The sequence below is a fragment of the Vigna radiata genome, unplaced genomic scaffold (genome assembly GCF_000741045.1).
Source record: "Vigna radiata var. radiata cultivar VC1973A unplaced genomic scaffold, Vradiata_ver6 scaffold_134, whole genome shotgun sequence".
Taxonomy (NCBI): domain Eukaryota; kingdom Viridiplantae; phylum Streptophyta; class Magnoliopsida; order Fabales; family Fabaceae; genus Vigna; species Vigna radiata.
Window position 1 is genome coordinate 398,369 of NW_014543261.1, and position 141,813 is coordinate 540,181.

Here is a 141,813-nt window from a genome sequence, read left to right on the forward strand (position 1 = left end):
AAAACTTTCACAAACTCACCAAATCGAAAACAAACTCACAATTTTGATCAAGTTTACTTAAAGGTTTAATACCTATTTTGGTTCCTCCTTTGGGAGGGTTTGTTCAAAGTGGTCCCTCCTTTTTTCAAAAGTTCACTTTAGTCATACTTTTCGCAAAAACTGTTCAAGTTGGTCCTTTTTTATGACAGCGTTAAGTTCACTAACGGCAGAGCTGCCAGATGTGTAATGTTTGATGATGTGGCATAGTAATTTGTTTTAAAAGAAATATATAATGATGATGTGTAAATGAATATAATTAGGGTTGTGAATTAATTCTGACTATCCCTAGTTACTCTCAAATTGGGAATTTCCATTCTCAAAAATCAAAGCAGAAACCTTTCTTCTTCCTTGTGCCGCCACCCTCATGGCCACTACCATCAGCCGCCGTAGAAACCATCACAAAAATCCAATCTAAAAATGAAAATCTCAACCCCTCCAATCGCAACACCAGAAAAATCAAGAATAAAAATCCTAAAAGAAAAATTTCCAATTTCAAAAACCCTAAAATCAAACCCCTAAGTTCCTAATTTTTGACCCAAATTTACGATTTCAATTGGGATTTTGTGGGCAATTGCAATTAGGGTTCATCAAACAACTTCAATCCAGTAATCTTCATCAACACGTTAGGGATTTTCTAGTCATCCACCTTCAATGCTGTAACACAGAGCAGGCCATCAAAGAAGAGTAGGGAGGGAGTAGCAGTAGCAGAGGAACGAAGATGACGGCGATTCTGCCGTGGGAGCTCATAATCGAAATTTTGTTGATGTTGCTTGTCAAATCCCTTGTTCGTTTCAAATGTGTCTGTAAGTCATGGCTTTGTCTTCTCTCTGATCCACACTTTGCAATATCACATTTTCAACGAGGCAAGCTCTACCAGACTTTTGTTCATAGCGCCTCCTTCTCCTGAAATTCGATCCATAGATTTCAACGCATCTCATCACAATGATTCTACATCTTCTACATTAAATTCTACCTCCCAGTACTCCTCATAATGTTCAGATTATAGGTTCCTGCAAAGGGCTTTTACTTCTGAACTCTTGTCAAAGTCTCTGGGTGTGGAATCCATCAACTGGTGTTCACAGAAAATTATCTTCCACCCCTATTGAATCCAATTTGATGCAAGCCATGTTTTTTACAGTTTTCGAAACCCCTTCAACATAAATTGCGTAATTCTGAATTGGCAATGACACCACGAAAAACCCCTTCATTTACACGTCATCATTAATTATTTTTTAAAACAAATAACAATGCCACATTATCAGACATTTGCCACCTGGCAGCTCTACCGTTAGTCAAGTTAACGTCTACCGTTAGTCAAGTTAACGTCGTTACCAAAAAGAACCAACTTAAACAGTTTTTGCGAAAACTAGGACTAAAGTGAACTTTTAAAAAAAAGAAAGAGGAACTACTTTAAACAAACCCACCCAAAGAAGGGACCAAAATAGGTATTAAACCTTACTTAAACTAAATAAAACGTCTGAGTCAATGTTTTAACTCATAAGTTCAATAACAATACTCAACACATATAATTTAATTTAATGAAAACATTAGACCTCATTTGCTCTCCATTAATTACATCTAAACGATAAAAAATATTTATTTACCATAAAACTTCAAAATTATGTTCTTTTCATTTAAATTAAAATAATTATTCATGAATGCAGTAAAAAATAATCAACTTAATTTCGTTATTATGAAAATGTTACATACTAAATAAAAACATAGGTTAAAGTTGTCAGTAATCTAAACTATAACAATGTCACAAAAAAAACTGCTTTTAACTACAACTCTATAATCAAATATTAAATGATCAAAGTAAAAAAAAAACCCTATGTTTAGAACTAACTGATTAAATTTTAACCTAATTAGGCGATTAACGATGCAAAAATCTTAATTTTTCTGATTTGAATGCGTTAGGTCACCTATGTGAAAACTTAATAATATTTTAATATTCATGTGTAAATATTATTAATTTGATTTTCATATACAAATTTTATATTTATTTTTTAAATAAATTAAAATTTCATATGATTTTAATTATAGTAAAATATTCAATATTATATTTTTTTTTATAAATTTTTTTCTGGTCTTACATTATATTTTTTCGGAAGTTATCATTTAAGTTATAATTTCTATTTTTATGGAGTGGCCACACTTTTTTAATTACTATATTTTTTAATTTATATATACATACATATTGTATTAAATATAAAAATGTAATTGATATTTTAGAATATAAACTATTGTCCAAATTAATTACTAATATAAATAAATAAAAAATATTGATTTAGTTAATTGAAAATTATTCATTTATATTTATAATCTAAAAGATTTTGTTACCTATCTAATTTAGAAAAATGTAATCAGTTGCTTTTAAGATGGTAAGTTTTTAATTATTTTTTAAAATTTAGACATTATCTATACCTATATAAGAAATTTATTCTTTTTGGGTTTATATTTATCTTCTAATTTTACCATTTAAATAAATGTTTTTATGTTTAAGTTAATATAATTATTTTATGAATTTTACTTCTTAAGTTATATTAATTAAGCGTTTCTTAAACTTAATCATTTTTTAATTATAAAACTACCTACAAAATAAATAAAGATTTTTTTATAATAAAATTACAAAAAATATTTTAACTTTATAATTATAATAATATTTTTTATTTTATTTTTCAATTTTGTCATTTAAATAAATGTTATTTTAGATTAAAATTATTATTTTAAGTGATTGTTTCTTTAAATTTAAGTATTCTTTTTATTTGACTATATTTTTAAACTTAACTATTTTTTAATTATAAAATTATCTGTAAAATAAATAAAAATTATTTATAATAAATTAGAAAAATTATTTTAATCTTTTAAATAATAATAATAATTTTATTATTTTTCATTATCATAAAAATGTAAAACACATGCTCATATATTTTCACTAGTTTGATTAAAGTGAATTCTTATAGTTTAATTTAAAGAATAAAATAAAAATAGATTATAGTAAATATTTAAAATTTTTATGTTTGTTAACTAATAGTAAAATATACATAGTATTTTAAGCATGCTTTAGTTGAAAATAAATTAAAAAACTGTTGATGTATAAAACAAGAAAAAATTAATTACATAAATAATTTTAATTAATTATATTATTAAATTTAATTTATATATTAGTAAGTATTTTATATATTATTTTTATGTTTTAAAAAATTAACTATACTTTTATAAATAATATATAAAAATTAAATTCATCACTTAAATATCGATTTCATTAACATAAATAAAGTTATCTTTTAAGTAATAACTCTAATTAAAAGTGACCGTTTCTTTCTAGTAAAATAGTTTATCCAAAAACAACTTATCCAAATACATTATCCTAAAGAAATTATCCATTTCATATAAAAAAATCTATCATATCTATTTCTATTCTCTTTCCCGTAAACACAATTTTGACTTCCATGTTATTTTTTTCTATCATTACAATGTTTTATTTTGTTTTTATTATATTTTGTGTATTATTTAAATTATTATTCGTTAATCTAAATTTTGAGAATTTAAAATTATCACTAATTATATCGTTAAAGCTATGTAAAAAAAACTAAGGTCAAATTAGCACGTAATATCTAGTGAAGATTTTAATGATCCAAAATCTATATTCTAATTTTGTATTTTTCTTCCTCAAAAACTTGTTTCTCTCATTTAATATTAATTGGAATATTTATTATTTAAAACAAAAAGAAAAAAATCTTTCTAACTAAAACTGAGGAAAAGAAAGAGAAGAGAGAAGAGAGAGAAAAGAAATTTCCTTCGTTTTCCGAGAAAAAGGAAGAAAACGCTGACAAACAGAGATCCGTGAATTCGAACGAAGCGGGATTCGTCCATTCGTTCGTTCGTTTGTTCATTCATTGATTGATCAATCGATTGATCGATTCCAATTCATGTGAAAATGGGTTTGCGATGTTGAAGCGTGGGTTGAAAATACGCTATGGAAAGGGAAAAGTGGAAAGAGAATTGCAATAGCAATAGCAATAGCAATAACTATAGTAACACCAATGGATACTGTTACGATAGGTTTGTGTGTGATGATTACGACGGAGAGGTACCCAGCGCAGAACGTAGTCCTGCTAAGCCTTCTTCGCTCAATTCTTCGCCTCCTAGACTTGGATACATTGAACACCATGTTTCCAAATACGATACATTGGCTGGTGTAGCTATCAAGTACGGTGTTGAGGTACTTTTATTGTTTAATTTTTTCTTTTATTGTTTCATTTTATAATTTTTTGCTCTCTATCAGCTTGATTCTGATTCCTTAGAAACTATTGGAATTTGTGTTGCTGATGGTTTAAGTGCACGCGCTTGTGTCTTGCCCTCTCCGGGAAGCTGAGTATAAGATGTTAGGGTATGAGTCAAACTCGTACAAGGGGGAATTTGATGATCAAAGGGTGTCATATATCAGCCAAATTCACGGAAGTTGCGGTTTGATGAATAAAAAGTACCGTGTGCGAAAGATTCATGCAAGGACGAATTTAATGAGTGAAATTCATGCCAGCGGGAATTTTATGATGGAATGGTACCATATGAGTCAAATTCACGCAAGAGGGGATCCGGTGATGAAAGGGTGTGCTATAAAAGTCAAATTCACGTAATTTTTGTGGCGTGAGATGGGGGTGCAAACTACGTTTTGAAAAAACTTAGATATAGTGTTTAGATGTTTTTGATGTTGTTTTCTAATTAGAATTGCAGTTTGATTGATAACGTACCATGACCTTTGATGCAAAGGTTTGTTATTTGGATTATCTAGTTGAAATTTCAATTCTGATCAGAAACTGTACGTGGGGATATTGAATTAGGATTTAGCAGATGGATGTGATATGATATGATTTCCTCTTGAGACGTTTCTGGCAGAGTCATCATTTGTGTCTGAGAAAAAGTTAAATGACCGGAAATTTGAGGCAAAAGTAAGACCAAGAGATACTATTAATAATGGTGAAAACTCACGTTGTTTTCTGTTTTTAAATGGTTATGGTATTTTTCTTTGCATTGATATTATTTCCTTGTCGATTTCCTTGGTTTAGTCGGTTCCGAATGTTTGCTGAACTGTTTATCGTTTTGCTTGCCTTTCTCCGGCACCACTTTTGGTGGGAGCACTGTGTTGAATTCTTTTTTCTGAAGTTTTTTCTTTTATCAATTTGAGTTGTACAATGAAATGTAATTTCTTCTGCTCTATTTTATTTGGAAAATTGTAGGTTGCAGATGTCAAAAGGTTGAATAACCTTGTTACGGACCATCAAATGTTTGCTCTTAAAACTCTCCACATTCCGCTACCTGGAAGACACCCCCCATCACCTTGTTTATCAAATGGTTCCAGTACTCCTGGGTATGTTTATCTTTGTTGGATTGAGAAAAAGCATTAAATACAAGAAACTAAGTCTTACGGAGCATTTGATGAACAGTTTAGGCCGGGACAGAGCATCACATGTAGGTCATGTTCTATATTAGGTATATCTTAAAAAGAGTACAGAATAGGGGACAAAAGTTTAACTCATTTAGTATATTTTGGTTCCTCTTAAAGGGTGGAGCTAAGGAGAATGTAATAAAAAATGTTCCAGTATGTTTTAGTGCTGTGTCAAATGCTACCTCATAAGAAGTATACAACGAAAGGGAGGTGGTGGGTGAGGAATTTTTTTATTTCTTACCTTATACAAGCTTTCATAGGGGAGTTTGATATTTTGGTTTAGTGTATGTGTTGGGCATGCTTGTACAGCCTGAGCAGAAAATGAAGGTTAAGGTGAGAAACTGATAACACATTTAGAATGAAATTCAATACTGTAGTTTTAAGATTGTATTCGCTGTCATTGTAAAACCATTTTGTATGCTGTAATTGAGCAAAATTAAATCCTTAGCTTTGTTCCATCATTAGGTCAGCTTGTTTTTAGTTTCTTGTTTCTATAATATCATTGAGATTGCTGTTATTCTGCTTTGTTATCTTTTGAACACGTTCTTCTATTTATCATGTTTTTTTCTTCCTTTATGTATGGCTCCTTTGTTTTCTTCTATAATATGTCTGTGTACTTTCTTTCTAGATAATTACTATGGATGAATCCTCTATACTTATTTTAAAGATTGTCATTTTGATGACTTTGAATCCTCTATACTTTGAATTATACATTTGAAGTGCGAGGTCTTTATTTGGACTTGGGTACAGAATCTGTTTTCTGATGGATGCTTAAGAATAAATTATGGCAATGGTTGTGGCAATAACGATTGCTTATAATGCAGTGTAAAATGGGTTGGTAATGTTAATCGGTCATAGGAAATTTACATGGTGGGATAATATTGCTCATTATAGTGTTGAAATTTGTTCTGCTGGTTGAAGATATATTCCTCTGTTTCTTAAATGCTTCTTTTGTTTAAACTTGCTGCCTGAGAATTTCATTTTATCTTAATTACACCGTAATTGGGTATCCTTCCGCCCTTGTTATGACTGTAACCTGTCATTTGTATTAATTTCTTACCATATGAAATTCTGTGAACAGGAATTGGGGGCTTATGTAGAAATTTCAGAAGAATTTGTAATTAAAGATAATAGATCTATAATATGCACTATTTATGCTGTTTTCAATATTCTTTTTATATCATCACTACCTTGTGATTTCTTTCAAATTAGCATTTAAATCACTTATGGCCATAAATGTTGTCTCTTCAGATATGGTAATTCAGATCACAATTCTCCTACTACTCAGGCACACCATGATCTGTTTGATTCATTCCCATCACTTAAAATAAAGTCATGTGAGCGGAAGGTCTCACCAGCCATGAGCTCATTACAGGGTTTCTATGGACTTAAAGGGTCCTCAACTCCCTCAGAAGATGGTTTTCCCAGAAACTTAGCTACGTCTGACAGACCTCTCAGTCATCACCGTAAATCTAAAAGCTTGGTCAATGTAATTTTGGAAGAGATTATGGAAAAATCAAATGACGCATCACCTGCAATAACCAAGGAAGTTGACTCCAGTAAATGGAATTACAATCTTGTCCAGAGACGTCAGAAATCTGTGGCGGACTTTAGCAGGATACCAGAGCTGCTTCTGAGGGAGGATAATAGCAGCACTGGTGTTCTTCCACCAAGAACTGGAAAGGGCTTAGCTCTGAGACAGAAAGTAGCTAGCCGAACTACATTGGCAACTGATTCTGAGCAAAATGGTTTGAGTTCTGTGGCAATGGGTATGGGGGATGCTACACTAAATGAAGGTTCATCCAGGGTGAGGAAATCATCAAGTACTTCCTGTTTACATGATCAAGATAACAGTGGCTCCTCATCCATTTGGCCAACCTCAATGTGGAATTTGAAACCAGATTTGCAGGCCCTCTCAACTGCAGCCATTGGAAAACCAATCTTTGATGGCTTGCCCAAGCCAATAACTGGTCGAAAAAATAAAGCTGCACTTGATTAATGTATAGTGTCCATATCAAACACAATTTTGACCCCGTTTGAGAGGTTATGGAATCATTAGCTGCTACACCAGTGGGTAGATTGGAGGAAGTAAAACAATGTAGAAAGGACATAAAAAAAAAATCAAATATCACATTTATTTCTTCGAATAGATAGGGGCATTACTTTTATGCCACAAAATACTTCAATTTATTTATTTATTTTTAACTGTTTTGGCTTCCTATTGTCCATCTTAAAAGAAAATACAGGGCTGAAAGGATCAGAGTTCCCAACCATAGGCTTCATATAATCATTTTTTTAGTTTTAGTGATTCTTTCGTGGGATTAATGTAGGCTACATGAAAAGTGTTTCATGTTCCCTGACAATCAACTCCGAAAAGAACTCAACAACCCTTTCAGTAAAGCCATTTCAAAACATAGAATCTGAAACCTATTTGAATATTCTGTAAGGGATTATCCTTTAGAAATTCGGAGTACGCGTTTTGAAGTTACATAGTGAATACATTTGAAATTCTTAGCCTGGAAGATTGTTGAATTGTGGCATGGAGTTCTGTAGAAGACCTTGATGATCGCTTATAGGATGTTTATGAACAGCTAAATAATGAAGGTTGCTGTTGTCCTGTGTTGGATTTTTCTTGCTAATTATTCTTCTTTGCTTCTTCTGCCATTGGAGGTAAGCTCAATGTAAAAACTCTTGTTGCTGACAAAAAAATTGTACAACAGTATATAAAGGAAAACTGCGATTGGACTAAGATTTCTCTGCATGTAATAAGAATTCGTATTATGTTAATCCCTACCAATAGACTTCTGTTAACACTCCAAAAACTTTCCAAGAATTCAAGTTCATTCTAAGTTGTACAGTTGTTTTTCATACCCTCATAATTTCTTCTTTTATTCTTTCTGCACCCATATAAAACTTGATATTTCCATTTTACCTCTTATTTAAATTATATTAAAAGTACTAAATGATTAATCTCTCCTGCACCTTTTTACCTACACCTATTCCGAAAGTTTTATGAAATGCATCTTGAGATATGTATTTCAAAATGTATTTTCGAAGGTGTATTTCAGAATGTAATTTTTTAAAAATATTTTAGATTATAAAATTCATAACATATTTTCAAATCCGGATATGATTCGAAATACATATATTTTCTAAATACTTTGAAATATGCTTTTATATTCGAAAGTAATTTTTGAAATATACAATTCAAAATTTATTAAAAATATAATTTGATATTTGAATTTTATGGATAGCAGGAAGAAAAAAAGGTGTGTAAAAAGAAACAACCTTAAAGAAGTGGGCAAAATTTTTCGGCTCTTCTTTCCTGTTATTTCTTTCTATGAGCTGTTAGAAAAGTTCAAATTACTACTACTTAATTACACGAATGAAATCTGAAAGACCGTTAAATATGTAAATAAAAATTATCAGAATGCGGTAAAATATGTCCGAAAGAATCTATTTTTATATATAAAGAGATTTATGAGAATTTTCCTTGACTATAATTGTTTTTCAATTGTATTCTTTCACATTGTATTGTCTCAAGAATAAAAACGTAAAAACTTGTCATTTCAATTATTTAGTTCAATTGAATAATTCATCATTAAAATACCAATCCTTTTAATTCATCCAATTAAAAATATTAATGAACAAATCAAGACTAAAAATATTCACATAAATAAATATACTTTCTAAAAAGATAAAATGTAATTTATAAATGAAAATTCTAAAAATTCTCAAGCTAAGTTAACCTCTAGTGAAGTTGGTCCCTAAAATGACTGTCAAATTTAAAGTATCTAGGTCCCCTAAGACCAATTCTCGGGCTTTCTTTTGTGATGCTTAAAAATCGGATTCTTCGTTATTAAACAAAAAAGAAAACAGAAATCGGATTCTTCAAATAAGTAAAACCCTCTTGCAATTTTGATATGATAGTCGAGAATAAGATACTAACAATCTCTGTTATCTTCCCTAACAATGAACTCTGATAATAAAGCACGAGATATAAGGTACTTGAAAATAAATGATCCGTTGAATAGGCCACAATATTATGTTAGCACTGATGGCAAGAGACTGTAAATAAATCAACATCGACCTTGCATATCACATTGATGGGGAAGGCAGAATGCCAGGCATCAGAAATTATTTCAACAGTGAAGTACAAAAAGATCTCTGTTCAAGATTCTTCCGTATGTATACAAAATAACTAGAACTGTGAAGATGTGCACGCATCAGTGCTACGCTACACAGTACAACTATCTAAACATTGCAATGTGCAAATAAAAAATATTGTGCTAAATTTTTTGAGCCCTTCACGAGATCTATCCTTAAAATTGTCGTCGCATCGAAATTGTATGTATAATACATAACAAGAAATTTTGTTCCTCCATGTCAACTATCTAGTTCGAAGATCTACAGTTTCGGATGCAATGTGAATCTGAGTGTCTGACCTTGTTCGTTGTTCAGAAACCACATTGTAAACATGAGAAAGGTAAACAAATCTCCATCTCCGCTTACGAAAAAACCTGAAATATTCAAGTTACTAAAAATTCCTGTTCAGCAATATAGAAAGCTTAACAGACAACTCAAGCATTATAACGTGCTTGAACCCAAAAATAAGACTATATATTTTACTGAAGAGTATGACATGACATCAAGGTAAAAAGTATCCATGATTGTATTGTATCGCAATCCAAAGCCACGGCATGACTGTCCTATCTACAACCATTCACAATTTCAAGGAACAATCCATTGCAAAACAATCAATACTGCTATGCCTGAATTTAAAATATTATGATAGAAAAACACAAAGGAAAAAGTTCAACCTGTTTTTCACCAATGGCAATGAGCTCTTGTACTAAAGCAAAACTTCAAGTACCTGCTCTTCTCAATAACTGTAAAATCCATGAATAAATAAGGTGCAATAAATTAAGATGTCTAAAGAATTTGTCCACTTTGTAAAATTTCTCAGCATAATAATGTTTATAAACAAACATTTGTATTGCATTTAAGTTTTTCATATAAGCGTTTCAAAGTCACTTGAGCTTCAATTATTAAAAACACGTGAGCATGCACTCATGGTCATAATTTTAAAGCTTATTCGGAGAAATTCTTCCTTAAACATCTCCAAGAAAAGAAAATTGAAAAAGAAATCCTATAAACTAAAATTAACTTATCCTGGAATTAAAAGCTAGGCTTCAAAAAGGCTAACATAAGACCATTTTTTGCAAATTAGTTAATGTATAAACTAATTTTATCTTATAAAGAAGTTATTTTATTTTCCCTTATTATTTTCTTATCCGGTAAGTGTTCTAACAAACCCTTAATGTAAATGATCATTAACATTACAGTGTTCATACCTTCAATCCACAAGTTTAAGAAGAGAGAATATGAAACGCGCATTAAATACCATTTCTGAGATCAGCTAATCAATAGAAAATCGGCGTGTTGGAATTTAACAGCAATGCTCTTTGATGACAACTTCCCACAATTTTTTTATATGATTCTCCCCTTTCAACACCACGTAGATCTGAAGGATATGTGATGTATCAGATTTGTTTTGTTTTAATTGTGAAATGATGCTTTATGCATAAAATACAAAAAAGATTTTTTTTAAAAAAATGGCAAAAAATATAATCTTGTTTTCTCTATTTCTTCACAACATCCTTAAAACATGACACAAAAGAAAAGTATCAACATAGAAACTAAATATGAACATGTAAAACAAACCAAACACCATCCTAACCCAGGAAATTAATATTTTATACACATTACCAAGTAACCCCACCTCAAACAACATGAAATCCATAAACATCACAGGGTCATGTTTCATATATGTTAGCAATCATCAAATGTGACTTTTTCAACACAAATCATACATCCAGCAAAGACATCAACTCCACAACCTAACCAGCTTTCCTCTACTCCAAAACCTTTAAAAAGGCAGGGAAAAAGTTATTACAGAAAAGGAAATTTCAAAAGGATAAGATTACGGTTCAAAGCAGAGAAACAAAAAGTAAGCAGTTAGCTCAAGAAGCTCAAACTTGAAAAAATGCAAGCTGTGCAACCTCTATATGCGAAGAAACTCAGCCCAACACTTATAGGACAATAACAAAACCCTGTCTCATCCATTAGTAAAGGGAGAGATCGGTCATGATCACTGATGGTAGCTGCCTAACAAAAAATAGTAATTAAAAAACTGTTTCCAAACTAGTCTTATACAGCACATAATGGGAAAATCTGTTGATTGCAGTTTGACAATTCTTCAACATGTTATTGGTGTTAATTCTATATCATTTGTCATTAAAGTTGTGAATTCAGAAGAAATATTAAGTTCCCGAATGAGCTAGATCAAGAAGGAATTCTAGTTGCGCCAAACAGTAATATCTCTAACTTTATATTCAAGAAAATATCCTGGTTAAATTCACATCTCATTCTAAAAGAACTATTATCATGCTAATGCTCAGTGTCTCTACTGCCTCTGATACTGGCTCAATCTTCACAAAATCAGTGATTTGGCTTACAAACTCTTGGAACTACCCTATGAAGGGTCCTTATGCATGTAATCCAAATAATACTAAGTTGTGACATGGTAAATTTCTTCAAATGGGTTCCCAATAAGAAATGGATAATCTTATTTTACACTACTATATGATTGAAGACTGTAATAATGTGCTGGTGTTTTACATATTGAATCCACATGCAGAAGCAAGCACAATGCAGAAGAGTCATAATTGGACATCGTGATCATTAAAAAGTGTTACTTAAAACAGTAAATTTCAAAAATGTCAATAAAAGAATGACAACAACTGACAAAATCCCAAACAGTAAAGGACAACTTTCAGGTAGCCCGGTGTCTAAAGACTAATCCAAATATGAATTTCCAAAAACAACGAACAACTCATGAAAACGAACAAGAGCTTCCCATACCAACAGAAGGTTCCCAAACTTCCAAAATCCCAACCAATGTCAAAAAAGGACAGATTATCCCCAAACTACAAAAACCTGATACACACATGTAAAGAATGATGTGCATATATCAAACGTGTATCACCAAATTAAGGTAGACAGCACGTGAGAGCAAAAAACAATCAAACGTGTATCACCAAATCTATGCCTGTATCTAGGCTAGTTTCATCAGAATTTAGTTTCCAAATGGAATGAAAATCACAATGTTGGAGATGTAATATTGATTATATAAGTGAATATAAATCCCATCTTACTATACCAATTTTGGGATGTTGAGATAGATTTAACGTTGTAAGATGATATCAAAATCTATCATAGTGATGTTTAGTGGGTCTATTGTGTCACCCTCATTGGCCTCTCTATTTCCACGCATGAGATATGTCCAGTGCTCAATGAGTTGTAACATTCAAAATTGTTGTTTAGGTTGCAGTGTAACTTAGCCTCTTTAAAACACTATCGTTTTCGCTCAACAAAATTTTGCAGATGATTTTGGAAGTCAATGCTTTGAAATGCACTCAGCAAATGTGGCCGATTAAATGCACTAATTTCAAACCTTGGTCTCGAGAGTGAATCCACTAAACAGTTTGGAGTCCACTCAACTGATTGACATCTGTGACTTGGGTATAAATAGCCCTAAGTTGATTTCTACTCGTTTGGCAAAGAAAGAAGCTAAGAACTGAAAGAAAAAGGTTTCGTTACCACCCAAGGCACTGGGATCACAAGATTCTTCATTCCATCTCCTTCCCTTGCTTCTCCATAACGTCTTCTCTTCCTTCTCTCTTCGAGTACTAATGATCATTTTTCCTTTTAAGGTAGTGGTTCTCCTATTTCCATCTTTTCACTTCTTTGAAGTATGAACTGTGACCTAGTAGTACAAATAAAGTATCATGGGTTACGAAACTTTTACCCTAAAATCATTTTCTAAAGATATATGTTGTCTTCAAACCTTCCTTACGAGTTGTTTCTAAAATCTCTATTTTTCTTAAATATAGTTCTTTTGTATAGAGACCTTTTGAGCATAATATGTTGAGAGTTGTTGAAAGTTATCATTCTGTTTAATTTGAAACATAGTTCCTAGTAAGCGAAAGTTTTAAGTGTGGTTTGTTTCATGAGTAGTTTGAGAAAAAAAGAAGCAGGATTTAAGTTTTTGAGTTCAACATTAGATCAAGAAGACAATTTTTTTAGAGACAAGCACACCTTACAATTTCATGAATTCCATTTTAGTTATGTATTTAGAATTGAGATATGATTCCTTTAAAACTTTTGGAAAATCAGGTTATGAAATTTATTATGATATAAGTTGTTTATTTTAGTTTTCTTAAGCAATCACTAAGTTTATCTCATCTAACATTATGTATTCCAGATAAACAGGTTCAGAAATAGATAGTACAGTTTGATGGGTTTACCAAGAAGTTTTGGATTCAACCTTTATAGTTGCATAGTTTATAGTTTAGTTTAAACCCTTGTATATTCTTTTTTAGTTGGCTTGTATTGTTTGATTCGGAGGCATCATCAATGTATGATACTTCTATTGTATAAATATCTTTTTTGTTATCCATATTGGTTATAATAGATGTTATGTCTTACATAGAAAGGTGTAATAGCTATCCCAAATTGAATAAAGATGATCAAACTATAGTATATAAGTGAATGCAACCACCTCATAAGTCAGTTTTGTGAGGTTGAACCCTTTTTAAAAACTGAGATTCACTATTTTATGATTTGAGCATGTTTATATGACCAAATCTGGTTTAACAGCTGTTGTGTCTTGGAAATCGGGTTCACTTCTTCTAATAAATTGGAATAGAGTATGCATATATTTTGTGCTGACCGTGAAATTGTTTGGAAGTAATCAAGGTACTTTGCACCAATGATGCTTAATGCCTTAATGGGATTTGCATTATCGCTAGTCAATGTGGGACTTTCAACACACCCCCTCAAGCTGAAGTATATACATTTTAAACGTGAAGATAGACATTAATGGGTGGTCCGATAGCGGCCTGATAATGGGTGGAACAATATGTCCAACAAACAACAAATATCGCTAGGATAGATTCTAAGTTAGCTCTTTAAGCCTAACTCAACCTCACAAAACTGGCTTGTAAGATGAGGTTTCCACCCACTTATATACTCTAAATTGGCTTTATCTCTAGTTAATATAGAATTTCAACAGGAAAAGTTCATTGTTTCTACCAAGAAGGATAGGTAGTGAAAGACATGACTAAAATTGCAAATAGAAAAATTGAAATCCTATAATTACATAATCACCCTCTATAACTAATGATTTCCTGAATAACATAATTACAGATATCAAACAATGTCCAACATTTTCCCAATTTGCATACTTAAGGATATATATATATATATATATATATATATATATATATATATATATATATATATATATATATATATTTCGTTGAAAATAATATACTAGCACTCCTACAAAGGAACTTGAACATCAAACCATTTTCATGTTGCTAGTGTTGTATGGCTTACTTCCAAAGTACTCTTCCATTCGAGATCAAAATTTGGGTTGTCATGCTTTGAACTTAGTCAGGATAACCTTGTTGCTTGTAAGAACCAAATATGAAATATCATCTCTCATTGATGATTCCTAAACTTTTGTTTTTGATAATTGGTTGCGATCTACATCGACTAAACATATGACCAAATTGTAATATATAAGTCTATGCAAATCTCATTTTATAAGTTGACTTTAATGTTGAGTTAGACTTAAGGTTCACTTTTCAAGAAGATATCAAAGTCTATTCTAGTGAGGCTTGTTAGGCATATTGTGTAAGCTACTATCGGACCACCCATAAAGATTTACTCTAATATACTCAGTCCTCGACATCAAAATATGTATTGAAGATCTCACATAAACTAGAATTATGACTAAATTATAGTATATATGTAGGTGTAAACCTTATTTTACAAGTTAGCTTTATAAGATTGAATTAGGCCTAAATTCACTTTCTAAGAATCATGGCTAAGACTGGTTGTAATGGCCTGGGTCGCAAAACCCCCCTCTATATCTTATTCATTAGCCCCTTAGACACCCCATAGTTTGGAAAGTTATATCTATTTTCTTGTCTATCTACAATTATCTTTCTTTAAGGTAGTCTTGTCAATTAAACAAACATATTTTTCATGCTTACATATTATGTCACCTTTTTCTTTAGTACATTAGTATTTGGGGTCTTAGTCAAGTCTATTCAATCTTAAGTTATTTCTAGTTAGTCAATTATATAGGTGACTTTTTTTCACATAACCAAATATTTTTAATGAGAAATCACTTTTTATGCTTACTCCATCTAACAAGGTTTCTCAAATAAGGTTCACAAATAATTTAGTCCTTTGACTAAAATTGTGCATTACCAATGCATAAACATAGACACACACATATATATGTGTGTGGGTCCCAATTCCAATATTCTCCTACCTTGTTGGGAAACAGATCTATAATTCCAAGTCAAAATAAAAAAATCAAACTTTAGGCCTTCACTCGCTTAGGTGATCTCCTACTTGAATCACAACCAATGGGCTCTACCAGAACCAGAAACTATCACAACTACCCCATACCCTGGCTAAATTTTCCTTTAAACAACTTTTGTGGAATATAGCACACACATTCAACCAATATTATTGTTTCCCAGTATAGGCATCGTGGGCAATATTCTAAATCAAATTTTGAATATCATTTAAGTTCAGATGTGAATTTGTCCTCTAAGAAGGCAATTGCAGGGAGCACAGCAGGAGAAAAAGGTAGTATGCATGAATAAATATGAATTGACTCAATTTTTAAATGGAGCAAATATTCAGTAATAATATTTCAGTAAAACAAAGTAATAACACCTGCCATCAGTTGGTGCACTTTTTCTTTTCAATCCATTAAAAGATTGGTATTATTGAAATGGTTCATAACTCAATTGATACATACCGACAGGTCAGACATTGAAGCAGATGAAACACACTAAACATTTCAAAATTGCAAAACACTTAAAAGAATCAAGAGAATAAAATTTGAGAAGAGAAAACAATGGCTAGAATTAACATTCCACTATTGTAGTTTAAATTGGGTGCATGAAACTCATCGATATAAAGAGAGCAATCTTATGTAATAATTACAAAGGATGAGAACAGACAAACTAACCAAGTCAGAAACAAGGACCTAAACTTGGAAGCATATGTTCTTGGGATACATTGTCAGGAAAAATTATAATATACACAGTCCTGCCAAAAGCCTCCACAAGTTTTCAAAACTTTCCTCGGGTAGTGGTCCGTGTGTTCTACACAAGTGAATCTAACTTCAAACCACAATGTGTAACCTCGATAGTTGATCCACAAGCATCAACACTGAAAGGTAGCATGACAATCATCATTAAGTATTGCAACTGAGAACTAAGAAATAATATTTTTCTTCAGAATAAAAATTGACCAAAAACATAGAAAAAGAACAGTACATATATAATGACTAATTTCTTATTATGAAAGAAACCGAGTATAGACAGGTATAATGATCATTAATTCAAAATAATTTCCCTCATAACGTAAACAATTAGGTAAACATTTCAAACAAGCTACAAATATGAATCCAATGACCAATCCTTACCCACCAATTGTACAGATGAATTTTTCAATATTTCTATCAGCATCAGGTAGGCCTCCAAAAATTAAGTGCAGGTATATCTGGTCTACAGGACAACATCTGAGGAACACCATGTCCTGAAGAAGGAATTAATGATCTTGATGCATAATTGTAGTTTATTAACAATTGGAAGCTCAAAAGGGGAAACCACGAAAACAGTGAGGAAATGCAAAATAACAAAAATTACCTGTCATGGGATGAGTAGGTATGTTGCCAGGATTTGCATGCTGAAAACCTACGTTGTTTATTGGTGGTCTTTCCAGTGGTGGCCGAAAAAAACCTATCATTATCATCATTAAAATAGTATTTATGACATTCAGTTGTATCTCAGCACAGAAATACTAAAATTAGATGGATGCAAGTCTTTATGAAAAGCTAAAGCTAATAACAAACATTCAAGAATAAGAAATACAAACTAACTAAACAGCAAAAAACATCAATAACTTTGATAATCAGTTGGATTCAGTAAGCTGAATATACCTTCCTGCCCAAAGGGAGGAGCAGGACATGAAGAATTTCTCCCTATCCATTGACCCTGCTGATTGTTTGTTATAAATTCACTTGATGGCCTCCTCCATTGCTCATTAGCACCAAATTGTCTCTGGCCATCTGGAACTGATGGCAATGAGAAGGGGGGGAGGAAAGAATGTGGAAGGTGCTGGGGAATTGTAGGCTTTGGATATGAGTATTGATTGGATGAATTTTCGGGTAGGGCAGGATGCACATGTCTTGGAGCAAATGGTGGGTTAGCTGGCTGAAATTGAATATTGGGTTGAGGGGCTTGAGAATTTAGATACATATCATTTTGTCCATATTCTAACTGCCTCGGAGGGTTAAAACCAGAAGGTTCTTGAGAGTTGCAGCCTGCCATTGCAGGAAAGCAAGCAGATGGCTGTTGTAATATTTCATTCTTGACAACTGAGCTATTGTGACTTCCAGGGAAAGAATTTCCAGCCACTTGACCTATTTGGTTGCCCTGTAGGGAGGATGACTCCGTTTGTCAAAACCATCAAAGCAAACAAATCCAAAACAAACCAGTGATATTTGAAAGCCAAAACATCTTACATTGGTTGAGCCACTAAAATCATGAGGTACACTCTGCTGAAACCCTGACAATGGTGATGACTGATGCGATAATTGAGGTGGCACTATTGTCTGGGTGAAAAGTGGTGGCTGAACAGGCTCAGATGATTGAGGAACCAGTGAAGGTGGAGGGCTTGGGGGTGGCAAAGGAGGGGGTGGAGGTGAGGAAGGCAAAGGTGGAGGAGAAGGGGGTGAATCTAATGGCAAAGGAGGAGAGCCCTCAAGAATATCATCAGGTATCTCAGCAGAAATGTTTGAAGCTGGAACTAAAATCCTTTCTGAGCTCTGAAGTTGACAATCCTTTTCAGAAGGACTGTTCAGTAATAAAGGTCTTTCCTCCTTAAGGTGACCTGAAACATCTTCCATTTCCAGCTCACCATCCACATCCTCCAAGACACAATGGCGCTTGTCACTTGGGGTAACGGTGGAAGTTTCAGAATCCCCAATAATGCGCATGGCATCTGCTGGAGATGCATTACTTGGAAAATCATTGTCTTCATCTTCTTCAAACACACAAGAAGATAAAAAGCCAGGCAGCTTAAATGTATTACTGGTACACATCCAGATATAAAAGAAGAATTAGAATTAGAAAGCTTTACCAATAGAATAAAAAACAACTAATGACAGTTGTATTTCATAAAAAGAAGAAAGAAATTCCTGATATTATTAATTGCAAATCAAGTGATATAAAATAGGAAACTACAAATAGAAACAAAAATGAAATATGTTCCATTACAATTTCCTGTTTTCTATAATGGTAATTAGAGTTGTATGGTGCACAGATATAAATAAGAATGTTGACTGGTTAGTTGGGCGGCTATTATTAGTCAGGATTTTGTAATGGTAATGATATAAATAAGAATGTTCCCTTTTATACCCATAAACCCCGCCTTTTCCTAACTGCTGAGGCAGTTAGGAATTTCTACTCCCTACTCTCTCTCTTCTTCCTTCGCACATACACCTTCCACCCTTTAACAGGTAATCTGTGAGATAGCTGCACTAATTAAAGCAGGGTGGCTGTACATTTTAGACTGTGAAATGATAATGAAGTGCGGTTCACAGTTTCTAGGATTTGTTATTCTTCTCTCTCTTTCTTGTGTTCTACTTCCAACCCCTAAATCATTCCTCTATCAGGGGGGTCTAGATGTGCAGTCCACTGCCACTAGACCAGAATCTTTCAGCTCCATTTGGACAATCAACATGTAATTCAACAATCTACAGTTAGTTTTCAGTCAAAGTAGGTCAGAAGAGAAAATCCTGCAAGATTGTTTATTCAAAACAATTTTGACAAAAATGCAATTTGAAACCAAGTTAAATTTACAGACTAATCACACTAGTTTCAACCCACTTCTTTCTTTTTATGACAATGTAAAGCTCATTGATATACAATAAGTCCAAATGGATATATTCCATTTTGTGCTGCATCTGGTTTCTTGCTTTAAGGATCTAACATATAGAATAGCTTGTTGCTTTAAGATAGATCAATAGTCTAGAAATAACAAGTGACTCTTACAAACAAAACACTACATAATAATGAGATTGGATACGAAACATGAACTTCCAAGCTATTAAGATCAATGAAATATAAACATCCACACCTTCCATACTCATCAACAAACATGCCCTCCAATTCTCTAATTGGGTCATCCAGAGAACGTTCGGCACGAGAAGGACGCCTAAAGGAACAACTAACTGTCATATCATCCATGTAATGACGAAGAACTGATTCAGGAAAAATTTTCCTCTCAAGCCACAGCTTTAAAACCTGCATTCCACATACATAAATGCAAAAACAAACAAATTAATATCCCTCATGCACACAGTGTACCCACTTACCAAAAACTGGCACAAAAACATTCCTATAGAAAACCACCCATGACAATAAGGCATAGATAATCCTAATAAAAAAAGTTGTAATCAAGTAATAGATAATCCTACAAAATATCCTCTCTCATTCTACAGATAATAAGGAATCAGATTGAGAGAGGCAATTTACACTGTAGCTTACTTCGGTGATAATTTGAAACAGATGTTCCTAATAACTGTTGACAGAGGATTGTCAAGGGGATCAGAGTTGGTTCACAGCAAATTATGGTGTCTAACCCCAGTATGTGAATGACACATTTCTCTTTTGAGAACAATTGAGGTGTAGGTATGAGAACATTCTTTTATTCTCTCTGATACTAAAATTAGTCCAGAGTATCAATTGCTAACAGTTTTTTGTGGGCACAAGTGAGTACAATAATAATGTCCTTTCCCTCCTTCATTGCTTTCCCTGAGTGCCAAAAACTGTGGTACCTTCCCAGTTATTAGGAAATTATGGTGATGATCCAAAGTCACTTCTTCTTGTTGGAGATCCCACATTAATTAGTAATAAAGCAATTTATAGTATATAAATGTATACAAAGTTCACTTTATAAGTCGGTTTTGTAGAATTGAGTTAAGCTTAAATTCACTTCTCATGATAATATCATAGTCATTTAAAATTCTATCATAGCAAGATTTATTGTTTATGGAGTTTATCGTGTCACCGCTATTAGACTATCCATAAATATCTAGTCTCATGCATGAGATTAATATGCCTCGTGAAGAGTGTGGGTTGGAGATCCCATGTCAACTAGTGATAAGACAAATTTACAATATATAAGTAGATGCAAAGATAAACTTAGAAATTAGTTTTGTAGGGTTCAATTAGATTGAAAGTCTACTTCTTAAGACTTCTAAAGATATGGTGACTTAAAAGAGCTCTATGCATCTAGATAATGGCCTTCCTAAAGCCAAGGTCAAGGATCCTATTTTTGTAGGGGTTCATTGATTCTCTAACTATGCAAATTTCTTCATCTTTATGTGCCCTTTATCAACTAAGGATGTCTCACATTTGTAAGGAGTTGTCATATTAAATGAGTTTCTCAAAGAAATTGGGCTTAAAACTTAACTCTAAAACTAGCTTATAAGGAGAGAATTGTCAAAGCTTCATAAGCTTTACCTAAGCTACATCTTTCTAGTTGATGAGTGCATTAATACAGAAGAAAAGAAGTGAAGATATTTTGGAAGAATCACATGCATGACTAGACATCTTGTTGCTCACAAAAACTTGTCTTTATATTCTTACTTTTGTATTTCTTAGTCATTACTTTTGTAATTTAAGACACATTTTACCAAATGGTTGGAGAATTATCATCCTAAGTGTCGCAACGGTTATGATAGATGAGAACTAATTACGGTAAAGGGAGCTATACTCAAAGAGAATATTCAGTATAAGATAACTATAATAAATAAATATATATTCTAGGGAAATATTCAATATAAGATATTTATAATTAAAGATATATGTTAAGGAAATATACGGGGAATATTTATATTAAATATAGATATATTCTAGGGAAATATTCAATATAAGATATTTATAATTAAAGATATATGTTAAGGAAATATACGGGGAATATTTATATTAAATATAGATATATTCTAGGGAAATATTTAGTATAAGATGGGGGGAAATATTTTAGTATAAATAGAGCTAGAGTCTATTGTTAGGGTTATGATTTGGATTAGTAAGTTTGTTGACAGACAACTACGTCCTGTGAGAGAGGTTATGCTCCCAAGTAATTGAAGGAGATTATGTTCCCAATTATTGTTTGCTTTTGTTTACTCAGATATTACCATCAATAAAAGAAATTCTTTCGTTCAATTCCATTCTTTCATTATTCTTTTGCTTACTTTGAATGTGTGAAAAGTTGTTCTGGTTACGTCTCCTACTCGGATACGTAACATAGTAGGTAGTGTTTGGCCCACTCATTTTAGGCTTCTCGTTTACTTAGAAGGAGAAGCTAGGCAAATAAAAAGGATGTCCAAAACAGTATTTTTTTTTTTATGAAAATCATAAAGATAAATAAGCTTTTAAAAGAAATAGAAAATTTTAGAAACTTTTGCCCTCTCACTCCCTCTTTATTCCAAATTTTCAGGCTACAGTCACGCTACACGAAATTTTTTTCTAAAGAGTAACTTCCAAGCTTAAAAATTATAAAAATACCAAACAACTTCAACATTAAATGTAAAACTCTTATTTATAAAAATTATAAGTAGTTTATAAGTGATAAAAAAATAGTCTGGCAAGACAGATCAAAATAGTACTTATGGCTTACCTTGAGCATTTGTAGCTGTTTCAAGGCAATTCACATTATTGATTTTATTGTTTTGTTTTGAAGTATAATTATATTCCTTTTCATAATGGCTTTTTTTCCCTCTCAAATAAAATTTGTTTGCAGATGAAATGCTTACCTTGAGACATTGACGACGATTTTCAGAAGCACTGGCCCCAGGGGGAGCAGCTGCACTAAGAAGGCGTGGCAACCCTCCTTGAACTGTAGGAATGTATGAGGCTCCTGCAATGCCTGAAAAGTATATCTATGATTACAATTCAAAGTTATCATTAAAGACACTACCTGAGACTTGCAAATTTGTAGGTAACGGAGAAAAGAGAGATGCAAACACAGCCATAATAAATGCAACTAAACAGTCTACTATGAAATACATACTCACACCTTTTTGATTATGAGAGCACTGGGTGATGGAATCAACAAGAAAAAACAAATCCACTTTACGATGAAAACTAGTTTCACTTTCCAGCTTTCGAATAAGAAGTTCAACAACCTGAACATAACTCCAAGGTAAGTCCACTACAAGTAAAATAACAATCAAATTGATGCAAAAATTGGCACTTCAATTTGCTTCACATGTCTATTTTGATATGTATTTGACATTGATACTTTTGGATACTTCACCAATACATACAACAAAGTATGAACATGTATAATATAGAAACATGAAAGCATTGTCCATTGAATAGATAAACAAATAATGAAAATTGTTCTCATTATGGATGGTTTCCCGAAAGAATGAGATTGATAGTGGTATTTTATTTTAAAATAATAGGAAATAACTTACTATGAGAATGATTTACATTTTTTGTGATATTATTGTTCTTAAGATTTGTAGAATTTCAATCATATATCTATTATGTTTTATGATTTTTCTTACATACTAAGATATGTATCTTACATGTTATGTATCTTGTATATATTTAGAATATTGTATCATATCATCATTTAAGATACATATTGTATCCAATATGCATATTGTATTTGCCATTAAAGGAAAAAAGTAGGTGTACAAGCCTAACATTGTTAAAAGAAATATATTCACATCACAATTCTTATAATGTACAAAAATCTGCATTGCCATATTCTACAAGTACAAATTGAACACAGAAGCACACAAGAAACCTAATAGTTTAATTTTAAATACACACACGCACTCACATTATCATCATCATCATCATCATCATCATATTAATAATAATGCAATGCTCAAAAAACACTTCATGTTTCAAAAACTTGAGAGTTAGCTTTCTACATTAGCTGAGCTTACCCTTCACCCAACAATACTGACTTATGGTATCCCAACTGGGAGAAAAGCACTCCAACAGAGCTTGCAATAACTAATGTTGAGACACTATCTTTGCATACTAAAAGCAATCTTATACTCATACTTAATGTGGATGATAAGGAATAAAGTTTTTAGTTGTTATCTGATTAATTGTTTTAGAAATAGAAAGGATATAAAAAAGCATACCTCATTGGCAATGCCATACTTAGCACAATCAATAGCTAAACGTGTTGCACGCCCAATACTTTCCTTGGTCCTAGACAAAGTCTCTATCATTCCTTCAAAGGCGTCACGAGCAATAGCGGCATCAGTACCACCACTTAGAGAACCCTTTACATCCTTTTGCACAGGACTAACTCTTTTCTCCTCATTTTCGACAGCATCAATTTCATTTTGAGAAATGGATTGATACCCATTAGTTGATGGAGAAGCCAATGTTGGGTGCTCAAGAACTCCCTGCCAATCAGCCTGGTCAATATTACTTGAGGCAGACAAAAATGGTTGAATTGTAGAGGGGCTTGGTGTTCCCCCTTGAGTATAGTAAGTGGAAAGAGGCTGAAATTGAGCTTGAGCTACTTGTCTCCGTTTTGCCTGTGCAGCTGCAATAAGATTCTTCATAGTCTTAGGAGTTTCTGGAGTCCTAGAAACAAAACATACATTAATTCTTCCATGCCCACCACAATTCTGTAATAATATAAATAAAGAAGTGGAAACAAAAAAATAAAATAAAAAGCATAAAATATAGAAACAAAAGAAAATAAAAAAAACTTGTACCTATCAACATGAAAAGCTTCAAATTCCTTTAAATTTTCTGTTGTAACTGGAACTTCAACTGCTTGTGATAATGTCTTTGTAGTAGTTTTAGAAGTTTCAGCTGAAGGTGCAGGCTTCCTTTTATGAGTAGTGACCTGACTTGGTGAAGAGCTGACGCTATTTAAATTCTTTGAAGACACGTTATCAACCTTCTTTTGAGTAGAATTACTGGAAACTTGAAGCATACGTTTGGAAGATTTATTTTGCTCAGCATTTGACTTTGTTGTGTGAAGAGAACGAGGTGAATTTACAGGAGAGACGGACCTCAATTTATCCACCACCTTGGGAGGCACCTGCTTTGAACCTGATCTCCCAGGACTATGAGGTAATTGAACAGGAATAACTCCATCAGTCTCTTTTTGAGGATGCCCAGTTGACAAATTGTCATTATGTAATTCAGAAGTGGATTCTTTGAAATGGATATCTTCAAGTGCAATAGGGTTTTTGGTAGCCAGCTGAGCAACATCAGTGTTCTCTAGCAGTGTATCACTGCTCTTCATAATCTCTGAAACAAAAGAAGTTGATTTAATATCTTTAGCAGCTCCTCCATGAACAGGAGTCTTGGGTTCATCATCATCATCATCAGAAACGCACACAGCTCTTCGTCTCTTCTTTACTTGCTTAATTGCAACATTATTTGTGTCACCTTGCGATCCAAGAGAACTTATCTCTGTATGTCCACCAGTTGCAATGCTAGCAGAATCAGGCATAACTTGCAGGACTTGGGTACGATGTTTTGTCTCAGGCAGCAATTCACCAACAGAATCATCAGAACCTACAATGCTGATTTGACCCCTCGAAGACAAACCTTTTTCTGATTTCAAACGTGATGTAGACCTTTTCGACTCTATTTGTTTGAATTTTTTGTCAGGAGAGCTAGGAAAAACACTATTCCCATCTTCCGAGAGAGATTTTGAAGTCTTGTTGTCTTTGTTATCCATAAACTTCAACTTCTTGGTAGCATGTGAGGTTTCATTTGTTCCCAAAATACGTTTTCCATGAACTTGGGTTTTTTTATGCTTAAGAGGTTTTCTTCTCTCAGCCCCAGAACATTCAAAGCTCTCTTGTAACTCTTTTTTAACCTTAAGACTTGTTTTAACTTTCAGCAAGTTCTTATTTTTACTTCCACTGTTAATATCAGAGTCTGATTTTGGAGCATCTAAAGAATCTGACCTAACAGAAAATGAATCTTTCCCCTTTTTTTTATCTTTCGATTTCTCCCCAGACCTTGAAAAACCAGCATAACCTGCACAACTTTCATCCTTCAAAACTGATCTACTAATTTCACCACTTCTTTTTCTATCATCTGCAATCTTGCTTCTCCTTGAGCCACTAACAATCTTTCCTGAGTTGTTCCCACTTGTAGAAACACTCCGTACATAATCAGATTGCTTTAAGTCATTAACATTGCACACATCCTCAATATTAGAGTCTTCAACTTTATGACATGATTGTTCATCCAGGCCAGATTTGCTACTGTAGTTATTTAGTTCTTCACCAATTGATGGTTTGCTTTCAATCACAGGAGACAACACTGGAGACGCACTGTCAATTGGATGACCAGATAGAGAAGGTTTTGCATCTTGGCTACCACTTTCTTCACATTTCTGTGTACATTGCTCCAAATTTGAGCCAACATCTCCCACATATGTGTCAGTTTTTTCTATATTTAGTACCACAGCATCTGTGGCATCCTTTGGGTGAGCCACTACCCCTACAACAGGAGTTCCCGAACCAATAAGTGAATCATCAGTGTCCTCTTTCAAACCACTAACTTTCTGTTTCTCTAACTCCTCAAATGCTGCACAAATTTCCTTCACGGCTTTGGTGAAGTACTTTGTCTTTCCTTGACACCGAGCAGACAACTTAGTTTTAGTCTCATTGGTGAATGCTTGAATATCCGCAGGGGCAACAAAAGCTCTACGAAAGAAAAGGCACAATGTAAGAAGATAAAAGCAAGATGATCAGTCTAATTAACAATAAACAGTGATGCAAAATAAGTAGCATAATAGATATCATAAAAACAAATTACTCAGGTATTTGGGAAAAGAGTCAACAAATTACATGACCTTGGATAACACAACTAATGTACTATTTGTGTGCTTAAGACTTAAGCAAGGGAGGGTTGCCATATTTTTCAAATGAGTCACATTTGCTGTTGACGGAAAATAACTCAGAGGAAATAGAAGGGGGAAAAATAAGAGCTCTTAAATTAAAACAGCAATATAATTTAAAATATAAAATAAAAGCTAGTGCTGCACACACATGCACATAGTAGCACATCAAAAAAATTCTAAAGCATCAAAATTTAAAGATAAAGTTGAGTTGTGTTGAAGATCTCACATTGAGTAGAGATTTTACCAAACTAGTGCATGTAAGTGAGGAGCAACCATCGTCTCATGAACTACATTTTGGGGTTGAATTAGGCACAAACCCAAACTCGGAAAATTATTGAGATTGAATCTCTTGATTCTATTATATATATGTTGTATGCCTTGTTTCTTCTACCGTCTCACCCTGCCCAACTAAACTAATTAGCACACACCTAACTACTAATAGTATCCATCGGTTTCTTTCCTCCTCTCTTACAAGATGCTACTACTTGGGAACAACTCTTTGGAGACATGTTTATTGAACAAATAATATATTTTGATATGGGTAGGGGTATGGGCTAAAGTGTTTTTTAATGATCACAACCATCCTTTTGTAGATTGTGTAATTATCATCTACTGATATGGTTATGCATTAATAAGAAATGATCAATGTCTTTTCACAAGCATTGTCCATATATGGAAAATATATAGTTTTCTAATGAACTTGTGTTAACATATCTAGGACGTAGAAAATCTAGGGCCTTCTAGTATTCTAGTGTGGCATAATTGTGTATTTGGGCTTCATCTAGTAATAATCATAACCAAAAGTGATTAGAATAGATAGCCACTTGACAAACTGTGAGCCAACACGTGTGAGGATGTTAATTCCAAACTCCAGTAGTCCTTTGTATTACTTTTCCAGCTCTAAACAATATCAGTGTCCACTAACATTTATTATTACTCCTGTGCTCATATGATAACCATTTTTCTGTTTTTCATCATCACGGAGAGCCTGGGTGCAACATTTGGAATTAGATCTATGTGACCCAGAGGCTGCAAGTTCAGATCATGGAATCAGGTAAGGTTGCCTGCTAATATAGACCAACTTAGTGAACCTGCCCCCCAGTGGGTGGGGAGCTTCATGGCATCAGCCTGGCCTTTATATTGATTATTACAGAATATGTCAACGTTCATTCAATTATTTGACAACCTAACCATTATCAGCTACAGAAGGGTTTAAAAACATCCACTAAATAACTTCACAACCTATCTGTTCACATGTTATTAATGTAATGTTTAAAATTGCTAAAACTGTGGACTACATTGCATGATTTGGCTGTAATGCCTCGGCTACAGTGGTAGCCACATTAGGGATTACTGAGAACCACATTGACCACAATGGGCCGCAACTACAATTTAAAACCACGTGGTAAACTATAAATGCTTGAATTAAAATAAGAGACTCACATTTCTTTGGTCCCAAAAAATTGAACAAAATACTTCTTTGGATCGGGGGGTTTCTCCCAATCTTCAGGCCTGCTTATCTAAAGATACAGAATAAACAAAATCAGTAACCTCAGCATTTACTGATAAGCGAAAATTCAACCTCAACGGCAAGTTAGTAAACAATTTAACAATACAGAAAAAACACCAAAAACAGAGAGATGAAGCATACTTATAACGCTCCTACAAATTATATAACGAGAAAACAAAAATCAGAGATAAATCGAAGTACCAAGAAAATGAAAAGTACGTGCACCCACTCAACGAAAAGAAAATCCCTACCAAGAATGAAAAAAACCCACACACGAAAAATTTCTTGAAACTACACCCATCCGTGCGGAATCGAATAAAGGAGATTTGAAAACTATAGACAAAATTCGAAAAAGACAATCCAAAAAAAAAAAGTTCGATAAACGAAAGCGCACCATGGCAGGCCAATACGGGAATCCCTTAACCTTAGCAAGCACGAGATCGCCCAATCTCAAGTGACCATTGGCCTTCGCCTTGTTCGCTCCGCGTCGGCGCGGCGGAGGCATTAGGGCGTTGATGCCACGGAGCGCGAGACGAACGATCAGAAAACCCTAGGAAAATCCGATGGAACCGCAGCGAGAATCTCCGGCGCAGAATCTCCGGCTATAGCAGCGGCGCACACGGAGAGGCCGCCAGCATTGACAATGGCAGAGAGATAATAGGTGGAGAATCTGAGACTTGTTGAAGAGATGCAAAGAGAGAGAGAGAAAGAGAAAGAGAGAAAGAACGGCGAATTGGTTCCAAAGAGTGTTGTTGCTTTGGAAGGAAGGAGTATAGTATTTGGAAGCAAATGGGCAGGTTTTTATGATCCTTCTTCTCTTTTGTTTTTGTGCCGCTTTCTCTTTCTCTCTCTATTTTTTCAATCCGAACGTTGTTTTTCAATTTTTACCCTTTGTGTTGCACTTGCATAGCATTGCATGATATGTATGAATCTCAACTCAACCCATGAATGCAACTACTTATTATTTAATTTGCTTCTCTTCATCACATCAATTGCAAAAATAATGTATAGCATTGTTAATTTGTCTGGTCTTACCTACTATTGTCCATCCCTATATTAGGGTTTCAACAAATATTTTAAAAATAACTAATTTTTTTAGGAATGATTAATATCACAAAATATGTATTCTCTTTTTAATATAAAAAGAAAAGTATGGTTTATTGATTTAGCTCAAAGTAGTCACACACCACTAATTAATAAGGATGATAAAACTTCTCTTACGAATGCCAAATGCAAACGTACGTTTCGAGTGGGCAAGTCTTTCATGTCAATTGGCTGAACTCCAAGTAGTTGGTTTTTAACGGGTTGCTCCAAATCCAATTGTTGCTCGGTTTAAGGAGTATTCCATGTCTCCAAACTATTTGAATGATATTTGTAAAAAGTATTCCGATGTTAAACTCAGTAGGTGACTAAGCGGAAAAGCATTAGCTATGATGATGCATATGTTGTGCATGCATTTGAAAATAGTACCTTGAAGTTTTATTTATTGTAGTTAATGTTTTATTGTAGTTAATGTGGGATTTTATCTTTTTTTGCCTAATCATGATTCAATCATACCTTAATTAATAATAATAAATTGATTTGTGATTATCATTCGTGTCTTAATCTGACTTTCATTTTGTAACTGATTGAGTTAAGGTGGTCGGTCAAGGATGATCGATCACAAATGATTTATCCAAAGTTCAGCCAAAAGGATGGTTGGCTCAAAGTGGCCAGTCAAAAGATGGTCAACCAAGGGTGGTTGGCTTCAAATGGTCGGCCAAAGGTAAAAATGTTTTGGGATGGTTTGAGCTAGTATTCACATCAATTAATCAGACTTGAAACAATCTTCACGTCAACTAATTAGTCTCTAATTGGTCGCTTTCAAATCCAACGAGGTCTAAAGAGCCTCTTGTGCCTCCAAACTTCTCGGATGATACTAGTAGAAGGTACTCTGGTGATAAAGTTAATAGGTGACCAAACGAAAAAACATTAGCTGCAATGATGCATGTGTTATGTGCGTATTTGAAAGCCATGTTTTAGAGCTTTATTTATAGTAGTTGTTATGAGCTTCCACCTTTTTGTCGACTCAATCACAATCATATGAAATCAACCAAACACAATCGATAATCAAATTAAATACTATCTACAACCCCCTTTTCATTATATCAACTTATATAGTCTCATCCATATTCCATTGAATCCAATATTGACCCCTCGTGGATCCCACTCAAACAATATATAACAAAAATATACCACTCAACATCAAGACTAATAACAACCCAATTATTTAACCATATTCTTATTGAAACCCTAATTTTTTTTCTTTTTAAGCCCAATTTATTTTACTTTATTTTTTTTTTTAAATATTGGCTTGTACTCATTAATAATAATGAAAATTTAAATAAAATTTATATATATATATATATATATATATATATATATATATATATATATATATATTATGACTAGTGGACGAATTCTAAAGCCTAGAAATAAAGGTTTCATCTCTTGTAAAAACTATATTTGAATATTGAAATCAAAGAGATTTGTAAGAACAAACATCCTTCATTAGAATTTAGTATAAAAATAAGTCATAAACATCGGAAATTCAATCAATTGAACATACTTAATTACTTAATTAGAATAACAATAATTAAAACTTATTTGTGTATGAATACAAAACCATATTTCTTTTAGTAATTGAGTCCATAAGTAGTTGTGAGAACAACACTGGAGCGATGACAGTAGATATATGAAGTTTAACAGAAGATTTAAAATTAGCAAAAACAAAAGAGACAAAGTTTAACAAACGTACAAAGAATTATGCTCTTTCAAAAATGGTAATATAATGATTTCTACAACGTGAAATTTGAGGGCAGAAGAACAAAATCTAAGTGATCAACTCCTAGTATTATTTTACAAATGGTAACTTTTCTCTCTTCACACTAATACAAAGAATTGCGCCCCTTGTGAACATCCAAATAATCTAATAACAAAAGAGGTGAAAAGAAAATGTGAACAGATGATGTTATGAAACCTACCCTGCTTTTTTGCTAACACAACCAATACATGATGAATGCTCACAAAATACAAGAAAAAAAGAGAGGAGGGGCCAGGGTGAGAATGGGTGGATTTACAGCATGATGTTGAATAGGAGAACACATTTTGAGCCTTAAAAGCTAAGCCGCATCACAGGGAAACTAGAAATAGTCATGCAGAAATTGGAAGTTTGCATTCTCAAGAAGTTCTGCAGGAGGTTTTACTTTTGGAGTGCTCTTATCTTGAGAAGAAGGGATCTCTTCAACTATGATAGGATGGCTGCAGTTTGGAAACAGTGAAAGGTGAAGAGTGCAGTTTCAATTAAAATAGATTTTCTTGTAACTGATCCTAGTGTATATGTGTGACTTTACCTTGAGTTGTCCTCCAGCAAGTAGGCTTTACTATCTTCATCTGCATCATCTGTCATCAGAAGCTTCAATCTAGTAGTGACCTACACAAGTACATAGCAGTGATTAGAGTAGCTACATAGCAATGGCTGAGAAGAAAAAATGTGGATAGATAGATAGGTAGATGCAGCTTACATCTGCTGATACACTTTGTTTTTTGTCATCATCATCATCAGAGTAAAGTGTACATATTCTATAAAGTTGTTGAGCACTCAGGACCTAAATTCAGCACATATATGTAGATGTTAGAGTGACAGATACATTGCACCTAGTTGTTATGTATATTACAGGATTGGAAAAGTTTAGTTTTTTCAAATACAGTAAACACTCTTTGCTTTGAAGCATGTAAGTGTCTAAAGTTGTTTCAAATACAATAAATTTTCCATATTTGAAGGAATCAAGAAATATTAAATCTATATTATATTTGGTGAGTACAATGTGTCTTATTCATGTTGCTGATCTCACTTAGAGAGATAAGGCAAGAAGGTTGTTGGTGTTTTAACTATTAAGGGTACTATAATAAGCTGAAGTGCACCTCTTAATCAGTAATACAAAGTGTTGAGAGAAAGACAAGCTTTCTTTGTAAACAAGGAGACATCCATTTTTTGCTCATATAGAAACGATTTAGTCGAAGTTAAAGTTGCAGATCACTGTTAGATTTGTAATAAATTAATGTTTGGATATTGAGTGTTTGCTGTTCATATTTATTTCAGAAGCACTATCGTGTATTCATATTGAGTGTTATCAATCACTCATATAAGATGAAAACACTTACGGGGCATAGGTCGTTTGTAAGATCATCATAAGATAGCTCTTCCTTCTTTTCTGCAACCTGGAAAAATGATTTCATCAAAAAGTTAAAAGAAGGGAGAGGAATGAGTGTTTGTAGATTTAAGAAAATTCTCATGTATATGTTTGCAGTAATAATATATAAACAAGGCAATGTCATCTCACTATTTTCTCAATAGGGGAGAAAAAGTCTAGAGTAACATGTTAATCAATTGGGTTAAATTTATCCAACGTATGAAGTCTTTTTATAAAGCAAAAGTGTTCCAATCACAGAAGAGGTCATTAGGCATACCAAGAATTTAACTGCTTGTGTTGCATGTTTGAGTTCATCCCAAGATGAGCCAATGTACTGCAACAGAGATAGTTATTAGCTACATAAGAATTAGAGTTCTAGAACACACTCTCTGACACTTTTGGAGACACTCTTAAATTAAATCACTGTTCGCAGAATGTAAGTGACTTCAGTGTGCAATGGAAAGTTATAAAAGGGTGGATACAGTGTACCTCTTCCGTTGCTTCAGTACACCATCCTTCTAGTTCTGCCAAACCTGATTTTATATATTCTCCATGTTTGAATGTGCAGCATTCTCCATGCAAAAGAATGCTGGAGAACATAGCATTTCCAATTCACAAGTCAACCCAGATGCAATGCCTATAATTAGTCCATTACTGTAAAAAGGGTTGAATGAAACAAAACATGTTTACCTATTAAAGAGTTCCACATTGATGTATTGAAAAATTTGATTAAATAGCTTGTGAACTAGAACAGTAGGGACCTGGGGCAAAACTTAAAATCAGTTTGCTCTATAACATTAAAAAGGACTTGGAAGGCAAGGGCTGTACAGATACCAATTTACTGTACTGTCAAACCTTCACATACATAGTTTTCTTTCATAATCTTGAGATATTTATTAAGGCATTCCATAACGCTGAGCCAAGAACCAGCTTGTTGGCTGTTGTCATTTGATTCTCTCTCTGCCTGAAGTCATATTATATGTAAGTGGAATAAGCATAGTGAAAGTGTAGATAAACTTCTTTTAAGTACTTCTGAAACAGAAAAAAGACAGTAAACTTTTTCAAAAATTAATTTGCAGAAGTTCTCTTAGCTTCTTCAAAACATTATTTCCTTTTCTTCTTCTCCTATAAATGCTTAAGGTGAAATTTATCTAAATAGATCTATAGTGAACTAAATTAAGTTGAATAAGCATAGTGAAATTGACACTCTGTGTAGATTCTTGCTACCTCCACTTAATTCCACCTATGACACTGATCCTACTGGCCCATAATTTGCTGCACACAGGCACCACATGCATAGGAATACCAAGAAATATTCCATAATAAATTACACAGCCTCCATACCTTAATGCAAGAAGAAAGCAGAGGTGTTAAATCTGCCTTGAAATTTTCTCGAACGATTCCATATATTTTTTCCACATAAGCTGCAAGCTGTTGCTTAAAAAGCAAAGCTGGATACTTGGCATCAACCTGATGCACTACATCAAAAGCACTGCTGGAAAGACTATTAGATGAGCGAAAACCCTGAGAAACAACATCAAATTCCATATAGTGAGTTTAATGGCATTATCTCTATAATCAATAGTTACAATATTTGTTAAGTAAAATACCATTATTTATAGGTGTCTATTTAAAATGAAAAGAACAATGTATATTGATAGGTTCCTAATCAAAAACCTATGGAAAACACACTCCACACACTCAAAACACATAGCCAAGAATGTTGTATAACCTCTTTGTATTTACAATCAATCAAGAATACAAGTACTGAGAGCTTAACCTCTCCCTTCCAGGTCAACAAGTTCCTGACAATCTGTTATTATCAAAACCAATTCCCTTCTACAATTAAACCCAAACCTATTTATACAAGTCCCTCCCCGCCTTTCCTAACTGCCAAGGCAATTAGGCTAACTAATGTCTCTTCCTTCTCTCATATACCAATAACCTCCTAACATATATGGATGCTACTATAGCACAAGAATAATCTTTTATGCCTCTTATTTGAGACAAAAATCAGACCAAGAAATTAATTTATTACTTTTTTTATAAAAAAAGTTGTTAGCCTAGAACAAGGTGTATAATAGAAATATAATTGAAATTTTACTGATTTTGGGTAGCAATTCTTGCATAGTTTCCTGTTCATTTTCTTTGGCCTTTATTAGTATTGAACTTTAGACACTTACATGCTTCAGAGCAAAGTGTATTCATATAGCATGCTACAGGCAATAAGGCGACAACCACATCCTATTGGCAACCTTCATTCACACAGTCTAATTAATTTCATACTAGCCTATAATATATAGCACCTAAACAATCATATCTACAAATAGAATATTGATCTGCAGAATTACCCAATATGGAGCTTATGCTCAAGACATGTTAACTTGGATAGCAACAAAGAAACTTGATACCTGGGTCATCCTCCCAAAAAATGATGTCGGAGTGGGCGGTTTCCGTGCTGTTGGTACTCTTAAACATCGATGAAGATGGAAAAACAAAGAAGATGTGTTGGATAGCCAATAAGCCATACAATCATTTTTGTCTGGATCCTGCAAAATTGTTAAGTTGAATATCATGTGAGGCCACATTGAAATAAACTACACATCACTTTTTTTTGTATAAAGTGGGAGTGCTAAATGTTATAAAGTTCCACATTGTCAGCCTCAATTCTTGGAAAGTCCGCCTTGTACTATTGAGCAACTTCACTTGGTGCTAATCAAATTTAAAATGAAATCTGACATGGTATCAAGCTTATTCTGAATTATTGGTAATTTCCTATTCTGGTGTAGTAAAAAGTAAGATGTAGTTGAAAGATCAAGTACAAAGTTATAATTTGAAATCATCAGAAGGGGTTGCGATTTGTTATGGATGAATATTTTATGAAATTAAAAGACTCTAGAGTGAGGTGTGAAGCTCATAAAAGACTATTTTATGAAATTAAACCTGTCATCAATATTGAAAACAGCCTAGTTCCGCAAGAAAAGACAAATCATGTACAGATAGATTCATACTTGCACACCTCACTCGAGAAATTGCATCGGTAGTCTTACACAAATTGTACGTTATTTCATCTCTGCAGTTAGTTAATTATCTTGTACAGATTCTTAGACTCTAGAAAGTTGTCCAGTTTTTTAATCTCTTCAAATTCCTTAATTAAATGTAATGTATTCTATATACAAGAGTGTAACCATCCTTTTTAATAAACTTAACACGACTTAAAAATCCAGCCACTTCCTTAGAAATCTTTTTAAGTTTTCAAGACTGCCAACAAATTTACTAAATGATGCCTCTGGCATCAGAGGTCCTCTACCTTTGAAGCTTTGGAGTAACAGACAAGTTGAAATCACAGTTCTCTGAATTGGACAGCCAACAACAAATTATTTTCAGTAATACAAGTCAGTCATCAGTATTTTGAATATTATTCACTTTGAGTAGGTGTTAAGAAGCAATTACAAATCCTTTCTACTATTAAAGGTTCTCATTGTCATGGCTGAATTAATTTTCAAAGACTAAATCTGCTAAACTTTACCTCTGAAAAACAAATGCAAAAATAGATTGAGTAAATAAAAAGTTACCTCTATTTCAGAACCAATAATCTGAATAAGACGATCAAATATGCTGGTTTTTTCTGCTTCAAAAGATTTCCAATGTAGCAGACAATTGTAAAGGGTAAATGCTGCAACAGGTTTTCCTTCACAGAATCCTAGATCTTTTGTCACACATTTGAAAAGAATATCTATGCTCTCCTATACACAAAGAAATCAAACAAAAAGATAATCTGAATAAATGCTACATACATAAAAGTATAATTAAATACATTATTAAGAAACAATTGTTCTACAATAGCATACTTGATGTCTCTCCATAAGAGATCTCCTTCCTTTACTATCCTCTGAACCAAATGTTTTTGCAGGAACAGAAGTCTGCTGCGCCTATAGAAAATAAACTTTTCTTCAAAAGCTTCATAAAAGGACAGGTGGAAAACTTTTCTTTTTTTGAAACAAAGAAAACGCATAAATTACAAGAAAAGTAAAAGGGATTTCAAATATAAGACCCTCATTACCTGGCCATTTTCCACAGGCTGCAGTAGCAAGAGCAGAAAAAGACATTAATATAATCTCCAGTAAGGGTAAACAAGGATGATAGTCAGTGACTGTGGCGACAAAGAATTATTAATTCACATTACTTATTAACTTGGTTTAATTGAAATTTTTCAAATTGTCCTCAAGGTATGAATAGACAACTAAGAATACAATTACATAGTAGTTAGGACCAGCATTAAACAATTTAATTGAGGATAATTTGAAAATTTGAATTAAAATTAAATTGATGGGGAATGTATATAGACAACTAAGAGTACCAACAACATCACTTAATAAGCAATGATCTTGTATTTACCGGAACTGTAGCAGGGGAAAACTTTCCTGACATTCTTCTGGATGATGATGAACTCAACAATGTTTGCTGCCGCAAAACTTGATTCTCAGTTTCCATATCGGACACTTTTTCTTCAAGCCTAGCACATAAGTAAGCTACAAATCAAACCAAAGAGAGCATCTAATATTCCTTATAATGCATATCTGCAAAAACAAACACCAACATACGAACCTCTGCATATTTGTCTTTATCTCAATCATCTTTGATTCTGTCTCTATAATTTGATTCATGCGCTCCTCACTAATCTTGTTACATTCTTCATATTTCCTCTCTGTTTCATCAATTTTTTCCTTAAGCTGTTCGTTTTCTTTCTTAAGTTTACTAATAAACTCATTGTCGGTAGCGTTAACAGGAGACTCCTGTAGAGTTTTCTTTTCCAATGAATTAGTCAGTTCCTCTAGAGCATAAAAAGAACCGCAGCACAAATTTCAGACATTTATTATTTAATTTATACCTTAACATTTTCCTTTTCGTAGTCAAGTTTATTGATCAACTCATTTTCAGTAACATCAGCAGGAAACTCCTGTACCCTTTTCTTTTCCAATGAATTAATCCGTTCCTGTAAACATAAAAAATAACAGTAAAAGTTACGATGCAAAGTAAATTTCAAACACTTTTATCAAAATAAATGAGAGTGCTAAGGCATAACTATGTTGTTTGCCATCCTGACATTAGTGGCACCACAATTTATACCTTAAGATGTTCATTTTCTGAAGTAAGTTTATTGATCAACTCATTGTCAGTAAGATTAATCCGTTCCTGTAAAGCAGAACAAATAATGATAATGATAAAAATAATAATGGAAATACATAAATTTCAAACACTTAATATACAATTTTTACCTTAAGGTGTTCATTTTCTGAAGTAAGTTTATTGATCAACTCATTGTCAGTAAGGTTAACTGGAACCTCCTGAACAGTTTTCTTTTCCAATGAATTAATCCGTTCCTGTAAAACAGAGAAAATAATGATAATGATAATAACAATAATGATAGTACATAGATTTCAAACACTTAGTATTTAATTTATACCTTAAGATGTTCATTTTCTGAAGTAAGTTTATTGATCAACTCATTGTCAGTAACATTAGCAGGTATCTCCTGCAAAGTTTTCTTTTCCAAAGAATTAACCAGTTCCTGTAAAGAATGCAGAATAATGATAACTTTGAATACTATGACGCACTTGGCAGCATAAATTTATCAAACACCTTTTATACAATGGTTACCTTGAGTTGACCATTTTCTGCTGTAAGCTTACTGATCAATTCATTGTCAACATCATTAACAGATTTCTCCTGTAAACTTGGGTTTTGATCAGCTAATTTCTTGGCAGCTTCTTGTTCCTGAATGAGCGCTGCCTTAGTTTCCTGGAGCTGAAGCTCCATCTCTTTCAAAGCATGTTGTAGTTTTTCAGTTTCCTGTGTCTTGGCTTCCTGAATTTCTTGGAACTGAAGCTCCATCTCTTTCAAAGCATTTTGTAGTTTTTCAGTTTCCTGTGTCTTGGATTCATTAATTTCTTGGAACTGAAGCTCCATTTCTTTCAAAGCATTTTGTAGTTTTTCAGTTTCCTGTCCCTTGCCTTCTTTAATTTCTTGGAACTGAAGCTCCATCTCTTTCAAAGCATGTTGTAGTTTTTCAGTTTCCTGTGTCTTGGCTTCCTTAATTTCTTGGAACTGAAGCTCCATCTCTTTCAAAGCCTCTTGTAGTTTTTCAGTTTCCCTTGTATTGGCTTCCTTAATTTCTTGGAATCGAAGCTCCTTCTCTTGCAAAGCTTGCTGTAGTTTTTCATTTTCCCGTGTCTTGGCTTCCTCAATATCACAATGAACCGACACATTTAGAATGTTGGTGAAATAATACCACTAAAGCTATGCTTTATACGTAAATAAATAACCAAATTAGCAATAGTAGGCATAAATAAACTGTATTATGCTTCTGCATTTTCATTTACTATAAATAAATTACCCTCATCGCCTTTTCTTCTTCTAGACTTGAAGTTAACTCTTTGACTTGCTTTTCCAGATTATTTTTTGCCTCTTCAAGTGCTTTAGCTTCCCTGGCAGCCTGCAGTAAGTTAAAATTTAGATCTTTTTCACATACAAAACCATTGTAGCATTCTTATACACATGTATAATAGATATAGCACGGCATTTTCACATTTAAAGGGATAAATAACACTTTCCAAACATTAAAATAATTTCAAACAGATTCATAGTTAAATTAGTTGGTGCTAACTGGTTTACTGCATTGAGAGGACTCTGAAAGAGAGAGAACGAGGAATCTGAAAGTTGCAGTGTTGTCAGTGCCCAACAGTATATATGTTGTTAGGTTACATCTGTCAGAGTTACTGTATAATAGAGAACTGGAGTTTAACTAACTCTAGTAACTGACACTCGTCAGCTTACAAAGCCCAAGTGAACTTGGTCTCAACCCTTATCTCTAATAGCATAAGATAATACCCACACAACTCACTTCTTACAAAATTATATAATCTAAGAGCAAAGAAACGTATAGTAGTATACAATAGTGATATTAAGAAATTTATGGTAATAAAACTGATGAATTTATGACAGACAAGAAAATCAAACTGCTTAAGAATGCCAGTTACTTTTAAAATGAAAAACACTTGAAGTTCGCTAATGTTTGAAGAATCAAGTAAAGTAATCAAGAGGGAAGAGGGAGCACCATTTTAAGCTTTCGAAGTTCTCTCCGTGCTATTGTTCTCCTCCAGGAACACTGTGCAAAAATTGCTGCTTTCTTTAGCTTCAGGTGATAAGTACGAGCCGAATGACATCTTTGCCGAGCCTATGATAAGGTAAAAACAAATTAAATTAATCATATTTTATGTATAACTCACCAAATATCGTTTAGTAGGAATATATGATCACTGTTCAGACAAACAATTGCTCTAACACTTTCCAGTGCTTAAAGTAAAGACACATTTGGGTTGAACATCTGCTTAACAGATAAACTGAATATCAAAACTAGGAAGCAATATATGATGGGGAGTCCAGTAAACAAAGTTCCTTCCATTATCGTGTCAGTGAAGGGTAACAAGTTTGCATCTTAATACCCATGATTGAAAGAAAACAAAGGTAATGTTTCAGACAGTAGTCCTCTTAACTAAGAAGAAAACTCTTCTCTATCCTACCTGAATAATAATTGCAGCTTTTGTCCGTCTCCTGAAGCTAAGATCATTTCTAGCAGCCATCCCTCGCATTCCAGTTTGAATACAAATCGCCGAGGCATATTTAGTTTTGTAAGACTTTCTGGAAATATACATGCGGCAATCTTTCTGAATTTTTATAGAAGCGGCTTCCCTCCTCATGCATTCATACTGACGTCGTGCAAGTTGTCCTGTATTAAATGCAGAGCACAGAAATGTGTAATCAACACATAATTGTCTTTCATTCATTACATAATAAAACACTGCAAAAAGGCCTAAAGGATTCACATAAATGACACCTTTCGCAACCCTTTGAAGTTCTGTGGCCGACAACTGCAATAAGACGTAATGTTTCCGACAAAGAAACGTGCGGACTTTTCTCTGAATAACACTTGCAGACATTCCTAGGACCTCAGCACGACATGCATCTAGTTCTGCCATTTGACCTGCTCTTAGAAACACTTTTGTCTTTCCAATCTGCAATGGGAATAGTTCAGTCAGCAAGAGTAACTTTATTTGTACTAGCTGGAACAACTCCATTTAATTAAACCATTGGAAAAGGAAAACAAAGAAAGTCTTCAAAAACATTTAATTCCTATCCGTGTAACCAGCAAGAAATTTAAATATTACAACTGAGATCAACAGAAACTCCGGTTGGATAAATTGACACCTGATAGTCTTTAAGGTTCGCTCTATCTAGAAGCCTCTTGCAAGCTGTCACCTCATCAGGGCTGTGAGTACATGGTTATCGTTATTCGGTTTTGAATGCACCACAATCAGATTCATATAAGATGACTGGAAAAGGCAAAACAGAAAATGGAAAGGGATGAAAATACCATGATTTCAGAACTTTAGGTTCCAGGATGGTAAACCGCTGAACAAATTCATCAAAGGACTTTCTAGTGGGATATCCAGCACAACTTATACGAATTGCCTCCATTACTCCCTGTGAATGGCATCCACAAAGTCTCAATTCACTTTGTCAGAATAATCATGTCAGACAAGAGAACGCAGCCAAAATGGCATTGAACTTACTCCACATCGAAGCTGCTGCAACACATTATTGTTCTCGAATATCCCAGGTTTGAGAAGATTATTTGGCTTTACACAACGAATATAGTGAGGCTCGGTAGCGTTTAGTGTTTCAAGCAAAGATTGCAGTTGTAGCTTCGTAAAACATGCATCAAGAATAATACAGATAAATGCAACGCAGATAATTTGCATTATAAGCCTGGCAAAACAAAACAGACCTTAAACTGAGTGGCTATAGAAGAGAACTTTGTCGATTTTGTAGTTTCCTCGGGTAAAGGAGGGAACAACCCTGAAACAAAGGAGCACTTCGAAGCACTGAGTAGAGCAGCATGCTCTGGAACAACGTAGTCTTTATTTTTATCAAGGAAAAAATCAGTTTGATAAGTGACCTGAAATTGAAAATCATCATATATAAATCCTTTTTCCTCTGTTGTTAATGGTAATAACTATGCAAACAGAAATGTATTTCACTTACATCACCGGCATAGTGGTTAATGGTAAAGTCTGTGCGAGACAACTTCGGCTTGCTGAAGCGTTTGTTGTCTTTAAAGGTTTGGTATAGCTTTTCAGCAAATGTTTCATGCGTTGATCTTGGAAACATACTACAAAGAATAAGCAGGACAACCTCACAATCTCAGAGGATATGCATATGCAGATATCATTACTTAATACATATAGATGAATATTAATGAAAAATGAATCAGATTAGCCATTCCATATCTAAAAGAATAACCATAAGACAGGTATTTGAACTATTCAGTCATTAAATACATACCAGGCCTCATCCAGGAGAGCAATAACGCCACCAGGTTTCTGAAGTTATAGGAGTACATCGATTAGAAATGTAGAATCCAAACAAACAAGTACATCTCGGTAAAGTTCAAATACATGTGAAGTTAGATGTACAAGCAAACAATGCACACTGTTTGTAAATAGCTAGTAAGATAAAAGAAATTTACTTCATTTTATAAGAAAGTATATGTAATTATAACATTAATACAATAACGACTATTCACTATTCTCAACAAATGTACGTTACTGATAAGTTTTTATTTGGATGGGAAGTTTTAGAAAACAGGCATCATGAAAACTAATATTGTCTTATGAAAATGGTGAAGCCATCGAAATGTGAATAAAAAATGCATGTTATAAAATCACGAGATGCCAAATTGATAAAACTCTCCTACAATTGAAAAATGGATGAAAGTGTAAATTACACCTTCTCTATGAGATCAAGAACATCTTGATTATCAACGAACTCAATATAACTCCAATTAATCTCTTCCTTTGTATATTCCTCTTGCTCCATTTTGAAGACATGCTGCATAATGAAATGTTAATTGAGCCTACAGAAATTGTTTACCACAAATATGAATTCCAACAAGATGGAGAAAACAAAAGAAACTAACCTGGTTGAAATGCTGCTGTAATTTCTCATTTGTCAAATTGATACAGAATTGCTCAAAGCTGGGCGTGACCATTAGATAGAAGAGTTCCAAAAGTTAGTAACAAGGCACATAAAAAGGTAGATCCAAAAAATTAAATGATAATCACTAATTATAGAGTGTAATATCAGAAACACAATAATTCCGGAATGGTGACAGACACTAACAAGAGAGCAATGCTTAACATGACTATCAACACAACACTAAAGCTTTAGGTGAATAGCCATTTTCATACACTATATTTGTCATCTTTACAACAACTTTAGTTAAAGCCATGCTACATTAAATCTTGTCCCATTATCTCTTCAGTGTTCTTTTGAGCCATTTATCTTGTGTCCATCTAGCAAAACAAAATCTATGGCAGCCAAAGAAGAACAGACCCACAGTCGTGAATATTGTAACCTAATGCTTTAGAAAGAAATTAATGGCTTTATGAACTTGTGTATCATAATTCACTGACACAGAGCACATGAGTTCCTATAGTTAACAATCCCACTTCATGTGAAACAGATGGGAAAAAAAAGGCAAATGGAAGAGCACCTGTTGGTTTTGAAACTCTCAAATCCATATATATCAAGAACCCCAATCAATTTAGTTGAATCTGGATCTTGCCCAATAGTGTTGTTTATCTTGCACACAATCCTACATCAACAAATGTTTGCACAAATCGAATTACAAAAACTTAAATATATTGAAATTAGATTTTATAAGGACAGGTAAACTTATTGAACATCATAGATATACCAGTCAAAAAGCCTTGAATAAACTATTTTAGCCAATGCATCTCTGCTGAGGGCTGCAGCAGTTGGATCAAGTGATTTTGTTATGGTGTCACCACGAGTCACCATAACACGTTTGCAGAAAGAGTCTTCAAGGGACTTCTCGTCACACCTTGCACAATCAAACAAATAACCAAAGATGCAATAGCTTGAAGATTAATCTTCGTAAGAAACAACAAATAAATTGGCGACTTCACTTACATCAAAAGCTCGGCTGCTGTTTTTAGGTGGTAAATGGATTTTTCATCCTTGGGCTGAGAGGAATCCAACTCATCTTCCGAACCCTTAATAAACTCAATGTTTCCTAAATGAAGTACTGCAGCTACTATTCGAAATATAGCATCCTGAGAAGAGGGATGAGGAATTTTTCTAATGAAAACAATAAAAAGAAAAAAGAAGAAACATACACACACTCTCCAATGGGAATGTTACTGAGGGGTACCTGCTCATCTCCGCTGATCCCAACAACCTCCATAGCTCTCCTAGTTGCAAGGTACTCCTTAGAATCATCCAACCCATCCAACTCAATGCAATTTGATTGATTAAGGTAATGGAATTTTCTTGGATCTCCCAATTTGTACTTACCAGATTCCTAGACATGGGAAAACTCAAATAAAAACAATGAATCTTACAAGCTAACTTAACAAACTTCAAAACCCCAACTTTTGAAGCTCATATCCATGTAGAGAATGCTCATGAACTTTTTCTTATGAAACCATGAATCCTGTAAGCTACTTGGATCAAGGTAGTGACGAGGGAATTGGATAATTTGAGCTTATAAAATTTGAACCTCTTTGTCATTGTTGTACCAAAACAAGGAAGAAGAATAATGTACCTCTTTTGGTGCAGCACACAGCATATAAAAGCAATGATAGTTTCTCTCAGGATCAGAAACTTGACAAACACGGGATCGTTCCAGCAAATATGTTCTGATAGCAGCTCCTGAAATTCTCCCCTTTTGATCAAACTGAATCTCCACAAACTTACCAAAACGACTGAAATTATACTATGTAAGCTTAGGACAGACTTTAAATCAATTTAGGCAAAAGAGGTTGCAGAGGAAATTGCAAAGAAGAGGAAAAAAGATCTTACTGGACAACAAACTCAGTACCTAGAATTATTGTTCCTAACGGTCTTTGCATTGCCAAATGCTTCTAAAACTGGATTGGACTGCACAAGTGTAAATAACAAGAAAAGTAAGTAATAAAATCCAAAATTAAATTTCTCAAAAAATGTATACTAAACTTATCGGACCGTCGACAATCATAATAATACCGTGAATGGGATTTAGTTTCTTACCTCGAGAACTTGTTGCTCCACAGACCGTCCTTCAGTTGCTGCTCTCCCTCCCAAAAAAGCAAGATAGTGCATAAGCATCTTTGTACTCTCTGTCTTGCCAGCTCCACTTTCTCCACTAACCAAAATAGATTGGCTTTTTTCTTCGTTTATCATCTTTCTGTAGACAGTTATCTTAGTTAGTGAAAGCTGACATGTCTTATTCTTTATTTTATATCGTTGGCAATTGCCATGAACCTTAATACTGGCGAAAGTTGTAGCGATGGATGCAAAAACTAAAAATAAAAACTCTCAAATGGTATGCGCTCCATGATACACCAAACTTATTTGTGTCTTAATCATATAGACCTTTTATCGTCTTCAAAGCATAGAAACAGGTTAAAGCCGCCAACCAAGGCATAGAAAACTGAGAGCAGCAACAAGGTACCTATATGCAGAACTTGCAATTGCAAAAGGATGCGGGCTCTGCTCACCAAAAGCCGCAGCTTTATACTTTGCCATGGTACTAGTTTCAGTTAAATGAGGTAACCTTTGAAAAGGGTTCACAGCTATCAATATATTTCCCGTGTAAGTCTGCAAACACCACCACAAAAAGTTAAACCTTCATTGCAGTGAGTGTCGCAGCAAAAGAAAGCACATCCTAAATATAAATTTGACATCTTACATAGATCTCATTTATGGAATATCGAATATGCAAATTCTGAAGAACTCCTGGTTCATGCAGATATGCCAGTCTTGTCATATCTTCCACACCAGTAGGTGGGAATTCTGGATCTTTGGGATACATGTTAGCGGATTTGCTCACAACCTGCAATGGAGAAGCATATGGTGTTGAGTGCTTTCAACAGTTTAATAATCTCTTTGCGTAAGTGAACTGGTTTAACTCTGAAGCATAATGGAAAAATTTTGCAAACAAACTTCTTGACAAGATTTTAGATAAACTACACAATTCCTTGCTAAAGAAGTATCCATGATGTGAATATCAGATACACAGAGAAGGTGCAAACTCTATTATACTGTGATATTCCTTTTCACCCATATAATAATGCATCACACACCTACAATTGCCTCAAAAAAGTACAAGGCATTGGAGAAAGGAACTACATATACCGGAAGGAGAAAACTTTGTTTGCACCATTTGTGTGTGTGCATGTGTGTGCTACAGATTTACCATAGATTCAGGAGACTCACCCTCGTGCCCGATTCAAAGAGAATCGTGACCTCGTCCTTTTTAGATTCCTGGATTTCTCCATCTATCCAAGCTAACTCAGGGTCCTCTACCCAAATATGGGACCCCACTACAAGATTGAGTTGACCAGCCTGTGCATTGAAAAGAATAATCAGTGCCTTTATCATCACAGTAGAATCTCATTTCAATTTATATTGGCATCCTTTCTGGACATGTAAACCAGCTGGTGAGACTTTGCTCCCACATTACATGTAAAGGTCAATCATATAAATGAAGCCAACACATTTTTACATGACAACATAGTAAATGCCACCTAGTTAAGCTCCTATAAACTTCAAAAACATTGTCATCCATAATAAAAGTAAGAAAAAAAAAACAAAACAAAAAAACACTTCTGCATGATATTTGTTAAGGCGCATCTGTGTTTTACCACACCTTTCTGGTTATTTTTCTATGAGAATACAACCGTGCATCCACATCTACTTAAACGATCCCGATATATGATATCATACATCAACTTCAGAGAAACTAGAATCAGACATAATCTAGCCATATTAAGATTTGTCTGGCCAAAAATGTGCAAAAACACTTTGAAGCATTTGTCACCAAAGAATTACATCTCCGTGTTCTAGGACTAAAACAAATGAGGAAAAGCTTCTACTGGTTCCTGACACTAAAACAACGCCAGGTGAAAAAAATCTGCTTATTTGAAGTAAAACAAATTACTGTAAAACAACAGACTGTGTAACTAAAGGGCACGAAAGGAAAAGTAACACAATGTGAAATGGAAAGTACAGAAAAATTATTACCATTGCCAACAAAATGTTATGCGCCCAAATGAATCCGAGGATCAGCTACTCAAACCTTGGATTGCATCACCATAGTCTACCAAGCAATGTGGAGAAATGACTTGAGAATATTGAATCTCTAAGGAGCAAGGACTAAATTATCTTGCTGAGCTATCTGTCTGTCTATCTAACTCTAACTTAAAGAAATTTGCTAGTGATATATATATATAAGTTGGCCTTTTCTTGGTATGAAGATTGGAAGATTCAAATGGGAGTCACCCCGGGAAAGTGGCGTTGCAGAAGAGGCTTCACAATCACGTGGCTTTTCACAAGAAGATGATCCAACCTATGCTAACCCCTCCTCTGCAACTATCTCCCTCTATTCTCTTCTCTTGCTTCTGTCTCACTCTTTTCCTTCTATGTCTCAAGCCAATTGTCTGGTGCGTGTCTTCCCCAACAACGCAAACAAGTTATAGCATGACACATGAAATGTGATCACAAACAACAACTATGTGTGTAGGTATATCTCCAACAACTATGTATCCTAATCTTATGTAACTGGCACACCATGAAATCCAACTTCACATGCTGTCCTTATTCCTCTCACAAAATGCCATATACACTTCCAACTAAAATAGAAAATCTCTGAATCCCTCGTTGTTTCTTCACACCTTGGATTCATTGTTCGCACATGAATCTCCCACATGCATGTATGCACTATGACATCATGCGATCCCCTTTCTTGAATCCAGATACACCATGTCTTGAAAATTCTTGGTGCATGTGATGAGAGTTTTGACGTGATCAATCTCAGAAAGTGTCCTCAATCTTTCTTATCCCTTGATCCTTTCTTTTCCAGACCGTGCATCATCATCCGCAAATGATGATCCTATGAAAAATCCAAAGATATTAAGAATCAACACAAAAATCTACACGCCTTTTCTTGAAACAAAGCCTCTAGTTTCCACCCTCATCGTCGTTGAAGAACTCATCGGTGCAACATCACCAGTGTGGTAGTTTTTCAACCATTGAATTGAATCTGAATATCTGATAGAAAATATGTTTTTGGCAGAATTCAATGGCTTAGAAAATATCACTTACTTGTTGCATTGGTGCAACGGTGGCATGTTAACTTTTTTCCTTAACAGATATGAATCATACCAATGTTTGTTTACCCTTCTTCGAGGAAAACCGGAGATCAAACTAGCTTCTCTACGTGGTTAAATCTACTCCATTTTCTATTTTTAATCTAATTTTTTCTATTATAGTATTAATATTAATATTACATTTCACTCTTATTCTAGACTCATGCTAGTTATGGTTATACTATTATAATTGTTTGTGTTCTCAACTATGTATACATTTATTTCTATTGTACGGACTCATCTTAATAATAAATGAAGTGTATAATAATTTTAGCTTAATATGTTTACACATGTTTATTTATAAACATTATCTTAGTTTTTTTATGTTTTTATTATTTACAAAACATGATAAATTATTATGTTTTAGCCTTTTCATTGCACAAAGTTTTATACTGCGCCTGATATGTTTTACTAAAACTTCGTAGATATGCCAATTTACAATTTCCAATTTAAGCAGAAAAATATATAATTTGTCTGTTTCAGAATAAAAAAAAATATTGTGGCAATTGTATATTTGTGTATATGGTTGGAGATATTTGGGGAAACATTTTCTATGAGAAATTAGAAGATGAACTATTCCAAGATTTTGAAATTATTTCTTTTACTTTTGAGATTAAGTATTTTCATCTTTCCAAGCCAAATTGTATTAAGTATCTACCCATCTTGATGAAAAAGCCTCAAGCCTGTATTATAAATAGGACTGAGAGTAACAAACACAAATAAGAGAAATATATCTTTAACTATATAATATATATATATATATATATATATATATATAAAAGGGTCTTCTCAAATTGGTTTACATAATTTATATTCTTATTCCATCTCTAATTATATTTCAAAATTAAAAAAAAAAAATTGAAAGTAAATTATTATAACAAAGATCAATTCACCATCTAGTAAATGCTATTAGTTTTTGAACAGTGACTACCTCGTGATTGGTGTCTTTTTATATTATTTTTTTCATGAATTAAATATGTTTTAGTTTTTGAATTTTCACACAAAATTAAAATTTATCTTTATTTAAAATTTTAATTTATTTTGGTCCTCAAATTTTAAAAATAATAGATATAACTTTTTAACCTAATTATTTTAATTTTTTATGTGTTAAACACGTTTTCCAATTCACATTAAAGTAAGAACATGTTAAACGGTACAAAAAAACTTAAATGCTAGCATGAAACACGTTTGACATGTGTTAAACACGTTTATTTTAATTTTTTATGTGTTAAACATGTTTTCCAATTCACGTTAAAGTAAGAACATGTTAAACAGTACAAAAAAACTTAAATGCTAGCATGAAACACGTTTGACATGTTAAAAAAATTAATGTAATATGAAAACATTATATTTATTCATTTTGAAGTTTGAGGATCAAAATATATCAAAGTTTTGGATATGATTGAATTTCAATTTTACGTTAAAGTTCAAGGACTAAAACCATATATAACTCTTATTTTTATTGGCCTTACCTCACTAGGCCTAAGTTATCTAGGCCATAACTAATCTATGAGTCTAGAGAATCCTAATTTTTGATTAAGCTTCACTTTGAGCTACCTTAATATAATTTAATTCTAACATATGTTCATATGGTGTCCTTCTATGGGAATGATATCATCTCGATCCTTTTACAATACACTAACCTCTAAGCTTAGGGAGGATATGAGACTTTGGAAGAAATTCTTTCCTTTCTTTATCATCTTGGTTTTCCATGATATATATATATATATATATATATATATATATATATATATATATATATATATATATATATATATATTGGGGGAATGATATCTTCCCAGTCCTCCCACGGTACACTAGCCTCTAAGCTTAAGGAGGATTTGAGGCTTTGGAAGAAATCTTTTCCTTTCTTTGTCATCTTGGGTTTTCCATGGCATACCATAGTAACCACTTAATCTCGAAGAAACTTGTAGAGGAAGAGACTTGACAAGATACGTGTCAGAGAGGACATGATTGATTTGACAATTGTGCTATAGAGAAATGCAATGGTCGTGCATTTTAGATCGTAGGATTTCAAGAGATCTGAAGGTCATGAAGCTTCAACTAGGGAATTTTCATATATCTCATGGGTCCTATAAGTAGGATTAGGTTTAAGGTGATGGACTGCATTCGTTGCTCTAAGAAACGATTATATCTTTTCCATCCATCTATTTTCTCAGGTATGGCTTCGTCTTCTTATCCTCAGGATTGTCCCAATAGGTCACCTACTCGAGAAAGGTGATATGAAAAGGTTAGTGATTCTCAAGGCACAAGGTCTTCATCCCAAGTATGTAGTAGTTCTAGGAATGGTAGTATCAGAAAGGACCGAGGTTCATTACTCAAGGATGTGAGGGCGTAGATCCTTTTGTTAAAGAGTATTTCTCTAAGTATAGGTGGTCATCTCAGTCTTTTTGTGAGAGTTTTTACTTGCTCGAGAACTTTGTTGATGATATCGTTAAAGCCGAATGAGTTAGCTATTGACAATGTACGTCATGTAGAACTGCCAAATAAGCCCATATAATAGGACCTAGTCCTAGTCCATGTGGGTTGGGGCCAAAAAAGTTCACAAGATTAAAAAAATTATCTTATTGAAAAAGTCTACAAGATCATTTAATGTGAGGTGACATTTTTCATCCTAGAGTAATCATTATAATGTTTCAAAAAAAAACCTTAATAAATGCTCTATAGAAACCAATAAAGTCACCACTTCCCTAGCAAAATAAGCCAGACGACCTGCCTAAGTTGACAAAAAAAAAAAGTAAATCTTGTCTAAGTCGATACCACAACGTGAAGAATGCCTAAGTTACAATACTTGTACAACAAAGTCCACTTAGGAAAGGAAACAATAGACTTAGTCCAATCCACCTACATGGCCAAAGACGACCACCATAACTCAATTAAAAATTACCCAAGTTAACTTTAAGTTCACAGTCAAAGATGACCACCTATAGTTTGGCCAAATGGCCAATCCTCTTGTAAACATAAAGTTGGCTACAACTTGACCAAAGGGTAAATTATAGTTGAAACATGCATTCCCTATATATGTTAATCAAACTTTGGAGCTTGGGGGGACTTATGTACACAGTCGACTTAACAAATATGCTAAGTAACGCAACCCAACCAGACTCATTCAACATTGTTGACCTAAATTAGTTACATAGTATTTTAAGATATATTTATTAGTGTAAATATCCATATATTAACAATATATATATATGACCAAATCCTAATAATTTGATTATGGTATGATATCATTTATCTATAAAATATATGGTTAATCAACTAAGGTATCACATTATTGATATTATTATGTTAATTATCATATATATATATATATATATATATATATATATATATATATATATATATATATATATATATATATATATATATATATATTAAGTTGTTATTTTAATGATAGTGTTTATTATCTATTTTTACAACCAGCCTTATAGGTCCAAAAACCCGTAGACATGGGATATCACTAGGAAATACACACATTCTCTCTCATATTCTCTTTCTTACTCAAAGATTCAAACCTCAGGAACTTTCACCAGGAATCATGGAAGCTATCAGGATCTCGCTACCTATCCAAAGGCTCACTCCAACCCCGGTAAGAACAATAGGGATTTATGATGAACTCTTCCTTGGCCGAAATGATTTCTTGGAATGGTTCATCAGGATCCCTTTATATTAACGTGTAATATAGAAAACAAAAATTTGAACACAAAAGGAATAATCCCTTTATATAATAATATAGAAATTATAGATAAAAAAAAATATCGCAGTTCGATCGAGACAAATAGAGTAGAGTATATAGTTGAGAACATAAAAATAACAATAACTGTAACCATAACTAGCACGAATTTAGAATAAGATTTGAATGTAATATTAATACTAATACTATAATAGAAAAAATTAGATTAAAAATAGAAAATGGAGTAGATTTAACCACGTAGAGAAGCTGGTTAGATCTCCGGTTTGCCTCGAAGAAGGGTAAACAAACATTGGTATGATTCATATCTGTTAATGAAAAAAGTTAACATGCCACCGTTGCACCAATGCAACAAGTAAGTGACATTTTCTAAGCCATTGAATTCTGCCAAAAACATATTTTCTATCAGATATTCAGATTCAATTCAATGGTTGAAAAGCTACCACACTGGTGATGTTGCACCGATGAGCTCTTCAACGACGATGAGGGTGGATTCTAGAGGCTTTGATTCAAGAAAAGGCGTGTAGATTTTTGTGTTAATTCTTAATATCTTTGGATTTTTCATAGGATCATCATTTGCGGGTGATGATGCATGATGTGGAAAAAAAAGGATCACGGGAGAAGACAGATTGAGGACACTTTCTGAGATTGATCACGTCAAAACTCTCATCACATGCACCAAGAGTTTGCAAGACATGGTGTACCTGGATTCGAGAAAGGGGATCACATGATGTCATAGTGCATACATGCATGTGGGAGATTCATGTGCGAACAATGAATCCAAGGTGTGAAGAAACAACGAGGGATTCAGAGATTTTCTATTTTAGTTGGAAGTGTATATGGCATTTTGTGAGAGGAATAAGGACAGCATGTGAAGTTGGATTTCATGGTGTGCCAGTTGCATAAGATTACGATACATAGTTGTTGGAGATATACCTACACACATAGTTGTTGTTTGTGATCACATTTCATGTGTCATGCTATAACTTGTTTGCGTTGTTGGGGAAGACACGCACCAGACAATTGGCTTGAGACATAGAAGGAAGAGGAGGGGTTAGCATAGGTTGGAACATCTTCTCGTGAAAAGCCACGTGATTGTGAAGCCTCTTCTGCAACGCCACTTTCCCGGGGTGACTCCCATTTGAATCTTCCAATCTTCATACCAAGAAAAGGCCAACTTATATATATTTCACTAGCACGTTTCTTTAAGTTAGAGTTAGATAGATAGACAGATAGCTCAGCAAGATAATTTAGTCCTTGCTCCTTAGAGATTCAATATTTTCAAGTCATTTCTCCACATTACTTGGTAGACTCTGGTGATGCAATCCAAGGTTTGAGTAGCTGGTCCTCGGATTCATTTGGGTGCATAACATTTTGTTGGCAATGGTACTAATTTTTTGACACTTTTCATTTCACATTGTGTTACTTTTCCTTTCGAGCCCTTTAGTTAGACAGTCCGTTGTTTTACAGTCATTTGTTTTACTTCAAATAAGCAGTTTTTATTCACCTTGCGTTGTTAAAGTGTCAGCAACCACTGGAAGCTTTTGCTCATTTGTTTTAGTCCTAGAACATGGAGATGGTTGAAATTCTCTGGTAACAAATGCTTTTGCACATTTTGGGGCGACGCAAATCTTAATATGGCTAGATTATATCTGATTCTTGTTTCTCTGGAGTTGATGTATGTTATCATTTCTCGACATGGTTAAAGTAGATGTGGATGCACCGTTGGATTCGCGTAGAAAAATAACTAGAAAGGTGTACCAAGGCACTGTGGTAAAAAAACAGATGCGTCTTAACAAATATCATGCAGAAGTGCCGTTTTGTTTTTTACTTATGTTAAGGATTCAGGATGCAATGTTTTTTTGAGGTTTAAAGTGTGCTTAAGTAGGTGGCATTTACTATGTTGTCATGTAACAATGGCAGCATTGGCTTCATTTATATGATTGACCTTTACTTGTAATGTGGGAGCAAATTCTCACAAATTGGTTTGCATGTTCACAATTGATAAAGGCACTGATGATTCTTTTGAATGCACAGGCTGATCAAGTCAATTTTGTAGTGGGGTCCCATGTTTGGGTAGAGGACCCTGAGTTAGCTTGGATAGATGGAGAAATTCAGGAATCTAACAAAGACGAGGTCACGATCCTTTTTGAATCGGACACGAGGGTGAGTCTCCTGAATGTATGGTATACGTAGTTCATTTCTCCAATGCTTTGTACTTTTTGAGGCTATTGTGGGTGTGTGATGCATTATTATACGGGTGAAAAGGAATATCACAGTATGTGATAGGGTTTGAACCTTCTTTTTGCATCTGATATTCATATCATGGATACTTCTTTAGCAAGGAATTGTGTAGTTTATCTAAAATTTTGTCAAGAAGTTTGTTTGCAAGAGTTTTCCATTGTACTTCAGAGTTAAACCAATTCACCTACACAATGAGATTATTAAACTGTTGAAAACACCCAACACCATGTGCATCTCCATTGCAGGTTTTGAGAAAATCCGCTAACATGTATCCCAAAGATCCAGAATTCCCACTTGCTGGTGTGGAAGATATGACAAGACTGGCATATCTGCATGAACCAGGACTTCTTCAGAATTTGCAAATTCGATATTCCATAAATGAGATTTATGTAAGATGTTGAATCGATATTCCGGATGCGCTTTCTTTTGCTGTGACACTCACTGCAATGAAGCTTTAACTACTTTTTGTGGTGGCGTTTGCAGACATACACGGGAAGTATATTGATAGCTGTAAACCCTTTTCAAAAGTTACCTCATTTGACTGGAACTAGTACCATGGAAAAGTATAAATGTGCGGCCTTTGGTGAGCAGAGCCCGCACCCTTTTGCTATTGCAAGTTCTGCATATAGGTATCTCGATGCTGCTCTCAGTTTTCTGTGCCTTGGTTGGTGGCTTTAACCTGTTTCTATGCTATAAAGAAGATAAAAGGTCTAGATAATTAAGAAACAAATAAGTCCGTGGAGCGTATACCATTTGATAGTTTTTGTTTTTGGTTTTTGCATCCATCGCAACAACTTCTTTTTTGTTAAGTTGAAATCAGTGATAATCGTTGTTTTTTGAGGAGTCCAGGTCCTTATTTTTGCGGAAATTTATATCTCTCTTTTGAGTACTAACCAAAATGAAAACTTCTGTGATCTATCTTTTTTTAATACATTGCCTACTGAACTCAATAATGAAAAGATAACTGTTTTTCTGGTTTTATAACTTACTTTTACTGTTTCTAGTTTCATAACGTGATAACGGAACTCCTTCACTTTTAAGGGTATGTGAGAGAGAAGAAAACAGTAACCATTTGGTTTTTAAAGGCACAACTGATTGTGGCTTATGGTTTTTAAAGGATGAACTTTGAGATCTTCAAGAATACATAGATAGTGCCTAGATAAGAAGCTTAGACGATGCCAAGAGTACCTCAAGTTATGTTTTCTCATTTGGTAGTGATGTTTTCTCATGGAATTCAAAGAAATAGGAGGTGGTAGCTGAATGCACCACTGAAGCTAAGTATATTTCTACTGCAGCCGCAACAAATCATGCCATTTGACTTGGAAAAGTTTTATATAATGTGGAGCAGCTACATGATGAAAATCTACTGTCATATGAGTTGATAATAAGTAATGCAATTCTGAAAAATCCTGTTATGCATGGTGGAACTAAGCACATCAAGGTGAAATATGATACCGTTAGAGAAGTAGAAAAATCATAGGAAAACACCCTGGAGATTGCAATTCGAAGAAACAGATATATCTTTTTGTAATACATTACCTACTGCACTCAGTAATAGAATGATAACTCATTCTTCCTTCTTCCATTGGTAACTACACAAAAAGTTGTATTTCTGGTTTTATATCTCTTCTTTACTTTTTCTGGTTTCATTGAAGTATCAAAGGTTCTTGGAAATTGTCAAATGATATAAAATTATGAATAAGACGTGTCTGCATTCACTAACCAAGATAACTATCTACAGAAAGATGATAAACGAAAAAAGAAACCAATCTATTTTGGTTAGTGGAGAAAGTGGAGCTGGAAAAACTGAAAGTACAAAGATGCTTATGCAGTATCTTGCTTTTATTGGAGGGAGAGCAGAAACTGAAGGACGGTCTGTGGAGCAACAAGTTCTCGAGGTAAGAAACTAAATCTTGCCCTATATTCTGATTAAGTTTCTGCATTTTAGTTTTCTTGTCTAACCCCAAGCTTACTGGGCCATATATTAATCTCTCACATAGTACTATGAATGTAAGATTAGTGATACATTCTTGAGAAATTTAATTTTGGATGTTATTCACAATTGTGCAGTCCAATCCAGTTTTAGAAGCATTTGGCAACGCAAAGACAGTTAGGAATAATAATTCTAGGTACTGAGTTTGTTGTCCAGTAAGATCTTTTTTCCTCTTCTTTGCAATTTCCTCTGCAACCTCTTTTGCCTAAATTGATTTAAAGTCTGTCCTAAGCTTACATAGTATAATTTCAGTCGTTTTGGTAAGTTTGTGGAGATTCAGTTTGATCAAAAGGGGAGAATTTCAGGAGCTGCTATCAGAACATATTTGCTGGAACGATCCCGTGTTTGTCAAGTTTCTGATCCTGAGAGAAACTATCATTGCTTTTATATGCTGTGTGCTGCACCAAAAGAGGTACATTATTATTCTTCCTTGTTTTGGTACAACAATGACAGAGAGGTTTAAATTTTATAAGCTCAAATTATCCAATTCCCTCGTCACTACCTTGATCCAAGTAGCTTACAGGATTCATGGTTTCATAACAAAAAGTTCATGAGCATTCTCTACATGGATATGAGCTTCAAAAGTTGGGTTTTGAAGTTTGTTAAGTCAGCTTATAAGATTCATTGTTTTTATTTGAGTTTTCCCATGTCTAGGAATCTGGTAAGTACAAACTGGGAGATCCAAGAAAATTCCATTACCTTAATCAATCAAATAGCATTGAACTGGATGGGTTGGATGATTCTAAGGAGTACTTTGCAACTAAGAGAGCTATGGAGATTGTTGGGATCAGCTCTGAGGAGCAGGTACCTCTCAATAACATCCCCATTGGAGAGTGTATGTATGTTTCTTCTTTTTTTCTATTAATTGTTTTCATTAGAAATATTCGGCATCCCTCTTCTCAGGATGCTATATTTCGAGTAGTAGCTGCAATACTTCATTTAGGAAACATTGATTTTGTTAAGGGAGTGGAAGAGGTGTTTGATTCCTGTCAGCCCAAGGATGAAAAATCCTATTTCCACCTAAAAACCGCAGCTGAGCTTTTGATGTAAGTGAAGTCGTTAATTTATTTGTTGTTTCTCTTAAAAATTAATCTCCAAGTCTATTACTTCTATGGCTATTTATTTGTTTATTTGTGGAAGGTGTGATGAGAAGTCCCTTGAAGAGTCTTTCTGCAAAAGTATTATAATGACTCGTGGTGACACCATAACAAAATCACTTGATCCAAATTCTGCAGCTCTCAGAAGAGATTCATTAGCTAAAATAATTTATTCAAGGCTTTTTGACTGGTAATATATCTATGATGCTCAAAAGTTTACATATCCTTATAAAAGCTCATTTTAATGTACATGAGTTTCCCTGATTCTATTGGTGCAAACATGTGTTGTCCAGGATTATGTGCAAGATAAACGACACTATTGGGCAAGATCCAAAATCAAACAGTTTGATTGGAGTTCTAGATATATATGGATTTGAGAGTTTCAAAACCAACAGGTGCTTAGCCAGTACCCCTTTTTCCAGATGTTGACATGAAGTGAAATTATTAACTATAGGAACTTATATGCAATGCATTTATTAACTCTACTCTCTACCGAGAGAGAATATATTGGTTATGGATCTGTCTTCTTCGCATGCCATAGTATTTTGTTTGTCTGATTCAAGCATAACATAAATGGTTAAAAATGTTGAGGTAGTTGTGTTAGAGTTTTGGGAGTAGAAATAATTGCATTGGTTGTTGATGGCTTGAAACTTAGAAAGAGGGTATAGTTGGAAATTTTTGGAAGATGACTAGTAGATGATTGAGTGTATAATGTAGCTCTTAACGATGGTGGACGATTTTATAATTGCTCTAACATGACTCCTGATAGTGCCTTGCTAGATATGTTTGTAACTTGATCTTCTCTTCCACATTACTTGAGTTGAGTTTGCTTATATATAATTTATTTTATTAAGATAGTCCTATATTACAAACATCCTAACTTAATAGAAAACAAGGAAAAATATAAAAGAAAAATAAATCCTAAGAGATCTTATAAGATACTCTAAAATAACACTTTTAGATATTTCTTATATTTCTGACAATAGTGTTATATTTTGGAATTGACCCTTTTTCCTGTGGTACTAACTTTTCAAACTCTCCTTTGTAATATCTAATTGGGGGGACACAGCTTTGAGCAATTCTGTATCAATTTGGCAAATGAGAAATTACAGCAACATTTCAACCAGGTTTGATTCCCTTAGTTTGTCCATCTTGTTGCTACTCATCATCTGGTGAACAGTTTCTGTTGACTCAATTAACACTTCATTTGCAGCATATCTTCAAAATGGAGCAAGAGGAATATAAAAGGGAAGAGATTGATTGGAGTTATATTGAGTTCGTGGATAATCAAGATGTTATTGATCTCATAGAGAAGGTGCAGTTCACACTTCCATCAATTTTGCCTTTGTGGGAAACTTCTGTCATTTTCTCATCTCAGTCTTGCATCAGATATACTTTCATTTATATATATGATTCTACCATGGTTTCCACTCCCATTTGGACTAAAAATTAATCATGCTCCTGATAATGGTTGACCTGATGAGTTTTCATGATGCCTTTTTTGAAACGTCCATTCAAATTAAACTCCTCAGTAAGTCAATATGTCATGATTAGTGAATAGTGATTGTTCTATTGATGTTACTGCTATCGATTTTTGGGCAAAATGATGAGAATGGTTCATAGATGGCTTGCTAGTACATATAACTGCATATGTTAGGAACAAGTCAGAGAAATAACCTTAAAGAGAGAAGGGTTTAAGGTGTATCATAAGAGGAAAAAGGAGTAAAAGGGCATTAATTCAAAACAAGAAAGAAAACTCAAACAGAGAAACCTGATAATTTCAAATAGAAGTTTCAGAATTATTACAGAAACACTCCAGAAACCTACCACTATTCACTAATTTTCCTATCTTCCCCCCATAACCCCAAACACACCTATATATACAAGCTTCCCAACAACATAACTTCTAACTACAGCTGTTTTAATAAAAGCAAACAGTTGTATTTTCCTTTTTCCTCGTTTCTTCTTTTATAGAACTTTGTAATAGGAGGTGGTGTCCTAACAGAACTTTTGAATATATTTTGTCAAACTGAACACATTCCATCATAAAGGAGTAAGCTCCTTTGAAGGGGTGTTTTGTCCGGTAATAAAGAGAGGAAACTCAGAATCTTTTCCCTGTGTTTATATTCAGTATGTATTTGAACTTTACTGAGATATACTTGTTTCTTTTGTATTTTACATTTCTAATTGATGTACACTTATAACTTCAGAAACCAGTTGGCATTATTTCTCTCCTGGATGAGGCCTGGTATGTATTTCAATACTGAGTGGCTCAAACACTTGACTGTGGTTATTCAATTAGATACGGATTGGTTAATATTATTCACTTTTGCATTAAATATACTTCTATATAGATATGCAATGGCATCTGCATATGCATGACCTTTGAGATTGTGAGGTTGTCCTGCTTATTCTTTGTAGTATGTTTCCAAGATCAACGCACGAAACATTTGCTGAAAAGCTGTATCAAACCTTCAAAGGCAACAAACGCTTCAACAAGCCAAAGTTCTCTCGCACTGACTTCACCATTAAGCATTATGCTGGTGATGTAAGTGAAGTACATTTTTGTCTACATAGTTTTCTTAATGCTAACTATTATTTTCAACTCATTCACGAAGAAAAAAGGCTTAATGTATGATGGTTTTCAATTTCAGGTTACTTATCAAACTAATCTTTTCCTCGATAAAAATAAAGACTACGCTATTCCAGAGCATGCTGACATACTCAAAGCCTCCAAGTGCTCCTTTGTTTCAGGGTTGTTCCCTCCTTTACCTGAGGATGCTACAAAATCGAAAAAGTTCTCTTCAGTTGCCACTCAGTTTAAGGTCTGTTTTGTTTTGCCAAGTATATAAATGAAAATTATCTCTGCCTTATATTTATCTGCATTATGCTTAATGCACGTATTACAAAGCTACAACTGCAATCTTTGCTTGAAACACTAAATGCTACCGAGCCACACTACATTCGTTGTGTAAAGCCAAATCATCTTCTGAAGCCAGGGATATTCGGGAACAAAATTGTGTTGCAGCAGCTTCGATGTGGAGTAAGTTCAATGCCATTTTGGCTGTGTTCTCTTGTCTGACATGAGTACTGTGGCCAAGTGACTTGAGACTTTGCGGATGCCATTCACAGGGAGTAATGGAGGCAATTCGGATAAGTTGTGCTGGATATCCCACTAGAAAGAAATTTGATGAATTTGTTCAGAGGTTTAGCATCCTGGAACCTGAGGTTATGAAAGAATGGTATTTTCATGCTTACCTTTCCATTTTTTGTTTTTCCTTTTCCAGTCATAATAGATGAATCTGATTGTGGAGTATATGAAACTGAATAACAATAACCATACATTCTCAGCCCTAATAGGAAGACTGCTTGCAAGAGGATTCTAGATAGAGTGAATCTTAAAGATTATCAGGTGCCAATTTATCCAACTGGAATTTTTATTGATCTCAGTTGTAGCATTTTACATTGCATGCTGGTTTGCTTTAACATGGACTTGAAATAAAATGTTACTTGGAATAAAACAAGTTAACTGCTAGTGCATTTCACCTATGTGCTTGTGTGATTGCTTCATTTAAGATCATAAAAGGAAAGACAATAAAACTCTTTCTGACTGAACTATTTCCCATTGCAGATTGGAAAGACAAAAGTGTTTCTGAGAGCAAGTCAAATAGCAGAACTAGATGCATGTCGTGCAGAGGTCCTGGGAAGATCTGCAAGTGTCATTCAGAGGAAAGTCCGCACTTTTCTCTGTCAGAAACAGTTCATCTCATTGCTGTTGTCTACCATAGAACTTCAAAGGGTTGTGAAAGGTGTCATTTATGTGAAGCCTTTAGGACTATTTGTAGTGTTTTACTATGTAATCAGTGAAATGTTATTGCATGTTGATTGTACATTTATGCGCTTTGAATTTAATGTAGGACAACTCGCACGAAATCAGTATGAATGCATGAGGAGAGAAGCAGCTTCTTTGAAAATTCAGAAAGATTTCCTAATGCATGTTTCCAGAAAAGCTTACAAAAGAATTTATGCCTCAGCTATTTATATTCAAATTGGTTTGAGAGGGATGGTTGCTAGAAATGACCTTAGATTCAGAAAACGATCACAAGCTGCAGCTGTTATACAGGTAGGATTGAGAAGCATTTTCTTCCTAGTTAAAGAAGAATACTATCTCATACTTCTGCCTAGGTTTCCTATTTGTTGGAAGTTCCACATCGACTAGAGATAAGACTAGTTCATAGTATATAAGTAGGTGCAAACCTCACCTTACAAGTCGGTTTTGTAGGGTTGACTTAAGCTTAAAGTTTACTTCTGACATGGTATTAGAGTCATCGTTAAAACCTATCTTATCGATATTTGTTATTTGTTGGGCATATTGTTTCATCCACTCTTAGATCTATATATGAATAAAACTTAGATACACTAGCATAGGTATTACTTTGATAATTTGCATCTTATTACCATTGTATATTACCAAATGAAACTCTAAATATGAATGAAAAAAGCACCAACAGTACCTATGGTTGAGTATGTAAGTTTTTGCCTTTATATATTTGCCAAATTACCATTGTTTTCTTTCAATCATGGGTTTTAAGAAGCAAACATTTTACCCTCCACTAGCACCACAAATGGAAGGAACACCATTTACTTGATTCCACATTTTCAATTATAGAGATTTTAAGTAAATCTAAGTCTCACGTTGAGTAGAAAAAATGAAAAAGTTGAATAACATATAATATTTTAAGTTAGATGTAATGTTTTATATCAGTTTGGTTCAAGTTTCATTGACATTGTAACTCTTCGATGATTTTCATTAAAAAAATTCAATCATTTATGGCTATAATCTCAACTGAAATTTAAGTCTTTTACTTACCCTTTCTATCATTGTAACATGCTATTTTATAATGAACAAGCATGAGGTTAAAGCATCGAAGGTGTTGGGAATTGTTTATCTCATTAGTAACCATATATTCACATTGTATGATGTTTGGTGCATTATATATAAAACATGATAAATCTAATGTGGTTTTTCTTTTGTCTTCTTATCATAGGGTCTATATAGAGGTTATACTGCTCGTACTTATTTCCAGAGGTTAAAGAAAGCAACAATTTTCGTAGTGTGTTCCAGAAAGAGAACAATGGCTCGGAGAGAACTTCGAAAGCTTAAAATGGTGTTCCCTCTTCCCTCTTGTTTAGTTTTCTTCATTCTTCAAGCATTAGCAAATTCCTATAGTATTTTTCATTTTAAAATTAATCAGCATTATTAATCATTTTTCATAAGAAATTGGTCAGCTTTGTTACCATAAAATTCTCTGATACTATATATATAAATTTGAACTTAGTGCAGGCTGCCAAAGAAACAAAGGCACTTGAAGCTGCAAAAAATAATCTGGCAAAGAAAGTCAAAGATTTAATTTCGTTTCTAGAGGAAGAGAAGACAATGAGGGTAATTTATTTATTTATAGTAAATTAAAATGTAGAAACATGAAAGAGTTTATCTCCAACATTCTAAATGTTGTCTTTTCATTATGATATTGAGGAAGCTACGACACAAGAAAATGAAAAACTACAACGTGCTTTGCAAGAGAAGGAGGTACAGTTGGAAGCCAAGACACAAGAAATTGAAAAACTAAAACATGTTTTGCGAAAGAAGGAGGTTCAGTTCCAAGAAATCAAGGAAGCCAAGAAACAGGAAACTGAAAAACTGCGGCTTGATTTGCAAGAGATGGAGTTTCAGTTCCAAGAAACTAAGGCAGTGCTCGCTGAGGAACTAGAGACTGCCATGAAAGTAGTTGAACAACCTCAAACTGTGCAGGTATTCTGTTAATGATGTACACAGTTGATTAGTTAATCATGTACAACCAATATTCAATATTAGAATTTTTATCAAAAACAGTTTGTATGCAAGAAAATGTAACATAAAATATTTACAAATAGAGTTCATCCATTTTATTACTCTATATTCACAAACATCTCAACTCCGTATTTATGTCAAAATTAACTCATAATTATACTTAAATCTTATCTTTAATAATTTTGAAGCTACGATAACTCGTTAAGTTTCATTCTTTATTCTATGCAGGAACTGGTGAATTCATTCGAAAAGAAAATTGAAAGGGAGTTACCTACAAATGTTACTAATGATGAGTTGAATAACCTTACTTTAGAAAATAAACATATTAAGGTACAAATTAAATGCCAAGTATTTGAAATTTATGCATAATTGTAATTAATTATTATTAGGGTTATTTTTTATGCTTTACAGGAACGCATTAAATTGTTGGAAAAGAAAAGTACTTTACAAGAGTTTCCTGTTAATCTTACGAACGATGAGTTTATCTATAAGCTTATTTCAGAAAATGAACATCTTAAGGTACAATTTAAATAAGGTGTTTGAAATTTTACATTATTGTATATATTGTTATTGTTATGTTTTACAGGAACAAATTAGTTCATTGGAAAAGAAAATTACACCGGATTTTCTTGTCAATGCTGCTGACGCAATCAATAAATTTGCATCGGAAAATGAACATTTCAAGGTATAAATTAACATTACATATCTCTTATTAAATCTAGCTTTAATACCATTTCTTTTCTATATTTATAATAATAATATTACAAGAAAACACAATATTTTGACGAATAAACATGTTTTAGTAAAATAGAATTTATTGATGAATTTTAGAATTTACTTCATATCAATCAATATTTTCATTGGAAATTGATCCATAGATTTAATTGGATACTTTTGTTAGTGAAATGATTTCAAAGTTTTCGTTTTAATTTTGATTATGTGAAAGTAAAATTTGCTCATAATTGAATTTTTTTTAAATTTTATTAGTAATTGAATTTTTGAAACTTTGTCAATAATTGTATTTTTTAAAACTTATTAGTAAATTCGTTGGTAAAAATGAGTTTCAATTTTTCTACTAAATATGATGAAATATGTCTTAAATATTAAATGGAGATTAGTGAAAAGAAAAGATGGGAGGAAAAAGAGAAAGAAGAGGAGGCTAGATGATTATGATGGTAGTGGTGATAATAGTGATAAAGGAGGAAAAGAAGGAAGAAGAGAAAGAGAAAAAAAGAATCAAAATGGTGTGCATAATAATAGCGATGATAACAATGATGGCAATCAACCTTAACAAATGTCGGTGACAGAGGAGAGGAAGAAAAATAAGAGAATGAGGAGAAAGGGAAAAACCAAATACCAACGAATATTTACTAATAGATTCTAATTCATCGATAAAAGTTATCAACTAGCATTTTATCAAATTTTTTTATGTTGGTAATCTTACTTTAATGAAAAAATTTTATGCTTATAGATGAATTTTGCCCATCAATAAATTCAATTTTTTTTTTTTGTAGTGTAATGATTCAATGTTTTTCTTCTTTTTTTTCTCAATGTGATACCATATGTTTTATAATAACTCAATGTGATTCTTTCCATTAAATCAACATTAACATAGTTTAAGGGGTTAACATAGTTTAAAGAGGATGATGTAACATTTATTAATGCAATCACCCACTCTTTTTAATTAGGTTTTTATCGTTCAATCCCAAGGACAAAAAGGGATGAATGATATTAACGTTGATCTAACATAAGGATCATATTTAGTCTCTTTTTTTTTAATGTATAGAGACTTGAGTAAAAAAAAAAGAAAAAAAAACATTGAGTTAAAAATAAAGAGAAAACATTGAATTATTACTACAAATATAATGACAAAAATGTTATTATACCAATGCAAAAACATCCTTTAAACACCTCTCATTTATGTTCATGACATTTTCATGTTATCTAATTCAATTTTTTTTTCTCTTGGTTGTCATTACCATCAGCCACAACAACCTTCTTCGTCACATCATCAAGCCTACTCTCTTGAAATATCTCTTCGACACCATTATCGCTCTCGTCTTTCTCCATCTTCTCGTCCACACTCGAGATCACGTACTAGTAATGACCTTCATCGTCATCCCATTGCTCCTAGCACACCACCTTTGCAAGCTTCTCATCTCATTTCTTCTAAAAGTTTTTTGTCGTCACGACATTTAGGGTGTTTTTTTAATTATGTTTTTCTTTATCCTAAGATATTACTATTGGTAATACTTGCTCTAAGTTATTTGTTTCTCATTGTTGAAAAAATACGTAGCTAAAATGTATTTAATTTGTGTTAAAAATATACTTAAAGTGTATTTCATTTTCATTAATGTTAGAAGTTAGAGATCTCATATTGATTAGAAATAAAGCAAATTTACATTAAATGGTGTAAAACTCATCTTACTAATTGATTTTGTAATTTTGAGTTAGATTTAAAATTCACTTTCTAATATTAGAATAGGAAAACTAGAACAAATTAACATATTTGAATATTGCCTTTACATATTACTTTAAGTTATTCTTATTGAAACTTCTTATCTTGAACATAAACAACACAAATAATATGGGTTTTGAAATAATTAATCAGACATGATACAAGGAAGTTAATGATATTCTTAAATTATTTGAAACATTATCTATAGGACATTATTTGTAATATTGGACACAAATATTTCAAATATATAAATCACAATACACCTTAAAAAGTTATTTGAAAAAATAGTTGTCTAAGGTGTAAAATTTTTATATAGTTATTATGATATTAAAACATGATGTAGACTTAATAATCAAAATCAAATGCAAGAGTCATATAATAATCAAAATCTAATATAGACTTAATAATCAAAATATAATGTAGACTTAATAATCAAAATCAATATCTATCCATAGGTTGTCTTAAATTTATATAAGAAGATTTAAGTAGTTGGGTCATATAATTCCTCAAAATCACATGAATGAGAAAATGACATGAAAACATTTTGTCAACAATAATAAATACACAACAAATAAAACATAAAATTGATAGACTATGAAATGTAAATGAAAAATTAGAAAGAAACAATATAAAAAAAGGCAAAAATATGGTAGAATTCATGGATCAATTCTTATTAATAAGAATGGGTACGAAAATCATTTTGTAACTCCATTGATTCTCGATCAACAATGAAAGATATTATAAAAAGGAACATTAATATTAAACACCTCTTGAATGTAATATGAAGATAGAAGCAATAGAAAATCATGAATTGAATTTAAGAAATTCAAGATAAGACTCGTAGTTGATAAATTCATATCTCTAAAAGAGAAGAAGCTCCACAATAATTATTCTACAATTTCATTCCATCTACATGTAACAAAGTTACAAAATTGTTGTCTTCTATATATAGATAGATGATGGGTGGCTTCCACGAAAAGATTTATTGTTTGCAAGGATACATTATGTTTGCGTCTAAACTACTACAATAGTTATAGTTTATACTTACAAAAAAACCTAATTCCTATTATAATTAATCCTAGTAGAAAAACAATGAATTAATTTATAAAAAAAAATGTTTATTTTAATTCTATACTTTTCATAAATTTAATGATGTATTTTGATTTTAATAATAATAAAAAAAATTTATTTTATTTTTCATTATCGTAAAACAAGGGTAGGCACATGTGTTTCTATTAGTTTTTCATAATATTATTGATTACAATTATAAATTTGTTCATTCGAAAAACCATATATACACTCAACTAAAGTGATTAAGAAATTTAAAAACTTTCAATTGAGTTTTTATTAAAATTTTTAATTCAATCTTTACAATTTAATTTTTCTATTAAAATTATAAAATACTATGTGACAATAACTTATAAGATAACCCAGTAAGATAATAGTCATTTTACTTATTTAATAATCTATCATTACATTAACACAAAAATTTAATAACAATAATTCAATGGAGAAATGAACATTATAAAAATTCAATTAAAAACTTCCAAATTTACAAGGGATTCTGAAACTTAATTAAACATCAATAATATAGTTATGTTTATAACGAGGACGAAATAATAATTTTAACACCAATAATAATAACAATGTATTAATATTAATATAGAGATGAGGAATGAAAAGATAAATATATAAGAATACTTACAAACCGTGATTTATATTAAAATACATAAACAATAAATACCATTTCCAAATCTTTGACTTTATTTTTATATTTATCCCATTGGACACATTTTCAAGAACACGTCATTCACAAAACGCCGCCGTGAAACCGGCAACGAACATTCCATTTTTTACTCACAAAATTTCTTGAATTCAAAGCTAAAATCAAAATCAATGTTATAAAATAATATAAACTAAATTATAATTTTGATCTTCTATCATTTTTATCCGCGATTTCATCTTATTCTTACCTTATTTTTCAAACATTTTATTCTTCAGATTTTTAACAAATGATTAAATGTAATGTATTTTATATGAACAACTTTTAAAAAGTATAGAATTAGTTTAATAAAGAAAATATCATGAATATCGATCTTAAAAAAAATACCAATATGACTCAAAATTAAAAATTATATTATAATCACAGAAGAAAAATAAAAAAATAAAAAAATAAGGGTTAAATATGTTTTTAGTCCCTATTATTTGGGACGATTTTGGTTTTAATCCCTCCTTCAAACTATAGTACAATTTAGTCTTTCAACTTTAGAAAACTCTGGTTTTAGTCCTTTTTACTAAATTTTTTTAACTTTATTTGTTGTTTCAAGCACGTTTCATTATAGCATTTGGATTGTTTACACTTTTTGACACATTTTTGCTTCAATGTTAACTGAGAAACACGTTTGAAACAGCAAATAAAGTTAAAAAAATTTGGTAAAAATGATTAAAACCAGAGTTTTCTAAAGTTGAAGGACTAAATTGTACTATAGTTTGAAAGAGGGACTAAAATCAAAATCGCTCCAAAGTATAGGGACTAAAAACATATTTAACTCAAAAAATAAAATCACATGTCAGATCTTTCAGAAACCATATTTTGAATTTAGAAAGAAAATCTTTTTACATGAAATTTCGTGAATTTACAATTGTTTTTTCTTTTCATTTTGGTACTAATTGATATAGAGAAAAATGTGAAGGCGACAGAGTCCAAACGACAGCGTTGCGAAAATCTTCTTCAAAGCCCAGCTCTGTGATTTCTCCCAAGAAGACCCTCCATTATGACTTTCTTCTTGTACTCATCCGAATCGAGATCAACCTCGTTGGACGGCGTCGTTTTGGGGTTTCCATCGTCGTTTACGCCACCGATTTTCCCCCAGCGCGGAGCGCAGTAGAGCCACACCGAAGTGCAGAGAATGGCACATAAACGACCCCAAAATATCATAATCACCAAAGTCACCACCACCACCGACATGCCAAAAACACCGTCGTTTCGTGTCTTCTTACGTGTCGTTTGCGTTCCCACTGCCGTCGACGGCAGCCGCCGCGCCTGCCGTCTCGCCTGAGCAGGAGAACTTCTCCCCTCTTGACGCGTGTCCTCTGCGTCGTTTTTCAAACCGTGTCTTGTCTGGAACATAGTTTAAGAATATAAGGAGTTAGAACATCGAATTTATCGAAATTGGAAAACAATTGAAAAAGAAAAATTATTACTCCAGTTTCCAGTTTATTTTAATGGAGGGAAATTAATTTTTTTAATATCGATAATGTGCAGTCACTAACATTTCTTTATTTAAGGATTTGAATTGCATAATTTAATTACTCTAATTATTAGTATTATTAGTATTATTATATTATTATTATTATTTAAGTTCAACTATTAAAATTCTTTTTACGTATTTTGTCACTGTATAATTTTTATTTTGTATGCATTTTACGAATCCATTAAATGTGAGTATAACATAACACTGTTGAAATGTAAAAAAAAAATATTTAAAAAAAAAAGGAAAACTCATTTTATCATCAAGTTTTACAAATTTGATTTTCTTGATGGTATGTTATTAATTATTAACTGTTTTTTCTTAAAACTTGTTAACACATTTAATAAATTGAAAAATATGTAAAAAAAATGGAAGATATGATGTTAGAAAAACAAAATGATTATTAGAATAAATACCTGTGTGGGGGTATAATAGGGTGTGGCGGGTGGCTGAGTGGACGGCGGAGGGTTGGTGGTTGCTGGAGACTGAGGCTTATGAGGAAGAGTTGACTTTGACTTGGCCTTGGAATAATGAGCATGGTGAGAGTGAATTGAAGCTTCAAACGGCACCGTTTTGTAAGATGATTTCTTGGTGAATCGAATCCTTAGCCATGAAAAACAACTTGTGGTAGTAGTTTTGTTCTTCTTCTTCTTGATGTTTGAGACAGAAACATTGGAGGGTTTGGTGGGAGAAGATTGGAAGGCATGGGAAGAGCGAAAACAACATAGAAAAAGAGAGGTTTTGGATTTGGCCATGGAAATAGAAGAAAGAAGGATTTGATGAGATTGTTATTAGTGGGTGATGAACATGGTTATTGTTAGAATGATGAGGAAGAAGAAGGGTTTTTGAGATTAGAAATATGATTAGTGATGGTGTTGTAATTGAAAGCATGATAATTAAAATAATGATAAGATAGGAAATGGTTTTGTTTGATATATATAATGTTAATTAGGGTTTTGGGATGGAAGACTTAGACTTTTAACGAGTCGAAATCTTCTTCACACGTTTACACCTTCCTCACGTTTCATCATGCATTCAATCTTTTAATTTATCTTTGGAGGTACTTATGCTTTACGTGCATGCACACACATGTGTACTCATCATCAAATGGTAAAAACCATAAGAATGTAATTAGTTATAGTTGGTTTGACCACAAAAAACAATTGTTTAGGTACATGTTGGTAATCATCAATGGAACTAATCAATTTCTTATCTTTCGTATACATGTAATTTAATGTGGGGATAGCATGTTCATCAAATTTGGTGGTTATATATGTAGTTCTGTAACATTTCAAATAGTTTCTAACTTCTTTTTTACTAATAGGAAAACTTATTTCTCATCTCATTGATGAGTTTTAGTAGATAAATTTTTCTTTAATAGTTTTTAAGACTTTTATGTTTCCATTTTTTTACAAAACAATTTTTTTCTTTTGTTCCTAATATTAAGGTTTTATATAAGATAAATTATTAATTTTTACGTTTAACCATAAAAATCACATATCATATAAATATTATATATATATATATATATATATATATATATATATATATATATATATATATATATATATCAACTCACATAAAATATTCATTATTAACAATGTGCAAGTATGGTATTTGTTGAATATAGTGAAAATTATGTATGTAATTAATCTTCTTTGTGTTGAATATACACGTCAAGTCTTATATTTATAATAGAAAAACTATGGGTTAAATCCAAAATAAATAGTAACAAACTAATTAAAGATAAAAGATAAATATAATATATCTAACACTCTCCTTTAAGCTAATGCATACAAATCGTATGTATCAAGCTTGTTACTAATTTAATTCATAAAGACTTAGTGAAAGTATTTGTTTTTGCACTCGACTGGCACCAAATTGCTAATAATTTATGAGACGACATAGAAGACGAAATATCAACCCAAAAGACTCCCATGAGAAACAAATCTGGGAGGTTGCTCTATGTAAATCTCTTGCAGATCACCGTTCATGAATGTATTAGAAAGTGGGTTTAAGCCTAACTCAACCTCACAAAATCGGTCTGTAAGGTGAGGTTTGCACCTCACTTATATATTATAAATTGGCCTTATCTCTAGTCAATGTGAGATTCCAACACACCCTTTTCACGCCGAGGTATAAACATCTCGTGCGTGATAGTAGAAATTGGGTGGTCCAATAGTGGCCCGACAACGGGTGGAATAGAAATGTCCTAAGAAACAAGAAATATCGCTAGGATAGACTCTAACCATGACTCTGATACATGTTAGAAAGTGGGTTTAAGTTTAACTCAACCTCACAAAACTGGCTTGTAAGGTGAGTTTTGCACCTCACTTATATATATATATATATATATATATATATATATATATATATATATATATATATATATATGTATGTATGTATGTATGTATGTATCTTTGGTCGATGTGAGACTTTCAACAGAATTCATTGTTGACATCCAGTGGATAAAGAGGTCATTGTTGGAGAACCACCACGACTATAAATAAACTAACAAAAGTCATCTTTTTAATAGGAGAAAAAACATATATAGACAAGTCAAACGCAATGATGACATAAATGAAGTCAAAAGAGACTATAATGGAAGAAGTCATGGATAAACATGATAAATTGATGAGTTTTAGTGGATAAAATTTTATTTACTAGTTTGCAAAATTTACTTAAAATAGAGCTACATAAAACCCTAGTTTTTAAGACTTTTATGTTTATCATTTTTTTTTAAAAAACTAGTTGTTCTTTTGTTCCTAAGATTAAGGTTTTATGTAAGATAAATTATCGTAAGTTTCATGTGTAATCCATAAAAAAACATATCGTATAAATATTTTATACATAGCGACACCCCTGCAACGATAAGCTCCAACGACGCACTGTAGCACCATTAATGATAGAGGAAGGAAGGAATGTGCGATAACAATGACAAGCACTAGAACACAACCACGAAAACCAACTACCAACGTAGAAAAAGCTCCAAGAAGTAATGAAGCAACAAAGCAAACACAACAAAGAAACTAAACAAGCAATGAAGAAAACACAAACGATAAGAAGAAACAAACAAGAATAAGAAGCGTAGAGAAAACTCAGAGATTTCAGAAAGTGACACATAAAAGGAAGAAAGATATGAACATTAAACATTATACACCAGTTACAGTGACTAACTGATATAGAAAGTGTTCTCCAATATTACAGATTTTACACCATGTAACTTTTTATATTAGTTTTAGATCTAACTAATATAAAAAATAATTTTTTATATTATTGTCACTTTCTATGTCGGTTCTATATCCAATTGATATAGAAAAACTTATCTTATTTATTATGTCACCATACTATTTTCTATATTTAATAGATTTCAATCACTAATGTCACTATAAAAAAACCTATTTTATAGCTATAAAAAAAACCTATTTTACACAATTGATAAGTTAAAGTTAGATGAAAAAACCTAGTTATGAATAGATGGCATTTTTTTCATCTAACCAAAACCTATTATAGTATTTATTTAAAAAACAATATTTAAGCTTATAGAATGTGCACAGTAGCATATTATGTATTGTTGAAAATAATTATTGTCATATCTTCATTCTACTAGTGTAAAGAAATAAAAATACTATTGATATTAATATATTAAAAAATAAAGTAAATTCTAAAATTAATTTAAGAAATATTTGTAGATAATAATAAATATTTATGCATGTAAAAATAATTTAATTATCTCAATTTGAAGTATTATTATTTATTTTAATGATTAATTTGAATTTTCAATTCCTACTAACTCTAATTAAGTAGTTAAAAACGAAAACTAAAATGACGTAGTGTGACCGAACTAATACGTTTCTTTACGACAAGGAATATAGTTAATTTTACAAAGTCTTTTATTATTTGTAAGTTCTTTTCATAAGAAACACAATACCTAATTTATTTATATGCAATATTTAAAGTTTGCATTTTGTAATTTTATGGGGACATTTATACATACAATTCTCGTGTTTAACTTTAAAAACAAAATAAAAAAAATAAGTGGGTCAGTGAAAATCACAAAAATAGAAATTATATTAGAAATTTTATGTATTTACATCAGAATAGAAATTTAAAATTTAATTAAAAGTTTGTCTATTATTAATTGCAACATTTATGATGATGAAAGGCGACTGTTAGAGGAGGAGTTTGGGTTTGGTTAGTTATGCATAGTACAATAAATTATTATAAAAATTTCTTAGTTTCAAACTTGGGGAGCAATCAGAGGCAAATAGCCTCCTTTAATTAGAAATTAAATAGAAGGAGATAGTGACATAAACAAAAAATAAAAAAGAATATTATAAAGAAAATGACATAAGTTTTCAGAAAATTTGATTTTCATATGCTATATCTATCATATCTTTTTTTTCCTTGTCTTCATGTAAATTTATATTTTGTCATATCTTTATAATCAAAACACAAGACCAAAAACTTGTTCTAAGTTGACATTTGACAACAACAATGACTACCTATGATCTTGATGGATCGATCAGCATAAACCCACAAAAAATGTTCATGTGGGAATTGTTTTCTTTTTAATTCTAATAAGTGTTAGGGTAAAATTTGTGAATTTATGGACTTTGATGGTGAATTGTGAGGTTTTTTAGTGCATTTTTACTAGTTAATTATTTTTTGTAATTTTATTCTATTTAATTAGATCTTTAAAATTTTAAGAGTAATGATATGTTATAATATATGTTGATGAATAGATATTAAAATATTTATTATTTGTGACTTGGAGATAATAAATATTAACTGTACCAATTATTCATTATGAATTTTATTTCTATATACATATATGCATCTATATTTTTGTCATCTCTATTATATAAATTAAGAAAAACAAAATAGAAAAATAAAATAAAGTCAAAATAGTGTTTTGTAAAAGTTGATGAGAAACAAAATCAATTTGCTTTTTGTCTTTTTATTTTTTATTTTGGCATGTCACATCATCATTCTATTATATGTTTGACCGCAATTAGCAAAAATGTGTGTGAAAATTAGAATGTGTGATGGTAAAATATAAAAATTTACATGGAAAATTATAAAATGAAAGTAGTTATAATAAAATGTACAATTAAATTTAATTTAAAATCAAAGATGTTATCAATTATTAAAATATTTTAATTTTTTAATCATTAATGTGCCTTTATTTTATATGATATGAAAAATAATAAAATTATTATTATTATATTATTAATATTATAATTATAAATTTAAATATAAATAATTTTTATAATAGTATTATAAATAGGTTTTATTTATTTTAAATATAATTTTATAATTAAAAATGGTTAAATTTAAAAAAAAAGTCAAATCAAAGAATTTTTTTTGAAAAAATAATCACAGGAAAGAAAATAATTATTTTAATTTAAAAAAATTATTAAAAAGATAAAGTTTAAAACTAAATGTAGATAAAGAAAAGATAAAATATCAAAGATGTTAAAATAGTGAATGAAGTACTTATGCATTTATATAAGAAATCTTGTAAATCTTATCTTCTTTTTTCTTCAAACTTTTTGTATGACTTGAGACTCAAGAAAATCATATAAATAAACCTTTCTTATGTTTATGCTAACATAAATAAGTTTTAATGTATCCTTCCACCTAAAATAAGTTAAATGAATATAGAGTTTAAATGTATTTATATTATCTATAGTTGTATAACTATGATGTTAGACATTTGATTATTTTGGATGGTTGTGAAGATAGTTTACATATTTATGTAGAATGATACATTATTATTGTTGGTATTAAAGATTGTTCTACAAGAAAAATATATATTATTAATGGTTACAATATGTCGGTAATGATTTTTTCCTAGAGATTTCTAATAGATCAAAATCAGTCATTAAAAGTGTAATTGATAACGTCAGTTGACAAAAGTTTATATCTACCAATAATTAGGAAAGGAAAAATCTCGGTAATAATTGAAAAAAAAATTCGTCGATAAATTTTGCCGGTAAATATCATGATCTTGTTCATTTTCTTCCTCTTTTCTCCTTATGTTTCTTTCTTTTAACTTTTCTAATAAAAAATATCAACACATTACAAACGAAAAGGACAACTCATCTTCACTCCAACTTAATCCTTCATAACCAGAATTTCACTGTCATGCAACAGAATAAAACATCCATAGGAAAGATGAAAATCAGATAGGATATTTTAATTAGAATGTATTGGAGAACATTTTATACGATTGAAATGGAATGCACTAAAAAAGTTCAAAAGAAATTAAATGACAAATAATAAATTTCACAATTAAGGATTTGATAAAATTTTGGGGAAAAACATATTAGGGTTCATGCCAATCCAGTCATTGGAAATGGTAGTGGATGTTTCTTCTTCTTAGGAAACATGCACGTGACAACATAACTCTTGTAGTAATGTTGCAGTGGCGGGCTAATCCAGAGATCATGGTGGTATTTCAATCAAGCAATCTGGTTCGTCGGCTCTGGTGGAGGCAAGACGACTCTTTGTCGCGATGAGTAACCTCTTTCGGAGTTGCGATGAGTTTGACTCACGGTACATCTCTTTGGAAGTCATGGTAATGGTTTTTGCTGCTATGGTGGCTCGTAGGAAAGAGAGAAGGAGAAAAGGAGGTTTCAACTTTCTAGTATGGTTTACAACTACCAGTGGTGGTGGTTCGTGGTTTTGGAGTGCACTCGAATGGTGGATCGCGATGCACCTGTGGTTAGCGATGTGTGATTTGTGTCTAGTGTCATATGTGGGTTTCCTACGGGGGAGATAAATAATGGGGTAGTCTGCGAGAAAGAGATAATGGGTGAGAAACGTATTGCTCTTTTTATTGACAAAAAAATCTATCAATGAGACAAATTTTATTTACTGACAAATATTTTCATCAATAAATAAAATATGTATTGCTAATAGATATTATAAACAAAATAATTTTTTTGATAATTCAAATTTCAAAAATCTATCGACAATTTAAATTTATCGACAAATTTATTTCTGTTGGTAAAATTCCATCCCTAATTCCAATAATTTTTGTAGTGAGGATATAACACAATGTATGCAAAAGTGAACTCTAGCCAATTTATAGATTAGATTAACTTTTTGCTTGTTTAGGACTTGGGGATAAACATTAAGTACAACTATTTTCTTTTTTTCTTTTGTCTTCTTCTAATATCCTATATGATTTGAATGATAAAAGTTAATATCAAAAAATAATTTATAATAAGACGAATATATACATAAAGAGAAAATTTTCAAATATAAACTTGTTAAGAATTTTGAAATAACATAAATATAATTGTAGGTCAAGCAATGAATGGTTCGAGTATCTCCTTTAGTTTAACTTCCATTACCACTAATTCAACTTCCACGGTAGGCAAAAGGATTAGAGGATTGACATATTTAATTTTTTTTCCCATTTGTTTTCCAATCAAATAAGCCTACCTATGGTTGACCTTCCTAAATACACTCTCTTTATAATCACTAACTAGGGAAAAACTTCTCTAACAAACATGTAACATCAATATATTTTAATGCGTGTTTCTTTTCTTATTCTTCCTCTACAAGCTAGAACTACTTCTAAATTGACTAGATTATGCTAACTAGAAGATATCCATTGACTTCAAATGTTACAACTCATTCATATATGTAACATGTACTTTTATCTTATCAATTATGTGTGGTGTTAATATCTGGATGAGGGGAATATCTAGCTACTCCATTATATCCTAACTCCCAAATCCACTAAAATAAGGGTAAGAGTTTCTCTAAAATATTGTTTTATATCTACATTAAAACCAATTATCCTCATACCACTAAAGTACTCTTTAATGTTAATAATAGTGAAAAATGTGTTTAAAATGACCATGGAAAATAAAAATTCCTTTTAATTTATATTCAACTAGGTCATCTATAAAAAGATAATCTTCAAAATTATTAGTAATATCGTCATGAAAGATTTATATCTTATAAATTAGAGATTTTTATAAACTTATCATTTTATGAAAAATCTCTTGATATTTCATGTCATTTTCCCTCTTACTTTAGTATGGGGCAACTTCCACTTCTCATATTGAGTGGAAAGGATGAAGGAAAAACAACTTCACAAGATAATTCTTTAAGCATCTTTGCATTTTTTTTTTTATTAAGAAGTGGACTTTAAGCCTAACTCAACCCCACAAAATCGGCTTGTATGGTGAGGTTTGCACCTCACTTATATTATAATTTGGCCTTATCTCTAGTCGATGTGGGACTTCCAACACACTCCCTTCACATCGAGGTATAAACATCTCGAGCGTGATAATAGAAATAGGTGGTCCGATAGTGGGTGGAATAGAATTGCACAGAAAACAAAAAATGTCGCCAGGATAGGCTCTAACCATGACTTTGATACCATGTTAAGAAGTGGATTTTAAGCTTAAGTCAACCCCACAAAACTGGCTTGTAAGGTGAGGTTTGCACCTCACTTATATATTATAAATTGGTTTTATCTCTAGTCGATGTGCGACTTCCAACAAACTCTCTTCACACCGAGGTATAAGCATCTCGTACGTGATAGTAGAAATTGGATGGTCCAATATTTTTCATTCTTCCCAACAAGTTGTACCTTCTCCAAAGCAATTTTTGAGGTTAATGTTTTTTTTGGTTGTATTATACGTTGAGATTTCATCCTTTTTTTTTTTCCTATGAATAAACACATTCCAGTAATTTTGAATAAATATTCCAACAAATGTTTAATGAATAACATAAAAAAAATGTCAATGAAAATATTATTTAATTTAAACAAATAGTTGTCATGTCGTGTCGTGTTGTCTACATCATATTTTTCACATGGAAACTTAACTTAGTATATGCCATAAACATAATAAAACAATATAAATTCAATAGATTCTAAATAATTAAGATTTAATGACATTTCGCAAATACATTATAGTTGAATAAACAACATACTACAATATCATACTAAATCAAAATTTGTCTATTTCTATCACATGGTTATAATTATTAAATTAAAACTAGAAACTTTTTGGTTACGTTAAGACATCCAAATATCTAACAAATTGAACATGATTAGGATCTCATGGTTCTTTAAATTTCTAATTTATAATCAGAGTTGAACAATTACGCATACATTTTTCACGTTTTTTTTCTAAGTGGGGCAATGGAAATTTCAAATGAAAGTTATAAGTACTCATAAGAAAATGAGTGTAGATAGATGAACATAAATGTATAAAAGAAAAGACATCATATTAATATTCGTTTTCTTTGTTTGATAAGGAAAGGTGACAATATTTTTTTTATGCATTATATGAAATTAAATTATTACAGAAACTTCTTAGTTTCAAACTCTAAAAGCAAGCAATAGAAGAATATAACCTCCGTTGAACTTAAATACAATAAGACAAAGACAGAAATAAGAAAATAAAACCAAATGACATATATGTTCTCTAAATATCACACTGTTGCTATATAATACAATATCTAATCCTTTGCATGCTTTGGATTTCGTGCAAATTTACAAATTGTAGAATCTTTAGAATAGTTCCATTACACTTAAAGGATTGTTCTAATGAGACTTGACAATAAAACCACGTGATATCAAGTTTGATGGATTGACTAACGTAAATTATTCTATATAAAATACTTGTTATGCCTCATTCTTAATATTGACATTATATTGTAATTATATTGTAATTTAGATCATTAATATTTATATTAAATTCTAATTATTATTTATAATAAAATAATTTAGCATAGATATGATTATCTTTTTAATTTATTACATTAGAAACATTAATTATTAAAGACTTAAAAAATATTTAATGATTAAGTGCCCATTCACTTTGGTAGTAGTAAATATTTGTAGATTTTTTGGACCTCTAGAAAGGAAATTAATAAAAACAAAAACTGAAGAAGAAAGAGGCACCATTGAAATAAAGCATAAAGGATAAAATGGGTATTTTAAAAACTTAGGTGCAGGAAGTAATAATGGGTGACATGAGCCCAAGCACGAAGCCCAACTAAATAAAGCAGTATTATTTCTCCCTCCATGATCTGGCTTCTTTGTTGGCTTCAATTTCAAGTTCCAGTTGCGGCGTCTCTCCGAGAACTACGGTTCCAAGGTTCGATTCTCGCTTCTTTTAATCATAACTCACTTTTATGTGGTACCATTAATATGATTACGAACAGTGTTAACATTGTAATGCATACATGAATTAGCGACGAAAGCTAATTATTTAGTGACAGATAATTCAAAAATCGTGTTTTCATGGTGGAAATAATGTATACTGTGCATATGATCTCATAAAAATGGCTAGAAAAGGGTTTGATTTTGTTTTTGGAAATTTCGAATGGATGCGTGAAATAATGTAATGTTCATAGTTTAGGGCCTTCTTCACATAAATTATTGTAGGAAACGAAAAATAAGGTGAAATAAATTGAACTCTCTTTGTTAGGTTAAGTCAGTTTATGCATCAGAGTTTTTAGAGAAGTTAAAGTCAAGGGCATAACTAGATTCTAGTTTATGGGACAAGCTCCATTCATTTTTATTTTCTTATTTTCTTCTACTGCTTGCTTGTGGAGAAGTTTGTTCTAGGAGTTTCTAAGAGTAAGAGTAAGGGTCTTCATAAATGCTTATAGAAGAAAATAAAAAGATGAAGTGGAAATAAACTTCTCTCTAATTTAATGTTATTTTATTATCCAATTTGAAATGATGAATGGATAAGTTTATAAGATGGTGTAATGGTAAAGTTAGAAGGGAAGGGGAGATAGGTTGCGGTCCTTCATTAACAAAACATTAACAACTAATATTGTCGACAAAAAAAACTTTTCAATCTGGTTTTTGTTATTATTGTCCTCATAAGTATGTGATTTTTATAGCTTAATCAATTTGCTTCTGGCATTACAAGTTCATTACCCGTGTTGATCATTTTTTTTATATTTGGCAGAACATTTCCAGCCTAGAAAACTCCATGTTGCATTGAAAGCACATTTTGTTCTGAGTAGTTCTGTCTCTTGCATCAGTCAAAGATGGCTCTTTTGTTCCAGAAATTTCAAGAGGTATATCATTACATTTGTAACGCAATAATTTTGGTGTATCAGATTGATTTACTTTCTTTTAGAAGGAAACTGTTTCTCTTACTATTTACTTAGATTATTGCAGAATATGTGCAAATTAATGTTTATTTATGAAACAAAACAAGAAATGGAGAAAAGACACAAATAAATAAATAATATGGCTTTGTCTCTCAATTGACCCCTTGAAGAACAATATTGTCTAGAACTCATTTAGAGCATAATATTCTTTGCTTTGTAGTCAGTAGATAATGATCCATTACACAAGAATACACCAATGCTCATGACGAGTTTTTCCATAACCATAGAAAGAATGAAGTAGAACTGTAGAAGGAAAGTTCAACTCTTTATATTATTCATCTTCTGTAGTTTTCCTCCTATTTTTGTGTTGTTTCATATTTGTTTACTAAATTACTATAACTTTTATGTCAACATTATATGGATTATGATTAAACCAATGATCAAAAGGAGGAGCTCCATGATTGATGGAAGTATGATATCCTACTTCTTTCAGGGATTAGTGTTTTACAATTCTTTAGAGTTTTGGGCTATTCAAAGCTGTAGCTAGCTGTTACCTGTTGTGGGTCATCAATCATATGAAACTTATGACAATAATGAATAACCAATCTCCGACTGAATTTGTTTTCAGGGTGTGAGAAGCCTGGTAAAGCGCCCTGCTTTTTCTAGGGATCCTAGACAACTACAATTTGAAGCTGACATTAATCGGTTGTTCCTTTATTTAAGGTCAGTGTACAATTCCTTGAGACTTCAAGATATTTAGATCTTTGATTTATGACAGATAAGTCGTTGTGTATGTGATACTTCTCCTTCTTAACATATCGGCATATTTTGCTCATGCAAAGACTTAAATATCCAGCTATAATCGTCTAGGAAAGAATGCTGATGAAGCACGTGCCGAAGAGATTATTGAAATGGCTGGTAAAGCCTCGTTTGCTGATCAACAAATGCAAGTACAAGAAAATGTTCACTCACAAATTAAAACATTTTGCACCTTCATGGATGAAATTCTACTTCCAAAAGAAAAGATGGTAAACGAACATGAACCAGAAAGCACGGTACCTCGCCGAAGTGGCCTTAGTTTTGCTGTGGGTAGGAGTAATCCAGTCCAGAATAAACTCGGTGAGTTTGACCCGCACCTCCTTTCCTTTCTGCATACTTATGCAATCTTGGTGAGCATTAGGAAAAGAAATTAACAGCTAGGTTCAACGTGTCTGTTTAACGCTGATATATTTAACACTTCAGCACTAAAGTGTCATCATATTTCCATGTTTTACTGATCAGAATGTCCGCATCCTTGATGTGATTTGTGTTTTAAGAGCCATACATAGCATTACAGAGCATACTCGGTTACTCTCTTTTTTGTGGGTCACAGTTTCTTGTAGGCTCTATGAATACGAAGCCATGGATGTGTGCAGCTGAGATTTGTTTCTACCTAATAATTAAATGTATGTAAATGTAAATATCATTGATCTGTATGAGAAATGCTCATATTTATTGTTCATGAACCTGGCATGTCAAGTAATTTAATGTTTCAACACTGACCTCTAAATTGTTGCATAACCGTTTTATGCTGTTTGTCTTCCTTAAGACAACAAAGGGTACAAAAAATATCCTATTTTAGTGATAATTTACCTTTATTTATTCATTTAGACTTTCGTATATTATTGGGATATTTCTCCTTTTTACTTGTTCACTGTAGCCACTTGCTTTTGGAGCAGCTGCCCCCGAGACAATACCATTAAGCCGAGCTGAAGTTTCTCAAAATGTAAAAAATCAACTTGGCTACACTGTTAATGTCAAACCTTCTCAGATACCTCACAAGGATGCTGGCCAAGGTCTTTTCTTAGATGGCGCAGTAGATGTTGGTGCTGTGGTGGCCTTTTATCCGGGCATAGTCTACTCTCCAGCTTATTACCGTTATATTCCAGGATACCCGAAGGTTGATGCACTGAACCCTTATTTGATTACAAGATATGATGGGAATGTCATCAATGGTCAACCTTGGGGTTGTGGAGGTGACAACCGAGAACTATGGCATGGTTGGAAATCTGGAGAAATCAAACCTGATGTGAAAGGAGCTGAGCCTGAGAGAGGTTCAGAAAGGTTTTGGAAACTGCTTAGTAAGCCTTTGGAAGGGTACAAAGGAGATAACACTGAAGTGATTGAGCGTAGAAACCCATTAGCCTTAGCTCATTTTGCCAATCACCCTCCAAAAGGGGTGCAACCAAATGTCATGATTTGCCCGTATGACTTTCCATTGACTGAAAGCAGCATGAGAGTCTACATTCCAAATTTGTTGTTTGGAAATGCAGAGGTAAATATGAGGAGATTTGGCAGCTTTTGGTTCAAGGGAGGGTCAAAAATTAGTGGATCACATGTTCCATTACTGAAAACTCTTGTTCTGGTTGCTACTAGGCCTCTTCAAGATGAGGAACTCCTTCTCAATTACAGGCTGAGCAACACCAAGCGGAGACCAGAATGGTATATTCCAGTGGATGAAGAAGAGGACAGGAGAAGATGGAGTTAGTCAATCAATTCAGAATTCCCTTGTTTCTGTCTCATACAAAGTTGTTCTTGTACTCCTTATTCGGATGTTATTTGTGTTGACTCAGCAAGGATGGTGAAATTTTTTCGAGATTGATTTTGTTGCCATGTTTTCTAGAAGGCAAAATTGAATTGAAGGTGATGTCCAAAATTTCAGGTTCAATTAAACTGAATAATGAGTAAATGACACATCACACTCATCCATCATCCTCTTACAACCTGGTACGGGAAAGCCCAAAGTCTAGCATGTTTCTATGGCTTCTGATTTCTCTCACTTGTGCTGCCTGTTACATCAATTGTGAACCTTGGCATAGTTTTTCTGAACATCTTTTTCTCTTACATCCAACATCTTTTTATTTTTATTGACGGGTTGTTTATTTGAAGAACTAGCATACATGTATATTTCCATCATCAATTATGACTAATTTTAGCAAAACTGAACAGTTACATTAATATTATTACGAAGTTAGTTTACTAAAGTATAAGTGTTTCATAAAATTATTTGCTGTGACGTAATAAATACAAAAAAGCTTAGTATAATGTTTCATATAAAATTTAATTTTATTTTGAGGATAAACATGTATGTTTAGAGTATTTATAATTGTATTTTTAATTAGTGTTAAACTTTTTGTAATTTTTATTTATAGATAAATCATTTTAGTGGAACCTTTAGTGTTAAATATTCTTTTTTCCAATATTCATGACATTGTCTTCAAATATTTCTAATCAAATTTAAAATAAAGTAAAATATCATTATTTTATGAAGGCAATATGTGTCCATTATGTTAATTAATGTATTGGTTAAAAGATTAATATAATATAAAAATGTTTAATTAGTTATTTGGTTTTTGTTTTTATTAAAAAAATGTCAAAGTTGATTTTTTAGGTTTTTTTAGTCTTAATTTAGTTTTAATTTATAAAAGTTGATGCAATTTGATTTTTTCTCAATTTCTTGAAATAGATTAAGAATTTTTTTTTATCAATATTGATACCAGGATTATGTTAATTATACTAACAATATAGACTATAATGTTAAGAGTTTCATTTATTGTATCAATTTTTCACAAAGCTAAGACTAAATTTAAAGGGAAAGACCAAATTGCGTCAATATTTTACAATCCGAAACCAAATTGAAACTAAAAGTTGGACGACCAACTTAACATTTTTAAACCTAATTAAACCTATAAAAAAACATGTGATAGTGATTTGAGATGGATAGATATACTTGTTCAGATTAACAAATTCTTCTACACTTCCTATTTTTTTTAATACAATTTTTTCCTTTGTTCTTTTTGTGTTTTTTTAGTTGGTAACTAGTTTTAAACCCATGCCTAGGTTGATGTTTGTTCGTGTGTTTAACTAAAAAAGGTTCATAGATTAAGAAAAGAGATAATAAATACTTTTAAGTTTATAATTAAGTTTTGAATAGAATCAACTTGAAAAATAACTTATAACGTGTAGAAAATCAGTATGTCTATAAAAATATAAATTATAGATTTTGTAAAAATATAAAAGATAAAACATGTGCAAAATTATAGTTTACTCTCTAAAAATATAAAAGTATACAAAAATATGTAAAGTAGATTCACTAAAAATACATATTAATGTATGAAAAAACTGATCTAATGTGTATTGGTAGACTCATTTAATTTGTGCATTGACAAATTCATCTAATATGTGTGGTAAGACTTGTCTGATTAATATATAAACAAATTTGTCTAATGTGTATTGCAAGACTCGTCTAATAAAAGAACTAATAAAGTTTTGTAATGTATATTAATAAACTCATATAATATGTGTATTAATTGTTTATCGTATATTGCTAGAGTCATCTAATTAGTGTATGGACAAACTCATGTAATGTTTGTTTCAAGACTCATTTGATTAGTGCATGTACATACTAATCTAATATATATTCTTAGACTCGTCTAATCAATTTATGGAATGACTCATCTAATGTTTTTTTTTTCTATACTTATCTAATCAATATATGGACATATTTGTGTAATGTATATTGCTAAACTCTTCTAGTGTGTATTGTTATACTTATTTAATCAATGTATGAATAGACTCATATAATGTGTAATACAAGATTGATCTAATCAGTTAATGAACAAACTTGTCTAATGTGTATTGATAGACTCGTCTAATTTTTATGTTGAAAGACTTGTTAATGTATATTGCTAGAGTTATCTAATCAATATATGAATGACTTACTTGATGTATATTACTAGACTCATCTAATAATACATTCACAGACTCGTCTAATGTTTTTTTTCTTTACTTATCTAATCAATGTTATCCTAAACTTGTCTAATAATTTTTGTTATACTTCGTCTAATTAACGTATGGAATTATTTGTTTAATATTTTATGTTACACATATCTAATTATTGTACAAATAGTCTCGTCTAATGTATATTATTAAACTCATTTAATTATTTTGTTATATTATTCTAATTAGTGTATGGAATAGGTCGCAGTTGCGCTTAGAACCGCGGCTTATAAGTTCGTTTTATTTTCAAAAATACCACCGTGCAGCATTATGCTGCGGTTTTTGGTGAAATGTGGCATAATGTGCGCTGTAAAAGGTCAATTTTTTACTAGTGTATATTGCTATACTCATCTAATCAATACATCAATACACTCATCTAATATGTATTTCTAGACTTGTCTAATCAGTTTTTAACACAATCATATAATGTGTATTGCTAGACTCTTCTAATCAATATATATTCAAACTCATGTAATGTGTATTGTAAAACTTGTCTAATATGTGTATAGACATACTAGTCTAATGTATACTACTGGACTTGTCTAATCAATATATAAACATACTTGTCTAGTGTCAGTTGTTAGAATTTTTTTATTAGTGCATGGACCTAGTCATATAATCAATATATGTGAAGATTCATTTAATGTGTATTTCAAGCCTTGTTTAATCAATGAATGGATAAAGTTGTCTATTGTGTATTAATAGACTCATAATTTACATATAGACAACTTGTGCAATGTATATTGCTAGGCTTATCTTATTAGTGTAGAGACTCGTCTAGTGTTTGTTGTTAGAATTGTTTAATTAGTTTATGAACAAAATCGTTTAATGGGCATTGTGAAACTTGTCTAATTAGTGAATCAACAAACTCATTTAATATTTTTTGTTATACTCATATAATTAGTGTATTCTAAGACTCATCTAATGAATGTATGAAATGACTTATCTATGTTTTTTTTATAAACACATGCAATTAATATTTTACACTTTTTAGTATGTTTATAAAATCATACCCAAAGAAGTCACGAAACATACATTTGCATTAAATGAAAGAAAGTTCATTTTTGGTGGTGGTCACACAAGTCATCGCAATGACTAGAAGGCTTGAGAAGAGAGTGCGAAGAAACAATGAAAGAAAAATGCTTTCATATTATTTTTTTAATTCTTTAAATAACGTATGACATCAGATTCTATGGAGGGCTAACATCATATCTTTTAAATGTTAGATTATATGGGAGTCAACGTCCAATGGGTAGAGGAAAATGACTTTTGTGGTGTATGTTTTTAATGTTTTAAACATCATTAGATGTTGTCCCTAAAAAATCTAACGTCTAAATGATATAATGTCGATTCCCAAAAATTTGACGTTTAAAGGGTAAAAGAAATGTCCTTCTAAGATATGTTTTCTTATTGTTTAAAAGGTCATTAGACATCGAACCTATACAAGTATCCAACATCTAAATAGATATGATGTCGACCCCTTGTATTCGACGTCCAATAAACATCTAAGGAGATATGACTTTGACCTCTTGATATTCGACGTCAAACTCTTCAAGAACATTGTCTTCAACTGATATTTTTAAATATTAAAAAACTATTAAACGTTAGCTCCTCCCAATATACATCTAAAGATAATATAACATAAATCCCCATTATAATTAATATCAAATTATTCATTTTATTTACAAAAGTTTTACCAGTAACTTTTTATGTTATTTTTTTTAAGAAAGAAAAACGTTATAAACTAATTTTACATTAGTCTAATAAATTTAATTTATAACTACTACAAGAAAATGTAAAACAAAGCAAGTAAACTAAATAGTTAAAGTAAACTACAAGAAATGAATCAGGTCTATACTAATAGAACTAATTTAAGCATACAGTTTAATTAAAACCAAATCCAATTATATATATATTTCTAAATTTAATTCAATCAGACAATAACTTTTAACAATTGAAGTCACAATACTATGTCTCTCAACTAGGAATTAACTCGAAGTATTATGTGAATGCCAAATATAAATATTTGTTCTCAATTTGTGAAATAATTGTTGGATTTTTTGAGAAGAGATTTTATATCACGGAGTAGTAAACCAAACAAGAAACCACAATATTATTTTCAACTCAAAATTTTAAAATAATAAATTTATGAATTTTTTACTTATATATTATTTATCTTACTATTTTTACTAAATATATAATTTTCAATTTAACTTGAATTCTAACTACTTACTATAATTAAAAAGTTTATATATATATATATATATATATATATATATATATATATATATATATATATATATTATTGATTAAATTTCTCATGAATAGTTGTATCTATTATTTTTTTTTCAAGTGAATCTCTTTTGTTTAAAAAGAAAAAAAAAAAGACAAATTGATGAATTATATGTATATTGTATTTTTATATGTATTACAACCTGGCATGATGATAGGAGGCTTAATGCAAGAAGAGTTTGATTTGATAGTAAGTTGTGTGAAGATCCACATAATAATGGAAAATGCAAAGGGTGGAGGATGTTTGAAAATCATGGATCTTTCATAACTTATCATGAATGGTAACATGAGACAGAGCATTCCATATCTTATCTCACAAACCAATTGGAAGATCATTTGTGTCCATACGATGTGTTTGTGGATTCCTGGTTTCTTCTTTAACTCAGCTCAACCTTTTCCTTTCTCTTTTCTCTTCCCAATGGAAATGACAACTCAGATTTTAACATCTTAGGTTCATTTTTGTCTCCCTTTTTCCACTTGCAACAAATCCTTTACAACATTCTAATTTGGCCACGCACCCTTTTTCTTGTTGCTCAAACACTGCCCACGTATACTACATATCATCACCAATAATTTCACACCATCATTTTTACATCATTTAGTGTACTATGTAGAGATATATGCTAACACGAGAAGTTTGCATTTAAATTGGTCTTATCTTTAATCGATGTAAAATTGTCTTATCTTTAATCGATATAAGACTTTTTTATCTTAAATAGATGTAAGACTGTTTTATCTTTAATCGTTGTAAGACTTATAATCAATGTAAAATTTCGGTTAAACCCATTCAGAGGTACTTATTTTCGTGTTTTTGTCCCAGTTACATCCCTGTCTTTTACTTTTTGCCAATTAAGTCCCTAAGATTGGAAAATAGAAAAGATTTAACCCCTGCCATTAAATCAAGTTAACAGGGTTAAGTTTTTGCTTAGCTGTGAAGGTGACGCGGATAAATTTTGTAACATACCCTTTTACGTGGCATTATCTTAAAAATGAATTTAAAAATTGGGGTTTCTAAATTAATTATTTGTATTATTTAATTTTTATTCTGAATAAAATTTTTAAAACAACTTAAGCTTCTTCCTTCTTCCTACCACAAACCCCAGAACTTCCTTACTGCACTGTCTGCGCTGCACCACCTAAATCGCTGCCACACCGTCGCCGGTGACCACCTCCTGCACCGGACACTCAATCATCAAACTCGTTGTTGTAGTGTTGCCGATAACAGTTTCCTGTACCGCGTAGCTCTATCACCGTGTTCTATCCTGTTCAGGTGGAGCACCACTGCACCACTTCCGCTTCATCGACGTTGACGAAACCATTCATAGGAAGCACTGCTCAACTGTCGCGCTTTGTTCTGTTGGGGTCGATCATAATTGTTCTGTTCAGTTCGCGGTCATCGTGATCTGTTCTTAGTTTTCCTCTAGGTGATTTATGGTATGGATTTTCGTGGTGCTGCGCAAAGAACTTCAATGCGATTTGGGGGTTTTGTCCTAGGAGGCGCGATTTAGGGTTTGAGAATTGCTTGAGTGCGATTTTGTGGTTTCTGGTTCCTATGTGTTTGAATTGTAGGTGGTGGAGAATGAGGAGACTTTGAGAAAATGGCATTGCTCAAGGGTTGATGGTGGAGAAGACGTGAGTTTGATTCACGATGGAGAAGAATTGGGTTTTTTGGGTTTTAAACTGGGCTCTTGGCATTTTCTAGTTCGATTCACGTAATTTGGGAATTTAAGGTTATCTTTTTCTGACTATGGTTTGCAAGTTCGGATTCTTGGTGGTGATGGTGGTTTCAATGTTGGTGTTTGTGTCGTGAAGTGAAGATGACATTGTTTGCGTGGAGATCATGGTTGTGGTTGATGTGCCCAGGTGGTTGATTGAGAAGGAGATTTCACGAAACTTTGCTATGGTTGACAGTGAATTTCGCCTCACAGTGATCAAAGGAGATGAACTAATGTTGGTTTCGCTATGGTCGACAACGTGGAGACTGGTGGCGGTGCAAGAAGACCACCATGGCTAGAGTTTCCATCGTGGTGAAGTTGAAGACTACCATTTGATCCACACACTTCTGTAAAATCAACGTATAACGTCTGTACATGTCACGTCACGAAATTTACCGCGTCACCTTCACAACTAAACAAAAACTTAACTTCGTTAAGTTGATTTAACGGCAGAAGGCAAATTCTTTCAATTTTCCAATCTTAGGAACTTAATTGACAAAAAATAAAAGACAAGATATAATTGGAACAAAAACACGAAAATAAGAACATCTGAGATTTAACCTAAAATTTCCAAGAAGGACATTCATTGATGTGATTGAACACAATTTAAGAGATTTAAATTCAGAAAGTCCAAAAATATAATCTACAAACTTATCTTAATATAAACACGAATCCAATTATATATAATCAGCATTCACATATATTTCCAATTTTGAACAGTTCATATACTTGTACATATATTTTTCTTCCCGCACAAACAAATTGATCATGCACAGTGAATTTTAAGGCAAGATTCAATTAAGAATCTTTATATCTCTACAACAAAATGAAAGATAAAATAAAAAATAAATAAAAAATATTGATTATTTTGACTGGGGACAAATTGGTTTGGTCCCACATTCTTAACATGTTGTGAATTGATGACTCTCGATGAGTCTAAGTTTGCAACTTCACGTAAATATCTTTCTCCTTGGTATTATCTTCACTGGTAATCCATGTTTTGGCACAGGAAATGGACCGTATTGTATTCCATCCTCTTTCCCCACAACTTCCCACCTAATATAAGAACAAAATATCTTTCACAACTTCACAGTTTTCCCATTAAAAAACCATCTTTATAACTTCAACATATACTGATATAAAGAATGATTGAATAACATAGCTTTCATTGATGTGAAAAATTAATGTGCAGGGACAGTGTAACAACATTCTCTAAATGGTTAGTATTTAGATATAGAATTTTTGGAAGGAAAGAGCAAAATAGGTGAAGTGGGTAAGTGTCACATTCAAATGAATTAATGAGGAGAAGGTATGTGTAGGTGAAATATTAGATATGATGTGGTGTGTAATTGTGCAGAGACATGTGTGGTGTCAAGTAAAACTTGTTCCCTTCAAATTTGACTGCATCCTCTCTTTCTTTGTCAGACCTCCCACCAATAATATTCCACATCTCTTCTTCTCATTTCATCAACCCTAGTTAATTGCGTCAACTAATTTTATCGATAAAGATATTTAGACAATATCATCATGCGTATCATTGTATGATTGGTCCATAGTAGTGTCATTGTGTCATTTGAACCAATTACACAATAACACATATGATGATGTTCAAATATTGTTAAAAAAATGTTGTCTATGTATCATTACTTATTGCCATTCATGCAAATAATATATATATATATATATATATATATATATATATATATATATATATATATATTTTTCACTGTGTCCTATGACTATGAAGTTTTTAGTATATATCTATATCTATATATACACACACGAGTAATTCTGGACCAAGCTTGCTTCAGAAACTAAAGGACAATTAATCCTGATTGGTCCAGATAAATAAAGATCAATGTGAAGTCACATTCATTGATTAAGTGGATATAAAAAAGGGGCTTTTCCTTTTGAATAATTTTTTTATTCCTTTCATATTATACTAGTTATTTTCATTCTTTAAAATAATTCAAAAAATCTAGTTTTTTTATAATATTAAATAGCATAAAAATCACCTATTTTGAAAGACTAAATTAATTTCATTTTCTATATATAAGAGTTTCATTCAACTCTTGTATATATTAAACTTATTTTGAATAAATTATTAAACTTTTATCATCTCTCCGAAAACATGAATTTATTTTCCTTTATTATTCCCTATATGTATGCGAGATTTGTCCATAAAAGTGAGAGATATGCAGTGATTATCTTAATTTAAAAAATGAAAGGCGATGACAATACATATATAAAAGAAGAGAAATATAATTTGTAATAATGTATAGCAACTTTTTGTAGCTATACTTAGGAAGACCTTTCTTCTATATTCTGAATCTAGAAGATGAGTGTATGAGTTACATGTGCAAGAGTGTTATGAATACGTTTGGCAAGAATACCATGCATGTGTGCCACGTATACGTATGAAATACATGGCTGCTACTGATGAGATCCCTAAGAATTAATTAAAAGAAACCTTTTTTTTTCTTTTCTTTAAGAGGACCACTTCCACATATTAAGGAACATGCAGAAGCAGTACATAATTAATTAGGACCACCTTCCTCAATCAATCTTCCATGTAATATAATGGTCGATCTCTATCATAAACGTTGAAAACTTGCTTCTAAAGACTCTAGATTTTAGAGTAAATAAAAAGTTAAACACTTTATAAAATATGAGATGATGATGATGATGATGAATGTGCATATGATATTTATGAGGGAGAAACCTGTAAGAAAGTGTGAGATGATGGAGAAGGACAAGAAGTTCTAGCTTGGCCAGCTCACTGCCTGGACAAGAGTGGACACCATTTCCAAAAGGCATGTATGTGTTTGGTCTCGGTGGTACCTGCATAAACTCAACACCTCATCATCTTTCACCTACATATACATATACATACATACATCTATATATACATACATCTGTCTCTCCTAGTACCATTTATCAATATTTATACATGCATGCATGGATGTCTGGTGTTCAGCAAAAAAGGATAAGAAACAATGAAATTAATTATTGTGTTGTGCTATCCTACAAACTCATATCACGTGCCTCTGATACTCGCCAGATTGTCAAAACACAGAATCATTCACCTTAAAAGAGAGGAAGATTCAAATAGGTAATGAAAGGGACTTCACACCAGGATAATCTAACCATTCATAACCTTATGTTTCTCACATAAAAAGACAAAAGGATAATCATACTTTCACTGAATTTTAACATCATCTACATATTACTACGTAATTGGTTCAAAATTACTCCACAATCAATGATAAACACCCACATGGATCAATCACAGAATAACACGTAGAATAACACGTAGATGGTGTTGGAAGTTCCACATCAACTAGAGATAAGGTCATTTAAGTATATATAAGTGGATGCAAACCTCACTCTACAAGCCGGTGTTGTGGAGTTGAGTTAAACTTAAAGTCCAATTCTAACCGATGGTGTCTAAGTGCTGTCATTATCTAAAGATAAAATATTACCCCTGCTCCTCAAGTCATTGTTTTCATGACTTTCACTTGAATCCATATCAAAGGTTGGATAAAAATGAGAAAGTAAAATAATATATAAAGATGAAAGACTAAAGTTTTAAATAGAAAGTGATATCAATCCTTTTTATTAGTATTTGTATCTTTATAAGTTAACCTCCTCTATATTTCTTACTCTTATGTGTCTACTAGTATCATTTTATTCATTTATATTTTTTCTATTCTTACATGTATAGGTATTTTGTTCTACTTCTTCGATGCATCTCCTTAAAAAAACAACATTAATATTATTCTTAAAATCAAACAACAACAAACATCTTTAGAAATAATAAGAAATTTTGAGCATATATATTACCTCGAATCTTGAAGGGTCGAACTTCTCTGGGTGAGGGAAGAAGTGAGCAGAATGATGAATGCTTCTGAAGAGAGGAAGGACCTTCCAACCTTTCGGAATTGTGTAACCTTCCAACTCAACATCTGTCACTGCTTCTCTGAATGTGAATGACAAAATGCTTGCACTTCTCAATGTTTCTTGAATTACCTGAATTTTTCAGTTACTTCAATGCATCTTATAACTATTTAATACCCTTTATGATGTTTTTTAATTAGTAAATTGATCATGACTGAGATTTTAAATTGATCACATTTTCTAATCTTATTTGAGAAGATAATAATACACAAACTGTTAAATGTAAGTATTTAAAATTATTTAAAATTGTTTTTCTTTCATTTATAACAAATATATAGTCTTACAAATATAAGTGTTATACTTTTAAACAAAGAGCAATGGTATTATAATACATAGATAAAATATAAAAACAAAATAATCATAAAAGTATAAAATTTTATATATTTTTTTAAAGAAAAAGTAAAATGTAAAAAGAATAGTATCAACTTAATGTAAAAAAAAGTTAAGTATGTGAAATAATATTTTTCTTAAATTAAAATAGTTGATATAAGTATGTATAGAAGTAAAAAGGAAAAAGACCTTTTAAAAAATGATTGAAGTGAAAAAATGGAAAGAGTGTCATATCTAATATTTTTCTACTTATGGTAACATCAAAATTACTTATAAAAGATTATAAAGAAAACAGTAACATCAACTTTGTCAATGTCAGATAATGTCTTCCAAGTGATTTTTAGTGGACAAAATCGATGACATTATTTTTCATTTAAAAAATAATTTGATGTTGACCAAACCAATTTATTATTTTTTTTTTCAGAAAAGAAAGGAAAATAATATTACTGATTAATAAAAAAAAAAAAGAAACAATCATAGATACCCGATTTGTGAATGGCATTTGTCTGGTATCATCCCACGAAAGTCCACGATTTTCCATAGCTAGTTTGCTTCTTATTCCTTCTTGTTCTCTCTGCAAAGTTAAAATTTACAGAGAAAATAATGAAAATCAGCCTTATATCATATGCACTCTAATCAGTAAATTGTGTATCCAAAAATAATGCAAAGAATCTTTCCCTCATAAGTAATTATTAAAATAAATTTATTGGTTCTTATAATATTATATTTTAGCAGTTTTTTTTTTCTCAAATTACCTTTAAACTTTTAAAATATTTACTTTTTCCAACATGACAAACATATTTTATTTTTGTAATTTACTGAAAAAAGAGAGTTTTTAGTGTACCCAAATGAAAATAATTATCTGAAAATTGGTTTTTTTAAGTAAGCTTATCTGAATGAAAATAATAGTGATTGAAAATCATTTTTTGTTACTTTAAAAAATTAAAAAAGAATAGTAATGTGACCGTCACAGCTTCCAAGAGATTGGAGTTGTCATGAAGGTACTTGAGGACCCATGTTAGGGCACTTGCTGTGGTGTCATGTGCAGCAAATAGCACACCAATCAGATTATCTGCTACTTGAGAATCACTCAGTTCCATGAACACCTTCTTCTCCTCACCACATGATGAAGATCTTGAACATGTTGATCTTGATCTCGATGGTGAAGATCTTGCTTGCAATAGAACTCCCAATAGTCCTCCTCCATACTTTGAACTCTCCACTTTTCTTCTCTCAATTATCCTTCTTATGCTCTCATTCAAATGCTTCCTAGCCTTCAAACACATACACACAGATTTTCTCTTTTAACATCATCATGGTAATTATGTATAAAAGATGGAACTAAAGATTTTAATGATGAACATGAAGATGGTGGGTTTTGTTTTGTCCCACTTTTAACTTTACTTCTTTTAACTTATTCCTTAACTACATCAAATACTCCCACGTTGTCTCATAATGATTCGTACGGAAAATATCTCTCGTAATCAATTCGTATCAAAATTATTCGTACTATATATCTAACAATCTTCGATAATTATAATTATTAATAATAATAATAATTATTATTATTATTATAATTGATTTTGATACCTTCATTGCTTTCCAATAGGAAGTTCCAGGAAGATGTAATGGATAAGAATTGTAGCCTTTCTCCAAGCAACGATATAACTCTCTGATTTCTTCCATTTCCAACTCCTTTATCTCACCAAAGGCAGAGATTGCTGCTACTTCAAAAGCATACTAATTCAAAAAAAAAAAACAAAAATAAATAATTTAGATTCTTGGTCTACGTGATCAAGTAAGTAATTCTTTTTAAAATATTTTTTATCGTATTTTTTTCCTTATTTTTTCCCATCCGACCAAAACAAACGAAGAAAATGTTTATCATGATTCCCTGCTCTTCAGAAATAATAATGTTTGTGTCCTCAAAACAACTTTTCTTTTGAGAAAGTCTTTTTTTTTTCTCAAATATACTCCTGTATAATTAAAAGTATGCAGGACCACTTATTTTGACAAAAAAAAAAATGTAAAAAGTAAGCAGAACCACTTATATTGTTAAAGAAAGACAAAAAAGTGGTTAACCTAAAGATATTTTTAACTATCTATTTGTATTAACTACTATTATTGATTTACATAAATAATAATAATAATTGTTATTATTATTATTGGTCTAACCATAAACTATGTTGGTGTCACCCTATATTTATATTAATTGAAAATGTCACCAATTTTAAAGAAAATAAATAATCCTAGTCATTTTAACGAAAATATCGATAGGAGATGTTGTTGTCAGTTCATCTATTAAAATAGTAAATTTAATTCACATAAGTATAAAATTAGATTAATAAAATGAAAGATGAGTTTGTATGAGGTAAGATAGGTGTATAATATGAAGAATAGAATAGAATAGAATAGATACCTTTTTCATCTCTTGCAAGGTGTTGATGGTTTTGTTAGTCCAAGAAGGAACCATTTTGATAACAATTTGCTCGACATGAGAGACAGAGTGTTTGATTGTGGAGGGCAAAAAGGAGGCCTGAACGAGCTTCTTGAGCATGGAATGATAGGCACCTTGCTGAAAGAAGACAGCTTCTGGTCCTATAAGCCTCTCTTTGCTGGGAGGGTATGTTGGTTTGAAGAGATGTGCCTGAGTTACAAGGACTGTCCTAGCTGCCTCAGGGCTCGATATCATCACACATGGACACCCCAGTATGTTTGTCTTGAATATATCACCATACCTTCACCACACAAATCATCATAAATGCACTTTTCATCTGTTTCTATATATAGTATATGTTGTTAAAGACATAAGGACATACATGTTTTGACATGCACCGCCCAACTCACACAAACATTCTCATATATTTACGAAAACATTAACACAACACAGATGTTATTTATATCTGTGTGTATATATATGTGTACCTATTTTGACGGTTAGAGAAGAAGGAATTTGGATTTTGAGTGTAGAGTTTGAGGGTTTCTCCGAGGTAGGGCCAACCCATGGAGCCAGGGGGAAGTTTTTTGTGGTTATGGTGGTGCCACCATTGGAGGAAGGATAGGAGGAGGAGGAAGAAGAAGGAGGTGAAAAGGAGGAAGGTGTAATCTTGGAGAAAGTTGGTGAGAGGTTGCATGGTGGAGGAAGTGATTTTGGAGAGAGAGAAAGAGTTTGGAGGCATAGATAGATAGATAGGTGAAGAAGAGAAGATAGTGATATGTATAGTTTTTGTGAAACTGAAAAGAGTTGTGTGAAGGGGTGTCGGTTGGGAGGAAAAGGTTTTATAGAGTGGCAGGTTGGGGTTGGGACATGCGTCACAACCATAATGGCAACACTTCAACTTCATTCACCCTTCACAAATTCCACACTATAACTATTCAAAATAAATTCATCTAGAATTTCCTCATCTCTTCTCTTCTTCAACCATTGAACATATATATGGTATAGCTAGAACAAGTTATGAATATTCATTTTATTTCTACATAGATTTGGTTTTTAAATTTGGTAATTTTCTTTCAAATTTAATTTGGATATATAAGTAATTTTTTCTCTCATAATAATTAGAATAATAATACGGATCTCACCTGAATCTATTTTAGTATATTTTATATTTAGTTAACTAAATACGGATCGAAACAGATTAATTCGGATAAGATGTATGACCGAATATATAGTATAACTATAAGTTTATAAGGATAAAAAAATAGTATATTTACGAGTCTTTAGGTTAACTTACATATTTTACTCAGATACCAACAATAATATTAAAATAGATTTTCTTCATTAATAATAGCAAAAGTATAAATATAATCACACTTTTTTTAAATAAATAAACGGCATTAACACCAATTTGACACACTATTATCACCATATAATCACCATAAGAGTAAGATGTGAAAAACTTCTTCATTGGTGTAGTGCGCATTATATCACTAATATTATCCAGATACTCTTATTTGATACAAGATTAACATATTCATAATAATAAATAAGAACAAGATCACAATATGTAGTAGTATTATAATTATCATCATGATCATTCTCTTTTTGCTTACCTTTGCCTTTGTTCCTTTTTTCCACTTAAAAAACAATATATTGGTTGCAACAATAATGACACTTCATATTTTGACTTGGACTTACTTTTATTGTTTTCTCAACCACTTTTTGAGTTCCTTTCTCTAACATCTCCTTCTTCTTTTTTGTGACAAGCACCTAAAATTAAGATGGAGAACTATGTGTCTTCCTTCTTATATCTTCTTTAAGAGCATCGCTCTTTACCATTTAGAAAGAAGCAATGTCATTAAGGGTTGAGTTTGTAATTGAAACCTGAAATATCTACCAAGACTCTAATGAAATTAGCCATAGTTCCACAAAATCATCTTCAAAATTTACACCCATTTTTTACTCTTGATCTAAGACTAATTAATATATATCATTCAAGTGATTTGACATGGAAGAACTCTTTATGTACCTTAAATTCTACAAGGAATTCAACAAATGCAATTTAGTATTGTTAGACTTAAAATCATACAAGGATTCAATATTCTCTCACAAAGTTCTAGCATGTGTCTCATTAACGATGTTATTATAAACATTGTCTTCTACATATTATTGAATAAAACCGCACACATGTTGGTGCTCAAAGTTCCATTCTCCATCAAACATTGAATCCAAATTTTATATATCACCCAAATGGTTCATACGCTTTCAATGAATCCCAAATTAATCTGCAAATCCTCACACAAGTATTTGAAGATACAAAATGATAACCTGACAACATTAGTACAAACTGTTTGGGATTTTAGAAATAAAACTACAGCTTCTACAACACTCATAAAATTATAATTTTCTTATATTCAAATTAAATATAATTGAATCAAGAACATAATGCAAAAATGAATCAACCAAATTGGGTAAGTATAGAAAAAGTTATGCATCAAACAAGCAGAAAAGGTCAAAGTTGTCAACAACCTAATCTACAGAAACCTTATTAGAAAAGTTTCTCTCACTACAAACCTCTAATTCAATATCTGATTGGTTAAAGAGAATACTCATATGTCTAGGACCTACTGTAAAAATTTAAGCTCAATTCGACACTTAATGAAGCAAAAATATCAAGTTTTCCAACATTACTTAGGGCTATAAACAGGGTCCTAGTGATACAGAAGTGGCACTGATCGCCAATAGGTCAGTGAGTTCACTATCTTGGTTGTGTCTAGCGGTATTAAAGTATTACCCAATTTTGGCCAAGTCAGTGCCTTCTATCCAACTTGCACCTAACGACACTGTAGTGACACCTAGTGTTGTACTAGAACCCAAAATTTTCTCTTTTGGAGTTTTAAATTAAGTAGTTTGAATGCAAAAAGCTCATTTAACTTCGCCCAATATGCATCAATTTTCATGATTATTGTAAGTATATGTGAATTGAAATTGAAGTTGAACAATAAGTAGCACATGCTCAAAACGGATTTGCAGAATCATTAATAAAACTTCTAGAACTTGTTAGAAGACCATTAGTTATGAAAGTTAATCTTCCAACGACTACTTGGGGATATGAAATTTTGCATGTTATAATATTGATTCGCATTAAGCCAACAAGCTAACTACTGTGAGAATCCTCCTAACTCTTGTAGTTTCAAAAAATTGACACTTACATCAACTTGACTTGGGTAATGCGTTTTTACATGGGAAACTTGACTTAGAAGTCTACATGACTCCTTCACCTGGGTTGAATGTTCCTAAGCAAGGGCAAGTTTTTCGCCTAACTAAATCTTTATACGGGCTCAAACAAGCAAATCGCTAGTGGTTTGCAAAGTTGTCTTGCTTTCTTATAAACCTTGGCTTTATTTAGTCAAAATTTGACTACTCTCTCTTTATACAAAAAATTGCTAACACATTTAGTATTTTACTCATGTATGTAGATGATGTGATATTGGCTAGATTCTATGGGTGTCATTGCCAAAACTAAGAGTATGTTATTACATACTCTTAGAATTAAGGACCTTGGGAAACTGAAGTACTTTATGGGCTTTGAAGTGACTAGGACTAAAAAGGGTATTCAATTGTGTCAAAGAAAATATGTGTTAGATATCTTGAATGAGAGTAAAATGCTTAACAACAAACCATGTCCAATTCCTCTCATGAACAGTACAAAGGTGCTTTTTTATGTCAATGAACCTACATATAACATAGACTCTTATCGATATTAAATAGGGAAGCTTCTTTATCTTATTAATCTAGACCTAACATTAAATTTTTTATTCACTTACTTAGCCAATTTGTTCAGGGCCCAACTATACATAATCATCAAGCTATTCAACATATTCTCCAATACATAAAGGCTAATCTTAGGCATGGTCTTTTCTTTCCAACTAATATCGACATCCAAATTAAGGGTTTTAGTGACTCGGATTAGGCTGTCTGCCGTGAAATTAGACGTCGTGTTACTAGGTACTATATTTTCCTAGGGGATTCATTAGTTTCATGGAAATCCTAGAAATAGATACAGTCTAAGTCCTCCTTAGAAGTTAAGTACATGAACTAGTTACCTTCTTCACAATATACAAGTTCAAGACCTTCAGAGCTGTCAAAACGGGCCACCCGGCCCGGTCAGGCCCGCCCCACCACTGGTTGGTCACTTAGTGAGCCAACCCAACCCGGCTCATTTATTAGCAAGCTAGAAAAATTTGAATCCAGGCCGACCCACCACGAGTTGGTGAGTAAATGGGTTGGCTCATTGGTTCACTTAATTACATTTTTCTAAAATAAAAAAATGACAAACTTTCTATAATTTAAATCTAAACAAATTTCACTCCAAACATATGATTTTTGAAAATAGGGAACTTAAGTAATTTTTTCAAGCAAAAAAATTAATAAATATTTTTTTATGAACTTAAAATTAAATTTTAATAAAATAAAATTAGGTAGGTGGGTTGGTAGGTCAATCCGGCCCACCACAGGTTCAACCCGCATGAGGCAGGTTTAAATGAGCTGGGTTGAAATCTGACCCGCATAAAAAAAGTACAATTTTTTAAAACCTAACCTGACTTGAATCCATGATGGGCTAGATTGGCCCGTGGATTGTGACCCATTTTCATATCTCTAACCTTCCCTATGTTCTCTGTTAGGGCACGTATTAAAAGTTTTTTCTTGTGTTCCTTTTATTTCTATTACTTATAGATAGATTTTATATATATGTTTATTTTAAAAGATAAATAATAAAGAAAAATTGATAATTTATTTTAATGTACTTATTATAAAATATTTTTTTATTAAAGTTTTATAATATTTTAATTTTAATTTAAAAATTTATTTTAACTTTAATTTAATTTCAAGAAAAATTATTCTTTTTAATTCAAATTTTCAAAATTATTTTATAAATTATTTTTCAATATATTAATATTACAATCAAATTATTTTCATAATACGAAGGTTTAATCAAACAAATGGTCCATATTTATGGTGATTTTTCTTAAAAAGGTCTCTTACTTTTTTTCAAAAGTTTGTACTAACACGGTTAAAGAGGATGTCACATTTTAGTTCGTGATTTTTTTTTAATTTTTGAAATTTATTTATTTATTTATTTTTAAAATTAAAAAAATAAAGAAAAGTTGTCATGTGTCAAGCTGATATTATGTCACATGACAGTATGACGTGACACTGATAGTGTCATGTATAGTGTTATATGTCAGGTCATATGTCATTGCGTTAGTCTCAATTTTGCCCACCACTTTTTATTTTGTCTCGATTTAGTCCAAATTTTTTAAAAAATTAAACAATTTTATCTCTCTCCAAATTCAAACAAAACTTATTTTTTATATAAATATTATAAAAATATTTTTATTAGAATTAATATTTTTATTAAATATTTTCAACAAAATTAAATTTATTTATATTTATATTTAATTAATTATACAAATGTTAATTATATTATTTAAATATATCTATAAGAGTTAAAAAAAAAAAGTGAACAAATTAATGACATGAATCAATCAACTGTATTATCAATCAAAAATCGCCAAATTAAATCTAATATCAATCAAATGTATTATGGAATTTCTTCTAACTTTTTTACCTTTTTTTCTTAATTTTACTTTTCACTTTCCTTTCTTTTCTTTTTCTTATTATTCTTTTGTTTCCTCTCTTTTCTCCTCTTATCTTTCTCAACCTCCCCTTAATATTGAATTTCCCTTATAATTTAGAACAAAATCAAGAGTTTTATGGCATAATAAAACATATAGAAGGAATTGAATGAATTGCTTTTATTCTCAGTACAAACTGCACAAGAATTGTCAGTCTTCAAATATGCAGATTAAGAATTTGTTATTTGAAGATAAGTGAAAGAATAAGTGTGAAAAATCTAAGTAAGTAATTGAAAGAATGTGTCTAACTAAAGGGTTGAAAAAACTAAGTTTCCTATTTGGTAAGAATGTTAAGCAGCAAGACCCTTGTGTGGATCAAACGTCTGAACATGCACTCCAACTCCTCCTCAAGATCTTCTATGGCCATCCTAACACCTGCTAATCTTTTGTTTGCACTTTGAATCACCATGGCATCGTAGCTCATATCATCATCTGAAGAATGAACACTCACACGCACAAACCTTGATGTGAAGGACCTTTTCCCTGACTTTGAATCCAACCAGGGTGAAGAAACAAGGGACAAGAGTGATTCCACAATGGAAATGCTTGTCACCCTTACTTCTCTCAGCACATCAACCACCAACACCAGTTTTTGTTCATTCATTGGACTCACTGCTCTCTCACTCTTCATGCCCTTCTTCAACCACTTCAAACACTTCAAAGTTTCCTTCTTCACCTTCTTCCTGTACCTGTTGCATGCTGAGATTTTTTCCTCAATTCCTTCATCACCAATGCTTGCTCTGCGCAGGGTGAACTGAAGTTCTTGGAGGTGTTCCTTCACTAGCAAGAGAAGATCTTTTGAAATGCCACACACCTCCAACATCCTCAGTGATGACTCTGACACATCATCAACCCATTTTTCTTCTCTTTCATGCACAAAAGCTTCTCGAACCAATGGAGAATGAAGAAGGCTATTTGCTGAATTGTGCAAGTCCTTTAGGGCAACAAAATCAAGGGCTGCCATAACTAGAGAGGAAGAGATAAAGGGTGTGTCAGAAAATCAAAAGCTGCAGAAAACTTGTTCTTTTTCTTTATCGAGTCAAGGCTATGGTATATAGGATCTCATAGGGTGCTTCAAGGGGTATATATATATATATACATAGTTGAAAACCTTAAAAGTTTGACTCTAATTAGATCTAAGATTCAGATAAGGAAGCAAAAATGAAGGTACGGAATTGGGATGGTGGTAACAGCTGAGGTAGTAGTTTGTCGAAAGGAAGCTTCCATTTGTGTGGATATGTCAGAGGTTATAGGATAGTGTTGTTGTTGAATATTGAAGCAAAATGATGAACTCGTGCATGCCAACCTGTGATGTATTGTATATAGCTGACAGATGTTGTTGGAAGGAGAAGGTTGAAACATACTGTATAAGGAATGTGAAAATACGAAGATGTTAGATTAGAAAATGATTTGGTGTGCGTGAAGCATGGGATGCTAACAACTGTGCTTTGTCTTTGTTTTGTAAATGAAGGACATAGGATCTGAATGCTATCATCCACCTTTGCTCTCAGATTCTGAGAAACTTCCCTGGTTTTAGAAAGGACAAGAAAAGTTGCCTTGTCTCATTCGGTGTGAAAGATTAATATCTTATAAAGTAATGATGACATGATATAATTTTATATTCATTTAACGTAGAGTACAAAAATAAAATAGTTATAAAATATAAATTTTTGTATTATTTAAAAAAAAAATAAAAAGCTACTAAAAATAATATCAAATGTAAAATATTTAGATGTATGAAAGAATGACTTATCTATCTTATATCTATGAGTACATTTCAAATATGTGGAAGTGCCCATGAGGAATCAGAGCTTATAGTGAGTAATTGGGCCACTAGATTGAGCCCAGACAATAGCTAGACGGGCTGTTGTTATTGAGCCTCGACATTTGTGTATTGGGCCAGATATCAACAAAAGTTAAAAACTACGCCCACCGTGGGGCTCGAACCCACGACCACAAGGTTAAGAGCCTTGCGCTCTACCAACTGAGCTAGACGGGCTTTTGTTATCAAGTCTAGACATTAACTTAAAATATTGACTAATATAACCAAAAAATAAATTTTCAGCGAAATTCAATAACCTTGTATGTCTCATTCAGCAAATAAATTCAGTAATCTTAAAAGATATTTTAATAATTTTAAAAAAATTAAAAATCAAAATACATAACATCTAAATTACTTATAATTAATTTTTTTTTTATTTTTTTAAATATTTTATTTAAATATAATAGTTAAAATATTTTATATTTCAATTTTTTAATTATATAAAATGTAAAGACCTAAAAATTAACATTTTAAAAGTGGAAGTAATTTAAAATTAGTAAGACTTGACTATTTTAATATTAAAAAGTTTTAATATAACTAATTTGGTTATGAATGACTTTCATTATTTTAAAATACATCATCTTTTTATAAACTACTTTTCTATAGTTATTTGACTTTTCTCTAGAAGTTTTCATCCTCATCGAGACCATAAGAGTGATCATTATAGTGAACTTTTCAACTTGGACTAATCAGTTTTTTCTTTTGAGAAAGTTGAATTTCACGCATTGTTTTAGTTTTTTCTTATCTTTGTTGCATATGAGTCTCGCTCAGCTTGTATGTGTCTTTTGAGTCATCAATTTGAGTTTTTATTGATCAATGGTTTTAACAGTGTATTGTGATCGTGTTTCTATTATTCGTAAGAGTAGAGAAAGCTTTCTACATTTATGGAATTATTTTAAGCTTTTCTAAAGTGGTTTGGTCTTCTTTCAAGTAAGGAAAGCTAACTAATATTTTTTAATTTATTTCTATGTTTATAATTTGTGTTAGATGTTTGAAATGTTGTGAAATTTAGTGGTTTGATGTGGTGAATTTCTATGATAAATTGTTGGTTGAATGTTATTGGTGTTGGATGATTTATGATGGTGAGAAATGATTATTTAATTGATTTAAATTGTATTGGAATGTTGTTGTTATATGGTATAAGTACTTGGGTATTTGGGTTTATAATCTCTTAGATTGGCTTGAGTAAGTTATGAAGGAGTTTATGAATTTTAAAAGGTTTTGTTGGTCTGAATTGATGAGGTTGACAAAATATTTAGTGGTTCTGCTATTGGGTATACGAATGAGTTATAGGTCATGATCTTAGATAAAAAAAACTGGGGGATTTAGTAATAGGAGTTTTGATAGGTGAAATTCTAAGAGAGTTGGTTCTTCAGTCAGTTTGGAGTTAGGAATTTAAGTTTGTGCCATTTAAGGCTTAGCTTATTATCTTGTTGAAATTTCATTTGTAAGTATGTTAAGTTAGTAGTTGGGGTTGGGGTGAGTGTGAACTTGATCTAAGGGATTGAGTCATTGACCATTTGAGCAAATTGATGTCATCATGGTTTAAACATGTTTTCCAAACAATTATAAGTATTAGGACACCAATTTAGTCATTTGGAAATTGCTTGATACACACATATTAAGAATCAGAGTTGTTGGTTTTCTGGTATGGTGTTGAAGGGTTTAGAGTGGTGTTGAGAGGGCCATTGGACTACAGAATGTTGAGCGCTGCAAAAATAGTGAGCTCTTTGTGTTCTGAACGTTGGGGGGAACTCTGGGTTGTTGAGCATTGTGTTGTTTGTTTGAGGGGTGCTGAGTGATAAGAATGGGTGTTGAGTGCCACTTTCTCTACTGTAGGTCTGGGCTTTTGTTTCTCTTATTTCGTTGGGCGAGTGGCTTGCTCGCTAGGCCTTAGTCTAGTATTATAGAGAAGTTTTGGTCTTTTCTTTAAGTTTTATGTATGTTTGTTTAAAATGTTTTATATATATTAATCATATTGGTGTGAATATTGTATATGTTAATGGTTAATGAATATGACGATGTGTATGATGATATTTCAAGTATGATGTAAGAGTAATGATGAATTCTAGTTGTTGGTATGGTATTAATGTTTGGCTTAATTCCTTGGACCTCATAGTGAGACTCTATGGTGGCGTTTAGTAGTGTGCTATATTGAAGTAGAGATTCAGTTTTTGAAGTTATCCTGAGACTCCATTAATCATCCTATCTCAAGTAGAGAATGAGGATTATGTGGTAAGAAGTAACAGAAGGTTTTAGTCTATGATTTGATTCTTTGGCCATAAGTGGTAAATAAACTAACCTTGTGTGGGGAGCCAACTGTTCCACCACTACAAGTGTACAACTTGTCATAGTTTGACTTTAATATACAGAACTAGATGGTCAAGTATAAATGTTATGAATTTGTTTAAGTTTTGATTTGGATTGAAAATGAAATTATGTATGGTTGAATTAAATTGTGATTGTTTTTTTTATAAAATTAGCTTACCCTTTTGTTTTGTCTGTATATTTATTTGTAGTTCTCTTTTTGTAATAATCATCAAATTAGTGTGAATAGAAAATGATATTTCAATAGAGCAGGTGCTTGGTGGTAAGGGACTTGATGTATAGATAATAAGATTAGTTATTATGTATATTTAGAATTTTGAAAATCTAGTTAGTTGTGATTAGGTTTAGATATCTATAACAAACACATTATGTTCTGGTTTATTAAATATGTGGTTATTATATAGTAATGTTAAAATTATTAAAATAGGATGTTAATGAAAGAAAGATTTTTTTAGATTAAATTTTTAATTTAAAAATACGTATTTTAAAATTTAAATTTACTAAAAAAATAGTAGTGAAATTTAGATATTCAAATAATATTTAGATGTATATAATATTTATGAAGAAAAATATTTTTTTTATTTGTTTAAATAAATTTGTAATGTTATTACTTTAATTATTTAAAATACCTTTTTAAATTTTTTAAATTTTAATTTATTCATTCAAATAACTCCTTTTATCTAAAAAATATATATTAAATTTTACTAAATAAATAAATTACTTTCATGAAAATGATTATCATAGGATTTGATTATTTTTAGAATAATTTAATCAGTGCAGCGTGAAATTCAGAAGAACCCTTGCGTGAAATCCAAATTCAGAGTGAAATTCGGAAGAAACCTTGGTGAAATTCAGAATAAATCCCAATCTAATGACTCCTCGTGTCGACGATTTCGGCAATCTCTCTTCCACCGATGATGACGACGATGACGACGGCTTCAAGGAGGATATGGCCGCGCTCTCCCGAGCCTGCAGGATTGTTGTTCCAGGCGCCAAAGATAATTCTGCCGCCGAAGACGGAGTTCCGTCGGAGGACCCGCCCATTGACGCCAGCACCGCCACTGTTTCGGTTGCCACCGACTCGGACTCAGACGGCCAGGACGACCTTGAATGTCTCAAGAGAGTGCAGAGCCTCTACCAGCCTCTATCCGTTCTTCCGCCGCTTGCGCCGTTGGCCTTGTCTGACGATGACGACGACTTGGATGACCTCGAGACGGTGCGTGCCATCATGAGAAGGTTTGGCGACTACAACGAAGGTATTTGAGCTTCCTATGTGCGTTCTCGCTGTTGAATTTTGATTCCTTATACGGTAGTAGTTTTTTGTGGGATTCCAGTATGAGAGAGATCCAAAATTCAATCCATCCATGTTTCCCTCTGTTGCAATGCAAACTTTATAATAACTAATTCACCATACAAAATCTCTCATCATTGAATTCGGTTTTGTTACATAGTTTAGATGACTTAGGATGAAAGTTTCTGAGATTATGGGCCTAAGTTAACTCATTGTTCAAAACCCTTGTATTTAGCGTTATAAGCACTTATCAGGCACTATTTCTAGTTTCTAGTCAATGCCGGACCTCAGTTTTCCCTAATAAGGACATACTACTTCTAGTCAATTGGGGCTTGGTGTTTTACCTTGTAATGTTTGTATATTCTCTTAATTGTCTTGTTACCAGTTCTACTTTAGCTTTTGTAACAAACTTGGCATGGTAACAATATCAGGTTTGCGTGAAGATGGAAAGAAAGTATTGGTTGAGGAGGATCAGACCTCCAGCATGGGCTGTGAGGGTGACGTTGCTAATGGCTCAACCCATAACGAATCAGATGGTGGTGAATTATATCCTATTTCTCAAGATCCTAATGAGGTTGCCACAGAGGAGTTGATTGAAAACATTGAAATGCAGCTTAGTGAATTTGTTGAGAGTTCTGAAGCCGATGCCGGGGAGTCATCTAGATTACCACAGAAAAGATTGAGCTTTCCTCCTGTTGTTCAGTGCTTTATTGATGCCATTAAGAAAAATAGGGATTTGCAGAGATTTCTTAGAGGTAAGTTGATTGAGCTTGAGGCTAAAATTGAGGAAAACAAAAAGATAAGGAATAGAGTAAAAGTTCTTAAGGACTTCCAGGCTTCGTGCAATAGAAGAACAGGGAATGTGTTATCACTGAAAAAAGATCCACGTGTTCAATTAATATCTGCAAAAAAGTCTTCTGTTCCAAAGAAATCTAAGGTTAGTTGTGTGATGCTTTTACAGTTTACTGAAGTCTGAATTATTATTTGTGCTATTTCATTATGAAATAATGGTACCAGTCATTTTTAAGTGGATACTGTTCAAGATTCTCTTTCACCTGAAACTTAATTTTTTAATTACGAGAACTATAGATGTTATCTGTTTCATACAGTTTAATGAGTTTGAGTGGTAATATGAAGTAGGTATGGAGACAAAGGGTTCTCTCCTGTGAAATCCTAGATACTTGAAAACATGGGTAATATAAAACTGGAATGGAGAGGAAAGGTTCTTAAAAGGTCAAGATATGGTACAGCTTATAAATGCTAACATGAATTAAAAGAAAAAAAAAAAAACTACATCATGGTTACCAATCTCAAGTAGTAGCATGTGGCAGTCATTTTTTAAGATACTATAGTGGGAAACAGGGATAACAAAGACTAAATAATTTATAGTACACATATACTAAAGAAATACACAAATAAAGGAATTCATGGTAAAAAAAACATTGGAGGCCTTCAAAAAGTGAAAACTGGTGGTGAAATTTGTTGAAAAAAACATTGAAAATTAGAGAAAAAAAATAGCAAAACTTGAACTGGAAAGTTCGATAGAAGAATGGAGTACAGGAAAAAAAAAAATCCTGTAACATTTGAAGGAACATAGGTTAAAACAGAGGTAGTTCTTTTGTGGAATGGTTAAAAATCCTAGTGTTTCTGGAGAAAAAAATGCTTTAGAAAATTAGGGAGAAATCAAAATTTTACTCCCAAAATCCTAAACAAAAGTTTTAGTGTAAAGCTTGGTTTTAAAAGCATGTAGGTAGTTTAGTTGTAATCTATTTAGTGGCTGGTATCATAGCATTTGTGACCTTAGTATGTCAGATTGTCAATTGTCACTGGTTAATTTTAATATCGGCAATCCTTGATTTAACTCTTTCCTGGCAGAAGCAAAAAAGGGTACCTGCAATGTGTTATGGCCCAGAAGAAAATTCACGTGCCGCTAATTATAGAATGGTATTGGAAAGATTTCCACTTTCATTAGATCGGAAAAAATGGTCCAAGGTAGAAAGGGAAAATCTTTTGAAGGGAATTAAGCAACAGTTCCAAGAAATGGTGCTTGAATTCTCACTTTCAATTGATAGAACTAGGTAATATCATTTCTATTTTATCCTATGTTACTGAATCACTAACTGCTGCTGGACCAATGTGACCCTTCCCCTGTTGTGTTTTGAATTTTCCCTTGATGCACCTCCTCCTTTGCAGTTCAGAGGAATTGCTTCGGGAGGCAGATGACATGGATAATATAATTGCATCTGTTAAAGATCTTGAAGTCACACCAGAGAGGATTAGAAAATTTTTGCCTAAAGTTAATTGGGATCTTATAGCTTCCATGTATGTTGGTGGCCGTACTGGTGCTGAATGTGAATCAAGGTATATAATTTCTAATTCGTGAGCTTTTCATTTGTGTTTTTGTGTGCATGAAAAGTTTGATCTTTTCTATGATAAAGTATTTTATGTTTCTGATATTGGTGAACTGGTGCTGAATTTTAATCAAAGTATAATTTTACTAATTGGTGAAGTTTTCTTTTGTGTGTTTGTATGCATGAAAAGGTGGTTCTTGCTTATGATAAAGTGTTTTATTTTACTGTTATTGTGCTACGCTCGTGCTTCATATTTGTTCTAGCCACCTACATTGGTACTGCTTTATTGATACATTGTGGATTGAACATTTTGAAATTATTTCTGTGCACATATATAAGAGGTGCTAACATTGATCTTGAATGAAGTAGGTGAAAGAATAGATTAAGGTGGTATTATGATTTAGTAGAATCATGTTTTGGTGGGTTTGGGGACAACAAATTGACAAAGCGCAATCCCTTTAAATAGGGTCAGCTTGTGATGAAATTATGTAGCTTCCGTATACAACTTGTTTCTTCGGGTTGGGTATTAAAATGCTCTATTAATAATAATTTATCACTGGGGGGATGATCAACTTCTCTCTTAATTGCATCGTAGATTTGATTAGCTGCTTAATTATAACCTGTGCTGTATTCTTAGTCTTGTCCAACTGTTTCACGTTTATTGCCTTTCCATGAAGAATATTTTTCCACTACATTGCAGACACCTATGACTATCACCATCAGAGTCAGTTTGACATTTTTGGCTTTCAGTAGGAGTTCAAGATCAACACATCATGTAGGTGGGGTTGTACATGGAATGATTTTAACATGGTGGTGCTTAATATGTCTGTGATGGTTGTCACTATGACCATAGAATAATTTCTATATGTATGAATGGTTGGATTCCATACTTTTGATTCACTGTATTTTGATGGTTTGCAACCACAGGTGGTTGAATTATGAAGATCCTTTGATCAACCAAGGTGCGTGGACTAAGGAAGAGGACAAGTCCCTTTTACTTATTGTACAAGATACAGGTATCAGGAATTGGTTCGAAATTGCTGCATCATTGGGCACAAGCAGGACTCCATTTCAATGCTTGTCACGATTCCAAAGGAGCTTAAATCCTTCCATGCTAAATAGTGAATGGACTGAGGAAGAAGATGCTCAACTCTATTCTGCTGTGACGTATTTTGGTGATGGCAATTGGCAGTATGTGGCTTCTGTTTTAGAACGGCGGACAGGAACCCAATGCTCAAATAGGTTGGTTAGCAATTTAAATTTTGTTCTATATTTGTAATTTAATTTTTGTGTATGGTTGCAAGACCATTATCGAAATCAAATAATCTTTGACGGTGGGCTTTAACCCTCCTTAAGAAAATAAGGTACGTTTTATGTGTAGTTCACAGTTTGCTTTGGAATCATCTTCTTTTAAGCTGTTATCATGTGGCCTTGATGATCTGTGGTGATTGTCAAATTCAATTATTTTATTTCAGTTCAGTATAGTTCGAACCATTATAGCTAATTTGTTTATGTAGTATTGTTGAAAAGTGGAAGATTTTGAGAAAGGAAGTATTTATTCTTCCATAGGGTGAGGTAAGATCGGCCATTTGTTTAGTGACAAAAAACAATAATACCCTACCCTGTTGTTTTAGTCGGTACTAGTTACTTTACAACAACCCTATTTCAACTGGGAGAGAGTACCCAGTTACATCTTTAGGATTGTGATATTTTATGTATGTCTGGGGGATGAATTATATAGAAATGCAAATGATGGCATCCTCATATTTAACCTTTGAAGAAGTGCGTTACTTTCGTACCTTGTTTCTCACAATGCATCATAGGCCCCCATCTAACTTTGCTAAGTGATTTGCTATGATATCTTCATCACAGGAAAACAAGAATATATCTATTCAGAATAGTTCAAGACTCTATTTATTTCCTTTGTTTCTCTTACGGGTTGCTTTATGCTAAAAACAAAAAGGAACATAATATTGAAAATGAAATGACACTGTTTCTAGAAAATATGGTCATTGATATTACAAGGTTAAATATATGCAATTGTGTCTGGTCAATAAATTAACATCAAGTTAAGTTTATTGGAGAACTGGAGTTTATTGGTGGCTGCATTTTGTCTGTGATGCAGATGGAAAAAATCCCTTTGTCCTGAAAAGAAAGGGAGCTTTACACAAGAGGAGGATATACGCTTAACAGTAGCAGTCATGCTTTTTGGACGGAAATGGAATCAAATAGCTAAATATGTTCCTGGCCGGATCCAATCTCAGTGTAGGGACAGGTAATATGCATTTTGTTTAACAATTTTGGGGACAGTTTTTTTATGGTCTTAGTTTGTTGAAGTTCTTGAACTTTCTTATGACAGATACCTCAATAGTCTGGATCCTTCTTTGAAATGGGGTGGATGGACTGAGGAGGAGGATTTAAGACTAGAAGCTGCAATTGCCAAGCATGGATATTGTTGGTCTAAGATTGCTGAAGAAGTGCCTCCCCGTACTGATTCACAGTGCCGAAAGTATGAGTTGAAATTAAGTTCAATGATTAAAATCTAAAAATCTCAATTTCTATAATCTTACACGTATTCTTTTCATTGAACAGGAGATGGAAGGTGTTATGTCCTGAACAAGTTCCTTTGCTTCAAGAAGCAAGAAAGAAGCAAAGGTCTATCATTAGTTGTAACTTCGTTGATCGAGAATCTGAACGGCCAACCATTACAATTGATGACTTTATGCCTTTAATTGCGTTAGCTCCAAAATCCGATATTGGTGATTCAAAACTTCCCAAGAAGCGCAAGTCAAGGTACTCCCCTCTATCCTTTCATTTTCCCCTTGTTTCTTTACATTTTACACCTGTGATGCCAGCATTCTTGGGATTACTATTTCAGTATAATATGCTGGTCGTATAATTTGAAATTGAATATTGATTCTGGTATACCTTTGTTTTTTAATTCTTGATCATTGCATGCAGCAATGTTTCCAAGAAAACAAGCTCTAAGAAACGTGCAAAAAGAACTCGACGTTGTGCCAAAGAAGTACGAGATACAGAAGTATACAACGATGATGAGTTATACGAAGAATCTGCATGCAGCAATCTTCCCAAGAAGAACACGAATTCCAAAAGGCATACAAAAAGAAGTAAAAACTGTCCCCAGGAATTAGTGGATATATCTTGTAGTGACAAGGTCGAGACTTGCATTGAGGGTTCAGAAAACCAATCTACCTGTATTGCGAATTCGGAAAATCAAGATTGGGACGGCATGACCCTTTCGTCTTTTATACGCAACAAATCAAACGAGATGTTATCTAGATTTACCAAAAAATTGAGTCAGATTTCCTTCTCCTCTAGGATTACAGATGTTCCTGAGCAGGTTGAAAGTCAAAATCCATCTGATGACCAAAGCGGCTCGTCTGAGTCATGTGATACTGTTGGAACTATAAATTTGTTTGTGCCGCCGAATATTGCTTCTGATGGACGAGTTAGAAACCAAGAGGATACAAATGCTTTGACTGGTGATGATAACGACGACCATATGACCCTTGCATCCTTTCTAGGAAACAAACCAAAGAAAAAGTGTGAACCTAAAGGACATCACGTATGCTCTTCCAAATTGGACACAGGATCTGCATTACGAAATGAAGAACATTGTGCAAGCATGCCAACCATCATATCTGATGACAGTGGGTCAATGTCATATCATGTTGATGCGATGGAGACTGTTTTACGTGCTTGTGTTGATAAACCAATGGATACCATTGTGGAAGAAAAGGATGATGAGCTTTTTACTTCCCACGTGCAAAACCGGCCAAGGAGGGAACGAAAACGTCCCAGTAGATTTTTGTAGGCAGGTAAACTTTATTGTTTCCCAATACGAGATATGAATAGAAGACATTTGACTAAATTTTGTACCAAATTATATTAGGTAGTGGCTAATCTGTATACAAAAGCTGGAGTACATGAAAGCCCACTTTATCATGATCATAAGTAGTGAGTCGTTTTTGTTTAGTTTTGGGCCTATATACAGATTTTCCGCCTGGAGTATTTTTGTAAATTGATCTCTTCCCATTTTGTACTTTGGTTCTATTCTCTCTAGCGTCAACTGTAAAACGGTATGAACTTTTACTTTTCCAATTTTAAAATTTGTGTAGCTAATTTTCTATTTCTTTTTAAGGTTTATTTGTAAATACTGGTAATAAGGTTTTTATATTACAAATCAAATTAAAGGTTTTACTTGAAATTGAAAGTCAAACAGAAAAAATAAATAAAAATATTAAAAATTAGTAAAAATAATTAAAAATGAGATATAAAGATTGTTTTATTTATTATAATTATTGGAGTCAAAACGGTATGAAATTGAGTTTATGATTCTTTTTAAATTTTAATTATTTTGAAAGTCTATAACAACAAGCATATAAAGAAAAAAAAGTTGTTTTTTAATAAAGTAAAACCTTAAATAAACAAGCCCTATATTTTATGAATATTAATGTCTTGTGAAAGAATTTGGGAAGAATAATTGAGTGAATTTCAGAGAATTTGAAGATAAGGGAGAGTGAATTTGAAAATAAAATTTGTGAAAATTAGTGTATAATTTAATTCATGTGACACTTATTTCCAACTCCACTCAAATAAACAATAAAAAAAATTATATTCAAATTCTCTCAATTCTACTCCATTACTCTCTCTAAATCCCTTCCATAAAAGTTTTTGTCCGAAAAGAAATTGAATGACCCAGCATTGATAATTGGGCACAACAATTTGCTTTCTGCACCTATCAGTTCAAGCCCAAGGTACCCACCTACTATGAAGGAATAAAAGTTACAGTCCCAACCAAAACCAACGACAAAAAACAGAGTCGAAAGCTGAGAGTGATTCTCAAATTAGGGTTCCAAGAAACCAAGAAGAAGAAGAAGATGTCGTATCTGTTGCCTCACTTGCACTCCGGCTGGGCCGTCGATCAAGCAATCCTCGCCGAAGAAGAGCGTCTCGTCATTATCCGATTCGGTCACGATTGGGATGAAACATGCATGCAGGTAATTCTCAATTTCAATTTCAATTTCATGTCGTGAGTTTGAGTTTCGTGCTGTAAATAATGAATTTCATGTTTTGAATTTTGAATTTCGAACTGATTAAACTGCATATTGTGAACTGTGCTGGTTTCGATTTGAATTACAATTATTTGTGATGAAATTGGGAGAATAGATGGATGAGGTGTTGGCGTCGGTGGCGGAGACGATAAAGAACTTCGCGGTGATATACCTGGTGGACATAACGGAGGTGCCGGATTTCAACACCATGTACGAGCTCTACGATCCTTCAACGGTCATGTTCTTCTTCAGGAACAAGCACATCATGATCGATCTCGGCACTGGCAACAACAACAAGATCAATTGGGCTCTCAAGGACAAGCAGGAGTTCATCGACATCGTCGAGACCGTTTACCGCGGGGCGAGGAAGGGTCGCGGTCTTGTCATCGCTCCCAAAGATTACTCCACCAAATACCGCTACTGATTCATGCGGATCTGTAAAGTAAACAAACGAATTACTCTGCCATGTTACTTATGTGTGGTGGTTGTGTGATTATTGATCGTTCTGATATGCACTTTAAACATTGAAAAAATATTTCTAATTTAAAATTTAAAGTAAAAATATATGTGTCTGCTTTAAATCTGTTTTTGTAATTAAGTAAATCGCCCACTACCACTATCTTTCATTTACATTTTGTTTCTATAACAATGCCATGTGCATTTTAGTATTTTTTTTCTTGTGGCTGCTATGTAGTTATAAATAGATCGTTGCAGAAAACCAAAATACACAGAATATAGTTACCAGTTTGCATTTATCTAATAAAAATTATTTTGTTCCTAAAATGTTGGAGCATTGGTGTTCATGGGTATGGAAATCTGTCTCTGCACAAGATTGTTTCAGCAAAAAGACCATTTTGTTGTTTTAAAACGCATTATAAAGACAGTTCATTGCGCTCTTCATCCTAGGCTACGATAAACTCTTTCCTTCCATTATATTTATTATTATGTTGGTAATTATAGACATTGTTTGTGTTTTAATTCTAATGAAAAATATCACTATTCAGAGTTACTAGTCTCTACTTTTCTATTATTAAACTTTTATCTAACAAACCCAATTCATTTGTCTGGCTTGGCTAAAATGTCATTTGATTGAACTTCCACCTTAATGATGTGAGATTGAGATTACTCTTGTCATTTTCTGAATAGTGTTGTTTCAATAGTTATTTGGTTTTGCATTAGTGAGTGTTTGTTTTCACATTGAATTATCTAGAATAACGTTTTTAGGTGTTTAGTTTTCCGTAGAGGAATTGATTCTGAATTTAGATTGCATATAGTTTTTGCATTCTATAGTTTAATCAGGGTTATTGATATGTTGAATTCAACTTTTGGGCTTATAATAGGTACACGAGGAAGTGTGCAGAAAGCCTACAATTATAGCGACTAGAAGTCAAGTGGTATTTGGTTTACATCCCTGGATTTTGAAAACCAATTGAAACAATCCAATTATAAGCAAAACTACAGGCTTGGATCTGGAAAAATGGGAACTTTAGCTTGCAAACTGTAACAATAAACTTATCATCGAGTAATAATTGACTTTTTTTCCCAAACACAATCTACTTTTATATGTCAGTGTTAAGGGTAGATGACACCAGAAGTTGATAAATGTCTGTCCAATGTCACTCACAGTGTTTAGTTATGTACTCGCCTCTACCCCTACTTGAAAAATAGTGAAGGACCTGTAATGAAATTAATCTCCCAATCGCATTTGTCAATTTTGGGACCCTGTGAATGCAATTTCTATAACAGCTTTATCTTTAGTCTTGGGGGTCTGTGAATGGTATGCAACAGCAATTGCAGTTTTTGTCTTAGGTTTTCCACAATATCAATTATTTCTATGGGCCTTTTCTCAAGAATGAAATCTTAGTAGAATTATCCTTGGGAACTAACAAGTATGAATTGAGATGGTATTTCCAAATCATATCAATTGAACCTGTACCTTGAAGTACACAATTTGGTCTGAAATAAAATACTATTTTATTTCTCTTTTTATCACATTCTTTTCCTTTTGGCTTATTTCTGAACACTTAAACTCTAAACTCTGGGAAATCGTATTTGTCTTTAGCTAAACACTAGAGTCGTTTGAATAACTCATTTTCGATGTTCATAGACTCAAATTGGAGTTTAGTCCATGCCATTTGGTTCAACACCCAAACAATGATTTTTAAGTAGGCCGAAAGGGTTTAATTCTTCTAATTATGATTCTTAACAATTTAAATCTTGAACTGGCTGTCTATTATAAATATGTTTTGACAATTTAAAATTTTTTATATTTTTTTCTACTATATACAATTGAATGAAGAACAGTTCAGTTGTTTCAAAATTTTAATATGCGAGTCAGTTATTAATTTTAATTTAAACAAAAAGTACACCATTGCATTGACTTTGAACTAATGAAAACACAGTATTTACATTTTTTATTATACTTCAATAATATAAGTACATAAATCTTTTTATGTAATTTTATTACTGATAATTTTTTTATTTTTATGAAAAGTTAATTTAAAATAGGAAAACTACTGCAATTTAAAAATTATATAGTTTTGTAAGAAAAATATTTAAAAAATTATTTTAAGGTTATTTTTAAAAGGAAGAAATATTTAATTATTTTAAAATAAAAAAATATTCAATTACTTGCTTTATTATTAAACAGATTATTTTTATTTACTAAAATTGTAAAATTGCTCAACTAAAAATATGATATATCCTAATAGTTTTAATTTATTGTTGTGAATAAAAGTCATAGTAAATTAAATGCTGCGTTTATGGCCATTTTGAATAAACAATATTTCCTTCCGTTATTATTCAAGATATGTTTGGAAAAGAAAAGAATCCAGAATGAAAGCAAAATGGTTCAAAATATTGCGGAGAGAACTTTTCTTTTCTTAATGTGGATAATCTATAGAAATCTTTTTATTGCGGTAGTAGCTTGTGTTGTAGTTATAATTGTATATTTGAAAAAAAGTAGTAAATTACTAGATTTTTAAAATAGCATAACAATTTTTCTTCGAAAATACATAACAGAGTGAAAGTAAAATGGGATGAAGTATGGCATTCTTAATGGATAAGTTCTTATACATAATCTACTGTGATTCATGTGCAATTTTATATACCTTACACCTTATTACTTGTATCTATATCTTTGCTACTAAACTTTAAAGTACCTAATATGTACTTCTATCTATTTTTACTTCCAATTAAGACCAAAAGTTCTGTAATTGCCATTCCAATGATGTACCATGTAGCTGCTGCCAGCATGCCCTGCAACCAAGAGCTATTAACAATATCCAGAGCAAGAGAACCACCCACATGTTCTTGCAACTCATGTGTTGACCCAAGTGTCTGTACATGAACTGTAACCACTGCAGTCAATGCAGTAACCATTGGTAGTCCCCATCTAATAGGGCTATTTTGATTCTCATATGATTCATGATCACTTTCCTTTGTGTTTTTCTGTCCTTTAGTGGTAACTGAAGGCTTCTTAGGTAGGGTTGGAGTAGCAGTAGTTGTAGTTGAAGAAGGAAGAACATGAGTTGAAGGAGTCCAATAATCCTCTGGATGAATACAATTTAATGGGGCTTGATGTTTGGTCCTTGTCCTTTCTCTGACTTTCTTCCTTGCAGCTGCGTCTCTCAGCTTGCTGATATCTGGTTCAGGCAATTTATATACAACTCTTGTCATGCTTTTTTCAGATTTTGATGAGCCACTTGTTGCACTAGGTGTTTGCCAGTATAACCAATTGGAAATTGATCTTATTGCTTGAATTGCTGACATTCTTGATTCTCTTTGGAGGTCTGTTTCCTGTAAGAATGCAATACTGAGTTAAGAATGCAAGCATGGAAGTTTTAACATAATGAAAACAATTTTGTTATGTCTGTTCTTGCTCTTTCATATCAAACTAACCTTAGCACACTTAGAAGCTTTTTCCTTTGATTCCTGGAATCTAGTCTGAAACTTCTCCACGTCTACAAATATGTTAGCAACACGAACTCCTGCTGTATGAGCTGCGCCTACTCTTACATTGCCACGTGGTTGCTTGGACATCAAGAACTCCAAAGCTGCAAGGTTGGACCTCTCAACAACTCTAGTTTGTTCAAAAGCAGAAGAATGATTATTCACAAGTAAAATGGAAAAGGGAGATTATTCACAAGTTCAATGCTACAGTATGCCCGAAGGTGTGCAACAATTTACAACAAATTATGGCTAAGAATATCGTACAATGTAAATCAGAACAAGTAAGATATTGTAAAGGTAACAATTAAGAAAAAAACTCATGATTCTTATCTTGATTCTCTGAACTTGAGTGATTCCCAAAATATGAAGCCAAATATAGAATGGTACATACAGACTTACGAAATGCAATTGACAGGGCAAGATTCTATTGCCTCATCAATTTTTTGTGGGGAATCAGCCCACTGAGCAACAACTCTTGCTCTTCCATAAACTGATTCAACAGCAAAAGTCTTTTCAGCTAACAGTGCACATTTCAGGCAACCAACACATTTGACCTCGTCAACAAATATTGCTCGCTGCTCACTTTCTGATCCACACCAAACCGAGTATATGGGTCTGCCAGTGAAGCCTTTGAATTCTGAACTCTTTGCTTGCTCCTGCACCACATTAACACTTTCTTAAATAAACAACCAACCCAAACAAATTGAAACACTATCCAAAAACATGGATTCACTGACACATTCTGTCAGTTCAAACGCAGTATTTCATGATTTTCTGCTTTTCTTTGTCTCATGAAACAAGCAGTGTATCCATCTCCCGACCCAAATACTATTTTATAATCAAAGATCAGAAATGGACTAAGCTCCAATTTGGATAAACTCCTGAACAAACACTTCAAAGGAAAAAAAACACTAGACAAAATGAGTCAAATTTCCGGTTTAAGTTAAGATTAATTTCCTGACTCATCAAACTATTAATCAATCAAAATTATGACTTTTATGATAGTTGTTATAAAAATCAACAAGCTCCTTAGCTTTTTCGAAAAATTTCTTCTAACTTTTGTCTATCAACACCACAAGATTATGACTTTTATGATAATTGTTGTAAAAATCAACAAGCTCCTTAGCTCATCCAAACTGCTCCTAAAACTTGAATTGGATAGAAGAAAAGATCAATTAGTCATAGAAACACAAGTGATGAATTGACCGGAACATCATAAGATGAGATGAGTAATGAAAGGTTTGGCTTTATTGAATTCCCTCAAAGAAGAAATCCTAGAATTTGAGGGAATTGAAGCTAGGAGGAAGTTCGTGTGGAACTATGTCCTTACCCAGTTCGAAATTTCGATTGAACAGTTTGTGACTCTAAACTTGGACCCAATTGTAGAAGACGGATCAAATTGATTTATTGACAATATATTAACCTCAACATGAACTGCAGAAGAGAAAAAACCTTATCATAGGCATGGCGTGCATTTGGGTCAGAGAGAATGGCATAAGCTTCATTAAGTATGATGGCCATGTCATGACCAGAAGGGCCAGCAATGTCAGGGTGGCAGCGCTTCTGAAGATTGCGATATGCCCCTTTCACCTCTGACTGATCACACGAGCTGTCTATACCCAGAAGCTCATACAAGTCAAAGTCTATCACAGAGGATGATGATGATGATGATGCCTTGCATGTGAGGGTGGAGGTGGATGCATCAGACTTGGCAAAAGACTTGTGGAGGCTTGAAGATCCCAGTGGCTTTTTGATGATGTGTGAAGGAAAGCATAGAGATGCAGATGCAGATGAAGCAGTGGCCATGTTCATGGCGATGTTGGTGTTGAGGGAAGAATGAGTGTGAGAAGAACAAGGCAAGGAAAGAGGATAAGACATCATCGTATATCGTAGAGTTTGAAAACTTTGGTACTGTAATATAAAAGAACATGACCCACGACAGCGAACCATGCAAGATATTTTGCATTCTCATGTAACTTTTCCTGAAAAGGATGCAAGATACTTATATTTCAACATAAAGTAGATTTTTTAAGATTTCATTTTCTAAATTTCTTTTAAATATTAAATATGTTTTTGTCTTTTAATATTAATCTAAATTTTTAAAGTATTACTGTAATTTGGTCATTTATTAGTAATGTAGTAAAAATATTATCTATGTCATGTGTCATTTTTATTTTATATTTTGTTAATTTTGTGTCACATAGTAATATCACTTGTTAGTATCGAAATTAACTTTCATGGTCATATATTCAATTCAGTATATATATATATATATATATATATATATATATATATATATATATATATATATTTATAATATTGTTTAATTTTTTTAAATTAAATAATTTTGTTTTTTAAATTAAAATCAAATTTAATTTTATACTAATATTATAATGATATTTATAATAAATATTTTTAAAATTATTTTTAAACTAACTCTAACTTTATTATTAAAATATAATTATTTGATTTAAGATTGAATTTTTTATATGTAATTTTTCATTTTAGTACTACTTATTATCAACGAATCTAGTTACAAAAAGAGCTAATAAAATATTTAAAAAAATTAAGTTTATTTAACTTATATTTTACATTAATTTTTTTAATTTAAATTTATTTGTATTGATATTTTATTGCACCATACTTTAATATTATTTTTTATTTGAATTCATATTCCAAATAATAGTATATAAATTTATAAAATAAATTAATCGAATAACTTTTAATAATTTCTATACAAATATTAGAATTGATTTAAAAATAATTTTAAAAATATTTAATACAAACATAAATGTTAATAAAATTATTATTATAATATTTATATACAATTGGTCTTAATTTAAAAAGTGACAAATATTTAAAAAAAACTGAATTGAACTAAAATAACAAATATAAAGATTAAAATGAATATAAGACTGTCATGATGACAATTTAAAAAGAAAAATTAAAAAAAAAAAACAAAATGAAACAATAATTAACACATGACGTATATGTAATTATATTGGTACAATACTCAAGAAAATGATCAAATTACATTAACTTTTCAAATTGAGATCCAAATGAGTAAAAATAAAACTGGAAGACCAGTTTGAAAATCTCTAGTTTGACATTTTGTAAACATTAAAACGATATTCTATTAGTTAAAAAGCAGACCGAGTGTAATAGATGAATTGTTATAACGTTACAAACACACGAGTTTTGTAATAATATCACAAAATTGAAGGTATATTTGTGCTATCAATCTACATTCTTGATGGATGAAATGAGTGAATGAATTAAAAAAAAAGGGATGAGCACGAAAGCACAAAGATAGACAAAAGTTGAGAAAGAACAAAAAAAGTTTATTGGTGAAGAAAAATGTTATATTGAACTTGAATCAAGGACACTTTGGTGTTCCATTTTTGGATTTCCAATTGTTATAACATGGACATTCTTTCTTATTACCGTAAGTTCCAGACGGAACACATAAACATTTGTTACAACATAAGTTACAATACTCGAGACATCTCTTCTTAACTCTAGTCTTTGAACAACGATAGTCACATTTTTCCGGACATTCTGAAATAATTCATGTAACACATTTCAATTCATAATATTTAATTTAAATCCTAATTTATCATGTGTTGAAAATTTCATCAAAACAAATACCTTGTGGTTTAAGAGATCCTTCGCCACCACCCTGTACATGCACAAGAGAAAAATTTTATAAGCAACACTTTCGTATGATTTACCAATAATCTTAAAAGACTTAGAAATATAAGTATATGTTAAGAAATGAACTTTTAAGTATAAATCAATCTCACAAAATTGACTTGCAAAATAAAATTTATACATACTTTATATTGCTAATTGACTTTATTTCTAATTGATGTGAAACTTTCAAAAGTATAAAAAGAAACATAAACATGACTCACATAAACCATTTGAGTGACAAAAGTCATGACAAGAAAGAGAATAAAGACATATATAAATTTAGTCATAAGGCTTAAGTATAAGGTTTGAGTAGAATCTTATATGAGAACGGAACAAAATTTAAGTGAGTGAAAAGGCTATGGAAGTGGATGACTTATATAAGCATAAACTAGGGATGACAACGGGTTGGGTCGGGTACGGATAGTGTCTACCCGCAACTCGACCCGTCGGATAAAATCCTATCGCTACACGACCCGCTACCCATCGAGTATCCGTTTAAAAAATATCCGCATGTATTTTAAAACCCGAGGATACCCGTAAAAAATAAAAAAACATATTTTATACATTTTAAAATAAAATTTAAATAAAATTACAAAAAATATATATAATATAATATAAATTAAAATTTAATTTTAATTAAATTTAACCTAATAAAATATTATTTTATTTTATTTTTAATTAAATTTAATTTTATATATATATATATATATATATATATATATATATATATATATATATAAGTTCTTATTTTTTTTATTATTTTTGTGGGTAACAGGTACCCGCGGGTCGGGTAGTATACTATTCGTACCCGATCTGTTTAGAAGCGGATATTAAAATACCCGCTACTCGTTACCCGTGAGTAGTAAATATCTACGGATAATAACTACCCGTCGCAAATTTTATCCACGAATACCTGTATCAGCGAATTTTTTTGTGATGCCTAACATAAACCCTCTTAGGTCAATTTGATAATTATGCATTTTGTCTCTATTCACATTAATATATTAGTTTCATCTCATTAATGAATAATTAAGTAGATATTCAATGTTTTACCTTCTTTATTAAGTATACCTCTTCGTATCCTGCAACTTTTTAATCCAAGTTAATGATCTTATAACGCAAATAGTTAATTTAATATTTTGTTGTTGTGCATATAAATATATATTTTCAAGATAATTTTCTTTTTCAAAATCCACTATTTTAAATTTTGTTCCTATGTTAACGTCATTGGAAAAATATTATAATATTCTAAGTCTTGAAATAATGATAAATATGAGTATCAATCTAAAATAATTATAGGAGTTCATGAAGAAAAGAAGAAGGGTGTTTCTCCCTGCACCTTCCAATCTTTCTTCATGTATCTCTAATTTTCTTAAAAATGCAAAATTTGTTCTAAAAAATCTTAAATATGATATCACATGATGGGATTAAAAAAGCAAATCTAAGTTGTCATATTCCGACTTTTGTAATGAAGATGATATTAAAATATCTCTGTTTCAAGACTTAGAATGTTATAATATTTTTCAATAACGTAGGAACAAAATTTAAAATATTGGATCTTGGGAAATAAAAGAATATATTTTTTTATCTTTTAACGGTTTTCGTTATAAGATCATTAACAAAGAAGGTTAAGTATTAAATATCTACTAAATTATTTATTCAGTTTTACTTAAATGAGTTGACATGAATATATTAATGTGAATAGATACAAAAATGATAATTATCAAATTGAAATAGAGTGAGGATAACTGTCTATATAACTCCTCTGTTTATGTTTCTTTTGACTTACTTAAATTTTGTTTCATTTCTTAAGTCAAATAATATGACTAAATTTGTGTGCATCTTTATTTTTCTTTTCGCCATGGCTTTTGTCACTCAACTTGCTTATGTAAGTCAAAGTTTTCGTTTTTTTTTATATTATTTTGAAACTTTCATATTTATTAAAAATTCAATTCAAACTATATAAATAGATATGAATTTTATTTTATAATTTAATTTTATAAAATTGAGTTATATTTAAAGTTTATTTCTTAATATATATCTATATTTTAAAGTCTTTTAAGATTATTGGTATATAGGAAAGTGTTGCTTATAAAGTTTCTCCATTGTGCATGTACAGTGTGGTGGCAAAGGATCTGTTACACTAAAAGGTATTTGTTTTGATTAAATTTTCGACGGATGATATCATAATTTTATGAATTGAAATGTGTTATATGAATGATTTCAGAATGTCCGAAAAAGTGCGATTATCGTTGTTCAAAGAGTGCGGCTCGGAAAATGTGTCTCTATTTTTGTAATTTGTGCTGTAAAAAATGTTTATGTGTTCCGTCTGGAACCTATGGTAACAAGAAAGAATGTCCATGTTATAACAGTTGGAAATCGAAGAATGGAACACCTAAATGTCCCTAATTCAACTTCAATATAATATTCTTATTCACCATTTTTTTTCTTTCTTCCTCATCTTCTTTTAATTATATCACACTTTCCATTCACCAGTAATATAGATCGATAACACGGATATACGTTTGATTTCGCGAGATTCTACAAAACTCATGTTTATAACGTTACAACAATTCATCTAATACATTTAGTTAGCTTTGTTTAACTAATAAAATGTCAGTTTAATGTTTACAAAATCTCAAACTATTGTTGAAGGAGATAATAAAAGTTAGTGTAAGAATAGAAAATTTCAAAAAGTTATTTTATACAGTCTCACGAAATTGATAATGTATATAGTATTAGATCTATTCATGTAACTGAAAGATGGATTTTTTTTTTTGTTTTGTTTTTATATTTCTCTTGTATTCTTTTTCAATTAGTAATAATATCTTCTTTATATGTTATCTTTCTCTTTACCTCCTCATGTTTGACCTTTCATAACATGGAATCAGAGCTTTGTCATATTGATCATGAGTTCATGGTAAGACAAGATCGTCTATAAGACTGAATTATCTAAACATCTTTATATGTTTTAAAGTTTAATAAACAATAATAAAAGAAATGAATATATGATAGAGTGTTATCATTAGAAAAGCAATATAACTAAAATATATGAAAAAGCTTTGCAAAATTTAAATACCTTGAGGAAAATTTCAACAAACACACCAAATATATGAACAGATGCACCACTAAATAGTTTCCTTATTAATGCGTTAATGAGAGTCTTGATATATCTTGATAGATGAAAGTGTCAAAACATTTTTGGAATACACTAAAATTCTTAAACGATCTTCTAAAAATTTGTGTTGAAAGATACATTGCTAAATGTTTTTTGAACGAAACATAAATAACTTAAAGAAGCGTTTATAGGTTAGACGATACCATATGCCAAACGATCTCCTTCATCAACTGCTTGGTATTTTACTGAAAAGCTTAAACCATCAAATCCTACTTGAACGATAAAAAACGTGAAAAACATTTTAATTGTTCTGAACATGCATTAAATGTCATTAAATGCTTAATAACTCTACTTTGTGCAAATTACCTATAACATGCATCTACCTACCTCATCCTATACAAATCAAAAGTAGACTTTAGAGAAAAAAAAAAATATTCACAAAATGCTTTTATCAAATGTCGCACTAAAATATTTGTACAAGCTACTTATGATAAGAACTGAAAATAGTAAAGATGGTCATAACGAAATTTTTGGAAATTCCAAATCAATTATGCAATAATCAGTACCTACATTTGGAAAAGATGCATGAGTGTAAGAGAATATAGTCTCTAACATATTTGGGGTATTTTTTTCTAACAATTAAATATTCATTTTTTAAGTTTAATTTTTTTTTACATTCACTTTGTAACTATTAATTTTTAGTAAATGTTAATCGTAATTTCTTATATTTAAACTAGTAAGAACACATGCCCACAATGTGTATTTACTTTTTTTTTATAAGTAAAGTTAATAAAATTATAATTATAAAATTAAATATAAATAATTTTTACAATTTAATTATAAATAATTTTTATTTATTTTGTAAATTAATTTTATTTACTCAATTTAAAAATAGTTAAATTTAAAAAATGATTAAATCTAAAATTAAGTTAAATTTAAACAAAATGATACCAGTGAAAAATAAAAAGTGAACAACAATAGAAACATTTATACATAGGTATAGATGATTGTGTTAGTAAATTTTTGAAAGTTAACAAATAACATGGACAAAAAAGATAAAGAAGTTATCAGACAGACAGTTACAACAGGTTTTGAAACACTACAAAGTATACTATTGTTGTTAACTGTTAATGTTTTAGTTTCTAGTAACGTGTTCCGCCATATATCTACTATTGTATCCACATTAACACAGAATCTTCATTCTACCATTTTGGTTTTTGCATAACACATAAACAAGAAAAAGGAAACAAATGTAAAAATCTGTCGTCTGTCATCTGTCATCCATGCATGCAAAGATACTTGTAGATTATCATTAGGTTTACAACCATGTGTCACCATATTTGGCTATTCATAATAGTGTGTAAATTATGATACGATTGTGTATTTAATCCTGATTAATATTCGTATTTGCTTATTAGGATTATGATGATGATGATATCATGTACCAATGTAACAGTTTTGGATTAGTAAGTTGAAAATATATATTCACTGGTGGGAACTTAGTATTGTATTGGTTTTAACTCACTAAGAACTTGAAGATGATCTAATATTTTGTTTGAAGCATTGAGGTTTATTGTCATGTATTGTACACAACATGACAGAAAATCATACAAGATTTGTTTGTACTTAAGAACATTGATTTACATTCAGTCTGTTCTAGAGGAAAATATTAATGAAGAATTTTATTCTATTTAGTCATAATAAAGATTAGTCTTTCTTCTTTTTACAACCCTTCTCATCAATTCTTCTTTGTATCATTGAATAAGGCAAGCATCAACCATTAAAAGCCTGTTTTGAATGCCAGATTTCTACAAGATTTTCAAGATTATTTTGATTTTCTGGTGTGATGTTATAACTCACCTTTTAAGGGGAAAGGGTGTTTGAATCAGTAAATAAAATGAGCTTTTACACCTGGTATCATGGACATTTTGAAGAAACAATCTTATATTTTATACCATTATTACTCAAGAATTGTTTGAAAAGGAATCTAGAATTAAAGTAAAATGTTTCAAAATACTACAGTAGTTGTGAAGTTGTTGGAAATTGATTAAGGGAACTCTTTTTTCACATCCACTTTATGTAGATAATCTCATGAAATCTTTCTATGATAAACAAAGTTAATTTCTCCGATTTTGTCATGTTTGCTTCACTGTTACAATCAAGTGAACTTTATAGTGCTTAATGTCAAATTTACCTAATAATTGTATATTATATTTTAGGCTGGAGAAAAGGCCTGCAATGAAGAAGAATTAGATGCTAGTAATCTTTGATATGTTAGAAGACCAAATAAAATGGGTGCACCAAAAGTTTTCAGATGTGGAAGAACAATGACTGGTAAAAGTTCAATTACTCAGCCAGCAACCAGACATGGAACCAACAAACCGACCAAATATGATTTAGCTGATCTAGAATGGACCAAAAGGATTCCAGAGTGTCCAACATACTACCCATCAGAGCATGAGTTTGACCATCCTTTAGTTTTTCTGCAGAAAATAGCTCCTGAGGCTTCTAAATATGGTATGTGATAGTAGGTTATGGATCTTTTTCTTTAAGTTTATAGTGTTTATAGAGTAAGGCTTCATCTTTAATTGAAAAGTTTACAGGTTTAAACCAAAGTTATTTTTTCAAGCAGTTCAGAAATATCTAAATACAGTAGTTACTTTCTGCATTTCTTTTGTCTTCTGATTTTACTTGCAATATTATTGTTTGATTGTCATATTTCAGGTATATGCAAAATTGTTTCTCCAATTGCAGCCTCTAACCCAGCTGCTTTTGTCTTAATGAAAGAGAAAAAGGATTTCAAGTTTGAAACAAACTTACAGCCTCTTCGTCTTTCTAAATGGAATGAGAAGGAAACAATAACCTTTTCTATGAGTGGGAGGTGAAATAATATCATACTTTTAAGCTTTTGTGCTGCTTAATTTATGCAAAATAGAATAAGTGTTTGTTGTTACTGTTTCAACCAGAAAATATACATATCATGAATTTGAGGCTCTTGCAAACAAGACATTTTTCAGTAGATTTCACTGCTCTGGAGGTCTTTCTTCTTCATGTGTGGAAAAGGAGTTCTGGCATGAGATGATGCATGGAGAGAAGGGAACAGTTGAGTATGGAGTCAATGTTGAAGGTAGTGCCTTTTCATGTGATCCTGATGACAAGCTTGGAATAAGCAAATGGAATTTGAAGGTTGTTTTTCTGACTAGTATTCTTACACCATTTCTTTGTAGTGTTTTCTTTTAACATCTGCATCCTGAAACAGATTTTTGATTGTCATTGCTTCTCAAAAATTAGAGTCTGCTGATGTTAAAATATTAATTGTTGATTGCAGTAACATTTTTCATGCATGTATTTTTCTTTTATAACATTTTGCATTTGATTTCAGAATTTCTCACGGCTGCTGCAGTCACCCTTACGTTTGGTTGACAGGGAAATTCCCGTAAGAAAGCAATCTTGGAAACCAAAAATGAATTCAAAAGTTTAAATTTCTTCTTTCTAATTCCAATTCTAAATTTTAGGGAATAACTGATCCTATGCTTTACATTGGAATGTTGTTCAGTATGTTTGCATGGCATGTAGAAGATCATTATTTGTACAGGTACATCTAAGCACTGTCTCCTTTTCCACTTCCCTATCAATTGATCCTTGTTTAACTTTAACCTGCCTGAGATATTGACATATTATATATATATATATATATATATTTCTGTCTTCTTCACAGCATAAACTATCATCACTCAGGTGCAAGTAAAACTTGGTATGGAGTGCCTGGCTATGCAGCCTCTCATTTTGAAAAAACTGTCTTACAACATGTGTATTGCAATAAGATCTTACCAAAACATGGAGAGGATGAAGCTTTCAGGTTTCTTGCACAAAAAACAACCATGTTCCCACCAAATGTTATGTTACAACATGATGTGGATGTTTACAAGGCTGTACAGAAACCAGGAGAGTTTATCATCACCTTTCCTAGAGCATATCATGCTGGATTTAGTCATGGTAATCTTCCAATCTCTTTGTATGTGTGAATTTGACTACACATGTTCAGAGAGATACAATGACAGCATATCTAGTTTTAGACATGGATTAGAGTTTGATTTTCAGGCATGATGAGGTAAAGATTTTATGTTCTTACTAGTCAGAGATAGTTTTAACTATACCTTCTAAAGTAACTTCTATAAAAGTACACAATCTCGCCATGCATGAGAAACACTTTGTCTAAATTCTATTGATTATTTGCTTCTTTTTGTTGATCATAGGTTTTAACTGTGGAGAAGCAGTAAATTTTGCCACTGATGATTGGTTTCCATTTGGGGCAGCAGCTAGCAGGCGTTATGCAGTTCTCAGAATGATGCCTTTAATTCCATATGAGGAACTTCTTTGCAAAGAGGCAATGTTAGTTTACAAGTCCTCCTCAAGAGTCAGAAGTTCCAAGAACAAGCCTGAAGACACAGCACCTTATAAAGCTATAGTGCAGCCTTTCTTGCATCTTATGCAATTTTATATGACATCCCTTTTGCGACTGAAGAGTTCAAGAAACTTGCAAAGTTATTCAAATACATCAGGTTTGCTGATATGCCGCATATGCCACAGGGATTGTTATGTGGCTTACCTGCTATGCAAGTACTGCTTTTCTCATCCAATTTGTCTTTTCCATGGTAGGACATCACAATATATTCATTTTGAGAATTGTTACTTCAATTGCTTTCAGTGACATCTTAGATGTAGACTTCGTGATGCTTTGTTATGTGTTAACATTCAGTTTGTTTGGAAAAAGATGATCTGATTCCTAATGACATGTTTTTTTTTTGGGGATCTGTTTATTATGGCATGTAGAGATTGCACCACACACTTGTATATGTGGAAGATTTTACTCAGTTTACATAAGGAATGACATTTTGGAACTGGAAGAAGCTGCCAAAAGTTTTCAACAGAAAAAAGTATGCTGCACTGAAACATTCTCTGTATCAAGTTTATTCTCCTGCAACAGAAATGAATGCATCAAACATCTTGAGGTATGAGGAAAAATTGGTAAAGGCATTTTGATGGATTGGCATTGACACTTCAAAATCTTAAAGGGGTCTAATTCATTTCCATTTTTTTAAAAATTAAAACTGAAAGCAGGGTAATCCTTGGCAGCAAGAAAACAGTGTGAGAGGAACTGCAAATTCTCAAGGTGCAGCATCTAAACCGAAAACACAAGTAGCTGACTGCATTAAGCAATGTGTTGAAAACAAGACAAGAATGCTGCATTGGAGAAACAATGTGCTTCCATCTGTGAAGAGTACCAATAGGCCAGAAATCATTTATAACTTGAGAAAACGGAAATCAAATTGATCCTATGAATTCCTGCAACAAACCTTCTTAGTGAATTCACAGGGATAGCCACTATTGATGCAGGTTTCTCCTGATTCATTTGTTGAAACATTTTGAAATTTGCATACTATATATATATCAGTTTAGCCCTTTCATTTCTTCTATATAGTATTATTTCTAAAATTTGTTAGCAGCAGCATGCACTAAATGTTGAGAAGATTGTCATTGTTCTCAAACATTGTTGATGTTGTAACTCGACCAAGGAATTATAGTCTTTGTTCTTTTAACTTTGTTTACCATAAAATAAAATGTTTATCAGTTTTAACTCTAGTGTTATTTCCTTGAATAATTTTTGTTTTCTCAAATATAAATGGCAAGTCATTATTGAAAGTTCCAATTCCACATACATAAAACTAATTTATAATATAAATTTGGGTGTAAATCTTATTTTATAATTTTAAATTAAACTTTAACTAATTTAAATTTATGACACTTTTTATACTAAGATTTTTTATTACTATGAATATTTTTAAAATAATTTAAAATATATTTCAAAATATTCATACCAAACAACTAAAATTTAAAACTTTTGCAATATTTTATCCAAAAAAATGTTTTTCAAAATCTCGATGAAAGCTTGATATATAAGAAGCTTTTGAGGTTTTAAAAAACATTGCGGTTGAAATATTTTGAAAGATTCTAAATCAAAAGATATTTTAAGTTATTCGAAAATAGATATTTTAAATCGTTTCAAAAACATTATTTTATTTTATCGATCTAAAATAATTAAAAACTAATTTCACATAATGCAATTTTAATATTATCTGAAATCTTTATTTTGAACTATATTATTTTAAAAGGGTTCCGGAAAGTGTGAATGTTAAAAGGAAGCTACTTTCTTCTGTTATCTCATTATTAAAAAAATATTTATATTTTACTCTCTTTTTTTTCCTCTCGAGTCAATATACAAAACAAGATATGATAATATATTTCAAATTTCTTTATCTAAAACACTGCTGGAACAGAGTTAGGAAATTATAAATTAATAATCTGAAATATATTTCAGATAAATTTTTATTACTTTCAAAAATATTCAGAAATAATCTAATATAATGTAAATATTAATTATTTAATACCTTTAAAATATATAATATCTTATGATATGGTAATATAAAATCTTATAATATAATAATTAATTATTAAAGATATCAAAGATATCGATCTATTTAATTACACTTCTCCACGGCATAATACTCGCTCAATTCTCCCACTTCATAAAATCACGCACTTTGTCGTCGACTCCGCCTTGCTGCCGTGTCGCCGCAGACACCTGCGTGTTGTGCCACCGCTGCCGTCACCTGATTCGTCCTCTGCAGCCGCTCCACCCGCCTTGGCTCTTCCCGTCGTCCACCTATCGTGGTTCGTCCTCTTTCTCTCTTTCATGTTTGCTCTTGGTGTGTTACTCTTTGATTTTGATTTTTATTTGAATTTGAATTTCTATGGTTGTCTTTTATTATTTTTCAATTTGGTTTGCTTGTTTTTTTTGTTGGTTATGCTTCCACCATAACCCGTCATGGCTTCGAAAATATTTTGAGAAAGATTTTTGCCACCTAGCTTGCAGCTGTGCCCTAATTGCAGTTTCTGTTGATTACTTTCACCTTCTACTGTATTTGAAATGGTGGTTGCCACATAATTAATTTTTATATATGGGAATAGAATTGAATTCTTAACCTAGATTTTCTATTGAACTTACAGAAAATGGCAATTGCACCCGCACAAATTCCTACTAGCTTTGGCCATGAGTTGAGGGCATGTCTTCGTTGTCGCCTTGTCAAAACCTATGATCAGGTCTTTTACCTTTTTAACATTTTTTCTTACATTTTTGTTTTTCTTTTATTTGTTTACAATTTCTGCTGTTGTTTCATAGTTCCGAGAGTCGGGCTGTGAGAACTGCCAGTTCTTTAAGATGGAAGAAGATCATGAGCGTGTTGTTGAATGCACTACTCCTAATTTTAATGGGTTAGTTGGTTCCGATTGTTTTTCGTCCAAATTCCTTCACCTTTTTTTTAATAAAAAATTTCAGTACTCATTTTGATTTTCTTCTTCCATTTAATTATGCAACAGGATCATTTCTGTTATGGATCCCTCTCGCAGCTGGGCTGCCCGATGGTTGCGCATTGGTATGTTCATTCATCTCTGGTTGCAATGATCACAATTTTTCCTTGCCTTACCTTTCAGTTTTCTATTTCGTTAGACTAAAATATATTTTCGGTCCCTTATCTTTTTGATCCTTTGACTTTTAAAAGATTCATTTTGGTCCTTTTATATCATTTTTTGAGTTGATGTCTTCTGGGAACAGCAATCACTTGATTTTGAGGACAAATTTTGAACTATTTTTTTATTTTCACTTTTAAAATATTTTTTTTATTGATTCTAAAGGGCTATAAACAACTTGAAAATCGGGTGAAAAAGATATAATTTCATATGCTTTTAAAAGACAAACGATCTTTGAAAGACAAATAATCAAAACTGTTACGGTATAAATTTACTGGGACCGAAGTACTAACCTTGGGGACGTCTTCTTCTGTGCTTCTGCCCGCTTTTCCTGATTTCTGACCGTACGTCTTCACGTTGACTTCAGCCGTCCGGTTGTCTCCTAGCTTTGACGGGGGGGAGGTACCTGAAAAGGCACTCCGACGCTCAAGTTAGGCGTGTATTAGAGATTCTCTTGTTGGAAGAGAACTGATGAGAGATATGTTGCATGCAGTGTGAGTGAAGTGTATTCAGAGAGCGTACCTTGTTTGGAATCCTCTGGCCTTTATTTATAGGCTTTGGATTGATATAATATTAACAGTAATATAAACAGAATAAAATATAATCTTACTTGACATATCTCTGTTATAATATCTTTATAAGATATATCGAATGATATATTCTCGTGAATATTTTATACGCCGGCCTTTTATACTGGAATCTGGAATTGGGCCTTGAGCCCAATGGGATGTGTGGGCTACTTGTCCACTAAGACCGTTCGGTCTTTAGTTATTTCCGATCGTTGGAAATATAGGATCGTACAAAAACGAATGTAATGGAAAGACAAAGGGATAAAAAACATTTTTTCTCTTAGCAAAATTATGATGAGATGGGAGTAGTTCTTTGGAATATGCATCATGACATTTTTTTTATTTAAGTTTTTCATTTTATTTCACATTCTTTAACTTTATAATCATATTTTCAAGATCTAAGACATAATTTGAAAACCCATGAACTTGTATTTGAATAGGAACAAATATAATGATGGATGGTGTTCTCTACTTTATTGTTTGCTTGATACTAAATTTCTATCTAAATTAAAAACTTGTATTGACGTTAAGTGGTAAAATTTGGGTTGCAGGAAAATTCGCTCCTGGTGTTTATACTCTTGCGGTCTCAGAGGCACTCCCAGAAGAGATGCAGGTTTGCATATTTTTATTTCTAATACTTGTGATAGATTTCAAAATATATTGATATGCTTTTAAAGGGGATTCATAGCTATTTCTTTTCTAGTACAGCATTAGGCAATGATTGACTTTGGCAATTCATCCCGTCACCATATATACCCTAGACCTTGATCGACTTTGTCAATTCATCCAGTCACAATATATATATCCTAGACCATGCATTTCTTGCTAGGGCTTTCATCAAACCAGCTCTCCAACAAGCAAGATTCACTATATACACTACATCATTTGAACTCATTCAAATAGTTAGTTACTTCTCCATCATGCATTTCTCGCTAGGTGTTTCATTTCAACCATATTTTAACTCTGAATTGAGTTGGGTTATGTTAAATACAGTTTCCTGGGGAGTTGGGATTTTGATCAAGTTCTTTGGTATAGATTGAGGCCATTTAAGTAATGAATTACTTGTTACATTATGGAATGATAAGTTTATTTATAATTTTTTTTATTTATTTACAGGCTATATGCGAGGACGAGCGTGTGCAGTATGTCCCTCCCAAACGTCTGTGAAACATGTTAATATTGGCTGACATCCTTTAACTTAGATAGAGACCATGTTTGATTTGAATTCTGAGCACTATTACTTTTTTTTTCAATGATACTGTAAAAATTGGAGATATTTATTGGAATTAAAATGGTACTACATTGAAAACAATATCCAAGTAAAATAAATAAATGTGGAAAATCTCACCATGCCAAAGGTAGAAATAACAACAATGAAGACGTTCAATAGTGAATAATAAATATGTATGGGAAAATATCAATATGACGAAGAATATTTTTGTTCATTTGGATGGAAAGCTCGTGAAAGAATATTGTTGTAAATCTAAGATTTATAATTTTTTAAAAATAATTAAATTACATTTGAAAAGCTAATATTATTGCCAAAACATTTATACAAATTTTTTAAAAATAAAAAAAGTAACAATATTTTTATAAAAATACTTAATTCATTGCTACATAAAACAATTTAACAATTAATTTTCTGAAACCATATAATCGCACATCCCTTTTTGTTACTTTAGTTATTCCTCTAAATTCAATGTTTTTTTTTTCATTGTGTCCTTTGAAATTGAGGTGCGGAGCAGTTAATTCAAATTACCATATTATAAAATCCGAGCTTGTAAGTTTAAATTGTCTTTCATGATGCTTTAGCTGTTTAAGTTTCGGCATTGAGAACATATTTAATCTAAAAAGAGGTTGAGAGAAGACATTAAATAATTATTACAAATAGGGAGAATAAAATAATAATTAATCATATTTCTAATTTAAAATTTTAATACATATTAACATATTATTAAAAACCTGCACCAACCACTAAGAAGTATGGTGTAAGTTTGCAAATTGGGTGTAAATCTATCTCTCAATTTCTCAAAAACAGCTTGCGCTTCTTTATTGCAGTGCCAAGACTTTCTAAAGAAATTAATCACATCAACACCCACTTTAAACCCATGTTTCTTCATCAGATCGAAGATCCCCACATTCCTCCTTTGCTTTGCTTCAGCAAAGGCTTTAATAGCAATGGAGAAAGTCTCCATTATCAAAAGACCCTTCTCACCCATTTCCTCAAGCAATGCCACCATTGTCTCAAACACTCATCATTCAGTTATAAGTTCTGGAATCATGAGCAAACCCGCTCAGGTCTCTTCCCCGCATTCATCAAGAACCGCCTCCATGTTCCTATCTAACGCAAACAATTCGTCAATCACCTTGCATACCCTATGAACCTCATCAAGATCTACACAAGATTCACCACTGACACCTCTACCATCATAATCTTCCTCAAGCCCAGAATCAGCATCACTAGAAAATGTCCTACCATTGTTGAAAAACTGAAACTTTTCATGATGAAAAAGGGAAAGGGGTAAGGCGGAAAAAGAGCCTAGACGGGCAATCAGTAGCTTTTTTTTGAAAAGCAAGGAGTGGAGAGGGGTGTGGTAAAAGAAGTGAAATTTGACAACGAGAATGATGAAAAGTGCAATTAGGAGAAGCATGAAGTAAACGAGACAAGGGCAGAGAGCTACCACAAGGTAAGCGCACTTGCTCTCCTCTTTGCGGTAGTCGTCTCCGATGGAAAGAGCGGGCGGAGAAGACGCAGCACGGGCCATGTTGACGTGGCAGTGGAGAATGCGAGTGGTGTCGACGAATCAAGTGCATGGCATCTCCTGTAAGGAAACACAAATGATAGAGAAGAATAAGCTGGGGCATAACGTGAAAATACTCATAAATGTTGACTAGTTAAAGAAACATTACATTTAGTCTAGTTATGTTAGGCATATGTAAAACCATTCACGCTTGTATCTGCACCAAAAAAAAAAAAAAAACAAGCTCAAAATTCAATTTCAGAAAAACCCAATTCTGACTTCTTATTTCAACAATTTTCAAAAAAAAGTATATTAGAATTCGGTTTCTCTGATTTTCTTCTGTAAAAATACATAGTTTAATTTAAAAAGATCACTCATGCTTACGCAACACAACATATATTATGATCAGAACTTACATAGAAGTGAATACACAGAAGGAGAAAATAAAATATGCAAGTAGTTATGAGAAAAAGTACCAAGAAGCTGTATGAAACTAGGTTCACAAAAAAATTAGAACATCATGTGACATGGTCCAAAAACTGGTCTTTGATTTACACTTGAAACAGAAATATCATCTAATAAAATTTCAGGATTTCTTCAGCAAATTACCTTCCGTGTCTGAGAGACAGGAATGTTGATATAATCCAGAGCTGCATCTGTTGCACCCTTGGCCTTTGAGGGTGCGGAAACTTGACTAGAAGCTGCATCAGAAGCTAAAAGGAGTTATCATATAATCAATTTAATCAGCCACACATGCTAAGATATCCTAGAGCAAGCAAGACAAAGTGAGTCATTATCTAGCATAACAATGAAGTGTTTCAACTATAATATGTACAGTATACAGACAAATTAATATATATAAAATGATAGAATTGTACCTAAGAAATCTCCAATATCAGCCTTCACAATGAATCCTTCATTTCCTGTTCCTTTAATGCTAGAGAGTGGTACCTACATCAGTGATGGAAATAGATTATCTATGTCTATTCTGAAAGATCTTCAACCGTATAATTTGTTATTGATGACTGACATTTTTCTCTTCAGCCAACTTCTAGCAAGAGGACTAGCAAATAGGCGATCTCCAGATGAGTTGGCACTTGGTTTGGAAACCTTTGCCTCTGGTTCAAAAGTGCCAACCATTACCACGCCAATATTTTCTTGCGTTTTCAAGGGAACGGGTATGTTTGATCTTCAGAAACAGCTTGTAAGCCATCTCTGTTTTCTTTGTAGCAAGCAGCCTGTTGCTCAGTTTACTATATACTAGCCTCCTTGGGCAAAACCTTTTGCCCAAAGCCTCCTCCATAACAAGAACAGCATTTTCTAGTTGTCCAACATTGCAAAGACCACTGATGATATACTCATAAACTTCCAAATCTGAACTGTACCCACATTCTTGCATCTCCTTCCATATGCTCAACAATGTTCCACATTTTCCTACCTCAGAAAGCCGCATAAGCAGTATCTTATAAGCTTCCATTGATATCACACACCCTGATTTTCTTGCCTTCTTGTATATCACCAAAGCAGCATAAGGTGGACCATAGCTGCACAATCGTTTGATAAAGGTTGTTATGGTCCCAATAGACGGCACCACACCTCGCTTCAACATCTCATCGAACATCTGAAGCGCATCAGCCACTTTCCTCACTCTAAGAAACGCAGTAATTATTCTATCAAACGTATCAAGATCAGGTTCACAGTTATCACTCAACATCCTATTATAATACTTCATGCACTCCTCAAAATCCCAAACAGACAAAAAATTGAAAATCATTGCATTATAAGCAGCAGTATCTGGTTGGCAATTCTTCTCCTTCATAGCACAAAAAACTTTAACAGCTTCATCCATTCTACCTACCCTCCCCAAGCTCTCCATAAGGAATCCAAACGTCCTACAATCGGGTGCAACCCCATCAGTGTCCATTTCCCTCATAATCCTCTCAACCTCACCCACCTTACCAATCTTAGACCACCCACCAGCAACCACATTGTATGTACCAACATCAAAACACACCTTCCCCTTCACCGAATTCAACACAGAATTGGCAGCACCAACATGAGAACGATGACAAAGACACGACAAAAGCACGTTCAAAGCCTCGGTGTCACGCCGTACCCCAAGATCATCCAAGCTCCCAAAGATCTGAATTGCCCTAGACACATGACCAGCCCTAACAAAACTATCAATAACAATAGACAACATCAACAAATCACCATCAATGCCACGTTTTCTCATGTCACACAACACACCCATCATAAACACAAAAAACTTTCTTCTTCCCAGTGCCTTAACAATCACACGGTAACTACCAACATCATTGGGTACCCCTGGTTGTTTAATTGCCCAGTTGAAAAACCTGACCATAGATTCACCACTGAGGTTCCCATTGTTGAGTACTTTACCGAGAACGCTAACGTCCACGTCAGCACCAACATTGGACAAAGCAGTTTCAATTGCAGCCTTGCCCTTTAGCTTCTGGAGGAAGACTCCGCGCAGTTTGTCTTGGGCGGGCAAAAACGCATCCACCGGTTGCGCATCTGGTTGCGGCGTTTCGAGGGGTTTCGAAACGGGGTTTTGGGATTTGGAAGAGGGAATGGGAAAAAGGTGGGAAATTTGGTCGAGGACGAGGCGCTCATCGATATGGGGAGAACAGGATGGCGCGTGAAGAGATGAGAGTGGGGAACGGCGCATGGACAGATGAGGACGGTGGTACGGTTTGGTGAAGCGCGCGAGGAAGAGGAAAGATCGAAACGACATTGGGGACGCGCCAATTGCACCTGAAAAGAACAAGTGTATTGTTGACATGCTTTACCACAAAATTAACTTAATTTTGAGTTTTAAAAAAAAAACATCAAAGAGTGATTACCATCTATAACACGATGATCACAAATGTAACCTAACACATTTCCTATAAGGAAACACAAATGATAGAGAAGAACAAGTTGCGGCATAATGTGAAAAGACTCATAAATGTTGACAAGTTAAAGAAACATTACATTTAGTCTAGTTATGTTAGGCATATGTAAAACCATTCACGCTTGTATCTCCACCAAAAAAAAACAAGCATAAGATCAGAACACCTATTACCACATAAAGTGATTAAGAGTTTCAACTTTCCGCCCTATTCTTAAATAAGTTGAATGTGGCACAAGGTAAATCATGCCTGTGCACAGTGCATTGACCATGCTTTTTGCTGAAAGAGTTATTTTGTATTTGGGAGATTGGTGATATAAATTATTCTTGGACCTAGAGCTAACAACTTCTTTTAGGGGACTAGGTCCGCTTACAGGATTATTAGGCCATCTCCAACACAATGCTTTTCCCATTTTTATTTCTTATGCATCTTAAATGGGTCTTATCATTACATACCACTTATTTTTACGTTTTATAATTTAAGAAGTTCATCTCTCCAACCTAGCATCTGTCTTTATATACTTTTATACGACACACATTTATTTATCTAGTCAATAATGCATCTTATTTCTATCTTTTTGTGTAAATATTACCTTATATACCATTAAAAGCTACTTTTTGAGTGCACTTACACAATGTGCTTGGTGCTTGACAAGGTCCACCGGTTGCTTTTAACAAAGTACAGTTCTTAACTGGTAAGAACTGCACTCTGCAACCAATGGAGATGCCCTTAGCATAGTATCAAAAGACCCCATTTAAAAAAGTCTCATCTCAATCCAAGGTCAAGGACACTAGTGAGTTGTTAGAAACTCTGGCCAAGATTAGCTAAGGTAGCTCTATATTTGCAATTAGCAACTGAGTATATTTCTCAGTCTATTTATAATTTATACTATAAAAAATAACAGTACAGGAGAAAAGATGGAGTGGGTTAAATGCAGCTTCACATGTCCAACACACATCTTCCATTTCAATCAAATTTCAAAATTTAATTTGCCAAACTATGAAGGTGTCAGACATGCAACAATTTAAGACATAAGAAAGCATTCAAAGCCCCACATAGGTGATAAGCATCACCCTATTGCAAATCTGTGATATATGGATGACTAACTAAATGCAAAGCAAAAACCCAGTGAACATTTTAACCAAGCTACTTATCCAATCATCCATATCATTCCATGATCATTAAATGTCAAAGGACATCAATCTTAATCAAATTCATCAGGATCCATGAATTAAAAGATCAAAATATAAATAGTCAACAAGGAATATTTTGAAAGGCTTAATGTAACACAGAACAAAAAAAATGGAGGAAACAAAATTAACAGCCCAAAGATCCATTGGTTGTACCTGAGGCTGACGCATAGCATCTCCTTGACAACACCTTTGACCTTCTTTTTGAGAACACGGTTGATTAAAAATAAAAAAAGTTACCGTTAATCCCTTTTGAAGCAAGACATATGCAAGGAAAAAGAAATTATTATAACATAAAGTGACCTACGGTGAAATCTCTCCGGTGAACCCAGACCCGGTGATGGAACCCCTTCTGATACTAGCTAGCCATGGAGATGTTTCTCTTCTGCGTACCAAATGAACGTTTATATCAAAAAGAAAATACAAGTCAGCTGGAAATATACACATGCCGAGGAAGGGGAAGAGAAAGTGAAAAGCAACAGAATAGGCAAGGAAAAGAAAGAGATGTTGAAGGCATAAACAAAAAAAACTTGTGTTATATTGTTAAATTTGGACGTCAATTTGTTTTACTCACAGTAAAGTCGACGACCGGCTCAAAGACACTGCTTCTTGTTGAAGACTCAGGGAGCTGAGTTTTCCACACATCTAAACAAATAACCAACTACAATTATTAACATATAGAATAACACTTGAGGAGCACCGTTCACCAAGCATTCAAATGGCTCCCAAACACCAGAATATGCTAATATCACTTCAAGCCTCTCCAACACAATCTCTACGGTTAAACTTATACTTGCTGCTCACTAACAAACACCTTAATTAAAAACACCAACTGGTTGCCAATACACCTATAAAAAATCAAGCATTCTACACTGTTCCCATTTTTAAATTGGAAGTTTCACAGGACTGTTTAATTAGGTCAATCCAACACAGAATTCCAAATTCACAAATAAATCTGCTATGAATTCAGTTGCAATTGAGAAATAACCAAGAAACCAAGCAATTACCGGGCCTCCTATTGAGAGAGGATTGAGCATCGCCGGAAAACCAACGTGCCAACATATAACGCTCGTGGTGCAGCAACATCGAAACATTTCTCACCTGAATCCAACAGAAAGCATTAGTGGTTATATGTTGTCAAGCATTAGAATAACTATATTTAATTAAAGTATTTTAGAATTATTTAAAGATGTTTTCAAGAACTTTTAGTTTCAAAGAATAAAGAAGGAAAAAAAATAAAATAAAAATATTAGGTGTCGTCGTCATACAAGTTAGAAAATAAGAATTTAGAAAATTGATGGGACTAGTGTCTCAAAAGAAATTACATCATTTTCTTTCTGCATTCTATCATTTCTAGAATTTATTTTCCAGAACATAATAAATAATTCTGAAATTTTTTTATGAAGTGGGAGAAGAAATAATTTATCACGGGCTGGTGCCAAAATCATAGAAATAGACAATTAAAAAAAATTATGAGAATAAACAAATGGTATAACAATAGAATTATTTTAAATAAAAAAGTTGTACCCTCTCGTATTACTTTATGTATGGTCGGCGTCTTAGCAAGAAACAGTTTAACGGTCAATCGGCACCATAGCATGAATTAGTCCGTCGAGTCGATGATGGGTTAGATTGTCTTAGGTTTTGCGAGTATACGATATTAATGGTTGAATATTGAATTTGATTTTCTAAAAGTATATTGTATTAATGGTTAATCAATGGACTTGGCTACCACAAACTTTTTTAAATAAGTGATTAATGTCCAAATAAAGACACTTTTTTTCTAAGCTAATTAAGTGGAGACATCTTTGAAAAACATATCTGACTTGAGCGTTTGAGTGTCTTTGTGCAGGTCAACCACCGATCGATTAAGATTTTGAGAAGAAACTTGGACGATCAGGGTACGAAACAAAGAAGTGGACTGGACAACCAGAGTTGTGCAGGACAAGAACAGACGACCGACCTCAGACCCTTTCAATAAAAACACTTTCCTAGTCAATTTATCATAATAAAAAATCGTTAGTGAGACTCACTTTCAACTTTAAAGTTGTTAAGAGAGTGTAGAACTTTCCTTTGGAAGTTCCTACTAGGTGCATGAAATCCAATTAGGTTTATTTGTGTAAGAATGTGATTTGTCAATTGATTTATCATATTGTTATCCAAACTCTTCATCAAGTTATTTAATTGTTCACTTGCTCCACCAAGATGAACTTCTCCTGCAATAGCAAGAACATGTTCTTCCCTAGTAGACATTGTAACCTGAACAAATGGATTTGCTCGATTTAGAAGCCTGAAACCCTTGGACAACGAAACCATATCAGAACACCTCAATCACAACTCTCAAAGTTGAGGCTATTGAGATTGTCACACTAAAATAAAGACAACAATTTTTGTTGAAGATCTCACGTTGACTTTAGATATGGTCAAATTATAGTACACAAACTAGTATAATCTTAACTTTACAACTAATTTTGTAAGGTTGAATTGGACTAAAAATTCGCTTTCTAAGATAGTATAAAAGTTTATTCTAGTTTATTTGTTGGGTTTTATGATGTCACTTGTCATTGAATCACTATCAAACCATCTACAAATATTTAGTTTCAAGTTTGAAGTATCCAATCCTTGGTGTGAGGAACTGT

The 141,813-nt window shown here is 32.3% G+C and overlaps 15 protein-coding genes and 1 non-coding gene across 48 annotated transcripts in view; 7 read left to right on the forward strand and 9 right to left on the reverse strand.

The window, feature by feature from the left end:
- The first annotated feature begins 3,801 nt into the window (after positions 1-3,801).
- LOC106753555 lies at positions 3,802-7,693 on the forward strand. Its single transcript, XM_014635369.2, has 3 exons — positions 3,802-4,264; positions 5,280-5,410; positions 6,740-7,693. The coding sequence occupies exons 1-3, from the start codon at positions 4,019-4,021 to the stop codon at positions 7,485-7,487; spliced, it is 1,125 nt and encodes a 374-aa protein (XP_014490855.1). The 5' UTR covers positions 3,802-4,018; the 3' UTR covers positions 7,488-7,693.
- Positions 7,694-9,563: 1,870 nt separating this feature from the next.
- Positions 9,564-29,044, reverse strand: LOC106753636 (ENHANCER OF AG-4 protein 2). Of its 14 annotated transcripts, none has more exons than XR_002666799.1 (16): positions 28,468-29,043; positions 28,007-28,083; positions 24,408-26,366; positions 23,820-24,273; positions 22,730-22,838; positions 22,467-22,579; positions 19,784-19,950; positions 18,168-18,735; positions 17,583-18,078; positions 17,290-17,382; positions 17,071-17,179; positions 16,608-16,810; positions 13,154-13,316; positions 10,893-11,012; positions 10,309-10,377; positions 9,564-10,008 (listed from the first exon to the last, which is right to left on the reverse strand). XR_002666799.1 is itself a non-coding variant. In XM_022777555.1 (12 exons), exons 1-11 carry the CDS (start codon positions 28,576-28,578, stop codon positions 17,109-17,111), a joined length of 4,218 nt encoding a protein of 1,405 aa, XP_022633276.1. In that variant the 5' UTR covers positions 28,579-29,043; the 3' UTR covers positions 16,604-16,810; positions 17,071-17,108. The 14 variants fall into 14 exon arrangements, 1 of the variants encoding a protein (XP_022633276.1); XR_002666804.1 differs by lacking the exon at positions 10,893-11,012 and adding an exon at positions 11,271-11,415; XR_002666798.1 differs by having other exon boundaries at positions 13,151-13,316.
- A 1,843-nt stretch (positions 29,045-30,887) lies between these two features.
- Positions 30,888-46,526, reverse strand: LOC106753582 (myosin-6-like). The gene is made up of 39 exons (XM_014635403.2): positions 46,509-46,526; positions 45,647-45,775; positions 45,120-45,263; positions 44,883-45,028; positions 44,459-44,615; positions 44,271-44,329; positions 43,995-44,154; positions 43,602-43,751; positions 43,361-43,503; positions 43,125-43,271; positions 42,921-43,022; positions 42,345-42,402; positions 42,155-42,256; positions 41,711-41,748; positions 41,411-41,537; positions 41,154-41,324; positions 40,939-41,070; positions 40,740-40,849; positions 40,574-40,634; positions 40,203-40,380; positions 39,889-40,094; positions 39,423-39,542; positions 38,703-38,801; positions 37,967-38,188; positions 36,914-37,053; positions 36,704-36,821; positions 36,369-36,386; positions 36,157-36,237; positions 35,881-36,051; positions 34,717-34,854; positions 33,650-33,829; positions 33,171-33,269; positions 32,996-33,066; positions 32,795-32,894; positions 32,583-32,639; positions 32,277-32,333; positions 31,637-31,720; positions 31,466-31,545; positions 30,888-31,373 (listed from the first exon to the last, which is right to left on the reverse strand). The coding sequence occupies exons 1-39, from the start codon at positions 46,524-46,526 to the stop codon at positions 31,256-31,258; spliced, it is 4,491 nt and encodes a 1,496-aa protein (XP_014490889.1). The 3' UTR covers positions 30,888-31,255.
- Positions 46,527-46,680: 154 nt separating this feature from the next.
- LOC106753583 (myosin-7) lies at positions 46,681-63,168 on the forward strand. Its single transcript, XM_022777605.1, has 27 exons — positions 46,681-46,872; positions 53,330-53,458; positions 53,782-53,925; positions 54,020-54,165; positions 55,278-55,434; positions 55,607-55,665; positions 55,782-55,941; positions 56,184-56,333; positions 56,433-56,575; positions 56,670-56,816; positions 56,920-57,021; positions 57,696-57,753; positions 57,840-57,941; positions 58,837-58,874; positions 59,048-59,174; positions 59,281-59,451; positions 59,538-59,669; positions 59,759-59,868; positions 59,978-60,038; positions 60,258-60,435; positions 60,544-60,749; positions 61,675-61,794; positions 61,971-62,071; positions 62,153-62,438; positions 62,706-62,807; positions 62,889-62,996; positions 63,064-63,168. Exons 1-27 carry the CDS (start codon positions 46,681-46,683, stop codon positions 63,166-63,168), a joined length of 3,534 nt encoding a protein of 1,177 aa, XP_022633326.1.
- A 4,375-nt stretch (positions 63,169-67,543) lies between these two features.
- LOC106753625 (uncharacterized protein At5g23160) lies at positions 67,544-69,159 on the reverse strand. The gene is made up of 2 exons (XM_014635451.2): positions 68,603-69,159; positions 67,544-68,056 (listed from the first exon to the last, which is right to left on the reverse strand). The coding sequence occupies exons 1-2, from the start codon at positions 68,939-68,941 to the stop codon at positions 67,667-67,669; spliced, it is 729 nt and encodes a 242-aa protein (XP_014490937.1). The 5' UTR covers positions 68,942-69,159; the 3' UTR covers positions 67,544-67,666.
- A 9,089-nt stretch (positions 69,160-78,248) lies between these two features.
- Positions 78,249-82,160, forward strand: LOC106753564. Of its 3 annotated transcripts, XM_014635384.2 has the most exons (5): positions 78,249-78,319; positions 79,145-79,256; positions 79,921-80,015; positions 80,149-80,411; positions 81,011-82,160. In XM_014635384.2, exons 2-5 carry the CDS (start codon positions 79,227-79,229, stop codon positions 81,817-81,819), a joined length of 1,197 nt encoding a protein of 398 aa, XP_014490870.1. In that variant the 5' UTR covers positions 78,249-78,319; positions 79,145-79,226; the 3' UTR covers positions 81,820-82,160. The 3 variants fall into 3 exon arrangements, with proteins under 3 accessions (XP_014490870.1, XP_014490872.1, XP_014490871.1); XM_014635386.2 differs by lacking the exon at positions 78,249-78,319 and having other exon boundaries at positions 79,234-79,256; positions 80,163-80,411; XM_014635385.2 differs by lacking the exon at positions 78,249-78,319 and having other exon boundaries at positions 79,235-79,256; positions 80,135-80,411.
- Positions 82,161-88,794: 6,634 nt separating this feature from the next.
- LOC106753610 (abscisic acid 8'-hydroxylase 2) lies at positions 88,795-95,703 on the reverse strand. Of its 2 annotated transcripts, XM_014635430.2 has the most exons (8): positions 95,330-95,687; positions 94,824-95,142; positions 93,995-94,144; positions 93,370-93,678; positions 92,889-92,978; positions 91,961-92,146; positions 90,840-90,958; positions 88,795-89,173 (listed from the first exon to the last, which is right to left on the reverse strand). In XM_014635430.2, the coding sequence occupies exons 1-8, from the start codon at positions 95,581-95,583 to the stop codon at positions 89,068-89,070; spliced, it is 1,533 nt and encodes a 510-aa protein (XP_014490916.2). In that variant the 5' UTR covers positions 95,584-95,687; the 3' UTR covers positions 88,795-89,067. The 2 variants fall into 2 exon arrangements, with proteins under 2 accessions (XP_014490916.2, XP_022633293.1); XM_022777572.1 differs by lacking the exon at positions 88,795-89,173 and having other exon boundaries at positions 89,818-90,958; positions 95,330-95,703.
- A 5,082-nt stretch (positions 95,704-100,785) lies between these two features.
- Positions 100,786-101,622, reverse strand: LOC106753584. The gene has a single exon (XM_014635405.2). It carries the CDS (start codon positions 101,505-101,507, stop codon positions 100,818-100,820), a length of 690 nt encoding a protein of 229 aa, XP_014490891.1. The 5' UTR covers positions 101,508-101,622; the 3' UTR covers positions 100,786-100,817.
- Positions 101,623-102,469: 847 nt separating this feature from the next.
- TRNAK-CUU lies at positions 102,470-102,542 on the reverse strand. The gene has a single exon. It is a non-coding gene; the product is annotated as a tRNA-Lys (tRNA).
- A 2,934-nt stretch (positions 102,543-105,476) lies between these two features.
- On the forward strand, positions 105,477-112,398 carry LOC106753648. The gene is made up of 9 exons (XM_014635488.2): positions 105,477-105,949; positions 106,416-106,921; positions 107,860-108,062; positions 108,178-108,345; positions 109,263-109,577; positions 110,461-110,610; positions 110,695-110,844; positions 110,928-111,128; positions 111,297-112,398. Exons 1-9 carry the CDS (start codon positions 105,565-105,567, stop codon positions 112,168-112,170), a joined length of 2,952 nt encoding a protein of 983 aa, XP_014490974.1. The 5' UTR covers positions 105,477-105,564; the 3' UTR covers positions 112,171-112,398.
- Positions 112,399-113,148: 750 nt separating this feature from the next.
- LOC106753560 (thioredoxin-like protein YLS8) lies at positions 113,149-115,167 on the forward strand. Of its 2 annotated transcripts, XM_014635380.2 has the most exons (3): positions 113,149-113,356; positions 113,526-113,852; positions 114,751-115,167. In XM_014635380.2, exons 1-2 carry the CDS (start codon positions 113,237-113,239, stop codon positions 113,832-113,834), a joined length of 429 nt encoding a protein of 142 aa, XP_014490866.1. In that variant the 5' UTR covers positions 113,149-113,236; the 3' UTR covers positions 113,835-113,852; positions 114,751-115,167. The 2 variants fall into 2 exon arrangements, with proteins under 2 accessions (XP_014490866.1, XP_014490865.1); XM_014635379.2 differs by lacking the exon at positions 114,751-115,167 and having other exon boundaries at positions 113,526-114,040.
- A 1,312-nt stretch (positions 115,168-116,479) lies between these two features.
- LOC106753612 (chaperone protein dnaJ C76, chloroplastic) lies at positions 116,480-119,200 on the reverse strand. Its single transcript, XM_014635433.2, has 4 exons — positions 118,814-119,200; positions 117,761-118,017; positions 117,311-117,491; positions 116,480-117,208 (listed from the first exon to the last, which is right to left on the reverse strand). Exons 1-4 carry the CDS (start codon positions 119,171-119,173, stop codon positions 116,585-116,587), a joined length of 1,422 nt encoding a protein of 473 aa, XP_014490919.1. The 5' UTR covers positions 119,174-119,200; the 3' UTR covers positions 116,480-116,584.
- A 7,263-nt stretch (positions 119,201-126,463) lies between these two features.
- On the forward strand, positions 126,464-129,506 carry LOC106753585 (lysine-specific demethylase JMJ706-like). The gene is made up of 9 exons (XM_014635407.1): positions 126,464-126,689; positions 126,897-127,053; positions 127,139-127,358; positions 127,555-127,608; positions 127,688-127,767; positions 127,891-128,168; positions 128,429-128,827; positions 129,006-129,184; positions 129,294-129,506. The coding sequence occupies exons 1-9, from the start codon at positions 126,464-126,466 to the stop codon at positions 129,504-129,506; spliced, it is 1,806 nt and encodes a 601-aa protein (XP_014490893.1).
- A 1,217-nt stretch (positions 129,507-130,723) lies between these two features.
- On the forward strand, positions 130,724-133,640 carry LOC106753616 (transcription elongation factor SPT4 homolog 2). Of its 3 annotated transcripts, none has more exons than XM_022777594.1 (6): positions 130,725-130,939; positions 131,241-131,333; positions 131,413-131,504; positions 131,610-131,665; positions 132,880-132,941; positions 133,445-133,640. In XM_022777594.1, exons 2-6 carry the CDS (start codon positions 131,244-131,246, stop codon positions 133,493-133,495), a joined length of 351 nt encoding a protein of 116 aa, XP_022633315.1. In that variant the 5' UTR covers positions 130,725-130,939; positions 131,241-131,243; the 3' UTR covers positions 133,496-133,640. The 3 variants fall into 3 exon arrangements, with proteins under 3 accessions (XP_022633316.1, XP_022633315.1, XP_014490925.1); XM_014635439.2 differs by having other exon boundaries at positions 130,727-130,904; XM_022777595.1 differs by lacking the exons at positions 132,880-132,941; positions 133,445-133,640 and adding an exon at positions 132,127-132,870 and having other exon boundaries at positions 130,724-130,904.
- Positions 133,641-134,222: 582 nt separating this feature from the next.
- LOC106753558 (putative pentatricopeptide repeat-containing protein At5g43820) lies at positions 134,223-140,381 on the reverse strand. 14 transcript variants are annotated; one of them, XM_022777563.1, is made up of 8 exons: positions 140,182-140,381; positions 139,749-139,819; positions 139,482-139,559; positions 139,331-139,374; positions 135,948-137,847; positions 135,679-135,770; positions 135,239-135,286; positions 134,223-135,150 (listed from the first exon to the last, which is right to left on the reverse strand). In XM_022777563.1, exons 1-5 carry the CDS (start codon positions 140,266-140,268, stop codon positions 136,193-136,195), a joined length of 1,935 nt encoding a protein of 644 aa, XP_022633284.1. In that variant the 5' UTR covers positions 140,269-140,381; the 3' UTR covers positions 134,223-135,150; positions 135,239-135,286; positions 135,679-135,770; positions 135,948-136,192. The 14 variants fall into 14 exon arrangements, with proteins under 14 accessions (XP_022633284.1, XP_014490863.1, XP_014490859.1 ...); XM_014635377.2 differs by lacking the exon at positions 135,239-135,286 and having other exon boundaries at positions 134,223-134,669; positions 135,010-135,150; positions 135,679-135,782; XM_014635373.2 differs by lacking the exon at positions 135,239-135,286 and having other exon boundaries at positions 134,223-134,800; positions 135,010-135,150; positions 135,679-135,782.
- Positions 140,382-141,660: 1,279 nt separating this feature from the next.
- LOC106753586 (pentatricopeptide repeat-containing protein At2g35030, mitochondrial) overlaps positions 141,661-141,813 on the reverse strand; it is a 2,533-nt gene continuing 2,380 nt past the window's right edge. The window contains exon 1 of the mRNA XM_014635408.2: positions 141,661-141,813. This exon is cut by the window's right edge and continues 2,380 nt beyond it. The gene's annotated coding sequence lies outside the window, so the exon portion shown is untranslated.

Coding starts and splice junctions, on each gene's coding strand:
- LOC106753555 (XM_014635369.2), top strand. CDS start 4,019: ATGGAAAGGGAAAAGTGGAAAGAGAATTGCAATAGCAATAGCAATAGC. Junction 4,265..5,279: donor CTATCAAGTACGGTGTTGAG/GTACTTTTATTG, acceptor GGAAAATTGTAG/GTTGCAGATGTCAAAAGGTT. Junction 5,411..6,739: donor AATGGTTCCAGTACTCCTGG/GTATGTTTATCT, acceptor TTGTCTCTTCAG/ATATGGTAATTCAGATCACA.
- LOC106753636 (XM_022777555.1), bottom strand. CDS start 28,578: ATGCCTCCGCCGCGCCGACGCGGAGCGAACAAGGCGAAGGCCAATGGT. Junction 22,839..23,819: donor AGTATGGCATTGCCAATGAG/GTATGCTTTTTT, acceptor AGTTATGTTCAG/GTTGTTGAACTTCTTATTCG. Junction 17,383..17,582: donor TCCTCCCTTTGGGCAGGAAG/GTATATTCAGCT, acceptor TGATAATGATAG/GTTTTTTTCGGCCACCACTG.
- LOC106753582 (XM_014635403.2), bottom strand. Junction 43,023..43,124: donor TATTCAAGGCTTTTTGACTG/GTATATCTATGA, acceptor TTGTTGATGTAG/GATTGTGTGCAAGATAAACA. Junction 32,895..32,995: donor AATGTGGAACTCTTTAATAG/GTAAACATGTTT, acceptor TATGTTCTCCAG/CATTCTTTTGCATGGAGAAT.
- LOC106753583 (XM_022777605.1), top strand. CDS start 46,681: ATGAAGATTGGAAGATTCAAATGGGAGTCACCCCGGGAAAGTGGCGTT. Junction 53,926..54,019: donor ATTCCATAAATGAGATTTAT/GTAAGATGTTGA, acceptor TGGCGTTTGCAG/ACATACACGGGAAGTATATT. Junction 54,166..55,277: donor ATTGCAAGTTCTGCATATAG/GTATCTCGATGC, acceptor AACTATCTACAG/AAAGATGATAAACGAAAAAA.
- LOC106753625 (XM_014635451.2), bottom strand. CDS start 68,941: ATGGCCAAATCCAAAACCTCTCTTTTTCTATGTTGTTTTCGCTCTTCC. Junction 68,057..68,602: donor CCTATTATACCCCCACACAG/GTATTTATTCTA, acceptor ACTATGTTCCAG/ACAAGACACGGTTTGAAAAA.
- LOC106753564 (XM_014635384.2), top strand. CDS start 79,227: ATGGCTCTTTTGTTCCAGAAATTTCAAGAG. Junction 79,257..79,920: donor TGTTCCAGAAATTTCAAGAG/GTATATCATTAC, acceptor ATTTGTTTTCAG/GGTGTGAGAAGCCTGGTAAA. Junction 80,016..80,148: donor CGGTTGTTCCTTTATTTAAG/GTCAGTGTACAA, acceptor TTAAATATCCAG/CTATAATCGTCTAGGAAAGA.
- LOC106753610 (XM_022777572.1), bottom strand. CDS start 95,583: ATGCCTCCAAACTCTTTCTCTCTCTCCAAAATCACTTCCTCCACCATG. Junction 95,143..95,329: donor TTCTCTAACCGTCAAAATAG/GTACACATATAT, acceptor TGTGTGGTGAAG/GTATGGTGATATATTCAAGA. Junction 92,147..92,888: donor AAATGCCATTCACAAATCGG/GTATCTATGATT, acceptor TGAAAAATTCAG/GTAATTCAAGAAACATTGAG.
- LOC106753584 (XM_014635405.2), bottom strand. CDS start 101,507: ATGGCAGCCCTTGATTTTGTTGCCCTAAAGGACTTGCACAATTCAGCA.
- LOC106753648 (XM_014635488.2), top strand. CDS start 105,565: ATGACTCCTCGTGTCGACGATTTCGGCAATCTCTCTTCCACCGATGAT. Junction 108,346..109,262: donor GGTGCTGAATGTGAATCAAG/GTATATAATTTC, acceptor TTGCAACCACAG/GTGGTTGAATTATGAAGATC. Junction 110,845..110,927: donor ACTGATTCACAGTGCCGAAA/GTATGAGTTGAA, acceptor TTCATTGAACAG/GAGATGGAAGGTGTTATGTC.
- LOC106753560 (XM_014635380.2), top strand. CDS start 113,237: ATGTCGTATCTGTTGCCTCACTTGCACTCCGGCTGGGCCGTCGATCAA. Junction 113,357..113,525: donor GGGATGAAACATGCATGCAG/GTAATTCTCAAT, acceptor TTGGGAGAATAG/ATGGATGAGGTGTTGGCGTC.
- LOC106753612 (XM_014635433.2), bottom strand. CDS start 119,173: ATGAACATGGCCACTGCTTCATCTGCATCTGCATCTCTATGCTTTCCT. Junction 118,018..118,813: donor CACGCCATGCCTATGATAAG/GTTTTTTCTCTT, acceptor AATGTGGTGCAG/GAGCAAGCAAAGAGTTCAGA. Junction 117,209..117,310: donor AAGCTTCTAAGTGTGCTAAG/GTTAGTTTGATA, acceptor GCATTCTTACAG/GAAACAGACCTCCAAAGAGA.
- LOC106753585 (XM_014635407.1), top strand. CDS start 126,464: ATGGGTGCACCAAAAGTTTTCAGATGTGGAAGAACAATGACTGGTAAA. Junction 127,054..127,138: donor ACCTTTTCTATGAGTGGGAG/GTGAAATAATAT, acceptor TGTTTCAACCAG/AAAATATACATATCATGAAT. Junction 129,185..129,293: donor AATGCATCAAACATCTTGAG/GTATGAGGAAAA, acceptor AACTGAAAGCAG/GGTAATCCTTGGCAGCAAGA.
- LOC106753616 (XM_022777594.1), top strand. CDS start 131,244: ATGGCAATTGCACCCGCACAAATTCCTACTAGCTTTGGCCATGAGTTG. Junction 131,505..131,609: donor ACTACTCCTAATTTTAATGG/GTTAGTTGGTTC, acceptor ATTATGCAACAG/GATCATTTCTGTTATGGATC. Junction 131,666..132,879: donor TGCCCGATGGTTGCGCATTG/GTATGTTCATTC, acceptor TTTGGGTTGCAG/GAAAATTCGCTCCTGGTGTT.
- LOC106753558 (XM_022777560.1), bottom strand. CDS start 140,268: ATGTTTCGATGTTGCTGCACCACGAGCGTTATATGTTGGCACGTTGGT. Junction 139,820..140,181: donor CTCTCTCAATAGGAGGCCCG/GTAATTGCTTGG, acceptor TTATTTGTTTAG/ATGTGTGGAAAACTCAGCTC. Junction 139,560..139,748: donor AGCCGGTCGTCGACTTTACT/GTGAGTAAAACA, acceptor TTTGGTACGCAG/AAGAGAAACATCTCCATGGC.